General features: G+C 41.7%; 1 protein-coding gene across 1 annotated transcript; it reads right to left on the reverse strand.

Moving 5' to 3' along the window:
• Window positions 1-11,601: 11,601 nt before the first annotated feature.
• LOC145407675 (general transcription factor 3C polypeptide 1) lies at window positions 11,602-88,982 on the reverse strand. Its single transcript, XM_080278543.1, has 34 exons — window positions 88,907-88,982; window positions 86,159-86,315; window positions 85,083-85,268; window positions 84,625-84,787; window positions 82,440-82,588; window positions 80,498-80,662; window positions 79,130-79,343; window positions 78,451-78,698; window positions 72,748-72,823; window positions 70,834-71,021; window positions 69,719-69,884; window positions 65,623-65,788; window positions 61,112-61,395; window positions 56,567-56,784; window positions 55,571-55,839; window positions 55,117-55,300; window positions 53,086-53,232; window positions 52,327-52,606; window positions 48,200-48,324; window positions 46,212-46,346; window positions 45,523-45,793; window positions 38,851-39,108; window positions 38,146-38,376; window positions 37,258-37,420; window positions 36,323-37,065; window positions 32,703-32,971; window positions 32,031-32,181; window positions 29,570-29,721; window positions 27,853-27,997; window positions 26,874-26,985; window positions 24,712-24,909; window positions 23,127-23,271; window positions 19,487-19,773; window positions 11,602-11,732 (listed from the first exon to the last, which is right to left on the reverse strand). The coding sequence occupies exons 1-34, from the start codon at window positions 88,980-88,982 to the stop codon at window positions 11,602-11,604; spliced, it is 6,852 nt and encodes a 2,283-aa protein (XP_080134669.1).
• Between the last annotated feature and the right edge of the window lie 55,197 nt (window positions 88,983-144,179).

A 144,179-nucleotide genomic window follows, 5' to 3' on the forward strand; every position in this document is an offset into this window, starting at 1 on the left:
GCACTCCTCATCCCACAATCAAAAGCTTTCCTCGGCTACACAATACCTGTATTCGTGTGTGAAGCCCTGGCCGAGAGCAGGTCACTTCTAGTGTGACAGGAAGTGGAATTCCTTAGTCCTATGGATCACTTGCCCTTCAGAACCTTTTAGGCATTGCTTGAATATTGCTGCTTGCCCAAGTCAGGCATTTACAAACAGATTGCTGTGATACATACATACAGCAGATATATACATACTGTACATACATACAGCAGATACAGTACATACACACATACATACAGCTGATGCATACACACACATACATACAGCAGATATATACACACATACATACAGGCACAGCAGATGCAGATACATACACACATACATACAGGCACAGCAGATGCAGATACATACACACATACATACAGGCACAGCAGATGCAGATACATACACATATACTGTACATACAGGCACAGTAGTTGCAGATACATACACACATACATACAGCAGATACATACATACATACTGTACATACAGGCACAGCAGATACATGCATACATGTAGTCAGTACACAAACATACAATGGGCTACATGCCCATTCATTGTTTAAAGATGTAACTTAGGTATAAATGAATCTGATGGACAAGGGGCCCCCCAAAGACATGAAGTAACTTGCTGGTGGGATAAGGGTGTAGAAGCTCCAGTTAAAGAGAAAAGAAGCCTTTTCTGGGAGTGGAGAAAGGGTGGTAGCAGAGAGGAATACTTAGCTGCAAAGTACTGGGCAAGAAGAGAGGTTTACAGTGCAAAGCCTGAATCTCGGACTTTAACTTGAAAACCTAAATAGTGGGGAAAGGAAGAATATTATATTTCATCCATCCATCCATCATTCAACCCTATGTTACCCCATGAGAAGTGTAACAGCCCAGGGCTAGGCAAGTTGGTCCTGACATTTAACAAGAGAGTGACCAGCTTCACTCATCCCTGGGTGGCATTACATAAGCAATAAACCACAACCACCCCTTAGATAGAAACCTGCACCGGCTCAACCGACTAGAGTGCTGTAACTACTCACTAAACCATCAGGTGCCATAATTTGGTAATATGGTTACCACCCAATGTAGTAAATGGTTTCCTGGTGTACAGGAAACCATTTGGCTTGTCACTCAGTGCAGTCACCCACTGGCAGAAGGAAGAGGAAAGAATGAAGGAAAGACAGATGGAAGAGGGAGTGTAAAGTCACCCAGAGGAAGAAGAAAAAGGAAAGAATGAGGGAAAGAAAGACAGAAGGGGAAGGAAGAAAGCGAGGAAAGGGCAGACACCCAAAGCAGCATTACATCAAGTGAGTGGATGGTGATTGCTCCCACCCACCACGAATATAATATTTAAGGTGGCAAATCAGATGAAGAAGGAGAAAAGAGGTATCACAAGTGAGCAGTATGTGAAGAATGATGAAGGAATGGTAGTGGTGAACAGTGGGGATATTAAAGATGCCGGAAGAATGCACCGCAAGCGGTTGTCGAATGAGGAGTTTGACTGTGACAGGGAAGGTTTGGAGCCAGCAAATCCAGTGTCTGGCCCTAGGCCTTTGTTTGACACTGCCATTGTGAGCTGGGCAACAGGCAGGATGCAGGTGGGGAAGGCAGCAGGTGTATCTGGGTTGACTGCTGAAATGCTGAAAGCCTCAAGAGATACAGGAGTGGGATTAGTCACTGATTTGATAAATATGATTATATATTAGCATGTTGTCCCACATGAACAGCTGAAGAGAGTACAGTAAGACCTCACTATAACAGGCTAATTGGGCCTCAAATCATTCCGAAAAATGCGAAATTCCAGTAAATGCAACATCCGGACTTCCCCCTGCTAATCCGGACTTTTTCCAACATATCAGACATTAATGTGGATCGCATGAACGGTTTTTAAACTGTTTTGACTATCACTGAGGTACTGTACTCTGTTAAAATTTCACTACATTAACCAAATGGAATAATATATATGATAATACTGTACTGTACATTGATAAACATGTCATGTATTTACCTTATTATGGTGAACATAGCTGAAGTGGTCAGGCAGTCCAGACTGCTTCTGGCTTTATCAGACTTTTTCCGATATATAGGAATTTAGTCCAGTAGCTCCTCGAGTCCAATAAAAGCAAATTCCGGTCTGTTGAAGTCCGTTATATCAAGGTTTTACTGTAATTGTAAATGTGTACACGGGGAAGGGTGATGCCCTAGAAAGAGGAAATCATAGAGGCATATAGTGTTTGGACCAGATAATGAAGGTAATGGAGAGAGTTCTAGTATGTATAATTTGAGAAAGAGTGAATGTTGATGAGATGCATAGGCTACTTGGTTTATGCCAGGCAGAAGGACCACTGATGCCATATTCACTGTTCGACTGTTTCATGAAAAATATGTAGGAAAAGGGAACTGTACTTTGTTCTTGTTGATTTGGAGAGCTAGCGGTGTGAGGTCTTAGGAGGTCCCACCCAAACTGCCTTCATAAAATAGAAAGCCTATAGAGTGTACTGGTGCTGTGATGAAGAGGGGTAAATTGAGATGGTCTGGGCATGTGGAGAGGATGGGGGATGATAACTGGGTGCAGAAAGTGAGAAGTGTTATGTTGGGGGTAAGGTAGCAAGAGGTAGACCGAAAAGGACCTGGAATGAGGTCACTGAATGTGACCTCAAGGATAAGGGACTAAACAGGGAAGCTGCCACAGACTGAGCAGTGTGAAGAGCCACCATTAGATGACCAAGGTCAATGCATGCAAGGCTGTTGGAGCCTTCAAAAACAAAACAAAAAACAAAACAAACTTCTTAACCATGCTGTAGAAAGGGGCATCCTCCGTTAGTGTCACCACTATGTCCTTGTGGATCTCCCTGGGTGAAAAACCCTTGATTCCGAGGTGGCAGATGACTGCACAATGGGTGATACTGTCCATTTTCTCAAAAATTGTTGACTCTTGAATTTCAGTTACCTAGCTGGAACAGAAAAAATACAACAGTTATGAATTTCAAACTTCCTGTGTAATCATTCAAAGAGTTGAGGTGTATGTAAATTTGGATAAGATTGTATAGCTCATCTCCTTGTACCTTAGGCCACAAACTTAACAATCACCCCTCGTAAGTGTTGCCAGCTTGCGTGCAAAGATAAAATATAATTAAACTCTCTTATACAAAGCATAATACGTTCAGCCTCAAGACTTCATGTGTTGTTTACCCCTGCTGCCGCTGGGTGATTTTCATCTCCTTTAGTCTGCAGTTCACTCTAACCTAGCAGTGCAGAGTTAAAGAAATATATATTTAACCCCTCCAGTTCAAAGTGTTCACAAATGAACATTTTACTTCAAGCAGCACAAGGGCCTTACCAATTCAACTGCTACTGTACTATTCCAGTTTGTTTTCTGAATTTTTCTATTTCATGATGGTAAACAACTGTTTTGTTTACCATTGCTAATTTTTTCCTTGTTATTAAGTTCCTTATACATAACTGAAATTTCTAATGGTGAGCTTTCCAAACCTTACTCGAATCTTGATTATGTGGTTAGGTTAGGTTAAATTGCTAGGTTAGGTCAGGCTGGGTTAAATTGCTCTTAGGTTTGGCTAGGTTAAAATGTAAGGTCAGGATGAGGTATAAAAGGCAACTGGGACATATGTTCAACGTGTCCGCCATGACACTTAAGAAACAGTTGATGGAGTGGAAGGAACATGGCTAAAAACAATAGGGAAAGATATTTAATGTGAAACGTTGATATACCACCACCTCAAAAATAACAAGAAAATTATAAAACGACTATCAGGAAGATACAATGATTTGGTAAGGTGCTTCTGCTGCTTAACGTAAAGCGTATGTTTATCCAAAAGTCTCTCCTATGCTGAATGAAAAAATCAGGAAATAGCAATACAATAAAAATGAATATGGCACCGATGAATAGCTGACTGTCTTACTTTTAACTCTTCTTTTACTACCAGTATGCTGTATAATCTGCTTTGCTGCTAAACATGGGATCTATATACTCACAAGACAATTTATACAACATTTAGAGGAAGATAATATTCAGTACTTACGGGATATTTAAGAATATTTAGCGAAAAATCACTAAATTCCCGTTTGTTTGGGCGGCCATTTTTTTCCCCCATTGCAAAATGAAAGTCGGGATGCGCATTACAAAACTTATCGTTCAAACTTACGATTAACTTTTTAGCTTCTGTCAGACAAAATTTTGAAGGAAGAACAGAGGCGTGGAAAGACTGTCCTTTAATTTTCTTCTCCAGATATGGGATGCTATGCGATGATGGTCGAGGGATAGTTTCGGTTGTTACACTTCAGTCATAAAACTGAAGAAGACGTATTACGTAAAAATAATACATTTTCCTTACCATACATGATTTAAAAGTCGTGAACAAGTGCGACGCATAAGCAGTGTGTGGCTTCCGTGAGCCAGTTCGGGCAGGCTCAGGGTCCGGGAAACCCACAGGTAAGATAATTATAGGTAAGACGAAATACCGAATCAGCGGTTATTTACCGAATCGACACTTTTATTTGGAAATTATCATAACTTTTACTGCCGTATTGGTTCATATCTAATTATGTGATATCCGGAAAAAAAAAAAAGTCTTTAATTTAACCATAAATTAAAAAAAACAAAAATCAGGGTTCAGAGCGAAAATATGCTAAAGTTAGCGAAAGTGTTTTCGCCTCGAGCATGATTTTTGTTTTGTATAAATATTGATTTGCAAAGCAAATACATTAACGTGTTTTACATCAATACTATGCAAAATAGAAGTCTGTCAAGACGTGCTGACGATCTGAAGGGGAAATATCCGCTAACTTAAGAGCTTTTAAACTCTGATATCTGAAATTTTAGTAATAGTTCAGTTAAGCAAAATTATTCGACCGGATTTCAGATAATTAGGATGTATGAACCTATATGGTGATAAAATATTATAATAATTTCCTATTAAAAGTGCCGATTCAGGGCCGATTCGATAAATGACCGCCGATTCCAGCCCTCAGCATCTTCAGTTTCTGTAATGTTCCATGCATTTTGTATAGATATTCAAAGCAGATTTTCATAACATTAGTGAAAGATTGATAGTTAATATGAAGATGCATTAACATATTAAGGAGGTCCCCAAGTGTTGGTAGAGTTATCGAAGAAGCCGTCATATTCTATTCATTCTCATTGATGCTAAGGAACAGCAAAGATAAAGCAGCTTATCCAGATTCCTTATAATGTTAGGGCAAGTTTCTATAATTTCAGTTCAGTGACTGAATCGTTAGAGAGGTCACAGTGGCCTACAGTCTAATGGACCCAGGTTCGAATCCCGGCTGGGACAAAGAACAGTTTAAGGATTTGAATTTCACGAAGTAGGCTTTACTGATCTACCAGAAGACCTGCTGACAAGGAAAAATACCCCCGGTAATACCACTACACCGTCCTGTATGAGACAGCCCTAGCATGTATTCAGCATGGATCGTAGCACCGGGCTGGTGACATGTGAAGGTGTATGGTGTGTAGGAGGACCACTGAGCCTTGGGAGTAGGCTGTAATGCGCCCAGTGTTGGACAGATAAAAAGTAACAAAAAATCATCCTTATCCCTTTCAGCCCAAGGATGTCTTCATTTTGTTCTTGCCAGCACCAGATGACTTTAATATACTGAGGAATGATGTGGCATGTGGGGGTAAAAAAAAAAAAAAAAAAAAAAAAAAAATCATTGTAGTTTGAAAAGTCTCCATGTGTTGATTAAATGAATCTAGGGATACCTAATTTGACAATGATATGTCAGCTGAAAGGGTGAACCTTGATAGGAATGTATCATATTGTTTTGTACTGTTTATGAGGGCTCCACCATGCTTGCATGCATCAGCCTTGGTCACCTAATGGCAGCTTTCCACACTGCTTAATCTAGTCAGTCCCTTGTTCCTGAGGTCACACACTACAACTTTGTTCATTCTTGGTCTGCTTCTTGCAACCCTAGCCTCAACATTCACACCTATCACCCTCCGTACCCAGTTGTCATCCTCCAACTTCTCAACATCCCCAAACTTACTTGATCTACCTCATTTCATCACAACACCAATACATTCGTCCCATTATTCCTCACATCTCTTCAGTCACAATCCTAGCCCACTCAGGACTCACATTTAAGTCCACACTACACATCCATTTTTATTTCTATTATTAGAGCCTACAAATATCTTTTTCCCTTACTGCCCAGGTCCCACTACTGTATAGCATTACAATTTAAACACATGCCATATACAGGGATTCCTTAGGTTGGAGGGAGAGCCCTCTCAGCGTTAAGAGAAGCAACAGCTCCCTAAACTTTCTCCAACCACCCCTTACCCAGGCCACACAGCTAGCTCCAGCCACACCTCCAGCACATAACATGTTGCCTAAATAACAACTCCTCCACACACTCAAGAGACTCTCTAGCAAGATCAATCCTTTCACACCTCTAAATCTCTGTATACTCTCCCTGACACACCACACACATGCAGTCAGTATTATTTTGCGGCCTACCTCTAATACCATTACATCTCTTATGCAACCAGTTATCACAAACCCGGCACAAGATGGAGTTACTTTCCACACCCTTGTGGCAAAACCTCACATGGCCACACATCCTCTGCTTTGGCAGTTATGCCACCAGCCCTGGATATCGTACCTTTTTGGTTTTATGTGTGTTTACTCTCAAACCCTTGTGCCTCATTCCATCTCTCCACTACCTATATCTTTACTCCCTTCCCTTTCATTTTCTGCAATCAAAATCAAGTTATCAGCATACATTTCCCACGGTAATCCACTTCTGAAGTCAGGTGAAAGAACCTCAAGTACCATGACAAACAATAAGGGGTTCTATAAATCAAAATACAGTACATTTTATCTGAAAACATCAATGGGAGACAAACTTTATATACACAGTTTTCTTGAATGCTTTATTGATGAGGGTTTTGGTACAAAGCCAGAATTCTGAGAGCTTGAATGGTGGATGAATGACTGTGTAGACCACTGGGCATGCCATGGATATTTCTCTCACTTTCATATTTTCTCTTTCCTTCTTTCTGGATTCTACCTCACCCCATCCTTAGGTGGGCAAAAGGTCAAGAAGATGAAAAAGATGGAGGAGGAGGAGGAGGAAAGATATCACATATTGTCACTGCAATATCTGGATCTGGGTTATACCATCACTGGCACTTGAGATTTCATAGCACTTCTGCACTTAACGATTTACAAACCACATTTCTACTTAATGATCTGCTAGATTTTATTCATATCTTTTATATATCAACATAGTTTGCATCAGTAGCATGCAAGCAGAAATCACAGTGTAAAAAGCAAGTTGCTGATGATTAGATGTTATGAAAGTCTGTATATCAAGGAGAAGCCAACCAATTTTGTTGCCTACCTTCAAAGTTTTACCCTGATCATGCATTTGTCTTGAAAAGAATTCTAGTCATCCCAATGCATGTACATCTGCAGGTACAAGTCCTTGAGCAGGGTTGAACCAAACCATGGCCACCACAATCAGAGAGTTTGAAAAAGATACACCCTCACCTACTGTATGATCATGGAGTATTTGGGTCACCTACTGATAGCTTTTTAGCAGATTATTATTTTGTGAAACGGCCATGGCTTAAGTTTGCCCTTGTTCAAGGACTTTCAGTTGTATGTGTATTGTACACAGACATCAAAATCAAAATGAAATTACAAATTTATTTATTTTTCTTAGTTTTCTTGAAAGTGCTGTAGCATACAGTACTAATATGAGATAGTATATACACAGAGCATTCCAATCCTTCCAACACACTGCCAGCTGTTTTTGTGGTTTGGTTGACCTGATGGTAATGTGAGCTTGAGTGTGTGCAATTACTGTACTGTTATGATTTTAGAGCATGTAATGCTTACAGTTTGTGAAAACCAATCAGTGTAGTGTATGAAGGGGATGAGGGGGTGGGGGGCATGGATTTGACAATTTTCATGCATTGGGTTATGAACCATGTATCTATGATACTGTATGCAGATTAACTTAACTTTCTGAGAGTTAGAAACTAATAAAATTGTATGGCATACAGCAGGTATGCAAAGTTTTCCCCGGTAAAGCTTCCATCTACAGCAATAGTTCCTACCCTTTTTTAGGGTTGTGCCCCTACAGTAGTTGATCCACATCTCTATGGCCCCTCCCCCCCACCCTGCTTCTATGCCATCAAGTGTCTCTAAATGTTCTTCCCTAAATTATATTGGAGAATTTATACTACTCATTGCATAACTGAAACAAGATCATATAAACGTGACAATCCACAACACATTTAGAAAAATTCTTTACACTTGTTCTCTGCTGTTGACTGTGAATGGGAGGTCCCTTGTCAGAAGCCACAGTGTTCAGTTTATTTCTGTACATGGAACTGAATAATGCTGGATCATGAAAACCACCACATGATCATACACTTTGCCACATGACACATCATAATCTCTGACACATGGTCATCAACATCACTAAACAATCAAAAACATTATCAGTTTATTTCTGTACATGGAACTGAATAATGCTGGATCATAAAAACCACCACATGATCATACACTTTGCCACATGACACATCATAATCTCTGACACATGGTCATCAACATCACTAAACAATCAAAAACATTACCACATGGTCATAAATGTCATCATAAAAAACACAACCATATGATCTTGGTCATAAAAAACAATACATGGTCATAATCATATGGTTATAAATTTAAGATATATAACTTAAGATACGGAGACAGGACAATATGAGCTTAGTTCAAATCCTCTATACTACACTCTGGTACACTTGGTAAATACAGCCACACAGTCATCATACACATCACCACATAGCCATCAACATGACCACAAGATCATGGTCAAACACCCCAACACAGTCATAAACATCATCATACAGTCATGGTCTTAAAAACCACATGCTAACAAACACCACAACATGGTTCATAAGCATCAACATATGGCCATTAACATCACCAGATGGTCACAAGTATTACACTATGGTCACCATCACATGATGATAAACAACACAACATGGTCAGAAATTTGCTACATGGTCACAAACATCACCAGATGGTCACAAGTATTACACTATGGTCACCATCACATGATAATAAACAACACAACATGGTCAGAAATTTGCTACATGGTCACAAACATCACTTGGTCATGGTTATAAAAATCATAACATGTCATAAATTCAATTACATGCTCATGGTCATAAACATCACCACATGAAAAAAATGAAATAAGAAAAAAGGCCAAGGTCATAAAATGAACTGCAATCACATTTTCATGGTCATGAGCACCATCACATGGTCATATAGAGCACATGGTCATCAATTACATTTCACAGTTATATACAGCACAATAGTCAAAACAGTGTAGAGGTACAGTTCATCCTTTAACACTGGACTGCTTGGGATTATAATCTTACTTTCCAGATGGCAGACCACAGAAGGTGCCGACAGGAGGTCAGGCAACAGAAGGGGCAAGAAACCATTCATCTCATGGATTAAAAAGTTGAAACTGAAACATCATCATCATCATCACCATCATCATCATCATCAACATCATCATCAGCCAGAGCTCCTTTCCCACCCTAGGGCGGGGTGAGGAATAGCACATCCAGACAGCCTAAGTTTGCCCAATCCAATGGGCCGTGCTTCCATTTACTAATTATTCAAGCCCCCGGAATCCTGGTTCTATCTGATAAGTCAAAAATATTCACCACATTCTGTAGCTTCACATAAGCTATCCGACAGACACATTATAAAAAAAATAGAAAGCAAATTCATTGTGAAACAGACACACATGCACACTTGCTCTAGTAACTCTCTATTTCACCTTTGGCTCCTCATACCAGTACTTACTTAGAAACCGCTCATGAACCCCTACAGGGGTGCCCCCAGGTTAAGAACCACTGGTTTACAGCTCTTTTTAACCTGTTAACTGCTCTATACAGCCTGGGCTGTTCCGTGTGCAACTGCTCAATACAGCCCTAGCTGCGCAGGTGAATTTCGAATATAGTGCCATGGTGACCAAGGCCGACCCATGCAAGCATGTTTGAGCCTTCAAAACCGAAAAAGAAAACGAAAACCATACATTCCAACCTGGAATCAGACACTTCGATTTTCATCCATGGCTTTACCAAGGTAAATGTTGAGCTAATATTTCGTTACTATATACTTTGACGTGTTCTCTCAATTCCTAGGACAAAATTTGGCCTTGGGGAAATTTCATTTTTACCCCTATGTCTGCGCACCATGGACATCTCCAAAAAAAATGCCATGAGCAGTTAACGGGTTAATGAGAAAAAGGTCTCAGTATATATGTATGTATGTATATATATATACATACATACATACATACATACAGTATATATATATATATATATATATATATATATATATATATATGTATATATATAGATAGATAGATAGATAGAGATATATATAGATATATAGATATATATATACACACACTCAAACCCTGATTTAAGGGACTAAATGGGGAATCAATTTGTCCCTTACTGAAAATGTCCCATACTTGAAAATGTCCATTGTTTTACCACACAGTCTTATTATGAAATGGAATGACTGTTTCACTTATCTTACTTATTTATGTGATTATGAATATTATTTTACAGGTACTGTATAAAGAAACATATTAATGAGTATAACCTAGACATTACCTATCATTTTTTAATGGTCTTGTCCATTTGTCAGGTAGGATATGGAGTCCCTTATATCCAAAATCCCTTAAATACAGGTCCCTTAAATCAAGGTTTGAGTGTATATATATATATATATATATATATATATATATATATATATATATATATAGGTCGGGGCCCCCACCATCCATTCACTCAATGTAGTGCTGCTTTGGGTGTCTGCCCTTTCCTCTCATCCATCCTTCCTCTTCTTCCTTTCTTTCCTTCATTCTTTCCTCTTCCTTCTGCCTGTGAGTGACTTTACACTCCCTCTTCTGTCTTTCTTTCCTTCACTCTTTCCTCTTCCTTCTGCCTATGGGTGACTCTACACTGAGTCGCAAGTCAAATGGTTTCCTGTACACCAGGAAACAATTTATTATGCTGGGTGGTAACCATATAACCAAATTATGGCGACTGGTGTTTTAGTGAGTAATTGAGGCGCTCCAATTAGACTGAGGCTGTGTAGGTTTATATCCAAGGGATGGTTGGCGCTTACTGCTCATGCAATGCCACTCAGGGATGAGTGAGGTTGGTCACTCTCATCTTAAATGTCAGAACCAACTTGCCTAGCCCCAGGTTCCTATGCTCCTCATTGGGCGACATAGGACTGGATGATGGATGGATGGATACACAGAAAATTTAAGTAAGACTCTTAATTGTGCTATCTTGATCACCATGAACAGGGTACCTAAGTACTCTAATACTTGTCGCAGCTTTGGATGAACATAAATTATGTGCAGTGTTGACCTTGCCTGCAGAACATGACTCCATATTTACATAACATGGCTGAAATAAAACTACAGTACTCTCTAAAGATATATCACACAGCCTTAATCAGTGCAATACAAATGAGAGTGGGTAATGTGATTATCATCTTCGGTCACCTGCAAGAAAGTCTTGGCTGTATGTCTTATCTCCTATGAACATGGCAAGCTTCAGTATGGCATCAACACTGGGTTCATACAGCACAGTATCTTCACAGTCGTTCTCCTCTGCATCAACTGTAACAATGAATAAATGAGACAACTGTAAATAATACATTGTACAAAATGTTTACATCCAACAATTAATTAAGATTAAGGTAAATAAAAGTTTGTGGGAAACTACCCATGGCTATAGATTAATCATCATCATCATCATTATCATCATCCGGACCTCCTTTCCTACCCTATGGTGGGGTGAGGAGTAACAGCATCCAGACAGCCAAAGTTTGCCCAATTCAGTGGGCCACGCTTCCATTCACTCACCATTCATGTCCACAGAATCCTGGCTTCATTTGATAGGCCAAAAGGTTTCACCACGTACTGTAGCTTCATATATACGTATCCGACAGAGTCAATCTGAATACTGTCAGGTTAAAAAACGGTGCCAAATTCCTGGCCATGCGCTTCACACAAAATCATCCAGCTAGCTCTGATCTCTTGTCAGTCCCTTAGCCTCACCAACTTCCATATCTCTCTCCCTCACACACTCATCCACCATATCTCTCCACCCTCTTCTTGGCCTACTTCATCTCCTCCCTCCTTCAAATTTGCTCAGATACACCTGTTTCACGACTCTATTGTCAACCATTCTTTCCACATGACCATACCATTTCAGTACACTCTCTTCGATTCTGGTGTCCACAGACATCCTCATTCACGAATCACATTATTCCGTGTCCTATCCACTCCGTGTACTCCTCACACATTCCTCAAAAGTCCAATCTCCACTGTTCTTACTCCTGACTTTTCATTTTCATGCCACACCATGGTTTCACACCCATATGTTAAAACAGGCATTAACACTCCTTCATGTAAGACTTGCACAGCTGCAACACTCAAGCCCCTGTCACTTATCAAGGCCTTCATTGCATCAGCTACTATCCTTCATTGTGTCACTCTGCTTCTTCTACACATTTTCTTCTCTTTTCTATCACTGTACCTAGTTATTTGAACTCTCTCACTAATTCCAGTCTCTCTCCATTCACGGTAACATCACACTGGGTGTCACCTTCTCTCTCGATAACCATCACTTTACATCCATCCATCATCTAATCCTACGTTGCCCCATGAGCAGCGTAGAAGCCCGGGGCTAGGAAAGTCGGTCCTGGCATTTAAGATGAGAGTGACCAGCCTCACTCATCCCTGAGTGGCATTACGTGAGCAATAAACCCCAACCACCCCTTGGATATAAACCTTCACCAGCTCAATCCGATTGGAGCATCTTTATTATCCACTAAACCACCAGGAGCCAAAATTTGGTTATATGGTTACCACCCAGTGTAGTAAATTGTTTCCTGGTGTACAGGAAACCATTTGGCTTGTCACTCAGTGTAGAGTCACCCACAGGCAGAAGGAAGAGGAAAGAATGAAGGAAAGAAAGACACAAGAGGGAGTGTAAAGTAACCCTCAGGCAGAAGAAAGAGGAAAGAATGAAGGAAAGAAAGACAGAAGAGGATGGATGGAAAGAAGGATGGAGGAGAGGAAAGAGCAGACACCCGAGAGCAGCACTACATCAAGTGAGTGGATGGTGAGTGCTCTTTTCTAAATTTACTCTCAAGGCACGATGCTCACAGACATCTACAAAACTCTGCACTGTTTGCAAGTATGTAGTACTGCATCATCAGCATACATCAGATTTAAGATATTCCATCTATCACCATTCACTACCAGTGCCATCCCTCTCTCCATTACTCATGTTTATACTTCTCTCATCTCCCCATCCATATATATCTTGAACAACCAAGGGGATATCGCACAATCTTGTCTCACGCCCACACTGATTGTGAACCATTCACTTAGATGCCCATTTACCCTTACCCAAGCCTCACTACCATCATAAAAACTCTTAATGGCACCTAGCAGCTTACCATCTACACCATACATAAAAAAAGAAATTCCATAATCTTTCTCTGTCTATTCTGTTGTATGCTTTTTCCAGATCCATAAAAGCCATAAACACCCTCTAGTCCTTATCATAAGCCTTCTCCACTATCTGTCTCACAGCGAATATCTGATCCATACATCCTCTGCCACTCCTAAAGCCACCCTGTTCATCACTCACTATCCCTTCTAATATCTCCCTTACTTTCTTTATAATAATTCTTCCATATACCTTCCCTACAACATTCCATAGACTTATGCCACAATAATTCTTGCACTCAATTCACTCACCCTTATTTTTGTACAGGAGTACGAAGGGTGATCAGAAAGTAATGACAGTTCGTGCTATAACATGAAAACCTTGAATGATGGGAGGTAGGGGAACAAGGAGAGTGCAGAGTTGCCTGTCCTTACGAGTTTGAACTTGTCGCCGTATGCCTGACTTTTCTTGTTTTATTGTTGTGAGTGAATGCTTCACTCTTGTTTTTGCTCTCTGGCCAGAAACATGGATTACTGGAAAGAAGGCTGCAGGTTCTACATTTTTAAGAGGTGGAAACTGGGAAAGAAAGCAACAGAGATTCGAGGGGAATTATTACAAGTTTATCCAGACACTACTTCTTCCCTGGAAACTGTTTCCCGCTGGATTCGTGCTTTCACAGCAGGAAAAACTGAATTGAAAGATGAACAACGCTCTGGACGCCCCCGGACATCCGTGACCGAAGCAACAACTGTCCGTGCACAGTCCATCATTGACGAGGATCCAACTGTAACTCTTAGGTTCTTAGCCTTGGAGCTTGATATCAGTTATGGGAGTGCATATGACATCGTGCATGAACAATTACACCTGAGGAAGAAGTGTTGTCGATGGATACCCCATTTGTTGACTGATGAGCAAAAGGCTGAACGGGTGAGGATTTGTCGTGTCTGGCTTGCTGAATTTGAACCAAATGGTCCAAAACGGTTCTCAGATGTTGCTACTGGAGATGAGTGTTGGATTTCATTCTTCACAACCCGTGACAAGCAGTCAAACATGGTGTGGTTGGGCGATGAAGACCCTCGACCTCAGATTTTGAAGGAAGGATTTCGCAGCCGGAAGCGCCTTTTCACCATCTTTTTCAATTCTCAAGGACCAATATGCGTGGATGTGATGCCTGAAAAGTCCACTATCACAGCCCAATACTACACAGACAAGGTCCTTCCACAAGTCTTGGAACACAAGGCCAACACCGCACCAACCCGCCGTCGGTCTCGCCTTTTGCTGCACCACGACAATGCTGCACCCCACAAAGCTCGCCTCACTATGCAGTACCTGGAACAACAAGGTATAACTCTGCTCCCCCACCCACCCTACTCCCCTGACCTGGCTCCCTGTGACTTTTGGTTGTTTCCAAAAATTAAATCTGCCATCGCTGGGAAGCAATTTCATCGCATCCAAGACTTGGCACGGACCGTCAATTCAGAACTCCGAAGTATACCGTCTTCAGAGTACCACGCTTGCTTCATGAAGTGGAGAAAGAGAATGGAACGCTGCATAGAGGTTGGAGGGGAGTACTTTGAAGGAATGTGAGTCATAGTTTGATAGTTCTTCATGCTAATAAAAGTTTATGGACTCACTGTCATTTCTTTCTAATCACCCCTTGTACAACCACAGCCTTCTTCCACTCTACTGGCACAGTTTCACTCATCCATGCCTTCTTACACAAGCACTTCATTCTGCTCCCTCCACTACATCTAATCATCAATTCATACACCTCATCAACGCCAGCTGCTTTCCCATTTTTCAGCCGTTTCATGGTGTTAAAGAAGAAACAAAAAAAAAGTTGAACACAAAAAGCCAATGCTTTAACTCTTTCCTTATGATGCACTATTTCTTTATTCTAGTAGTCTCGCATTATGGCATCTAAGAAAGCATAAATTTACATTATCTTTGACTGTCAACAATAATAAAGTGATTATCTGCATTTTATATAATGCATATGAGAAACAAACAAAACTTCACGAGTGCTTTCAAATTGTATACCAAGGTGGGGGCTGAGCCACTTATAAGGAGGTCAAATGGCTCAACTATTCACACGATTCAAGACCTTGTGCTATGCTTCACTGGATGGCTAACTTGAGCATCAGGTAAGAAATGGTACTGCACTGCTGTCACACAATACCAATCTTTCAAACAGCTACCCAAGCTGGTCCCTGTTCTGCCTTATAGTCAATGGATCTATGCAAATACCCACTAGGAGGTTGGCTTCCATTCTTGCAGCACAATTAGAGCATATATTACCAACTTAGGGTATCCCTGCTTTCAGTTCTGGGACCTTCTTTTGGGTGCCATAACTATCACACAAAAAACACTTCTGCCCTGCCAAAAACTGCTTTCTTTCCTGTATGAAGGCTGTAGTGACATCCCAGCAGCACAGCCTACCTGTGTGGTCTTCTGCTCTTCCTCTCCACAGCATCCTTTGTGATTCGGCAATTACATGAACAGATTGATGCATAAGACCTTTCAGGCTTAGTGGCTAGCAGCAAGATAATGAGGACTCCCCTGTAAGGTGCAAATCTGACAGTTCTCAATATTTGTGACACCCTAGGACTGCATAATTCTTTATGCATTGATACCCACTGCTTTAGTTGTGATTCGTTTGATATCTCTTACCACATCCCACAATGCCTAGAGGACGGCGTATGTTACTTAAGCTGCTACCGCATGAGGACATGAAGGGAGAACGAGTGCCAGTGGCCGAAATGAATGGACATTAAAAAATTGTGTTACCTATCACGCAATGTGTTTGGCTGAAGCCACCTCCTTCTTTATTAAGTTCACCCTACTCAGCTGGCAACAGATACGGTTAACTGTCCTGATTCCATTGCAGATGATGCATGCCAGAGAGCCACAACCAATGTAAACTATACACAGGCCTCTGCCTCCCTGGACCAAAAATAAGGTTTGTTGCCTTCCATGCTGCTATGCTACCTTCATGAGTATGTGCCTTTCCAACAAGCATGGGTCTCTCATGTATACAAATACATCAGCTACCATTTCATCATAGTTACCACATTTTAATTAATGCCTATACTGTATGTCTAAATATAGAAATTCCCGACTTATCACAACAATGCATTTCTTGTCAACTGATTACACTTCTTGTCAACTGCAGGTTAGAATCTAGCAAGAAAGTTCATCTGATAAAAAAAATATATATATATATTCTTCATGTTGCAGTTAGCTGTATCTGTATTTTAGATGTTACAGTTCATTAGCATTTTACAGAAACAGGGAATACAACAAGATAAAACTTACTGTCAGCTGCATCATTTCCTGATTCTTCATAGCACATCCTAATTGTTTAATACTGAACAGTGTTATGTGAAGTGTTCCTATTCTGAGTAATATCTACATAGTCAAAAACACACTAGTAAGTGGGGATGCTCACCATCCACTCACTCAATGTAGTGCTGCCCTCATGTGCCTGCCCTTTCCTCTCTTCTTTCCTTCTTCTTCTGTCTTTCTTTCCTTCATTCTTTCCTCTTCCTTCTGTCTGCAGGTGATTGTACACTGAGTGACAAGCCAAATGGTTTCCTGTACGCCAGGAAGCCATTTACTATGCTCGGTGGTAACTATCTATCTATCTATCTATTGCCAGACGCCTCAATCCCGTTTGGGGTGGCCACAAACAAATCGCCTCCAAGTCGCCCTGTCCCCCGCTATTTCACTACCCTGCTCCCAACTCACACCCCCCTCTCTCATATACCTCTCCACCCCATCCCTCCATCTCATCCTCGGTCTCCCCCTCCCTCTTCCACCCTCCACCTCACTCACATACACTCTCTTCGTCAGTCTTTCACCCTCCATCCTCTCCACATGGCCAAACCACCTCAGTGTGTTCCTCACAACGCTTCCTATCACATCCACATCAACACCACAACGCTCCTTTATATCCTCATTCGTCAGCCTGTCTCTCCACGTGACTCCACAAGCTCCTCTTAAATAACTCATTTCCACTGCTCTCACTCTTGACTTGTGTCCTTCCAACAACGTCCAAGCTTCACTTCCGTACGTTAGAGTTGGTATCACAATACTGTCATGTAGTAACTTTTTTACTTCCATGCTCACTTCCCTGTTTCTTATCACTGCTTTCAAGGAACCAGCAACCTTTCTTCCCTGCTGTACCCTTTCAAGCACTTCACCCTCCAAACCTCCATCCTTACTCATCACACTACCCAAATACTTAAACGTACTCACATTTTCCAATTCCTCACCATCCAACCTCGCTATACATTCACTGACTTCACCTCTCTCAAAGACCATCACTTTACTCTTCCCTACATTCACCTTTAGGTTCCGTTTCTTACACACTCTCTCAAACTCATCCACCAAGCCTTGCAGCTCCCCTTCATCTTCACTCAACAACACAGTATCATCTGCAAACAACAGTACAGGGAGTTTCCAAACACTATCCTCTCTCACCAGGGCCACTCCAACATCCACTACCCTACCTTGTACCTCTTTTATTACCCCATCCATGTACAGATTGAACAACCATGGAGACATGACACATCCCTGTTTCAAACCAACTTTCAAAGAGAAAAATTCACTTAGTTCACCATCCACACGCACTGCAGCCTTAGCACCATCATACATACTCTTCACAGCATTCAACAACTTCCCATCTACTCCATATATTCTTAACACTTTCCACAATCCTTGTCTATCCACCCTGTCATATGCTTTCTCCAAATCCATGAAAGCCGCATACAACTTCTTTCCCTTCTCTAGAAACTTTTCCACTAAAGATCTAAGAATGAATATCTGATCTACACAACCTCTTCCCTTCCTAAAGCCTCCCTGTTCTTCTCCAACTAATTTCTCTGTTCTTTCTCTAACTCTGTCTATAAGTATCCTACCATACACTTTTCCTATTATACTAAGAAGACAAATGCCCCTATGATTACCACATACTTCTTTTTCCCCTTTTCCTTTGTACAAGGGAATAATTATACCTGACTTCCAATCCTCCGGGACTCTACCTTCCTCCCAGGCCAATCTGCACATCTTCCACATCCATTCTACTACTATCTCTCCCCCATGCTTCAGCATCTCACCACACACTCCATCAATTCCTGGGGCTTTCCCCGATTTAACTTTCTTCATTGCTTCCACAACCTCTATCCTACTGATTTCTACCTGTCGGTGGTAACCATATAACCAAATTATGGCACGTGGAGGTTTAGTGGGTAATTAAGGCACTTCAGTCGGATTGAGCCTGGGCAGGTTTATATCCAAGGAATGGCTGGGGTTTATTGCTCAAGTAATGCCACTCAGGGATGAGTGGGGCTAGTCACCCTCATCTTAAATGTCAGGACCAACTTGCCTAGCCCCAGGCTCCTATGCTCCTCATGGAGCAAACAGGATTACCGTAGATGATGAATGAATTAATGAAGAACATGAGAAGCAAGAGCATGTAAGATGAGGAACTGATGCATAGTATACGGTGCCTAACAAAATCAATTACATATTCAAATTGCACGATGTACAAAATATACATTTATGTACCACATTGCTCAATAATAATAACTAAGCCAGGAATATAGGGATATACATGTACTGTACTACATTGCAAGATAATAATAACTAAACCAGGAATATAGAGATATAAACATACCACATTGCACAATAATAATAACTAAACCAAGAATACAGATAATTCCATAATTAACTGTTGTCTTTAAAAAAAAAAAAAAAAAAAAAAAAAAAAAAAAAGCATTATATAAAGTGCATGGAAAATAACAATGAGTCTACTTCTCAGTACCAAAATAATTCAAAGATAACTGTAGAGTTTAATCTTCATGGGAGAGGTCAATGAGACACAATAATAACAACATCAAGTGGGACTAACCAAGGTTGTAATCAACAGTAGGTGAGAAGAGTGACGGTGCATGAGAACGTAACAGCTCCTGTCGGATTACACACTGCAGCTCCACCAGAGTGTCCAAGAGTTCATGTGTATGGGCTGGCTGTAGGGCAGGAGAGAAGCGGCGCACAATGTCCCGTCCACTGATGCCCGGACGCTCCATAACCAAGCACAAAACAGAGCCCAGCATTCGATCCACCACACGCCGATTGAGAGTTCCATTCAGCCGCACCCAAGGACGTACTGCCACACTGATTTCTTCATAATCAGATCTGCCAGTCAAACCACATTCTCTACCGTTACATTATCCATTCTGCAATGACTTTAGTTCTTATCCTGTTGTACTAACACTGAGTACAATACAGGTAATTCCTTTACATCTTTCACCTCAGTCACCTGCTACATTAATTCTTACACATCTTACCTTAATAACTGCAAAATAAAATATTATGAGCTATTGGATTAAAATCCGCCCACACCTAAGAATCATTAAAACTGAACGACTCTGCATTATCTATCTATCTATCTATCTATATACCTAGGCTGCTTCCCCCAAGGAAAGGGAGGTAGCCGAGACAGGACGACACACTCCCCATTTACTCATCCATTCAAACACATTCATTCACATCTTAGCCCCAAAGGAGAGAACGGACAGATCCTCACTGCACCACACCGCACAAGGGTCAACTGCGCAATGCAATCAGTGACATCAGCAGCAGGGCCCGACAGCAGAACTGGTTTACCCCTGCCACATCATAACAGACCCATCCCCTTACCCGCACCTGACCTGACTAGCTGATCAGACCAAATGCGGGAGAATATCCCCTCAGGGCTGCGTCATCACTTATTCATTCACAATTTCTCTCCATTTATTTCTGTCACGCACAGCCACTCTTCCTTGCTCAACAGACATTCCTCTCGCATCCAGTGCTCTCTTCACACTGTCCATCCATCCTATTCGTGGTCTTCCTCTCAGCCTTACACCTCTCACATCAGATCTAGTTATCTTTTTCACCAATCGCTCATTATCCATTCTCTCCATATGCCCAAACCATCGCAACAGCCTCTGCTCAACTCTACCAACCATCTCTGCATTATACCTCACAAATTAATAAGTATCTATGGAACTTTATCATATCACATATCATAACATATGCATCTAATGATAGCATTCATAAACATAAGCTTACTAAAAAAGGGGGCATGGAAGAAGTTGAGAGGCAGAAGAGAGTGTTATATGTAGAAAGGAACAGAGAGGTGAAAAGATTAGTATGAGAGAGTAAGAAGAGAGTGGATGAGGAATTTGGAGGGAATTTGAGTGTAAAGTGGAGGGAATGTAAGAAAATGTTCTGGAAGAAGGTGAAGACAGTAAGACAGGGTGGCAATGAAGTTAGCAAGGTAGTGAAAGATAAAAATGGTAGATTACTAGTGGAGAAGGGAGAAAACGTGAGCAGATGGAGAGAACACTTTAAGGAATTGTTGAACATAAAGGATGGAAGTAATGCGAGTATAAGTGGCTGCGGAATGGCTGGGAGAAGGAGGGAGGTGAGAAGACAGGAAGAAATCAGTAGGATAGAAGTTGTGGAAGCAATGAAGAAAGTCAAATTGGGGAAAGCCCCAGGAACTGAAGGAGTGTGTGGTAAAATGCTGAAGCATGGGGGAGAGACAGTAGTGAATGAATGTGGAAGATGTGCAGATTGGCCTGGGAGGAAGGTAGAGTCCCAGAGGATTGGAAGTCAGGTATAGTTATTCCCTTGTACAAAGGAAGAGGGGAAAAAGAAGTGTGTAGTAATCATAGGGGCATTCATCTTCTTAGTGTAATAGGAAAAGTGTATGGTAGGATACTTATTAACAGAGTTAGGGAAATAACAGAGGAATTAGTTGGAGAAGAACAGGGAGGCTTTAGGAAGGGAAGAGGTTGTGTAGATCAGATATTCATTCTTAGATCTTTAGTAGGAAAGTTTCTAGAGAAGGGAAAGAAGTTGTATGCCGCTTTCATGGATTTGGAGAAAGTATATGACAGGGTGGATAGACAAGGATTGTGGAAAGTATTAAGAATATACGGAGTAGATGGGAAGTTGTTGAATGCTGTGAAGAGTATGAATGATGGTGCTAAGGCTGCAGTGCGTGTGGATGGTGAACTGAGTGAAATTTTCTCGTTGAAGGTTGGGTGGAAACAGGGATGTGCCATGTCTCCATGGTTGTTCAATCTGTACATGGATGGGGTAATAAAAGAGGTACTATACAAGGTAGGGCAGTGGATGTTGGAGTGGCCCTGGTGAGAGAGGGTAGTGTTTGGAAACTCCATGTGCTGTTGTTTGCAGATGATGTTGTTGAGCGAAGACGAAGGGGAGCTGCAAGGCTTGGTAGATGAGTTTGGGAGAGTGTGTAAGAAACGGAAACTAAAGGTGAATGTAGGGAAGAGTAAAGTGATGGTCTTTGAGAGAGGTGAAGTCAGTGAACGTACAGTGAGGTTGGATGACGAGGAAATGGAAAATGTGTGTATGTTTCAGTACTTGGAGAGTGTGATGAGTAAGGATGGAAGTTTGGAGGGTGAAGTGCTTGAAAGGGTACAACACGGAAGAAAGGTTGCTGGTTCCTTGAAAGCAGTGATAAGAAACAGGGAAGTGAGCATGGAAGTGAAAAAGTTACTACATGACAGTATTGTGATACCAACTCTAACATATGGAAGTGAAGCTTGGATGATGTTGGAAGGACACAAGTCAAGAGTGAGAGCAGTGGAAAAGAGTTATTTAAGAGGAGCCTGTGGAGACAGGCTGACAAACGAGGATATAAAGGAGTGTTGTTGTGTGGCTGTGGCTGTGATAAGAAGCATTAGAAGGAACACACTGAGGTGGTTTGGCCATGTGGAGAGGATGGAGGGTGAGAGACTGATGAGGAGAGTGTATGTGAGTGAGGTGGAGGGGGGGAGAGGGAGGGGGAGGCCAAGGATGAGATGGAGAGATGGAGTGGAGAGGTATATGAGAGAGGGGTGTGTGAGTTGGGAGTAGGGCAGTGAAATGGAGGGGAACAGGCCGACGTGGAGGCGATTTGTTTGTGGCCACCCCATACAGGATTGAGGCGTCTGGCAATAGATAGATAGATAGATGGACAGATAGATAGAAGTCTTCCACTAACTGACACACATAAAAAGACTGTGAGAGGTTAATAATGCATGTGCTGCAATTCATTTATGTATGGTACTATATATACACCTTTCTTCCAAGTCATATAAGAAGCTCCACAGAGTAACTGCTAATGTGCCAGAAGTGAAACAGAGAAAACAGATGATAGAATACATAATTTAGAACACATGGTGCCTTTTATGTTCCTTCACGGAGCACCTTATATTATTTTTATGACAGTGATCAACGGAGGTTTTTGGAAAGCAGCATGGGTAAAAGTTAAATGTGTTGTTAACCTCTGGTTCTCGGTTTAACGAGATTGGCAGTTTCAGAGTTACTCCATGGAGCTCCTCGTATTTTCTAGGCGGGGTCCAGGCATGTGTCAAATTAAACCGAGATATATGAGGAAAACAAAACTGGTGTGGTACTGGCAAAGCAAACATATCTGCAAGCACCCCATGGGAATCAAAATGTGCTTCATGAGTAATTATCTGACTTACATATTTTGGTGGTGCTTGACTGTGCGCTCCATTTCTCTACACACTTCCTCATCCCGTTTGTACCGTCTTTTACGCATGGCCATGAAGGAGTGGACATGCCGGGGTGATTCTTCTTCCTGGTTCTCACTTTTTCTCAATGCATTCTCTGAAAATACAGGATAATCATAAATTTGTCCAGCTGTTAGCTGGGCAACATAAATGGTGTGCTGTCTAAAAGCATGTATATTCAGTTCTAGGATACAGCAGGGACGAGTCAAATAACTTAAATTTTGTTTAAACAATTTCATTTGTTTCTAAAAGACTCATCAACATGTCATAAAAACGAATAAGGTGAATCTTGCATACCATATAATGTTTGTAGTATGGATGGTGGGTATAGTATTAGTGCTGAAGTGGTGATATGTGATGGTGTGTGATATATAAGGGGATTGCTGGGCCCAGAAATGGGCACATTAATACTGTGTTATGAAGCTGTTCATATCCTGAAAACCACTGCACTGACAAGAAGGCCAGAATCATATACAGTACCTATTTATTAACCTAAGTCCATAATAAGCATCCAAACTGACCTGAAAGGTCCTTAAAGATCAAAACTGATTGAAATAGTATAGAACTGATTTATTGTGCTTGGGCCTGAATGTAGCTTGAATGAAGCACTAACCAGAATGGACTGGAACTTAACTGAATGCATATGGATGAACCTAAAGATGCCTGAATGGACCTACTGTTACTGAATCTAAACTGATCTGAATTGTCCTGCTTTGACATGGCTGCACATGACTGGATGTGAGGGGTATGAATGGATCTGATTAGATCTGAATGAATCTAACTGGACACATATGGTCATAAAATAACCTAACTGTGCCTTAACAAACTTATCTGGGCCACAATGGATGAAAACTGCAAAAATGAGTGCTGTACATACACCATGAAGGGATCCAGTACTCCCTTGTGGTAGACAGCGCCTCACCAGGGTTGGATCATGGTCTTTCCCATGGCGAGGTGCATGGAAATATGAACATGTTTGGCTCCTGGATGCATGCCGCAGCTACTCCATCCTGATACAAAGTGCTGCTGTGTTTAGGGCTTTAGTGGACTGACACTTTCATGCAGTTTTCTTGCTGAATCTATGCTCAGTACTTTATTTTTGTCAACACATTCACAGTACCAGCTACTTCTCTTCCTTCAATCAAGCTGCTCTGAAGAGTATTCACATATTTACCTCTCTTTCCAAATGTAAATAAAATTTTATATCCATCTATCCACCATCCAGTCTTTCGTTCACATCAGGAGTGTAGAAGTCCAAGACCTAGCTACTCAAACCCAGTATGTACAGTAAGGGCAACCAGCATTACTCACCCCAAAGTGGCATTATGTGAGCATTGAACTCCAACTACCCCTTAGATAGAAACCCTCACAGGATCAACCTGGTTGGAGCATCTTAACCCAGCAAACCACCATGAGTCACGTGGTTATAAGCTTACCATCCAGTGTAGTAAACAGTTTCCTGGTTTACAGGAAATTTTATAAATTGGTGGCAAAAAAAATAATTCACATACTGATTACTAGGTGCCCTAACTCTTACCCAAGGCTTTGTCATTTCTCTCTGAAATCCTTTGAGAGCGTCTTGAGGCACTGACTGCAACATCTCCTACTAATTTTCCTGTGTCTTGCTCTGATGTACTGGGTTCAGCATCTCCAATGGCTTGTGGTTCCTCCTTCTCCTCCCTCATGCTCATGATCAGTGTGGCTGCATCTGTGTCACCATCACTGCCTCCATCACCTATACGGCATACAGTATTTAGTTGTTGTGATGATGGAAACTCTTCATTTGCTTTTCCCAAGGATTCTACATTCAATCCCATTTATTGCAGCACATTTAAAATTTGGCCTAATTTCAAAATGAGAGGTCATTCACAATCAAGATGTGCTTACTAAGACAACTTATTGAAAATACCACATTTCTCTATTGCAAGAGTTAATCAATACTCTGGCTTTCATACATGCAATTGGTCAACTCTGGAGCTGTCTCTCTCAATCTGTATTTCCCTCTGCCAATGACCACCAATATTTAAATGTAATGAATCCTGACATCCTGAAATGAACATATCTTGATTTCAGTCCTTTATGGTTGTAAATTTTCTAAGAGTTGCAACTTTTGCAGGCTACCTGTCTTTGGATCTTTCTTTTTTACATTAAAAAAAAAAAAAGGCTAGGCTTGCAAAATGGAGCCAAGTCTGGAGGGCATGAATCAATGTGTGGCTCATTTTACTGGGCATGCTGTTGATAGTTCTTTCACTTCAGTAGTTTCCCATTCATTGTTTCTGGATCCTACTTTACTCCATTCTTAGGTGGGAATAAGTGTTCAAAAAAAAAAAAAAAAAAAGAGCTTCCCCCAAAAGAAAACGAAACAATGTGTCACTTACAAAGGAAACGGGACAAAAGAAGTTAAAATCAAGATCCATTCACCTTGAGACATCTGGATAACTCCTGCTTTCGAATAGAGGTTAAAGACAGTGTGGAAGACAGACTGTGAAAGACAATTCCAGAACAAACTAGCTGTTTAAATGAACTACTAAAACTACCAATTAATCCTACATTACTGTGGCTAGGGAAAGGAGCAGTTTGAGAAGTTTAGGGAGTAGTTACCTCACCTGACATGGAGAGGAATCTCAATGCTAAAGGATATGGCATGTGTTAGGAGTGTAATGTTGTATGGTAGTAAGTCCTGGGCAGTAAACAAAAAGGATATCTGTAGGCTCAAACGTGCAGAAATGACAATGATTAGATGGATGTGTCATGCATCCTTGGGTGCAAGGCCTGGGGGGTAAGTTCTGTGACTGAAGAGTTGAGGGGAAGGCTGGGACTGGAATGTATTGGTGCTGTAATATGGAGGGGAAGATTAAGATGATTTGGGCATGCAAATATGATGAAGGATGAAATCTGGGTGCAGAAAGTGAGAAAAGAGACACAATAATAAATAAGGCAAAGCAAGAAAAGGACCTTGGCATGACTCTACAGGATGACCAATCACCAGAAAAACACATAAACAAGATTACTGGAGGAGCTTATGGATTACTGACATGTATGAGAGTGGCTTTTGATTATATGGACAAAGAGATGTTGAGGGAATTAACAATGTCTGTGATATGAACAAGATTAGAACATGCAGCAGTGATCTGGTCACCATACTTGAAAAAACACTGATAATCTGTAGAAGATACATGTGATACCCACAAAATCAATACCGAGCTTGAGAGACCTGCCTTATGAGGGGAAAGGAGATTTGATAATGATTTTTAAAGGTGTAAGAGGAATAGAATGAATGGACAGAGAGGACTGCTTTGTGGGATATTATGGAAGAACAAGACGTCATGAATTCAAGCTGAGAAAAAGTTGATGCCTCAGTGATGTAAAGAAATTTAGTTTCTCAAATAGAGCTATACACACTTGGAATAATTTAGAAGGGGAAGTGGCATGAGCAAAGAACATCCATGAGTTTCAGTCTAGACTGGATAAACAATTTTCAAAAATAAACAGACAGGACAACACGTATAGTTCAAATCCTGCACACAACAATTAGGTCACAAACACACACACACACACACCAGCATGAATGCTCACCACCTGTTGGTGATACAGTTTAGAATTCTTAGGTCATATCTAAGAGCTTTGCCAAAACTCTTCAACATGAGCTCTCATAAGCAATGCATGACAATGCAATGCTGCTCTTTTGTTTGACTGTACCTGTGTCTAAACCTGGTGCTGTGGACTCTGATGCCAGATCACCAGAGGCAATCATGGAAGATGTGCCCTCCTCAGCTGTTGGTTCCTGGCGTGCTTCCTCATTGCCCTCATCCTTCTCAAAAGCCATCACAATAAGATAAAAATGAAGAATTTCATTTTAAAATAATGGCATACGAACAGAAAATAAAAAAATAACAAAGTGCAAAAAGCCTGGGTTTATAACAAAAAGCTAATATACACATTATAGTGCTTTCAAAAGTGATACAGAGCACTGTTCCGCAAAAGAATACCAAAGCTTAGCATTTGGCATTAACAGTGGAAAAATGTTATGCATTACACTGACCCTCCCACAAGGTGACTTTTCTCAATTCTATTTTAAAGTAATATTACAGTTAGGGAAAAACTGATTTAAGCTTTTGCAATATCTGAAAAAAAAAAAAAAAAAAAAAAAAAAAAAAAAAAAATTCACTTGTCACTTGTATCTTATCCTGGATGCAGCGTAAGGAAGAAGTTTCAGTGATCTAAGACAACACCCAGGCATTTGACATGGTAGGATGAACCATCCTACACCCAGAATGCTGAGAAGACAGTGTCCAATTTTTTTTGTCTCCAGTTAAAGACCTACAAGGCACAGTAACATTTCCTTATGGTTGTCAGTATCTTGTCCATTCACCCAAAACAATGTCCTAAATGTGGTGAATTATAACGGGGTCAGTGTACTAACATTAGGTAAATAGCAGAATATTACTACTTCTTTAGTCTGACAACAACAATTACTTAACAAATAAATAATAATAAAGGGTAAATTGGCCATTCATTAAATAAAACTGTTTCAAGACCACAGAACTATTCTGGACTTAGTATTATGCCTTAATAATCATAAAACCTCTACATATACAGTATGAGTAACTGAAAAAACTGAAGTACAGTAATATTTCACATGATTTTGTTCAAAACTTCAAATTTTAGAGTCCTGTACCTGCATCTCTGAACATGGAATTTCCTCTTCACCTTCTTGGGCTGAAATTTCTTTACCAGGGCCTATCGTTGCACTTGCCTCCTTGTCAGTAGGGTTAAGGTTCATGCGGTACACGCCCTGCAGCCTCATACTCTTACGATTCCCACTGTCATGAAAAACAGGATGAAGTACAATAACTGGATAATTTTGCAATACTTTCATACTGCTCTTCATTAAAATGTCAACTGGCAATTTCAGATTTATACTGGCACAGTGATGTGGCAATTCCCAGTACTCAGCTATTAAACAAAAAGAAACCTTGTACAGTTGCAGACTCTCTAATGCTGAATCAAGGTATTGTAATTAAAACCCCCAACATGGTCAGACCTTTCTCCCTTCACAAACAAAACACACATCCATGCATTTACTCTTATCTACGGTATGTTCATTCTTAGACATATACACACACAAAGATCTATAAATTTATGAACAAAATTCTAAGGTTCTCACTGACAATAAGCATGCAGCACAGCATCATTTCCATATACCTATATCTGATATATTCCTCTCTCTCTCTCTCTCTCTCTCTCTCTCTGTCTATTTACAATATCTATCTATTCATCACACAATCCTTTTTTGCCTCACCAGGAATGTAAGAACCCAGAACTAGGCTACCCAGTTCTGACATTTTAAAATAAGAGTAACCAGCAAATCTTCCATGAGTGACATTATCTATACAATAATCCCCCATCCACTACTCAGATGTAAACCATTATGGGTAACATCAGGTTGGGGAGCCTTAAGCCACTCAAACACCAACCGACCATTTGGCTATATGGTTGCCATCCAGTGCAGTGAATAGTTTCCTGTTACAGGAGAACATATGGCTTATCACTTAGTGTAACAAAATCTGTGGCAATTTCATTCTTTGGCCCATGTGCAAATGTGGCAAACTATGTATGCTACATCACTTTACACCTTTTCAGCCCAGATACATCTTTTAAATTTTATTCTCATGAACACCAGACAATTTCATTCAGCTTAGGAAAGACAAAGCCAAGATGTAGGAGTTAAAACCAAATAAATAGCATTATACAGCTCTGGCCCAGCCCTATGGGCAATGTGGCCCTTTCCCTGCCCCACAATCACCCTTCACCTACATTATATATAAATTAGCCCTCCATGCACACAAATGCACAGTCTTGCAAACCAGGCTCCTCCCAGATATTGACTGAAAGTATTCATTCTTACGACACCATTCATATTACAGTACTGCAGAGGCAGACAACAACTGGGCAATGGAGTGAAAAGAAGCAGTGTACAGGTTTTACAATTAAAAAGCAGGAGAAGGAGGCAGAGGGTAACTCGTTTATTACAATATATAGTGCAACGTCATGTCATAAAATGAAGAAAGAAATGTACACATACTTTAATCTCTTCGGCCAAATAATGTTATTTCTATTCTTCCTATCTCACCAAAATTTCACTTAACTTATGAGAGAGGCCTTGTACTGAAACAGGTAATGAAGGATATACTCAACCCCTACTGTTTGAAAAGTCTCTCCTATGCTCAAGAAAAGTACCCAATAGCTGCAAGAATATAACAAGAAATACTGATGCATCAGTAAAATGACATGGTTTTAAAAATAAATTCAAAATTCTGAACACTATACAGTATACATAATTTTCAGGCCACTTCATCAACATCAACTCTCTCTCTCTCTCTCTCTCTACTGACCTGGTGATCTTGTTGGTATGTATGAGCCAGGGCCGTGAGTAAGGCACTGTGACCCAGCGCACCACCGCCACACCCACCTTCACCACAACCCGTGCCTCCTCCATCTCCCTCAGTAGCCCCATCACACTGTATCCACACTCACTGAACAACTCCTGGAATATAATATCATCATCATCATCAACATCCAGACCTCTTTTGGCACCTAAAGAATATCCTCAAGTATTATCAGGGAATATAGAAAGACACAGCAACCAACAGTTCATCTACTAAAACCACTGTTCATGAGTCTTGATGCATAATGTAAAGCACAGTACAATTCCCCAAATCCAAAACTGCTGGGACCACAAGAGTTTTGGAAATCTGAATCATCTGGAAAACTGGTATTCTCTATCATTAGCATCAGTTATATGTACACAAGTCTACCTGCTTGGCATTTCTTCCAGCAATCACTGTATCCACGTTATAATTTATCCCACAATAATGGTTTTAATTGTTCATGTGAGAAAAAAATAAATAATTAGTTTTTTCACCCACCGGGATACAATCACAGAACAAAAACTTAAATCAAACTTGTGGTTAACGTGAGTTCAACCTAAGCTAGCTTGGGTGACTGCAGACTACTTCAGCACTTTAACACAAAAGTGACCAGGGAAACTTAACATTTTTTTTTTTTTTTTGAGGGGGGGTGGACTTTAACTATATTCTTTCAAAAATGTTCAATAAAATGACCCAAAATTCTCTTTGGAAACTGGTATTTTTGGAAATTCAAAAGTCAGATTTTAAGAATTATACTGTGTGCCCTTGTTACATATTACCCTTCTGATGCTAATGTTGCCTTTAATTATAAAATCAACTAAAGAAATAACATCAACTAAAGTTTCCCTACTGCATATGAAGATGTTGTGCTATTTCCCCCATTTACAGTAATAGCTGTATGGAGCACACATCTTAAATAAAATGAAAGATGCCTGTACAGTAAATGTGATATATATACTGTGTATACGTATATATATATATATATATATATATATATATATATATATATACATATATATATACAGAGAGAGAGAGAGAGAGAGAGAGAGAGAGATAATCATCATCATCCAGACCTCCTTTCCCATCCTAGGGCAGAGTGAGGACTAGCAATGTCCAGGCAGCCCAAATCTGGCCAATCCACTGGGCCATGCTTCCATTCACTCATCATTCAAGCCCCCGGAATCCTGGCTCTATCAGAAACGTCAAAAACATTCACCACGTTCTGTAGCTTCACTTAAACGTATCCGATAGAGTCAATCTGGACACTGTCACGTTAAAAAGGGGTGCCAAATCCCTGATCATGCACTTCTCCTAACAATATTCATCAAACCAGCTCGATCTCTTGTCAGTCCCCTAGCCTCACTGGTTTCCAAACCTCTCTTCCTCACACACTCATCCACCATACCTCTCCATACTAGCACACTAGTTTAATTATCGCATCAGAATAAGTGTCTGATCCGGAATATTACTGTAATCTATATGCTACTGCAGAGGCATTCTTATACAAAAAAAATAATAATAATTTAAGGCTAAGTCACACACACTTAAACCACAATGTTTCTATCTGATAAGCTGTAAGTTTAATCAAAATGACTATGGTCTTAGAAAATCTTAAATATACCTTGGAGTATTCTGACTTGCAGTACATAAGATAACTGCTGGGCTGAGTCAGAAGACCTCACCTACCATGCCTCTGTCACTTACTACAAAGTCAACAGAGGTATCGCTCACACATACTCTCTTTGTTAATCTCTAATTCTCCATTCTGTACACCGACTGTCTATTTGTTTTCACCCTCACTTATGACTTTCTGCAAAGAGATCTCATTTTCTTCCACCAAAGCTGCACTATCAGCACTGACGACAGTTAAAAATTTCCAGACGTTACCTAGCATGTCCAGGTTACAGTAACTTTCAAGCATGTTGTCTTTATTTTTGCATTCTTACCTACTCTAACCATCTTCCAAGTATAGTACTGCATTTCTCTTGCAAACTATCTATCTATCTATTGCCAGACGCCTCAATCCCGTTTGAAGTGGCCACAAACAAATCACCTCCACGTCGCCCTGTCCCCTGCCATTTCACTGCCCTGCTCCCAACTCACACCCCCCTCTCTCATATACCTCTCCACCCCATCCCTCCATCTCATCCTCAGCCTCCCCCTCCCTCTTCCCCCCTCCACCTCACTCACATACATTCTCTTTGTCAGTCTTTCACCTTCCATCCTCTCCACATGGCCAAACCACCTCAGTGTGTTCCTCATAACGCTTCCTATCACATCCACATCTTGCAAACATTACAGCAAAATCACAAAATGATACTCATCCTTGACCACAAGTTTGACCACACTTATATGATTATCTACTTGAAATTTCATGCTGACTTCATTATACAACCAAAAGAATTATCTTCACATTTTCAGTTACCTTGAGAGTGGTGACAGTCGCCCCTAACTCCTTACACGAGTGAATATAATGGTACATTTGATGCACCAGTTCCAGCAGCTCTGGGTTCTTTCCCTCCTCTTTCCATTGCTTCAATACTTCCTGTAAGCTACTCCACCAGTCCAGAGTTACTCTGCATACAAAACATATTTCTGATTATTGTTCAAAACTCAACTTTTCTCACTGTCGCTAAAATATGAAAGTTAGGGACAAAAGTTTACTTACTGTTCCACTGTCTCTAAGTCAAACTTTGGGTCACTCTGTCTTTATCAGCAGGGACACAAAATAATGCTCTCAGCTTAATGATTATTAATCAGCAGAGGAAAGTGAAAATCACAAGAGGTGAAATACAGTATTTGGTGAACTTTTCATATGACTGTACTTTCAAGTGGTGTAACCAACAATTAAGCTCAAAAGAACACCTCATTTTGGTATGGAACTTACATTTTCCTTATTACAGGCTAGTAGTATAACAACAACCATGACAGATGTGTAAAGTTGGGGACATATATATCGATTTACTTCATTATGATAACATGACAATGAGTGATGGTTTTCCAAATTTAGTGATGCAACCTTCAGAGCCAAACCACCTTCTAAACTGCTCATCCAAAAGTGAGGTGATATAATCGTCCAGAACTGTGTATAACTAACCTTTTTCTCCTATCCAAAGCTTCATTAACAGTAGCTCTTGACAGAGGCAGGAGCAGGTCTGTGACAACACCATCATCTCTGTCTCTTACTGACTCAAACTCGTCATGAAGATCAGGTGGAGGGCGTAAGTAGCAAGTGACCTCACAAGCATTGACTACTAACAATTCCTGAGCATGTTGGATATTAATCTGGTCAACCTCTGCCAGACTCAGCTGGTCACGCATCATGTACAAGCCCAAGCGTGATGCTGACGTCTGGTTACCACGTCCCTGAAAAACCACAACCAGCACACTTACTCTAAGTCATCACTATGTCACCTTTCTTGACATTACAATGTCCATATTATATTACTGAAAAACTGCCTATTCAAGTAATGTTGCTAACTCTAAAGATTACCTCATTTTATAGTACTAACTGCAATACAAAGGTTGAGGTAACCTAATTTAGAACACATCCCTGATTTATAACAAGGACAGCCTTTACCTCTTCTTATTTATTTCTTTTATTATTATCATTATTATTATTATTATTATAATTTTCATTACAGTATTAGTATTTAGTGGTTGGTAGGGGCACTCACCATCCACTCACTCCATGTAGTGCTGCTCTCAAGTGCCTGACCTTTCTTTTCTTCCTTCCTTCTTTCCATCCTTCCTCTTCTGTCTTTCCTTCATTCTTTCCACTTCTTTCTGTCTACGAGTGACTCTACACTGAGTGACAAGCCAAATGGTTTCCTGTACACCAGGGAAACCATTTACTGTACTATGCTGGGTGGTAACCATATATCCAAATGATAGCGCCTGGAGATTTAGTGGGTAATTAAGGCACTCCAATATGATTAAGCTGGTGCAGATTTATATCCTAGGGGTGGTTTGGGTTTATTGCTCACATAATGCCACTCGGGAATGAGTGAGGCTGGTCACTCTCATCTTAATGTCAGGACCAACTTGCCTAACCTCGGGCTCCTATGCTCCTCATGGGGAAACACTGGATTAGATGATGAATGAAAAAAATTAAAATTATTATTATTATATTATTATTATTATTATCATTATTATTATTATTATTATTATTTACTGTATTATTATTATTATTTACTGTTTTATTGTTATTATTAATATTACTATTATTATTATTATTAATTGTATTATTATTGTTATTATTATTATTATTATCACTATTATTATTATTATTATTGTTACATTTTTCGTGTTCAATTCTGGGCACGGACTTAATAATCTGTTCCAAGTGGCCCATTAGTCCTCCACCATACTGTAACCTTCACGTCACCACTTCGACAGTACTGTAATATCGTCTATTGATAATGAATCCATGATAGGGTTGTCTCATACAGGATTGGTGTAATGGTATAAGCAACATATTTCTATAATATGTTGGTGGGTTTCATGGAAGATCTGTAAAATCTTTTTTTCATGCATTCATCATCCACTCCTACATTGCCCCATGACGAACAAAGAAGCCCGGGGTTAGGCAAGTTGGTCCTGACATTTAAGATGAGAATGACCAGCCTCACTCATCCTTGGGTGGAATTGCATGAGCAATTAACCCCAACCAACCCTTGGATATAAACTTTCACCAGCTCAATCCAATTGGAGCGCTGTACTCCACTAAACCACCAGACACCAAAATCTGGTTATATGGCTACCACCCAGCATAGTAAATGGTTTCCTGGTGTACAGGAAACCATTTGGCTTGTCACTCAGTGTAGAGTCACCCACAGGCAGAAGGAAGAGGAAAGAATGAAAGAAAGAAAGACTGTAAAATCTATTTGAATGAAATTCAAATACTCAAACTATGCCCTATGCCAGCCTAAGTTCTACAATGCATGCTTTCAGACAACAGATCACCTCTTAAACTACTTACTCATCATCTGCTTCACTCACAGAATACCTAGCTAAGGGAATCCTGAAAAAAATACAGTAAAATAACCCTCATAGTCTTGTCTGATTTAAAATCCTCCAAAAATTCTATGTAATTTGTTCTTCAATGACAAGATTTAAATATAAATTACTGTACATTATACAGTATAATGATCATGTTTTAATTATCAAGTATATCTCTTTAAGCTTAGCTAAACTACAGTAAAATAAAATACCCTTCTTAGCACTAGTCTAACTAACTCTCCTTTAGCATCTTAAACTCTAATAATGCAGATAATACATTTCTGATATACAGTATTATAAAAACAAGGATTTTGGTCTTTCCTCGTGATTGCTGCACACAGAGCAGGGTACAGCTATGAATGAAAACATCCTCATGCCTATCAAACATATTTACATAATAGTATTTACAAAGTATCATGCAAATTTTGCATTATTCATGCAGGTGCTAACAACCTTCTCTCCAGCAACTACACAAAATGCAACTCACAATTAATCCAAAGTGCCCTCATTGTAATGCAGCCCCCTCACACAACATTACACTTGTTCACTTCATGCACCTCATTCTCATCCCCCTCACACAACATTACACTTGTTCACTTCATGCACCTCATTCTCATAACACAATAAAAATATATTTGTCAAACAGAGCAATCACTTGTTATCAAGTTACAAAACAGAGGTTGAAAACATTAACCATGTGCTTTTCAAAGTACTGTATAGACATTGTTCAGAAAATTTAAATCCTTAGCCTCCTTGATATGCATATCTTTCTTTCTTACACATTCATTTACTGTATCCATTCACCTTCTTCTTGGCTTAAGCATCCTCCCACCTTTAAAGTCACTCACATGTATCCATTTCACCATCCTTTTCTTATTCCATTGTCACCATATAATTATTTCATCTAAACACTCTCTCTCTTTATCCTATTATTAACAGACTGCTTTACTCCACATTCTTATTGAATAACACCATTTCTTATTCTGTCCACTGTAAGCACTCCTTATATATTCCTCAGCAATTCCATTTCCACTGCTCTTACTACTGACTCATCACACTCATGCTATATCAAAGTTTTACATCCACATTAATGGAGACTCATAGATGAGGGAAATCTCTTGCAACCTCAAAGTTCAGACCTCTGTTTTGCACTCAACTCTTCAATTCCCTTGTATTGCACCAAGATACTTAACCTCCTTCACCAGTTCAATTCTCTTTCCTTTTACCCTCATAACACACTTTGTCTCCTTTTCTTAAAAGCCATCCCCCTACTCCTGTTCATATTTACTTTCAAACTCTACTGCAGACTTCACACAATACTGTACCAGTCTGCAGTGGTCCTATTCACAATTAGCAATCAACACTGCATCATATGCATACATCAAATTTTGAATGTTTCATCCTTAACAATTAGCTGTCCTCCTCACTCCTTTTTCCTCAGGTCAAGTTTTTACCTCTCTCATTACTCCATCCATACTGTTTACTGAACAGCCATGAGGACATTACACACCTGTCTCATTCTAACATTCCAACTACTATATTCACTCAGACACCCACATACTCTTGTCCATGTTTCACTACCACCATAAAATTCTTTACACTGTCACTCTCCCATACTGCTTTCTTTACTATAAAGGGGTTCTTCTGAGTAAAATTATTGGAACAGGCTTTAAAAAAAAAATGTCATCATACAGAAGGGATTTAAATCATTATTACCTGTGGACCAGGAACATCTAAGTCTTCTTCAGCAGATGAAGCCTCACCAGCCATGTAGCTGTCCTCTGTGTCTTGTGTATCCTCATTCTCATCCAGTTCTTCTCGAGTTGTCTCATGCCTAATTTTCACTGATGACTCTTTCCTTTCTTCTACTTTCTGTTTTCCCTTTCTCACGGGAATATTTTGGTCAGAAGAATCTATTTCACGTGCTGCACTCATGTCAGTTCCCTGAGAGACTGTATACAAAAACTCAGAGATCTCAGACTCCTCAGGAAGAGCCAAATCTGCTTCCTTTGATGACTCTTGTGCCTCAAGTGCTTTGCGACTTCGTTTACTAAAACTTTTCTCCTTTTCTTCAATCTTTCGTTTCACCGGGTCTGTCATCTTTTCTTCATTTTCATTGTCTTGTGCATCTTTGCAGCTTTTTAGTTTTTCCTTTACAATATGTGTACCTTGAGTTTTGGGAGTAACATCATTGCCCAGACTATTCTGAGAGTTAGACGGGGAAGGAGAAGTTGGGATGGGAGAGAAGAGATCATGGACATGGCGTCCAGAGAGTTGAGTGTGGTCAGAAAAGCGTTGGAGGAGGCTCTGGTGGTGATCCTCCATGATAGATTGCTGCTGATCCATCATGATGATTTGTTCTGGAATTACTATGTTGAATACAAGTCTCTTGGTGGCCATGAGAGCCACAATGGCAGCACAGTAGCCTCCCTCATGGAGGATAACAATCGGCACCCCACCTTCCCTGCTTTCAGTATCACTTCCAGGTCTACTGCCCTCCAGACTCAGTGTGCTGGTAGCATCCTTACATGAATCTCCACTACTGCTCCCTGTGCTTCCATTATCTCTACCATCTTCAACATTCACAGACTTACTATTCCTCCCATCACCAGTATCACTTCCAAGTCTGGTATCTTTGCTACTGCCTTCACTAGTCCCAGCCTTTTTGTCCTCTCCCTCTTCTTTTGTTGGCTCAGCTGAAGAGGGAACCCCATCTGAGGTAGAAGTGCATTTGAACTTCAAAATTTCTTGATGTTTCTTTTCCAGCAGCTGTTTAAGCATATCCCATGCCTGACTGAATATTTCATACTGATACTGAAACATAAGAAAAGGTTGCAGTGAATATTAAGGTACACGGTTTATAAGAATAAAGTGGAATATCCAGTAAACTTGTCCTGAAAACCTTTCAGCTTAAAATTTGTACCCTAATGTATTTTAATGCATCTCCTCAGCCAAATGAAACTGTCAAGAGACAGTATTATGAAATGAAAAAAACATCTTCCATTTAAAGAGGCTTAAGCAACTGCATTACATAAAACACACTACCTAAATTACTATTATGCCTCATTTTACTATCACTATCACAATACCTGTTAGGATGGGCCACTCCAAAAAGCAACAAAAAAGTGCAACAACCATCACATGTACCATATATCCATAAAAGTACAACATCAGCAACACAGTTCTAACTTTCATCAACTGACTTCTTCAGTATCTAAAGCTTGCCTTCTTACAAGATCACTTACCTTCTATGCCTCCTCCTATCTTAAAATCTCACTTATTTATACTCTTTTAACTACCCTCATTATGTTCACTTTGTATCAAATCATTTACTTTTTTTCCAAAAATCATCTTTTATCTGACATCCATTAACCTTGTGAAGGTAATAAAAAAAAAAGTTTATATACAATTAATGACTAAATATAATGACACTAAAATTATGAATGTACCTTTGAATGATGAAGCTTTCCTTTTACAATACTGTACCTAGTACAGGGCACACTCTGCTGCTATCATGTGACAAAGATGAATGCACTCACTTTGAAATTGAAAGTATGGAGGTATGTGACAGACAGCTGGAAGGGTGATGTTGAGAGAGGCAGGCAGGTCTGTGCAAAGACTGAGCGGTTGTATGCTTTCTTGTAGCTGATCATCTGGTCCTTCCTCATTCGGGTAAGTACTGAATTCAGCAAAGTCTGCGGAAACTGCTGGTAGGCCAGGTATAGCTGGTATGCATACGAGTCTCGGTCAAACATTGAGCATAGCGAACTCTGTCCAAATAACAAAGGGGTGATGTAAAAGTGCAACGTGAGACACACTCGTATATAGTAACAAATGAGACTACTGAATAATTTATGCTTCATGATGTATAAAGGAATGCTCTTTGGATATACCTATATACAAAGCTCACTACTGTGCTTGAAAAGACTAATAATAACATTTTTCAACTGCTGAATACCAAATGGTATATCATGTGACTAACCATACTTAAACTTTATACACTATGTGATCGATGCAATGACCTTTTACTTATGTGACTGCAGTTGGATCTTAATAAAAATCAGTGTATCTCATCAATGAACAGCTGTTACAGTGGCACACTGTAATCCCCCTGACTGCAACAAATATAATACACTGCTCTTGGAACACTATACCTGTATGATAAACTGTTCAGATATACTGTATGTCTGCAAAATAATCCTAGTCATCTAGTCAATTACTCACGAGCATGAAGAAGTACTTACATATATAAGAGCACTGACTACATAAAAGTCAATGTCATCAACAGATTTGACCTCCTGGACCCTGAGTTTGTTGCGAAGAGAAGAAGCAGCCATGATGACCTGGTAGCGCTCCTTAAATTCACGCGTGGTGCTGGGTAGATCAAGGCACTGGCGAGATTCACTTGATGCAAATTTTACCACCAAGCGACTCATCAAGTGCTGAAACATCTTGGAGTATATTTCTTCCAGATTCTTCTTGCTGCGAGGAAGTTTTGGACTCTATGGCACAAAAAATATACAAGACCTTTTAGCTCTAGTGAATTCAGTGTTACTAAGTATGAGGTATCTGATCAATGACTAAATAATTACAAGAGTTAAATTCCCTCTTCCAATAGAATCATTGTTTATACCAGGTTTTGGTATCTATCACTAAAATTTGCAAAGGCATGGAATATCTAAATGCTCCCACAACCCAGGGCTACTTGATTATTTACTTTTAATAGCAGTTCAATTTATTGCAACAGAAAAGTACTGCCTACATGTTACCCATGTGTAGAAGCTTATTGATGACTCATAGCTCTTACTAAACTGTGTCTATTGCTCTTCTTACTATTTTCATATTCTCAACAACTGGATTACCTGCACATACATGATTACGAGCTAAGGTAAAGAGTGGGTTTTTCTTACTATTATCATATTTTCAACTGCATTACCATAAACACATATGATTCACAGTTAAAGTAAAGAATATAACGTGAACAAATGCAACTGTATAAAAATATGTCTTAAAGAAATAGATATTTCACCTGTACTCAGTCAGCCCTCTTCTAACATGGGTGAGTTTTAAATACTTCCACACAAGGAAAATTAAAGGGTCAATGGGTAACAGAGGGCTTAAATAGAAATCTATATTTAGCTTCAAATCAAATGATTTTGCACTTCCTCCTCTGGAATCTCCATACAGACTTTGCCATGATATATAACATCATCATCATCATCATCATCCGGACCTTCTTTCCCACTCTAGGGTGGTGTGACGAGTAGCAACGTCCAGACAGCCCAAGTTTGTCCAATTCAATGAGCATGCTTCCACTCACTCATCATTCAAGCCCATGGAATCCTGGCTACAACAGAGAGACCAAAAAAATTTCACCACGTTCTGTAGCTTCACATATACCTATCTGGCTAAATCAATCCAGACGCTGTCACATAAAAAAGGGGTGCCAAATCCCTAGTCATGCACTTTTCCGCACAAAAGTCATCCAGCCAGATCGATCTCTTGTCAGTCCCTTAGCTTCACCAACTCCATACTTCTCTTCCTTACACACTCATTCACCATATCCCTCCTCCCTTCAAATTCGTTCAGATATACCTTTTTCACCACTCTATTGTCATTCATTCTCTCCACATTACCATATCATCTCAGGACACTCTCTTCAATTCTGGTGTCCACAGACTTCATCACTCTGTATTTTTCAAGTATCACATTATTCTGTATCCAATCCACTCTGTACTCCACATATATTCCTCAGCAGTCCCAGCACCACTGCTCTTACTCTTGATTTTTCATTTTCACGCCACACCATACTCTCACATACGTACATTAAAGTTCGCACTAACACTCCGTGCACGCCTTGCGCAGCTGCAACACTCAAGCCTCTGCATTTTTATCAAGGCTTTCATAGCACCAGCTACTTTCCTTCCTTGTGTCACTCTACTCTCCACTTCTTTTGCACATTTCCCTCTCTTTTCTATCACTGTTCCCATGTATTTGAACTCTCTCACTAATTCCAGTCTCTCTCCATTCACTGTAAAATCACACTGGGAGTTGCATTCTCTCTTGATAACCATCACTTTATTCTTTTCTACATTTACTCTCAAAGCACAACACTCACAGACATCTACAAAATTCTGCACTAGTCTACCAAGCACTTGTCCGATATTTGCAATTAGCACTGCATCATCAGCATACAACATTTTTGATATATTCCATCCATCACCATTCATCACCAATGCCATCCCTCTCTCCATTACTCATGTTTTTACTTCTCTCATCACCCCATCCATATATATATATATACAGTATATATATATATTAAACAACTATGGGGAAATCGTACAACCTTGTCACATGCACACAATGGTTGTGAACCATTCACTTAGATGCCTATTTACCCTTACACAAGCCACACTACTATCATAAAAAATGTTGACAGCACCTAGCAGCTTACTATCCACACAGCACAAGCACAAAACCTTCCACGATCCTTCTCTGTCTACTTTGTCATATGTTTTTTCCAGATCCATAAATGCCATAAACACCTTATAGTCTTTCTCATACACCTTCTCCACCATATGTCTCATTGCAAATATTTGATCCACACATCCTCTGCCACTCCTACAGCCACCCTGTTCGTCACTCACTATCCCTTCTGATTTCTCCCTTACTTTCTTTATAAGGATTCTTCCATATACCTTCCCTACCAGAATCAATAGACTTATGCCACAATAATTCTTGCATTCACTTTGCCCACCTTTATTTTTGTACAGGGGAACAATCACTGCCTTTTTCCACTTGACTGGCACAGTTTCACTCATCCAAGCCATCTTACATATCTCCAACAAGCACTTCATTCCGCTCCCTCCACTACACTTAATCATCTCTGCATACACCTCATCAACCGCAGCTGCATTCCCATTTTTCAGCCACTTCACAGCATTCTTCATCTCTGCGAGTGTCACGTTTCCTCGCCATGGTCTACCTCATGTTATATATGGGATAAAAGTTAAAATGAGTGCCAAAACTAGCAGATTAGTTTCTAACAATTGCTGGAAACTGTTGGGAAGAGAAATCTCAGACATGCAATAAAATCTGTAACAATGTGAACGTCTCAGCTTAGACTTTGACATCGTCATATACAGGTATACCCCAGTTTAACGATGCAACTGGTTAAGTAAAAACCCATCGCTTGGCAGGGTAACATATCTCGGGGTAGATTTAACTTGTGAAGTATAGGGATGCATTTTTCAGCCTAGGGTTTCCCCCCTAATCAAGTAATAAACCCACCCAAATGAGTCCAAAAACAAGTTTCTAGGTAACACAAACCTCCAAATAGCTTTAAAACAAGCTAAACTAAGCCTAGAAGCTGTTGATAACTCACCTGATCCCCTAAATAAAATTTGAATATCTGAAAGTATGTCTGGAAAAAATCAAACTTAGTAAACTGTACCCCAAAATGACAATGCTCAACCCAACTATGGATAAAACACATTAATCTAAGTCTAAAAACAGTATATACATCAACCTAAACACAGAATTTAAGTCTAAAATATCATCAAAATTGGTTTTTAAAAAATCAAAGCCCATCATTAAACTGGGGTTTGGCCATCATTAGGCAGGGTATGGTGGTATTTCTACCCCCATCATTAGGCCAGGGTATTGCATCTTGGGGTATCATATCTCGGGGTATACCTGTACTGTACACTCACAATTCACAGGTAAGCGGATTCATTTACTCTATCTGCTTCAAAACTTTTGTTTTCTGCTTCTCCTTCCACATCCTCCCTTTGTTTTTCCTCTTCAATGCTTCAGTTGGGTAGGGGCCATCTCCAGCAGCTTATCGTGCTCACATTCTTCCTGCTTCACCTGCTGCACTCAGTTCAATAATACGTACTTGTGGCTGAGTTTACTGCTTATGAGTGATGAATGTGTGGCCGGTTACCAAGCTTGTAGCTATACTTTAATCCCACAGTCAATATGTTTCATCTCATCGCCATTATTCAAAATTATTCTATTTCCTAATGCTAATCCTGTAAACAGCATGGGCAACATTATGAAATGGATCTGAGGGTGGGACGCCTTCATGTTGTGTCACAGATACAACTAGATGGCAATGCTGCCTGGTTACACAAACATGCCTCAACTCCCTCCCTATAATTGGAAAAGAGGATAGTGGCCTGCAGAAGGGTAATTCCAGTCTGTATTCCACTGGGTTTACATCCAGACAAGCCTGGGGTCACAACAAGATAATGAAATAGGTGAATGAAACACACAAGTGACTACAAAGAGAACAATGGCAACAGATGCTGTCATTATGCGCTGCATCATGTTTAAGCTAACCCTACAACATTTTTGGAGTACACCATAATACTGTCTGCTGAATTAGAAGGGACACAATCCTTGTCAGATACATCTTCATACTGTACATACTTTTTCCACCCATTTCTGTAATTTCTTTTTGTTTCCTCACCTTCAAATACCTTACCTTTTCCCATACCTGTATTTATTTGGGGTAAAACAGGTTAATTTTGTCGCAAAATAATTTCGTCGAATCACCAATCATTCCAGTTCAAAGGCCCATAACTCTGAAACTATTGCATGGATTTGGCTTCTGCTGGGCTTAGGATTTTGAGGAATGTTGACCTACTGTGGTCATGTGAAATTTCGATCCACTGCGCAAGAAAATGGTGTTTGAGATATGAAACTGTTTACCGAAAATTTTCACCATTTATTGCATTAATAAAAACTGGAAAAAAAATTAATAATTACCTAATATTTACATGCTTCAGGCCATATTAATATTCTCCTCTCCATTTCAGATCATTGAAAAATAATTTGATATTATGAGGTGGATTCGAATGGTAGCCTACCCCGAGTCACCCAGCAAGAAGAGGAAAATGCCGGTTAAATGTGTTTGCAAGAAAGTGAAGTCCTACGCCAAGGACAGTCTTGCTGCTGCCACAGAAGTAGCCTAATCATTTTAGCTACTTGTGTTGAGTGCCTTTATCTTTTCATGGGCTTGGGCTAGGAGTGTTTTTCTTTCACATGTTGAGCACCTTGTGTAGGGGAGGATTTTGTGGTCTGTGGGGTTGGGTAGGCTACAAGTTTCTCAAAAATTTTCCATGTGGAGGCCTATTTTGCTGTGTATATCTCTCTCTCCTCCTTGTTGTGAGTAGCCTAGGCTAGGCTACCACTTCAGCATCTACTGCAGCATCCACTTCAGCATCTACTTCAGTGTCCACTGCAGCACCCACTTCTGTGTCTAGAGCTACTCCCTCTGCCAGACCTTCCAAGTTGGCCTCTAGTTTGCAACAAGCTTCCATCCCTCTGACTCCCCACAGGATTATGTGATCTGCCCTAATTAGTGTCATCTCCCGTCAACAACTGTCTTCGACGATGGAGACGCTTCTTGCTGGGAAACGACAGAGGAAGCGAGATCAGATGAAGATTGGTGAATGCTTTACGGAGCCAGAGACTCTGCAGCGACTCCAAATGGATGAAGAGGAAAGGAATGCAAAGAAGAAGAAGATTATGACTGGAAAGGGAAAGGCTACACCTGGCAACAGAGTGAAGGCTTCAGGGAAAATGCAGGTGCAAAACAAGCCTAAACCTACATCTAGACAGCTGACCTTTGACAGCGACAACGAAGAACAGACAGACAATCCGCTTCCACCATGGACCAACACATCTAGCAACGTAAGACTCAGGTGAAGACTCCCTACAAGGCGCCAAAGGCTTCAGTGGAAGTGCAGGTGACGAACAAGCCTAAACCTACATCTAGACAGCTGACCTTTGACAGCGACAATGAAGAACAGTCAAACTGCTTCCACCACAGACCAACATATCTAGCGACGAAGACTCCCTGCAAGGCGCCCTACGGCCTACAGACAGTCTCCGTGATGAAGTTGGGAAGTTCATAGTCGCTGTGTATGATTCGAAGTGGTAGCTACATAGCAACTGTATTGAAGCAGAACACTGTGATGAGTGACGTGGACCTGCGCTTCATGGCTCCTAAAGGACCAAGGATGGTGTACCAGTGGCCAACATGAGTGGATGAGTGCTGTGTACTTGTGTCAGACATCCTTGATGTCCTAAGGGAGTCCCCCCAACCAACTGCCAACTGTGTCAGCCACTTCTCTGTCAGTGAAACTGTGATGGCTGCCACTGACGTAAAGTTTCCCAAACTCATGGCACAGGCCCTACTGTATGGTACCCTAGGCTACCTAAGCCTATTTATAATCAACGGTGCATTATATATAGTGTGGTATTGTAACAATAAAAGCCATTATGCATTTTAATGACAGAAAGATTTTTTTTTTTTAATAGGTCATCGCGAAATAACCCAGTCGGCTGGGGTAATTTCGCCATGAGACACTTTTTTTTTCAAATATCTGTGGTGTGGGCCAATTATTTTCTGACAAAAACAATTATAGGTATCTTTAACGAAGGACTGACTGTATAGATAAAGCAATAAAAATGTCAATATTCCATATGTGGTGGTTTGTTTTTAGCAAAGACCACCATTCACGGCGAAATTACCCCATTTTACTTTACCAAATCAAACAGTTTTCTTAGTTTTCCATACCTCTCCCCACCTTCATCATTCTTATCCTTCATCTCACCTAAAGATAGGTTAAAGTATGATCCTAAAACACAGAAAGAAAAAGCAGAAACAAGTGGAAGAAGTAGCAGCAGCTGCTCGGTGTAATGGGCCACTATCACTCCCACATCGTTTAAGCCTCCAGTATCCTGGCTCCACCTCACATATGTATATTCAACTCCAAAAAAGTACTATATATGAATGAATCTACTTTACTATGCAAATTCAAGAATAATACATCAAACACTATAATGAAGTCTAGAAGTATGGGGAAACAAAGCAAATACTGGATTCATTACAAAATGCGACCAACCTTAAATTCAGCCACAATGCTGGCATCCTGCCTGACTTCCTCCAAGAAGATGGCCACGTTGTCCTCAGTGGTTGGGTTTTTCATGATGTAGTTAATTCGTCGCTGACAGGCACGGGAAGTCTTGTTACGAGCCTCCGGAAACCTCTGGTGCAAGAGGTCCCGCACCAGGCTGAAGGTAATCATTTGACTCCGAATATTGGGAAAGAGGAAGCATGATGCTACCTTGCAAAGCAAGAGGAATGAATCTTCTGCTGATGACCAATCAACGCGCCTGTACATAATAGGATAACATGTGCTAAGAAATTTCAAGGATTATATAAATACTATTTCTTATATCTATATAATCTACTCCCACATTACAGATCTCAATAAATCAAAACTCCCTGTACACCATTCATGGGTCCCTAGCCTGTAAATAAACAGTCCCTAGCCTGTAAATAAACAGCAGAACTCATACAGAAGTGGCTCATGTACTTAAAGTGAAGGTATCCCAGTAACTGGAAGAGAATCATTCCAGAAAACCCAAGGAAGTATTGTACTATGTTATATGGCATTCTACTGCATGCAATAAATGGAGCTTCTTAAAAAAAAAAAAAAAAATCCATACAGCAGATGACCTGACTGTCAACTAAGTCAACGAAGATATGTAGTGTGGAGAAACCATAAGTTGAATTATAGTCCTTTCTTACAGTTTGTTCATTCTCCTAAGTGCAGCACGGTCTTCCTCATCATAGTAAGGCTTCTTTGGGGATTTCTTTCGCATCTTCAGCTCACGCTGATAGCTGGTGGGCTTGTTCCTCCTGGGACCCCGCATCCTTGTCACTCTGAGGTAAGGAGGGATGTGTTACTTTGGATCTTTTAAGCCTAGGCCATTAGTATTCAAGTGGGCATTTCTAAACCATGCATGTAGAGGGAAGGGGGACATAACTGTTATCTTAAATCTGTTAATTACAACATTTGTGGTGGCATCAAAAGTTTCATGATCAAAAGGTTCATAAAAAATTACACAACAATCATGGGAATAGTACCAAAGTAGTAAGAAAAAATATGTTCAATCTCAGACATCCCAACACATTCAAACATATGTAATGCCAATGCACTATGTATGTGAGTAAGGAGTCTGGCAATGTAAGCATATAAGTATGTGCAAAGCAATTTTAAGAACATAATGTTTTTAATTAAAGTGACTGAGAGAAAGCATCATATGCATGAAAGTGTGCAGCTATATGCTGGAACATGCAGAGAATGATTTCAAGAGCTGTCATTGCTTGTAGAAAGTGTCTGAAAGAAGCATGGTGAATATGAAAGTGTACAGTTGTAGGCTGAAGTGTGCAAAGAGTAAGGCCTAGAGAACACAATGCTTGCAGAAATTCTGAGAGGCGCACAGTGTGTGTGTGTGTGTGTGTGTGTGTGTGTGTGTGTGTGTGTGTGTGTGTGTGTGTGTGTGTACTTATACACTGGACTGTGTATAAGTATATCCATTAAAAGATTTCTGGAACATAAAGTACTTGTAAAGTGTATGAGAAATGTATACTGTGTCTGAGTGCGTAGTTTTATAAGGCATATGTCTGTAATATACAAGTGAGGGGGGAAGTAGGGGATAAACAGGACTCGTGGGGGAAAAAAGGAGGACTTCAACCATGACGTCCAAACCTAACTCATCTACTTACAATTTGACACGTATCATATTTAATGACATTCATGAATAAGTGTTGGATCAAAATTTGTGAGAATGTTGAGTTCCCACTGAAGTTTGCCTCATTTGATGGAAGCCTACAACCATTTGCATTATACTGTACACATTAACCCATTCACGCATGATGACTCAAAACAAGTCAAAACAGCGTCAAGCTGAAGAGGAACCGATGACGCTCTGTGACCCACTTGTCAGTGTTGGTCTGAAGGGATGCCAATTAGGCAATTCTGGACGAAAATATTCACCAAAAATTATGTTTTAGCATGAAGTGCATCAATCTTTGATGCATCATAGGGGAGGGTGTCTATTTCAAGGCCAACACTCTCAAATAGTTGGCATTCCCTTGGTTTTTGCTTCGGGGGGAGGGGGGTGTGCGCAATTTTTGGTGATTTACTAAAAAACTATTGGTCGTATCAGAATTCCGACGAAACCATGTGAAAACTAGTGAAATTCTGCATCTAGATATATGCTTAGCTCTTGCATTGTAACAGCAAAACTTTGCACTAGGGTGTAGGGTAGTTATTTTGACTATTGAAACAGTACTCTCACTGCATTTCGATACTTTCACAGTACTTTTATTCATCAATTTTGTCGGTTTTCATTAGCTTATTGTATAGCATAAACATCAGAGAAGATGATGGTATACAATTTAAAACATTATAATCAATTTCTAGGGAAAATAAAATACATGGGAATGTTTTTCATTGTGCGTGAGTCCAGCCTGCCGTCGCGGCATTTTTCTCTGATCATGTCACACACACTTACAGAAAACTTTCAGTGCATGAAGGGGTTAATCATAGCACTTCAGTAGAATAAGCACTGAGAATTACAACTGGCAACTGACTAGCCAGTTACACATACAAAAGGAATTATTTAACTTCATTTGAGGTTGCACCCTAACACAACAGTATTAAAAAAAAATAATAATAATAATTCAACGACATAAAGTAAAGAGACTTTAGATAATGAGTGCAGACTAACTTTGGTGGTGCTGGTTCTGAATCTGATGACTGAGAACCTTTTCTCTTCCTCTTCCTCCCTCGGGGTTGCCGCATTACCAGGCCAACATTCACCTCCATTGCCTTGCCTTCATTCCCCAAATGAGGCTGCAAACATCATCATGAATTAGAGCAGGACTTGAGGTAAAGCTTATTCTTTACAAGCATTCATACTTCAGAGTACAGCTATATACAAAAAGAACAAAGCATCATATTAACCTATGAAAGACATTCTGCACATTGGTCAATAAAAACTACTGGTACTATAATGTAATACAGTGAAATTCATAAAGTCAAAACTTCCTCAAACTAAGCAGTGTACAAGTTACTGTATCCATCCATCCATCCATCCATCATCCAATCATATGTTGCCCAATGAGGAGCAGAGGAGCCTGGGGTTGGGCATGTTGGTCCTGACATTTAAGATGAGAGTGACCAGCCTCACTCATCCCACAGTAGCATTACGTGAGCTATAATCCCCAAACACTCGCTGGATATAAACCTACACAGGCTCAATCTGATTGGAGCACCTTAATTACCCACTAAACCAACTGGTACCATAATTTGGATATATGGTTACCCCTAGCATAGTAAATAGTTTCCTGGTGTACAGGAAACCATTTGGCTTGTCACTCAGTGTAGTCACCCATAAACAGAAGGAAGGGGAAAGAATGAAGGAAAAAAAGACAGAAAAGGAAGTGTAAAGTCACCCATAGCCAGAAGGAAGTGGAAAGAATGAAGGAAAGACATGAGAGGAAGGAAGAACAAGAGGAAAATGCAGACACCCAAAGCACCACTACATCAAATAAGTGGATGGTGAGCACTCCCTCCTACCCACAAGCAAATTACTGTAACAAAGACAAAAAGCACAGGAGAAACTAATAATGAAACAACAGCTACAAGTTTATGAAATTAGCAATGCACTTGTTACTTTTGTTATAACTGGTATGTTATCATTACTGTCATCCGTATCAACATCCTAAACTTATTTGCTACTAATAAATGGGATGAGTAGGATCCACTCAGGAAAAAGACAGGACAAAGCCTGAAAAAATAAAAAATCAATACACTGCTCAGTGAGAAAGACCATTCATTCATTCATCATCATTCAAGCCTTCAGAATTCTGGGCTTCATACTAGAAGCATAAGCTATTTACACTGCTTGTTTCAATGATTATCAAGTTGCTCTCAAAACATATGTGGAGGAGAATCCCAGTACTAACAAATTTTAAAATGGGGTATAACCCTATTATGTATACACCACACATACCCATAAATACTTCATCCTACCGCTACTATCCTTCACTGGTTCTTTTACTTCATCTAGTTACTTCTTTTGAGCCTTCCATGCTTACTCCCATACTAGAACTCACTTTCATACTGTATACCCTTTTCACCATCACATGAAAGATGATAATTATGTGACAATAGTACGGGCATCTGTGCATGCTGTCTTTTGGCCTTGATTAAAACATTTCCTAAATCCACAGCTTTCATAAATCTCTGTATTTCTTAATCTATCCAACCTACGCAGTCCACCTATGTAATCCTTAATTATTCAACTTCCACAGCTCCCATTGTGACAAATCAAACTTACATCATACTAACTTCATACACCCAAATGTCTGTGGGTATTAATACACCTCGGAATTTCCATTCCATATCAAGGCATTCAATGCATCAACCTCTTTAATTCCTAATTCTTTCAACCCATGGATTTTGTCTAAATTTTCATTAATGACAGACCATTTTATTCAGATTAGGAAAACTCCATCTAACTGAAGCAGTCAACATCAATCTCCGTTAATCCCAAAAGCCTGAGTACGCCATTTAAATTTTTTCTGATTAATGCCACACAATTTAATTCAATACTGGAGACCTTAGAAGTAGTGAAGGGATGTATTATCATGGAAGCCCAGTAGCTGGCCTTATACAACACTCCCAGGCTTGGGATTCAACTTCATTTACACGATGAAAGTGTCAACGAAGACTACAACATATATATCTCGTTTACACAAGTTCAACCAGTTCCCTGGGGGATGGATGTACTCAAGAGCCTTGTATGGCAACTGGACATGGTGAGGGATAACAAGTTCAAACCCAAGACCCTAGTTATTGGTTGGCAAAAAATGAGGGTACCCTGTAGATGGCCAATAAAAAAACTGTCCAAGCTAATTGTTGCTGACACACTAGCAATGCTGGAGCTACATGGAACCCATTATCACTCTTACACTAGTTATCATCAGTGAAGTAAAGAAAGTTTTACACAAGCATGCATGGTAAAGGCCTCAAAAATATCGTACACAGGCTTTTGTGTGTGTGTGTGTGTGTGTGTGTGTGTGTGTGTGTGTGTGTGTGTGTGTGTGTGTGTGTGTGTGTGTGTGTGTGTGTGTGTGTGTGTGTGTGTGTCCGACTTCTGGGCATAGGCTTCACAGCCTGCTTTCAAGGCCCAGTAGTCCTCCTACATACCATACACCTCTCTACATGTCACCACTTCGGCGCTAACACCCACCGTCCATATTGAATATATGCTAGGGCTGTCTCATACAGGACTGGTGTATTGGTATTAGCGGGGGTACTTTTATGACATGTCAGCGGGTTATCTGCTAGATCAGGAAAGTCTGCTTTTATGAAATTCAAATCCTTAAACTGTTCCCTGCCCCAGCCAGGATTCGAACCTGGGTCCATCAGGACTGCAGGCCGCCTCTCTACCGATTCAGCCAATGCCTCAAAAATATCTTACACAAGCATGCATGGCAAAGGCCTTCAAAAACATTTGAGTAGAGGTCCCTCAGGATAAGGGTGCAGTATTAAGTAATTCCACTTTTCACGGTCTTTTCTATCTATCTATCTATTGCCAGATGCCTCAATCCCGTTTGGGGTGGCCACAAACAAATCGCCTCCACGTCATCCTGTCCCCCACCATTTCACTGCCCTGCTCCCAACTCACACCCCCCTCTCTCATATACCTCTCCACCCCATCCCTCCATCTCATCCTCGGCCTCCCCCTCCCTCTTCCCCCCTCCACCTCACTCACATACACTCTCTTCGTCAGTCTTTCACCCTCCATCCTCTCCACATGGCCAAACCACCTCAGTGTGTTCCTCATAACACTTCCTATCACATCCACATCCACACCACAACGCTCCTTTATATCCTCATTCGTCAGCCTGCCTCTCCATGTGACTCCACAGGCTCCTCTTAAATAACTCATTTCCACTGCTCTCACTCTTGACTTGTGTCCTTCCAACAATGTCCAAGCTTCACTTCCATACGTTAGAGTTGGTATCACAATACTGTCATGTAGTAACTTTTTCACTTCCATGCTCACTTCCCTGTTTCTTATCACTGCTTTTCACAATGTTTAAATATGCATTAATTCATCTATCCCTCCCATATACTGCATTTTCATACTAACATAAGGTTTTCATGGGCACTCCTTTAGTTAGAATGATATTTGTGTTCTGTACTATGTAATATATGATAAATTAGTGGGTATGAGAAAATGACGTATGAAGGACAATGAGGCCGACATGGGATCAGGCTGATTAGATGAATTTTGTACTTGGAAGTGCATGACAAGGGACAGCACCCCCTTTTTACCTTGACAGTCACTGAAATGACTCTATACAAGAGGCAAAGTCTTGTGAAGTATATATGTGAGGAAGGCTATATCTGTGAGGTAATGATTGCTGGAGCTTAAATGAAGAGTGAGTGTGTGGTCTATTTCAATGAGCATGCTGTTGCTTAGTGCTCTCTCTCTATTGTTTTTTCTTTTTTCTTGCTTTATAGATCCTACCTTATCCCATCTTTAGGTGGGAGAAGAGGTCAGGATGGTGATGATGATGCAGATGTATGGCAATCAGTTCTCAAACACAGTTTTCATGCAAAAGATCAGCAAAACACTCCTGAGCTACCTATGCAAAGTGATTTTATCTATTAAGGATGAAGTAATTCACTTAGCTGAATAATACTGTCTGGGAGTAGCCGCAATAAAATCCCATGATGTCTCAGCCATACTTATTTAAGTGCATACTACACACCAATGTAGTGCTAACAAATCTGTACTGTGACATACAGTTATTACAAGTGGTGGAGGAGCACACTGACCTTATACACAGAAAGCCTGACATTCCGCAGTCCTGCAAGGCGATGCTTAGGCGAAAATGTGTCTGAAGATGGCTGTGTTGTGTTCATTAGGTACTGAGAATAAGACATGGACCCTTCATAGGAGCGTTCTGCTCCTGCAGTGGTGGGAGGTAGGAGGGCTGTGGGTCTGGCTGCAGGAGATCCACCCATGGAGGAGGACCAGTTGCGCTTCAAGTGAGCAAACATTGCTGAATCCAACCCACCTGCACCTCGACCATCACCAGGAATATGGCCTGTGTCCCTGCACATACAATACTGTTATTTTCTCAAAATCAGAACATGAAAATTAAATAACAAGCTCCCTTTTTTTACATATATTGATGTTATGAGACACTACACTGAATGATTTTATAGCCTGTTTATTTCCTACTACTATAAACGTTACTCAGTTTTAAAATATATAATCTTCTCAAAACTATTATGTTGGTACACTTGAAAACTTACATTCTAAATGTTTTTGCAAATAAATACAGTACAGGTACTGGCATTTACAACACCACTTTCACCACCATTGTTATACAACTTTTCTGTATTAGATCACATGTGCCATGATTTAACTGAAGATACCTCTGCAGACTGCATGATCCCTTGTTACTCTCCAGTCAACTCTTTTTTATTCACCACAGTAAGTGCTGGAAATCCTATTGTCAGAATTTATTAGCTTTTGGCTAATATAATAAACTCTTACATCTGGTTAATATGTAAGTCCTGGCAACTTACCTGGCAGGTGCTTCTGCTGTCTTGCGAGGAGTGAGGGATTCTAGGATCTGAGGCTTTCGGTCCAGAATTTGAATAGTAATTTTCTTCCCTTGCATACAGTTGTGGCCACCGAGTGGTGTGTGCATGGAGATGGTCCACATGTCATACCTATTGCCAAAATTAGTACTGCTTCATTAAAGGTCCAACACCAGCTTGTTATAATAAAGATAATAAAATTGTTCATGACAATGACCTGTCTGTAAGTACTACTCAATATTATTCACTGCACAAATCAGTCACCACTAATATAATTTACAGAACTGGGAATTACCAGATATAAGTATATTCTTGACAGCCAATATACATGAACTTTCAGCTATCAGCCCTTCCAATCATTATTCAAAACAAGCTTTCGTATCCTGTACGGTCATCCCTCCATGTGCACGGCTGAAGTATTAGCCTAGGCTTCTGTGCATATGGAATCTTCTTTTTCTGTGTTTAGTGTTCCTGTCTGCACTTATAGTCACTGTACACTATGAATCCATACATAATGTGCGTGTGTATACTGGGGTATAATTGTTGCTAATTATCACATATGTGACTACTTCAAGATGTTTTACTGTCCAAATCAATGCACATGTGTGAAGCTCAGAAATTACATGAACATCAAAATTCAAGAGTATGAGCAGCAGAAATGAGGCTGTTAAAGAATGTATGTGGACTGTCAGTTTGACAGGATAAGAATGCAGAGAATCATGAAATGTGTGAAATGCCACCTGATGCTAATACGGTAGAAATGAGTGTTTAAATGGTACCTGTCAAAAACGGAGAATTGATTACAGGGTGATGGAAAACATATCTATGAGGAGGTCTGACAGCAGGAGGGAACTGGAAAAACCAAACAGAAAGTGGATGAGTGAATAACAGATGAAGAGGTTGAGAAAGAAAAATAATAATTTAAAAAAAGAAATCAATGAATGACGCATGTATGAAGACGAGCCTGACATGAGTTGCATCCCCTTTTTGGCTTAACAGCCCTTGTTCTAAAAGCATTAAAAAAGGCAGTGTGTGTGGATCATCTGGCCATTAAGGTGAAATAAAGAATTTCAACAGACTGAATGATGAATGAATATATGTATAGTCCACTCTAATTGACAGTGCATTGATATGTCTTGTTCTGTGCTCTCACATTTCTATTTCTAGACTCCATCTACCCCACTTATTAAGAGGTAGTTCATTAATGGTTAGGATAATTAGAGAAGTTAAAAGAACCCTGCATGAAGGTGCTTTATTACTGACACTCTTGTATGTAAGTGAAATATGGGAAGTGAGTGACGGAGCTTTCTAGGTGACAAGCTGTAGAAATGACACTTCAGAACAGCTGCAGACATACTGTAAGTAGGAGATGGTACTAAAAAATTTTCAAGTACTTTGGAATGGAAGAAATGGAAATAGAAGTGACAGGTGGAAATACAGCATAGACATACTGTAAATGAATAACCAGAGATGATAATGAATGCACCGAGATACGGAGTTAAAGAAAGTCTCTGAGAGCGATTCTGATGGATAATGTTGTGGTACAGAATATGACAGTGAAGCAGTATTTAATGAGACAGAGAAGGGAATGAGAAGTGTCTGAGAGAGTGAGAGAGGTATGTGAGAACAAAATAACCAGGAGGTAGTTCTGCCATGACTACTTCCTGTCAGAGAGTTCCCAAGAGAAGATGATGATGATGATGTTAAGGAGGAGGAAGAGGAGGAGGATGAATTCATTCGTATGATTCTCAACTAAAAACCTACACAAAGTTAGCAATAAGTACCATAAGAACCCAGCAAACCTAAACTGAAAAAAAAATAATAATACAGTAATAATAAAATTAAAATAATAATCATAATAATAATCTGGAGACAATACAGACAATCAGTTACCATGGCTTTCCATGCTTTCCAGTTACTAATACATTACTCCTAATCTCATTATCCATCAGGCAAAATATGTATATTTTCACTATAGTAGTAGTAAATCAAGAAACTCATTGCTTTGCTGCATACCAGTACTGTATGACATCCTGGAGAGTGTTGAAGTAGTACTCCTTTTGGACATACTCCTTATCAGTTGAGATCTGATGGTAGCCAGGGCCAGATGTCGTGGTATCAATCAAAATTGCTCGCCTATTCACATAGATAAACACTTGGTCCTTCTCTTTCATGATCTGGTGGCCATACTGCACCAAACCTGTAACAGAAACTTACTGGTAATGACTAAAATAATTTCTGAATAACACTGCTAATTAATCTTATAATGTAATGGCTTCATAACTTTAAGGAAAAAATGCTCATTACACACTGTATTCAGAACATTACCCCTCACAACATGCTTCCTTTGCACTTATAACTCAAGCATCCCGACACTTTGCATTATCTTTACTAACTTATGGGGACTTTGAAGAGTTAAAATGCTACAATTCACTGCAAGAACACTGTGGAAGTATGGGTTGTGACTGACCGACATAACAGAGTCTGTTGATTAGATCGATGACATAAGTGACATAACGGCGGCCCTGGAGAAGTGTCTGGCGGAGGTGTGGAGGAAGGAATTTAACAAGCAGATTTCTCTTCACTGGATGATTCAGAAACTCCTCGACCTCACTCTCTCCACATGGCACACTAACCAGTCGCACAAAGATGCAAAGTGGCAGGCGAAGTAGCACATCACACACAAATGCCCATCCCTTTTCAGTATTCATGTGATTTGGCAGCGGAGGTATAAACATCCTGCAAGAAAGCACATTAATTTTTAGTGCAGCAGTAGTAGTAGCAACCCCAGGTACATCTGAATGTGAACAAAGTAAACTGCAGGCTGAAGCTGTCCTCTTCTTGCAGTCTACTAATCCCTTTTTCAGGAGATAAGGAGAGGTTTGAGGGGAGTTTGGACAACCAGGCAGTGCAGCCATCCAGCTATGTCACTGCCACAATGTGAGGGCATCCCTCTCCAGCACCCTTTCAGAGCAGCATATACAATATATATGTAGCTGACAACCAAAATGTTTCCTGGTAGTGATTATGCATACTTGTAGCAAGGATGGTACATATTAATAGCAATAAATGTATTCTATATACTGTAACAAAACTATACCATACACTTCCCATTTTTGTCCGTTTGATAGTGATGGTGATCTTCCTGATACTGATCTAAGTGAATCAGAAGATACTGTACTTTAGAAGAGTGGGAAGTAGAGGGTGACTTATCACCCACAACCCAAGCCACAGGTTACCGATATGTTCACAGGTGTAAATCTTGCACTCAGTCCCACACCTTTTTTCTCTGTAGTTGATAATTATACAGTATATACTGGAATGGAAAGGATGATGAGCCACTGTATTATCTTATTCTGAAACTGATCTATGGATATCAGCTGCAAAAGATGAAAATCTCTGCTAAGCTATGGTGGATAAATTATAGTGAATGTCTTTGGTGGCAAAAGCATGATAGAACACTAACCTCCATGAGAGCTCTGGACAATAGATTGTTGGGTATGTGGTGAGGTTAAGCTGGGTGACAGATGGATTCGGGGCAGCAGCAGACACTTTGGCCCACGCCTCCTCCTGATCTAGGTTTTCCTCTCCCTGATATCCATACACCAGATAGAACAATAGCTTGTGCAGTTCACACATGCGCACAAACTTGGCACTCTTGCTGCCCTTCACTCCACCACCACTCTGGAACACACGAAGCAAACCATACAGCCTCTCTTGTAATAGCAATCAATGTACATAATATGGAAAACTGAAAATGATATAATAAGATTAAACATCTTGTGTAGAATGTATATAGGGATTGCTTAGTTAGGGTGCTAAAGCAGTGTGTGTGGTGAGACATGAGTAACAACAAAGAAGAACGGTACAGCATGGTAGGACGAAGAGGTTAGGAGAGCAGTGGAGGAAAAGAGGAAGAAGTGGCTAGAGTGGATACAGAACAGGGGTTCAATTGAAATAAGAACTGAATATATTGAGAGCATGAAGCACACAGACTAGTGAAGAGGAAAAGAAAGGAGGTAAATGATGATCTAGGAAGAAAAATGAATGCAAATTATTCTGAAAATAGGAAGTTATTCTGGAAAGAGGTGCGGAAATGTATAAGTGACAGAAGAAAGAAATGTGAAAAAGTGAAGGATGTAAGTGGTAGATTATTAACCCACAGGGATGAAATAAGGACCAGATGGAAAGAATATCTTGAAAATCTGATAAATGGGAATGGAGAGAGCAAAACGACTGTTAACATGACTAGTTTTGGGGGTGTACAGAGAAGGAATGCAGTGCCAGGATACGTGACACTCGCAAAGGTGAAGAATGCTACGAAGTGGCTAAAAAATGGGAAAACTTAGTGTGTGATGAACAGATGGCTTTAGGAGTGGCAGAGGATGTGTTGATCAAATATTTGCAGTGAGACAGATGGTGAAGAAGGCGTGTGAGAAGGACTGTAGGGTGCTTAGGGCATTCATGGATCTGGAAAAAGCATACGACATGGTAGATAGATAAGGAATATGGAAGGTTTTGCCCAGGTAGGTGTAGATGGTAAGCTGCTAGGTGCTGTCAAGAGTTTTAATGATGGTAGTGAGGCATGTGTATGTGTATATGGGCATCTCAATGAATGGTTCACAATCAATGTGGTCAGGCGACAAGGTTGTGTGATGTCCCCATAAGGTTGCTCAATATATATATATATGTGGATGAGGTGATGAGAGAAGTAAAAACATGAGTAATGGACAAAGGAATGACGTTGGTAATGAATGGTGATAGATGGAATATCTCAAATTTGTTGTATGCTGATGATGCAGTGCTACTTGCAAATACCGGACAATAGTTTGATGGACTAGTGCAGATTTTTGTAGATGTCTGTGAGTGTTATGCCTTGAGAGTAATTGTAGAAAAAAGTAAAGTAATGGATTTTGAGAGAGAAGGTAACTCCCAGTGTGATGTTACAGTGAATGGAGAGACTGGAATTGGTGAGGCTTCAAATACCTGGGTACAGTGATAGAAAAGTGAGGAAAATGTGTAGAAGTGGAGAGTAGAGTGACACAGGGAAAGAAAGTGGCTGGTGCTATGAAAGCCTTGATAAGGAACAGAGGCTTAAGTGTTGCAGCTGTCCGAGGCTTACACGAAGAAGTGTTAGTGCCAACTTTAACATATGGATGTGAGAATATGGTATGGCACGAAATTGAAAAGTCAGGAGTCTGAGCAGAGGAGAAGGGACTGCTGAGGAATGTGTGTGGGGTGCAGAGAGTGGATAGGATACAGAATAATGTGATTCGTGAAAGATGCGGAGTGAGGAAGTCTGTGGACACTAGAATCAAAGAAAGTGTACTGAACTGGTTTAGTTATAAGGAGAGAATGGATGACAACAGAGTGGTGAAAAAAGTATATCTGAGCGAATATGAAGGAGGGAGGAGGCAAGGCATGCCAAGAAGAAGGAAGGAGGGATATGGTGGATGAGTATGTGAGTAGGAAAGGTATGGAAGTTGGTAAGGCTAAAGGACTGACAAGAGACCAAGCTGGCTAGATGAACTTTGTGTGGAGAAGCTCATAACCAGGGATTTGGCACCCCTTTTAAAGTGACACATTAGAACTGGTTGTGGATAGGTATATGTGAAGCTGCAGAATGTGGTGAAATTTTTTGGTCTATCTGATGGAGCCAGGATTTCGAGGGCTTGAATAGTGGATTAATGGAACCATGGCCCACTGAACTGGGCAAACTTTGGCTGTCTGGACACTGATACTCCTCATCCTGCCCTGGGTTGGGAAAGGTCTGGATGATGATGATGATGATGTGACCATTCATTTAACTTCATCAGGTAGATGATATGGTTTGTATTTATTCCTTGCTGCCACCAGACATTTTAATCACTAAAGAAAATCCCTTGTTAGTGAACAGGTTAATAAAGTTTAGGCTACAGATAACCCCTCTGGTTCAGAAACTCTCCTCTAAACCATCCTTCTATCTGTGCCTTCATCTCTAGTTTCCTTTCTGGTTATTCAATAGCCGCTGTTGTAGACAGCCATCATTCTTCTCCTAGATCTATCAACAGTGGTATTCCTCAGGGCTCTGTTCTATCACCAACTCTATTTTTTTGGTTCATCAATGATCTTCTAAGCTGTACATCTAACCCTATCCACTTGTACACTGATGATTCCACCCTTCACCTTCCCATTCAGTTACCGCAAAATCCATCTCAACAGTTACTTCAACAAACAAAGGATGAGGCTATGGCACACCTATTGTCTGACTTGGCTCGTATCTCTGACTGGGGTAAAAATAATCTTGTTGTTTTAAATGCATCAAAAACTCAGTTTTTACACCTATCAACCTAACACAATCTTCCACAGGAGTACCCACTAATGTTTAACCCCTAACAGGTGGGCGATGTTACGTAACATCTGTGTGTGAGGAGGCGGTCGACGTTACGGAACGTCCAGCCATTTTCAGTCCTAATTTATTGTTGAAATTTGGTGATATGGCATCTTTGTCACCTACTGTCCTGCCCTCTACTCTCCCAGGCCTTGAAACAAGTAAAATAGAATATATATATATATATATATATATATATATATATATATATGTTGTAGTGTTATAACTGTTCAAGTAAAATAGAACACACATGCATTGGTTTTATTGTTTTAAGTGTTCAAGTACTGTATAATAGAAAACACATACATAAGATTTTGAAGACAATGAATAGTGTAAAGAATGCATAAATGATAAATATAGTGTTCAGTGGTGAAGAACAAGCAAATGAGTGAATAGTTTGCTAGCCTCGCCCAAGGCGTGCCTGGTGATAAGCTGCCTGCCCGCACTCCTCCCTCACTCCTCCCCTCCTCCTCCCACAGCCAGCAGAGATGCATTACCACGCATGTAACACCTCTTGCCTTCGTTTTTCATCCATTTTCATCGATTTATGCATGTTTAGGCTTATTCCTTGATACATTATTTATCCAAAAATATGCCGCCCCACAAGGTCGTATATTTGGCAAGTTACCCGCCCATAAGGGGTTAATAATACCCAGCTCAATCCTGCATCATCCTTGAACATGCTTGGGGTTTCACTCACTTGGGATTTATCTTGGAAAGAACATACTGCATCTCTTGTAAAATCTGCTTCCAAGAGATTAGGTATGCTAAGCCGACTCCATACCTTCTTTACCCCTGCACTGTTGTTGACTTTATACACGAGTTTTATTCACCCCTGTGTAAGGTACAACTCTCATGTGTGGGGAGGCTCCCCACATAGGACTACAAATCTTCTCAATTGGGTGGGATCAAAGGTTTCTCGTCTCATCAACTCTCCTCCTCTTACTGGCTCCCTCCAACCTATGTCTCTTCGTTGCAGTGTTGCATCTTCATCTCTTTTCTATCGCTACTTCAATGGTCACGGCTCCTCCGAACTGTCTGCCTGCATCCCTCCACCTTTACGACAGGTGCGTAGCACCCGTCTAGCAACAAACTCTCATCCCTTTTCTGTCCAACTCTCTAATGCGTGAGTTAAACGTTACTCCCAGCCCTCCATTTATGCAACAGGTCAACTCTGGAACTGTCTCCCTCTGTCTGTATTTCCTACTTCCTATGATCTCCAGTCTTCCAAACGCAGTGTGTCCAGGCATCTCCAAATGACCAGATCTTGAATTTGACTCTTTTGTTTTTGTTTTTTTCTTGGAAGAAACGGTTTGTGGGCTCCTGGTCTTTGGTTCCTTCTTTCTTAAATAAAAAAAAAAAATGTAAAAAACAAGTATATCATCTGGAGATATCCAGAACATTAGAGAAAAGATGTCCTTTAATTCAAAAGATTAAAAGTATACATCATAGCACACTTTGCATAATTCAATGTTCAGTTGTTTTAACAATTTTGGCCTACTGGTTGCAAACAACAACTAGGCATACTTGCACACTATGTCTGATTCAATGGGTCAAAGAGTTTGACTTTACACCCATTCAAATATTATACAATGAGGTGTTAACTGAAGAATCCCTATGATCTGCCAGTTGCCAGCATACCTTCTTGACAATGTCAGATGTGGCCTGAGGTACAGGCTGTGATGTAGATGGGGTGACTTGGTGCATCATCTTAAGTTCCTGCATACTTTCCCCTACTGAGCTCTTGTTCATACCCTCATCGTCCACATCTACACCCTCTCCTGCCTCCGTCCCACTTTGCTCTTCAGCCTTCACCCGGCGAGCATGTTGCTTTTTCTCCCCACTGGACTCTTTCTTTGTGTCTGTTCCAGCTGCCAAGAACTTCAGCTTCTGTTGCTCAATGGTCGATTTCAAATGAGCACTGTCTGTAAAGACAAATTAAATTAAATTCTTTGGGTGCTCCATCAGGAGGATGAGATGATAATATACTGTACTCTAGAAACAAAAATTTTAAGGATATGCATACATTAGATGATAAACTGTATGACATACAAGAATGTAATTTGCTTTCTTATTTAAGGAAATTATTAAGTACAGTAGCTAACTGCTTTGTTTAAAAAACTGTTGATGAAATTAAAAGGAATTAACAATTAATATCTGCTCCTATATTGAATATAAAGCACACACCCACAAATGGTGAAGCTGCTTTTGAACTATTAAGTAATATTAGTTAGTAATTACATTCAAGTAGTGATTAATCATATCATTAAAGTGTATTATTCAATGTCTCCTGGAGAATTCATGTACAAGTAATTCACAGTAAAGCATGGCTAAAACCAGCAAACAGCTACAGGTGCCTTCCTGATGACAGCTATACACTGCACATTAACTGTCTGTTGACACCTTCGTCATGAAGGGTCTCTCTGCAGTTTACTGAAATCATCAAGCATTACCTAAAAAAAATACAAAGTATGCCCTCAGGCTGAGAGAGTTAATGGAGACTTTCTAATTCCTTCACCCTAACAAGTTTCTCCTCATGCTGATTAAAACTGTCTGGCATTTATTATACATGCAGTATATATATATATATATATATATATATACAGGTATATATATATATATATATATATACAGTAATCCCTATACTATCCGGATGCCCACTTTCCGGACACACCACTTACCGGACATTGTGGGCCTGTACCTTCAGGATCCAAAAATGGCCAAAAAAAGAAAAAAATCCCAAAAAAATCTGATTTTTTTCCCTCCCGTAATTTGAAATTCCCGAGCGGGGCCAAACAGCTGTTTTCACCAAGGCCCCTTCCCCCGTTCCTTCCTCCTCCCTGCCCCCTTCCCTGTCAGGTTTGCCATTTGGTATTTTTCATTACCAAATGTGGGCCAATTTGGTAGTGAAAAATTTGTTTGGTAATGAATCAGAATAATGCATTACCAAACGGATTTTTCACATGTATGAGGATACACAGGATGGAGATGGTGGATTGTCTGCTATCTCTGATTAGTCTGCTAGCCTACATAACGAGAAAATAATCAACATGCTGTTAATTATAAGGAGAGTGATTACAGAGGACTGGAAATCAGGTATAATTGTTCCTCTGTACAAAGGAAAAGGGGAGAGAGAAGTATGTGGTAACCATAGGGGTATTTGCCTTCTTAGTGTGACTGGTAAAATATATGGTAGAATACTCATTGATAAGGTTAGGCATATGACAGAGGAGCTAGTTGGAGAAGAACAAGGGGGATTTAGGAAGGGAAAAGGGTGTGTAGATCAGATATTTGTTCTAGGATGTTTAGTGGAGAAGTATCTAGAGAAGGGAAGGAAAGTATATGCTGCCTTCATGGACTTGGAGAAAGCTTATGACAGAATAGATAGGCAAAGGTATGTGGTAGGTATTAAGAATATATGGAGTGGAGGGGAAATTGTTGAGTGCTGTGAAGAGTATGTACGAGGGAGCTAGGGCTACGGTGCGAGTGGATGGTGAGCTGAGTGAGTTCTTTGATCTCAATGTGGGACTGAAACAGGGGTGTGTGATGTCTCCATGGCTGTTTAATATATATATGGATGGGGTTGTAAAGGAGGTGCAGGGTAGGGCAGTGGATGTGGGGCTGGCCCTAATGAATGAGGGTGAGATTTGGAAGCTTCCGGTATTGCTGTTTGCTGATGATACAGTATTGTTGAGTGAAGATGAATGGGAGTTGCAAGGTTTGGTGAATGAATTTGGGACAGTGTGTAGGAGGAGGAAGCTGAAAGTTAATGTAAACAAAAGTAAAGTTATGGTGTTTGAGAGGAATGAAGTCACAGAGTGTGCAGTGAGGTTGGATGGTGAGGATATGGAGAATGTGAGTGCATTCAAGTACTTGGGTAGTGTGATGAGTAAGGATGGAACTTTGGGGGATGAAGTACGTGAAAGGGTACAGCAGGGAAGGAAGGTTGTTGGTACGCTGAAAGCAGTGATGAGAAATAGTGAGGTGAGTATGGAAGTTAAGAAGTCACTGCATGATGGCATTGTGATCCCTACCTTGACGTATGGAAGCGAGGCGTGGACCTTGCAAGAGGGGAACAAGTCAAGAGTGAGAGCAGTGGAAATGAGTTACTTGAGAGGAGCATGTGGAGTGACGTGGAGGGACAGGTTGACGAATGAAGAAGTGAAGGAACGTTGTGGGGTAGATGTGGATGTGGTTGAGAAGATTAGGAGAAATACACTGAGGTGGTTTGGACATGTGGAGAGAATGGAGAATGAAAGACTGACTAAGAGGGTGTATGTAGGTGAGGTGGAGGGAGGGAGAGGGAGGGGCAGACTGAGGATGAGGTGGAGGGATGGAGTTGAGAGGTATATGAGGGAGGGGGGGGTGAGTTGGGGGGAGGGTAGTCAAATCGTGGGTGACAGAGTGACTTGGAGGCGTTTTGTCTGCGGCCACCCTTTGCGAGATTAGGGCGTCGGGCTATAGATAGATAGATATATAATTAGTGAAGAATAAATGCTTTCTTTAAGAATTTGGTTATGAAAAGTTAAAATTGGTAATGAAAATTGAGGAGTTTGGTAATGTGGCCGAGTTCAGATCTGGCAATCCTGTCCCCAGTTACTGCTTAACCTTCGTTCAGGGAAGACGTCCATCGTAATCGATGCCGCACGTGCTCGTTTTTTATGAATAAACAGTGACTAAACCACAATACCTTGCCACTAGACCACATGGGAATTTACAGTGTTGTGCAGTGTTAAGAAATCAGAATTCAGAGTGCAAAGGATTAAGTGTGGAGTGAGTGTGGAGTGCAAAGTGGCAGCTGAAACTGGTGTGGTTCAATTAGGAAGAATGTGCAGTGTTAAACAATTATAAAAACAGTGCAAAGAATTAAGTGTAGCACAACACTAGATTACTGTATGTGCTTCAAGAGCATTTTCACAACTACCAGAACCTTAGAAAGTTAGAGGAGGCGGCCACAGACGTGCTGTAAGTACAGTACCCTGTACACTGCTAGGCCTATGTATTTTCCATACTCACTTCTAATTCCTCATTCTCTGGTTCCTTTTCATTTATTTCATGATTTATGTACATTATTGGTGTGAACAGGGTCTTCAATAGGTTTAAATACGTGCTATGCATGTCTGGTAGGGAGTTATTTAGGTGGCTTTCAAAGTTAGGCTGGGTTAGGGTCCTTAAGTACCAGTCCAGCAGGCAGAGGCCCACTTTCCGGATGGGACCACTTTCCGGACATGCCTTTGGCTCTATTACATCGGATAGTGGAGGGATTACTGTATATATATATATATATATATATATATATATATATATATATAGTATATATATATATATATGGTCAAGTTGCATGGATTAATGATCCTGGAATCCTGGTTGCACATATTTTTTAAAGGGAATTTCACACACACCTGTGAGACAGAATCAATCTGTCAACTATGAATATCAATGGACTGCATGAATACAGGAGAATAGTACTGACAATGTCCCATATCCAAAAATAAGCTGGTAAGAATGAGGTGGTAGAAAGCCTTTTTAACACAAGAATACTGACCTTCGGAAAAGCTAAAGAAATGTGTAGGGATTAAGCAGACTGGAGACTTTAATCAAGTCCATTAACTGCTGGAGAATTTCCTGGAGGGAACATGACAATGTGTGTGTGTGTGTGTGTGTGTGTGTGTGTGTGTGTGTAATTCACCGGGTCGGTCATGATCACTTGATGGTCGTGATCGTCAGCTTTTTACCCTCCCGGAAGGGAGCTGAGAGCTCATATAGTCTGATCTAAGGGCAAGGCTGTGACCTTCACACATTCACACACCCGTCCCCTTGCTCAAGGGGGACAGTAACCACCCACTTCGTCAGTGAAACTTTTCGCAACCTGAGCGAGGCGTGAACTCCCGTCCACCAGTTGGCAAGCGAGAACGTTACCACTGCACCAGCGAGCGGTGTGTGTGTGTGTGTGTGTGTGTGTGTGTGTGTGTGTGTGTGTGTGTGTGTGTGTGTGTGTGTGTGTGTGTGTGTGTGTGTGTGTGTGAGAGAGAGAGAGAGAGAGAAAGGGGGGAGTTATAAATTTTTAACAAACACTAGGAGAGAGAAAGAAAAAAAAGATTACATTTTACAGAGGTTTATAAAACTACTACAACAATGATACTCATACTTACCAAATGTAATGCTTGGATGCACAACATACCTCACCACCTTCACCATCTTCTCACACTTAAGCTTTACTATGATGTTTTTGAGAAAGCCACCCTTGGCAAGTTTGTCAAGGAGACGATTCAGGCTCTTCTTATCCATCTTGACGGGGTAGCCTTCTTCTGTCTCAGCCTTTAGGGACAGAGAAAGAAAAATTATTACACAACATGGTATCTAACCTGGTAAGGCATCATTAATGTTGCTTGAAGCCATATTAAAAGTTTAAACTTTAACTGTGTTTTCTCAGGTGTTGAACAATCCTGTCTACAATTGTGCCTTTTACCGGTAGTAATTTTACTAAAACAAAGGTCATGCTAACCACTTAGTAATTCTCTGGTCATCTTTTACCTCCCGTGTTAATGACTGTAGTCACATCAACTATATTCCCGTCTTCAGCCTGCTTCTAATATACTAATTACGTCACTGAATGAGGTGCCACCTGGTTGCACATGTCTTACATGAAAACTTAGTGTACAGAAATGAACCAATTTAGGTATATGTGAGCAGGAGAAGGGAGGTTAAGAGACTGGTGAAGGAGAGTAAGAAGAAAGTGGATGAAGAGTTTGGGAGGAATCTGAGTGTGAAATGGAGGGAGAGTAAGAAATTGTTTTGGAAGAAGGTAAAGAAAGTAAGGCAGTGTGAAGGGGGAAATAGTAGGGGAGTGAAAGATAGGAATAATAGATTGTTGGTGGAGAAGAGAGAGAAATTGAGGAGATGGAAGGAGCACTTTGAGAATTTGTTGAATGTAGAGAGTGAGAGCAGTGCAAGTATAAGTGGTTGGGGAATGGCTGGGAGAAGAAGAGATGAGAGGAGGGAGGAAGAGATCAGTAGGGCGGAAGTAGTGGAAGCAATGAAGAAGATTAAGTTGGGAAAGGCCCCAGGAATTGATGGAGTGTGTGGTGAAATGCTTAGGTATGGGGGTGAGATTGTTGTGGAGTGGATATGGAAGTTGTGTAGACTAGCTTGGGAAGAGGGAAGGGTTCCAGAGGACTGGAAATCAGGTATAATTGTTCCTTTATACAAAGGAAAAGGGGAGAGAGAAGTATGTGGTAACCATAGGGTATTTGCCTTCTTAGTGTGACTGGTAAAATATATGGTAGAATACTCATTGATAGGGTTAGGCATATGACAGAGGAGCTAGTTGGAGAAGAACAAGGGGGATTTAGAAAGGGAAAAGGGTGTGTAGATCAGATATTTGTTCTAAGATGTTTAGTGGAGAAGTATCTAGAGAAGGGAAGGAAAGTGTATGCTGCCTTCATGGACTTGGAGAAAGCTTATGACACAATAGATAGGCAAGGTATGTGGAAGGTATTAAGAATATATGGAGTGGAGGGGAAGTTGCTGAGTGCTGTGAAGAGTATGTACGAAGGAGCTAGGGCTACGGTGCGAGTGGATGGTGAGCTGAGTGAGTTCTTTGATCTCAATGTGGGACTGAAACATGGTTGTGTGATGTCTCCATGGCTGTTTAATATATACATGGATGGGGTTGTAAAGGAGGTGCAGGGTAGGGCAGTGGATGTGGGGGTGGCTCTAATGAATGAGGGTAAGATTTGGAAGCTTCCGGTATTGCTGTTTGCTGATGATACTGTATTGTTGAGTGAAGATGAATGGGAGTTGCAAGGTTTGGTGAATGAATTTGGGACAGTGTGTAAGAGGAGGAATCTGAAAGTTAATGTAAACAAAAGTAAAGTTATGGTGTCTGAGAGGAATGAAGTCACAGATTGTGCAGTGAGGTTGGATGGTGAGGATATGGAGAATGTGAGTGCATTCAAGTACTTGGGTAGTGTGAAAAGTTAGGATGGAACTTTGGGGGATGAAGTGCATGAAAGGGTACAGCAGGGAAGGAAGGTTGTTGGTACACTTAAAGCAGTGATGAGAAATAGGGAGGTGAGTATGGAAGTTAAGAAGTCACTGCATGATAGTATTGTGATCCCTACCCTGATGTATGGAAGCGAGGCATGGACCTTGCAAGAGGGTAACAAGTCAAGAGTGAGAGCAGTGGAAATGAGTTACTTGAGAGGAGCATGTGGAGTGACGTGGAGGGACAGGTTGACGAATGAAGAAGTGAAGGAACGCCGTAGGGTGGATGTGGATGTGGTTGAGAAGATTAGGAGAAATACACTGAGGTGGTTTGGACATGCGAAGAGAATGGAGAATGAAAGACTGACTAAGAGGGTGTATGTAGGTGAGGTGGAGGGAGGGAGAGGGAGAGGTAGACTGAGGATGAGGTGGAGGGATGGAGTTGATGAGGGAGGGGGGGGTGAGTTGGGGGGAGGTTAGTCAAATGGTGGGTGACAGAGCGACCTGGAGGCGTTTTGTCTGCGGCCACCCTTTGCAGGATTAGGGTGTCGGGCTATAGATAGATAGATAGATAGACTTATTTTTTCATATGCCTAAGGTGGGAAAGGAGGTCTGGATGATGATGAAAACAGTGATGATACCTACTGTAGGGCTGCTGGAGGTACTGTCAAAGCAAAGGAAGTGTGGTCATGTGAAATCTGCCACAAAGGTGTGGGAAGTAACTCCATCTCCTGCAGCGTTTGTGATGAATGGGTACACAGGAGGTGTAGTGGTATTAGAGGTGGGCTGTAAAATAATGCTGATATTGTGTGAGTGGTGTTTCAGGAAGAGCATGTAGAGAATGTCATGTGTGAAAGGACTGATCTTGCTGGAGAGTCTCCTGAGTGTGAGAAGGAATTTTATTTGGGGGACATGTTATGTGATGGAGGTGGGACCACAGCTAGCTATGTGGCTAGGGTATGGAGTGGTTGGATGAAGATCAAGAAGTTGTTGCCTCTAGTAACACTGTGCTAGGCGATTTTTGTATGTGGCATGTGTTAGGAGTGCAATGCTGTATGGTAGTGAAACCAGGGAAGAAAAGGAAAAGGATATTTGTAGGCTCAAATGTACAGAGATGACAATGATTAAATGGATGTGTGGTGTATCCTTGAAAGCAAGGCCTGGGGGAGGGGGGCTAGAATTGAAGAGATGAGAAGAAGGATAAAACTTCAATGTACTGGTACTGTGATGAGGAGAGGTAGACTGAGATGGTTTGGGCATGTTAAAAGGATGGAGGATGGCAATTAGATAAGGAAGGCAAGAGTGTGAACATCAAGGGTAAGGTTGCTAGAGGCTGATCGAATAAGATTTGGGACAAGGTCATGCAGTGTGATCTCAGAACTAAGGGACTGAACTGGGAGGCTACCAGAGACTGAGCAGAGTGGAGAGCTGCAATTAGGTGATCAAGGCTGATGCATCCAAGAATGCTGGAGCCTTTAAAACAAATACGAATACCATATATGGGTGTCAAAGACTTTGCTACATGACCTAATCTTGGTCTCCGTATGTTGTACTTGTCTTGCAGAGCCTGATGTAGGAATACATGGACTGATGGGCCATGGTTTGAATCCAAACGTGGCTAGAGATTTTTTACAAGTGAAAGGAGTAGATGACTGGCTACCATCAACCTGAGAGGTGCTATTTCTTGCTACATACTGCTTGTTTGTTGTCTTGTGAGGAGAATACGTATCCTAGGGATAGCTGATACTTTCTAAGACTTATAAGGAAATTTAATTACAAAGTCAAAGGATTAAAACATTGCTATGACCAACTACAGGAGAGTATAATCTAAATAACATAAAGTGTACAGGATCCATAAACATATTCAAAAAAGTACAAACAAGACTAAGTTCATAAATCCAACATAAATACTATACTATTAACTTGGATGACAATCACTAAGTAAATATCTAATCAACAGGCACTAAGTTTGAAGCATACCTCTCAAGCATTACCCAATCTATTATATCAATATTAAAAAATATGGCTCAGAACTGGATCAGCAAAAAGCAAAGTTACTGTCTGTATATAACAGATATTAATATCAAGGAGTGTGGCCTAAGGGATAAGGGGCTGAATAGGGAGGCTGCCAGAGATCAAGTAGCCTGGAGGGCCGCCATTAGGTGACCAAGGCTGATGCATGCAACATGCTGGAACCTTTATAAATGATACAATACAATACCCAGTAATAACTGAGAAACAAATGCTTCTTCCAATGTTTACCTGCACAATCATTTTTTGAAGTTTGAAGGCATCATCAATAACCTTCACTGTTTTCACAGCCTCAATGATCATATTAGCTCGCTTCATCATGCGCGTGGTGACATGGGGTGAGCTCTGCTTTTGGTTGCTGTAGGTCAGTCTGATTTTCTCCAACAGGCTAACAAATCTGTAACATTAAAATGAAATGTTTTCTACAAAACACTCATTTTCAAATACAATACCTTATAACTGTTTAGGATAATTACTGAAGTGGTTTTCCCTCAATAACCCTTAGGAGATGGGACTTTCCCCTAAATGAAATTACCAACAATAGCCAGAATAACATACCTACCCAAGTAAAATCACTGCTCTCTAAAATGGTACGAGCAGTGTCTATGAATGGTGATCAAGCAAAGAAAATGTCCTACTCAGTAAATGAGATATAGGTGTCAATTCCAGCAAACTGCTTTGGTTTTCTTGCTTGTGGTAGGTAGGGACACCCATCATCCACTCACTCAATGTAGTGCTACCTCCAAGTGACTAAACAGTGACTGACAAGCCACGTGGTTTTCTGTAATTAAGAAAACCTTTTGGCTCATCAATGATTCATGACCCTGATAGGTCAATAAAGGATTGAACAATGGATGGATGATTCTGACACACACACAAAAAAAACAAAATGGGGGAGGGGACATAATGTAGACTGAATGATATAAATCTATCAGCTTGTGTAATGAAAATAAATATTTTATTTGCTCAGCATGGCAAAGATCTCTACTCCACTGAGCACCCTTCTAGCTTCCTGTCTGAGATCCAGTAATTTTGCACTGTCCTCTGGAGTCCAGTCACATGGAGTGGATTGTTTGATGACTGACAAATTAATCTACTAATCCTGTATATGCGAATGAAAAACACCCAAAGTGATGGGGAAGGGCTTGGATGGCTGGTATACAGTGTGTAGATGGGCAAAGCAGGAGGAAAGAAGATGGGAGTTGGTCTACATATGACTGCACGGAGGTCTTTTTTCTCCCAACCATCATTAATGAGAAACTCGGATCCTTAATCAGATGACAGACTAGTAGTGGGTGCAAGGCTCTTAAAAGCTGCTCATCTTTCTTAAAATGCTACACATTTACCCTTGACTGTTCATCTCTTTTCCTGAGCTGGGTCTCTTCTTATCAGTCTGAGGCGTACTTGTTGCTGCAGCTGAAGCCTTGGATGAACTACTCCCGTCACTGCTCTGACCCTTGAGACTGGTCACCATCTCAAGGTTCACCTCCACCCCTTCCAGATGGTTGGATTCCACAACATGTGACATCTCAGCCTGAGGGGAAAAAAAAAAAATACAGCTGCCTAAAATCTCCTAATAAAACCTGCACACTACACTTTGTTCACTTTAACCTGGCATAAAACTGCCATCCCCTCATCTTAAATGCTGAGCTGTAAAGAGAGAGAGAGAGAGAGAGAGAGAGAGAGAGAGAGAGAGAGAGACAGACAGAGAGAGACAGAGAGACAGAGAGAGAGAGAGAGAGAGAGAGACAGACAGACAGACAGACAGATAGAGACAGAGAGGCAGAGAGAGAGAGAGAAAGAGATTACCAGTGCCATTAGAATCCACTATATATACCACTAATGATGTGATTTATGTACATAACAGAACTCAGTCCTGACAATTGTTTTTTAGAAACATATACAGTACAACCACTGAGGGTCCAACAACGGACATTCTGAGTTTGGTCCAGATAATGAGGCCTGTCCAAAAAGAAACCAAACTTTTTAAATAGTGCACCAACTAGCCAGCATAGCATGACTGCAACAGGAGCACAGTATAGCGGTGATTATAAGCTTTAGTCTAACATAAGTCGCATCACGACACATCACTTAGTCATCGAGGTAAATGCGCTTGAGTGAACATGTTGTTAGTGCACTTGGCAAATTTTCTTCTATTTATCGTCTGAAATCAGTAATATTTCAGGGTGGATTTCAACTTTGTGAACAAAAATAAAGGTCCACGGGCCAAATCCGGAGAGTAGGGTGGCTGGGGGATGACAGTCGTCATATGCTTCGCCAAAAAGTCATGGACAAAGAGCAATGCGCAAGCAAGTGCACTGTCATGGTGCAGCATCTAGGTTTCGTTTGTCCATGCCACAAGCTTCTGCCTTCGCACTGCTTCCCTTAAATCCTTAATATGTCCAAGTAAAACTGACCACATGAAACGAACTCATGATGAGATCCAATAAAAATGATGATCAACATTACTTTCACATTGCAGCAACTATGATTTGCTTTTTTTGGTTGTGGTGACAATGTTCCAACCTACTGCTTTTATGTTTTGACACTGCAGCTGTACACCCATATTTCATCACCTATTTTGATATTTTTTTGAAAGTAAAAATTTAACACAAACACATTCCTCATCAAGATCCTTCCTTGTTTAACTTGCAACAAACCATCAAGTGCATCAAACACGTGGTCACTCAAGCACGTGTACTTCGATGACTAGTTGATGTGGCTAGTGTTTGACTAAAGCTCAAAGTCACTGCTACACAGTGCTCCCATCGTGATCACACTATGCCAGCTAGTTAGTGCGCTATTTAAAAAGTTCAGTTTTGTACTGGACAGACCTCATATGGTAATATCCTTTTAATGGGGGGTTTGGTCACCACCTATGACACAGCGTTTGCACAAACTTCCATTCCTCACCTCCAAATATACATATTTACCATACCCATCCATATTATTGGCTTACCCATGACCATACCATGTAAACACACTCCACCACTGTATCCACAGACTTCCTTACTCTACATTTTTTCACAAATCTCTGCATTATCTCATCCACTTTCTACAACCCACAACATTCCTTAGCGGTCCTATTTTAACTCCTCTCACTCTTAAATTCTCATAATCATATTCAGTACCTAGGTTTCACATTAGGTACATGTAGAACACACTTTCATGCAATCTTGCTTTCAAATCAAGGTCTTCACAGCAACTCCATTTTTCTTTCATGAGCCACAGTTCCATTAGAAAAATATATCACACAGTACCTGGCTAGAAGTAGAGGGTTTAGCCACCTCAGCACACTGCTCTTCAATCATGGCCATCATCTTCTGCCTCTCCTTCCTGAAATTAGTATGTGTTGTATAAGCAAAGGGAATTATTACTTTATTTTATCATCATCAGCATCATCCTGATCTCTTTTTCCCAACTCAGGGTGCAGAGAGGTAGAGTCCAGAAAACAAAGAAAGAAAAGCATGAAAGAGGAAGAACTAGTCACAGAATGCCCACTGAAAGGGAGGAGACACTCATTCACAGAACATTTAATTTCTGTGAATTCTGACTTTTGAGTGGTTGGTGGAGGCGCTCACCATCCACTCACACGATGTAATGCTGCTCTCAGGTGCCAGCCCTTTCATCTCTTCCTTCTTTCCATCCTTCCTCTTCTGTCTTTCTTTCCTTCATTCTTTCCTTTTCCTTCTGTCTGAGGGTGACAGGTGGAGGGATATGGTGGATGAATGTGTTTGGAAGTCGGTGAGGCTAAGGGACTGACAAGAGATCAAGCTGGCTGGATGAATATTGTGAAAAGAGGCACATGATCAGGGATTTGGCACCCCTTTTTAACATGACAGTGTCTGGATTGACTCCATCAGATACGCTGATGTGAAGCTACAGAATGTGATGAATGTTTTTGGTGTATCAGGTAGTGCTAGGATTCCAGGGTCTTGAATAGTGAGCAAATGGAAGTGTGGCCCACTGGATAAGGCAAATATGGTCTGTCTGGACACTGCAACTCCTTACCCTACGGAGGGGTAAAGGAGGTCCGGATGATGATGATGATGATGATGATGATGATGATGATGATGATGATGATGATGATGATGACTTCACATTACCTAACCAAGAGGTTTCCATGCAGGACCTCCTTTCACAAATTCCTTGGTTTGCCTCTGGATGCTCCTTCCTCAACATTGACACCTGTGACCCCTCTACCAGCTAACCTCTTTCCCTCAGCTCAGCATATCCAAACCACCTCAGCCAACTGGTTTGCATCACCACTGATATTTTTTATGGCAAAAGAATGTAACAATTCTCACAAAACATGCTTCGGAGAATAAAGCTGCTCTTGTAACCAAGGTACATGCAACAGAAATAATGGATGGTGTCGTAACGAACAAATGGGCAAAACTACAGTATTACAAATGTATTAGAATACAATAGTAAAGTGGAAGGACCGTAAGAAAATGTTCTGGAAAGAGATGAAGAGAGTAAGAAAGGGTGGCAGTGAAGTTAGCAGGGGAGTGAAAGATAAAAATGGTAAATTACTAGTGGAGATGGGAGAAAAAGTGAGCAGATGGAGAGAACACTTTAAAGAATTGTTGAACACAGAGGATGAAAGTAATGAGAGTATAAGTGGCTGGGGAATAGCTGGGAGAAGGAGGGAAGTGAGAAGACAGGAAGATATCAATAGGAAGTTGTGGAAGCAATGAAGAAAGTCAAATTGGGGAAAGCCCCAGGAATTGATGGAGCGTGTGGTGAAATGCAGAAGCATGGGGGAGATAGTAGTAGAATAACATGTGGAAGATGTGCAGATTGGCTTGGGAGGAAGGTACAGTCCTGGAGAACTGGAAGTCAGGTATAATTATTCCCTTGTACAAAGGAAAAGGGGAAGAAGAAGTATGTGGTAATCATAGGAGCATTTGTCTTCTTAGTGTAATAGGAAAAGTGTATGGTAGGATACTTACTGAGAGTTAGGGAAATAACAGAGGAATTAGTTGGAGAAGAACGGGGAGGCTTTAGGAAGGGAAGAGGTTGTGCAGAGCAGATATTCATTCTTAGATCTTTAGTGGAAAAGTTTCTAGAGAAGGGAAAGATGTTGTATGCGGCCTTCATGAATCTGGAGAAAGCATAAGACAGGGTGGATAGACAGGGATTGTGGAAAGTATTAAGAATATATGGAGTAGATGGAAAGTTATTGAATGCTGTGACGAGTATGTATAATGGTGTGAAGGCTGCAGTGCGTGTGGATGGTGAACTAAGTGAATTTTTCTCTTTGAAGGTTGGGTGGAAACAGGGATGTGTCATGTCTCCATGGTTGTTCAATCTGTACATGGATGGGGTAATAAAAGAGGTACAAGTTAGGGCAGTGGATGTTGGAGTGGCCCTGGTGAGAGAGGGTAGTGTTCGGAAACTCCCTGAACTGTTGTTTGCAGATGATACTGTGTTGTTAAGTGAAGACGAAGGGAAGCTGCAAGGCTTGGTGGATGAGTTTGGGGGAGTGTGCAAGAAACAGAATCTAAAGGTAAATGTAGGGAAGAGTAAAGTGATGGTCTTTGAGAGAGGTGAAGGCAGTGAATGTATAGGGAGGTTGGATGGTGAGGAAATGGAAAATGTGAGTACGTTTAAGTACTTGGGGAGTGTGATGAGGCAGGATGGAAGTTTGGAGGGTGAAGTGCTTGAAAGGGTACAACACAGAAGAAAGGTTGCTGGTTCCTTGAAAGCAGTGATAAGAAACAGAATAGTGAACATGGAAGTGAAAAAGTTACTACATGACAGTATTGTGATACCAACTCTAACGCAGGGAAGTGAAGCTTGGAAGTTGTTGGAAGGACACAAGTCAAGAGTGAGAGCAGTGGAAATGAGTTATTTAAGAGGAGCCTGTGGAGTCACATGGAGAGGCAGGCTGACAAATGAGGATATAAGGGAGCGTTGTATGGATGTGGATGTGATAGGAAACGTTAGAAGGAACACACTGAGGTGGTTTGGCCATGTGGAGAGGATGGAGGGTGAGAGACTGATGAGGAGAGTGTATGTGACTGAGGTGGAGGGGGGGAGAGAGAGGGGGAGGCCGAGGATGAGATGGAGGGATGGAGTGGAGAGGTATATGAGAGAGGGGGGTGTAAGTTGGGAGCAGGGCAGTGAAATGGCAGGGGACAGGGCGACGTGGAGGCAATTTGTTTGTGGCCACCACGTACGGGATTAAGGCGTCTGGAAATAGATAGATAAACTATCATATTGGTTGCCATCACAAAAAAACGTATCTCTGCCTCATAGCAAAACATAGTATGATACTGTACATAACACATGAAGGCGTCTTATGAATATGAATTACATCAATATCTCTCTCCAGAAAAACATCACAAATACTGGTAACAAGTCTTCCAAATCTACTATTAACCCCTTAACCGCGGGGCGTCACTATCGTGACACTTGGGAGCAAGGGATCATACCGCGGGGCGTCGCTTTTGTGATTCTGTGTTATTTTGAATTCACCCGGTCTTCCAAGTGGGGGCTTGTATCATCTATCAGTACTGCCAATGTCCAACACTAGTCAGCACTCCTAATCTCATCTGTACTCCCATCCATTGTTGACAATTTAGCCATTTCTCCCCATTCTTGACTCCCCTCCCTACCCCCCCCCATTACCCTATCCTCTCGCCTGCCCGGCCGTGCTACGCTAAGTAAATCTTCCCTGGAATTTTTCACTGATTTCATCCATTGAAATAAGCCCTATGTCCTATTCTTATACCAAATAATATATACAAGAAAGAAATAAGGTAAGTGAGAGTGCCAAACACCTGGAATTGGCTAATTATCACCTGACAACACCTCACGTGCACTCGTTCGCTAATTTTCGCTGTTTTCTTCCCCTTGAAATATGCCCTATAATCTATTTTCGTAATAAATATACATGTAAGGAGGGAAGGGAGAAGCCTAAGTGATATTTACATTCACCTGGAACTACCTAATTTATAATGTATTGTCTAGATTTCCTGCCAATCATATCAGTGCTAAACAAAGATGTTTCAAGATCTAACATTGGTAGCTCTGAAAATATATCTCCTAAGTAGGCCTCTAATCTATTTTCGAAATAAATATACATGTAAGGAGGGAAGGGAGAAGCCTAAGTGATATTTACATTCACCTGGAACTACCAAATTTATAATGTATTGTCTAGATTTCCTGCCAATCATATCAGTGATAGACTTAGCTGTTTCAAGAAGTAATATTGGTAACCCTGAATAACCCCTTAGCAGGCCTCCACGCTAGCCCTCCGTTATCAGGTTACTCTCAACTTCCGAAGTGAGAGTACGTATGTTTCTTCTTGCTGACTTCAAGGCCTTTTTTCACCCCCATGCAAATGGCCCTGTGACCTTTACCACCTACTAAACCTCGTGTGGAAAGAGGTAAAGGGCTGACAATTGATAAAAGAGTGACTACGATCTTTCTATTGAGTAAAACAGTGCAAGTGGAATTGTAAATAATGTGTAAATAATGTGTAAACAGCAAGTGAAAGTAATGAATGTAAATATACGTGAACAATGGAAAACAGTTTTATAAGTTATTTCAAGTGACAGTGCACAACACAGTGTAAATAAAATAGAAATGTAAATAACGTAAATAAAATAGAGAACGTAAATAGAAATGTAAATGAGTAGTATTATAAGAATACGAGTATATACCCTAGGAGTAATGAAAGTGAAAGTTTCACTCTAGTATGTCTGAATGCTATGAGTTATGAGAGTGAAGATGAAAGTGACATTCACTCTCAATGCCAGTATACAGGACGAGAAAGTGAATGCTACGTATTTTACTGAAAGAAATTGAATCCCTACAGTGACAATAAACTACTACTACTGAAGGAAACTTATGAATAAAGACTGTAGATATATATAAGTGTTATATAGTAATAGAAATATAAAGTGTGAGGGGTTTTATGAATAATAAATGACAGACTACTAAGAGCGAACTAGTGCCAGTGCGACGATCAGACGCGCTCGTAATTTCCATTGCTTTCACAGTGTTTTTTTTTTTAGTATGGATCCCAAACTACTTGAAAATTGTAGAATAGTGTTTATAGTGTTTGTATCTGGCTGTGGTAATCATATTACGGGTTGTCGGGAAGTGTAAAGTGGAGACTTCGTTACCCTACTTCAGAGGTCTCCACAAGTCCTACGGTAACTGACGAAGGCTCAACAATCATTCCAGGAGAAAGCTGAAGGTATGTGCCATAAGCATATGTAATTTTATTATTCTAGGACTAATAACTGATTTTTGGCAAATATTTTTTGAGAGTCTGTCGGAGCCCAAATAACCCCGCGGCACACGCAAGTCATTGGTAAACAAGCCCGCAGTGTATGGGTTAATGACTATAAACTAGTGAGTCGTATAACTGCTTTACTTGTTTGACAATAATTATCTTACAAAATCCTACTAGTGGTAGATGGTGGTGACATCATCCATTCACCTGATGCAGAGCTGCCTATTTCTTCCCTTTCCCTTTATCATTCTTCTTTTCTGTCTGCCCTCATCTTATATCTTCCATCCTTCCTGTAACTTTTATTATTCCACTTTCCACTTCAAGTGGCTCTACATTGAGTGACAAACCTAATGTTTTCCTTTATCCCTGGAAACTACAATGATGGGTAGTAACCAAATACCCAAATAACACGGTGAAGTGGAGCCTAGTCTGATGCCCCTGTTAACTCAGTGGAGAGACACATATATGGTGTCCATCAAGGAACAAAACCTCCACACTCTTCCCCATGCCTCACTGTGGCAAGGTGCTGTCTGCTGCCAGGGAACACTGGTTCATAGCATGGGATGTCCCTACAAAGGCAGTTGCTTGCCTGCAACTGATGGGTCTGATGGCTAGACAGACTTGGATTACTCAACAACAACAGCAACAAAATACTGCTCACATCATTTTTATTTCAAGAATTTATAAAAATGAATTAATATTTAAGGCTTACCTAAACTCTTGAGTGAGATGTCCAGTACTTGCAAATTTATGTGAGACATATCTAGAAACACGCTGCCTCCCAACATCTTTCATGAGAGAATGGACAGTGTTGCGGCGCTGGAGGTTGCGACATATGGTGCGAGAATCCAGCTTAGTCTGTCCCAGAAGCCGTGCCATGTCTGACTGTGATACACCATTGGGACCAGCTTCCTCTACAATTCGATAAGCCTGCTGCAGCAGCCCTTCACGCCATACAATCTGCATTCAAACCATCAAGGTTCACATTTGCCTAAAGCCACAACTATAAAAATACTATAGTGCTTTTATTACATGAACTCCTTCTGCCCATGTAGGAAGTTTTTATTTTATTCTGACTGATGCCAAATAACTGTATTCAGTTTTGGTAAAATATCCATCAGCTGTAAAGGTAAGAAATGTCAAAATCTCCTTCAATACAGGTATGTCTTTTTTATACCTCATTCTGGCTAATGCTGGACAACTGTATCTAGCTCTGATAAGATATCCCTGAGCTAAATGGGTTACTGTTGTACTGCATACATCTTTAATCATTTTAACTGACAGACAGAGAATAAATTTTGCATATGTACAGAATGGAAAGTGAGATACCTCACTGAAAAATGAGAGGGAGGGAGAGGAAAGGGTAAGAAAAATCCCTGAAAAACATTTACCCTGCTCTGATCAAGGACACCTGGGAATGCCTCTTCATCATCGTCATCCTCAGCAACCTCATCCACTTTGCACACTTCCAGGGGATCAACAGCTGGGTTGATGAGCTCCATCACTCGCACCATCTTCTCTGCATCCTTCCCCTTGTAACGCCACTGAGACTGTGTTGCATCAGGGTAAGCACGTCGGTATGGTACACTTGTAAACTTGACGTATCTGACAAACATAAATATCGGAATATGGTAAGCTCCTGTTCTGACATTCATTTTGGTAAAAGCTGGCATTAAAGTAAAGAACACTACTTACTGATGCTCCATTCCTATCTAGTGCATACTACAGATCTACTCTGCCATAAGTTTAGAGTACCTGTTACCTGGAAAACATTGCGATAGTCTGGAATACATATGAGACATTGAGAACTGACACTTTAGGATACATAAGGTATCAGATGAAGCAAAATATAAGATATACCATTTATACATCCACTTACTCATTGTAGTACTGTTCTCAGGTGCCTGCCCATTCCTCTCTTCCTTCCTTCTTTCCCCTTCTGTCATTCTTTCCTTCATTCTTTCCTCCTTCTGTCTACAGGTGACTTTACACTGAGTGACAAGCCATACGGTTTCCTGTACACCAGGAAACCATTTACTGCAGTGGGTGGTAACCATATATCCAAAATATGATGCCTGGTGGATTAGTGGGTAATTAAGGGGCTCCAATTGGACTAAGCCAGTGTAGGTTTATATCCAAGGGGTGGTTGGGGTTTACTGCTCATGTAATGCCACTCAGGGATGAGTGAGGCTAGTCACGCTCAACTTAAATGTCAAGACCAACTTGCCTAGCCCCAGGCTCCTATGCTCCTTTTAGGGCACCATAGGATTGGTTGATGGATGGATGGATATATATCCATCCATCCATCCATCATCCAATCCTGTGTTTCCCCATGAGCAGCGTAGGAGCCCGGGGCTAGGCAGTTGGTCCTGACATTTAAGATGAGAGTGACCAACCTCACTCATCCCTGAGTGGCATTACATGAGCAATAAACCCCAACCACCCCTTGGATATAAACCTTAACCGGCTCAATCCGATTGGAGCACAATAATTACCCACTAAACCACCAGGTGCCAAAATTTGGTTATATGGTTACCACCCAGCGTAATAAATAGTTTCCTGGTGTACAGGAAACCATTTGGCTTGTCATTCAGTGTAGAGTCACCCACAGGCAGAAGGAAGAGGAAAGAATGAAGGAATGAAAGACAGAAGAGGGAATATATATATATATATATATATATATATATATATATATATATATATATATATATACTGTATATATTATGTACTATGGAATAATTACTGAGTTTGTACAGTACCTCTGGAACTCAGCACTCTTGAAGAGCTTCCTACAAGATGTCTCAGGCAGACCCATTTCTTTCTTTATCATAACGTATGGAGCACAATGATCTGGCTTGGTTTTCAACAACTCCACTGCACGCTGGATCATCATGATGAACTTGGATCGCCGCTCAACATAGAACCTTCATTGTTCAAATGTAAAAGTATTTAATAATCAGCTGGAATTTCCAAGTTCAATTAGGCAAATACAATAAAATAAAACTGAAACCATGCATCCTCTCAAGGAACCCCCCATACTGGAACTAGTAACAGCATCTGATATCTTGTATGGGCTGGAATCTTAACCAGGTGACAAAGCCAACAAATTATTTCCCAAACTCTGCTGGAAACTATTTGAAAAATGAAATCTCTGATGAGCAAAAAGACCTGTAATTGTACAAACATTTCAGTCTGGACTTTATTTTTAGCGAAGTTCCCTGACTAAGAGTACTGAGATGATTATATGGCTAGTTATATTTATTTGTTCTTGCTACCTCCAGATTATTTTATTACGGTTTTGGGATATCTGGAAAGTTAAACAGTTATATGGAGAGGGAAAATGGAAAATATGTATTTGGACTGAAGAGGATACGATGGTCAAACTAAATTAGCATCTATTAGTCAGCTTCACTGACTAGAATCTGGAGATGTAAATATTTGGGCCTCATGTTTCCATCACAGTATTATACAGGAAATATGAGCAACTTAAATAAAATGAGAGAAGGTCTTTAGAGACCTGGGGTTGTGGTTGTAATGGACCCTAACGAATAGTAGGTGGAGAAAAGATTTAGGAGGTAGAGACTAGAGAGAGAAATGAAATGAGGCAAAAGAGTTGGAAAATAGATGCAGACAAAACAAAAGTGATAATATCTAGGGCTGGTGGCAGTACTGACAAAGCAGAGGAAGAATGTCCATGTGCTGTTTGCCACAAGGGTGTGAGAAGTAATGCTATCTTGTGCAGTGTTTGTGACAGGTGGGTGCATAAGAGAGGCAGTGGTATTAAAGGTAAGATATGAAACACTGTAATGCTGATTTCATGTGTGCACTGTGGCAGGCAGAGCATGTAGAGATTGTCAGGCATGACAGGACTGATCTTGCTGATGAAAGTCTTGAATGTGTGGAGTTGTTTTATTTGGGGGACATGTTACGGTACGTGCTGGAGGTGGTGTTGGAGCTAGCTCTGTGGCTAGGGTAAGGAGTGGTTGTAGGAAGATCAGGGAGCTGTTGCCTCTCCTAACATTGACAGGGCACTCCCTTTGTGTTAAGGGATCTTTGTTGTGGCATGTGTTAGAAGTGGTATCGGTAATGCTGTATGGTAGTATGACCTGGACAGTAAAGGAAGAGAACATTTGTAGGCTCAAACGTACAGATATAACAATGATTTGATGGATGTGTAGTGCATCTTTGAATGCATGGCCTGGGAGGGCTGGAACTGTGACTGAAGAAGTAAGAGGAAGGATGGGACTTGAATGTGTTGGTGTTGTGATCAGTTGGGGTAGATTCAGATGGTCTGGGTATACTGAGAAGATGGATGACAACTGGGTGCAGAAGGTGAGAATTGTGAATGTTGGAGGTAGGGTTGTGGGAGGCAGACCAAAAATGACCTGTGATGAGGTCACTGAGTGTGACATCAGGGACAAAGGACTGAATAGGGAGGCTGCCAGAGATTAAGCAGTGTGGTGACCAAGGCTGACATATGCAAGCATATTGAAGCCTTTATAAAAGGCATGATATGATAACCAATTTCTACGATAAACAAAATTCCATAGCAATTAAATATTATCAAGAATACTTCACTTTACTGTATTATTTGACTTTAATATTCACTCTGACTCAATTATGAAGTGCCTGGTGGCTGTACAAGTAAAGATACTATTCACAACCAAAGTTCAAGGAAGTTTATAAATATGGTACATGTACCTGGCGAGGTGGAGAAGTGAGCCATTGTGAGTCTGTCCTCGGGCACCTTTTTGCTGATGAGGTTGCTTGATGATCAAATTCAGCTTCAGCAAACGCTTACGATGGTAGAACATTGATTTAGGGTTTTCTCCCATCAGTGCCAGGCTTACCTAGAAATATAAAATAAATAAGACTGAGCAGCAATCATCATCATCTTCAGAGCCTTTCTCCCTCTTAACCTTTCCACCTCAGAGGTGTTTTCTTGGCTGGATGTCCCACACAAGGGGGTTTTGAGATATTTAAAGAGAATTTTTTTTATCAAATACTCCACACCAAATAACTGACCATAATCTCTGAGTAAATTAATGTTTATTATAATGTTCAAAAAAAAAAAAAAAAAAGTATCTGATCTGAGAGCTGTCAAAAATTGTGATGTTAGAGCTCCTCCATTGCCAGATGTATGTTTCATCCATTCATTGCCAGACGCCATAATCCCACACGGGATGTATGTCATTCAGCATAATGATAAAGCTCTCCTTTTTTTTTTTTTTTTTTTTTTTTTTTTCCCAGTTTGCATTTTTACACACTGTAAGCAAAATGGAAGTTTTTTACATGTGCACAGACCTGAAAAAATTCTGTATAAAAACAAAATATTGCCGCGGCAGCAGAAACATCTGAAACCACACGCTTTGATAAACTTCTGGTACCTGATGAAATAAAAGACAGTAAAATAGTGCTCTGTGATGGCAACACCTCAGTATTGCCATCTGCTGACATGTGAACAATTATTGGGCCCCCAGTACAGGCACATAAATGTAAAAAGTCCAGAACACGTATACGTGCCAACCGATGGCTACAGAGTTAAAAACTCCCAAACAGGGGATGGCCATGACAGAACAACATCCATTTTACTTTATCCTCACATAACTGTCCCACTGTTTCAAACACTCCTCTTTTTCCTCCTTCCTTTTCACAAATATACTGGTCCACTGTCTTCCTCCATACCACAAAGGTCTGCCTCAACCAACATTATCCTGAATATCACTTTCAAACATTTTCTTTGGGACCCTATCTATTTGTATTCTTTATATGTACTCATACAATCTCAATATATTTTCATCCACTCAATAGTTAATTGCACCTTTCTCTCCCCTACCCCCCTTTTTCCATTCCAAAATACTTATAAATTTCTCTGTGTATTACACCACCCACAATGCTTATGCCAGCAGGTGTTCTAAGTAGGCCTAAGATTCTTTCTATGGCCTGCAATCTAGAAAGTTCTTTATCTTTCACTGCCCAGGTTTCATTCCTTTACATAAGTGTCAACAGGAAAACACTCAAGCAAGATTTTCTTAACCTACATATTTGCCATCCTACCCATTAAAATACAACCAAGTTCTCCAATCACTCATCCACCTGAAGTGAACTCTCCTTAACCCCACACTCCAATTTGCCATATTTACACAACACAGCTCCTAGAAATTTAAAACTATCAACCTCCTCAAGTATTTCACCTCCCGTCTGTACCCTACAATTTACTATGCTTCCTCTCTCCCTGTCTTATACTACTTTCCAACATATATTGTATCATATTCTGTTCTTTAACATATTATTGCTGCATTTGCTTTTCTTCAAATGCATATTCCATTTTCTTGTGCAAACTCTATTACACTCATGTAATTCCTTCTGCAAATAATCCTCTGCCATCAAACAGCATTATCCGCATACAGGCATGTTAACTGTTTCCATACATTACCATTCAACTTCAGTTTCACTCCAATACCTGCTCTCCTCACTTTCAACTCCCTAACTATCGTCCTGTCTCGGCTACCTCCCTTTCCTTGGGGGAAGCAGCCTAGGTATATAGATATAGATAGAACTAACCATCAGTACACAGTACTGTACATAACTTACATAACTGAACAACCAAAGAAATATAAAACACCCATCTTACACCTACCGCATACTGATATGCTATAAATATGAAAGTATCCTAAAACTGTGTAGTAGAAGAAGGAGGTTACTGCACACCTTTACATACTGGTATTATATGATCTTGGCTGTGACCTGGAGGATCACAATGATCTTTATTTGTACAGTACTTTTGAGGTGGGAAAAAATGAGAGATTAAGCAATTCATGCAGCTACCATGGATGAAAAAACAGAACAGATAAATACATAGTGAATATAGTCTTCCTAACTCTACCTTGCCCTGAGTGATTTCTCCCATGCGGCGAGAGCGCCCAATGCGTTCCAACATCACATACTGTAGAAGGGACAGGTCGTAAAACTTGTCAATACAGGTGGAAATGCAGAGGGCCTTGTTGCGTAGCTGCTGTGTTGCAACCAGCACCAGCTTCTGACCATACCTGCAAAACAAATAGATTAAAAGAATAAATCACTAATGGACGAAATGAAATGGACACACTATAATATACAGTACCATAATTAAATATGTCATGATTCAAGTAGTAAGAGGCTGGATATCAGGTACTATCACTGGGAGCAAGTCATCATCATCATCATCCAGACCCTAAGGCAGGGTGAGGAGTAGCAATGTCCAGACAGCCTAAGTCTGCCCAGCCCAATGGGCCACACTTCCTTTCATTTACAATACGACAACATCTGCCAATGATGTGAAAATACATCGAACTCAGGACTTACTTCTCATTGATTTCTTCAAGTGACATGGCAGCAGCAGTTAGAGTGACATCTTTACGGTCATTATAAGTTTGGCAGGATCCTCGTACTCCAGCACTAGGGTCATCTACAGGATGGATTGGGTAGAGGTCAGGAGGTTCCTCCTCTGGTTCCAGAACAATGCCAAGTTCAGGATCCATGTGCTCATATCTATTTGGCAGATATAAAGGGTGACAGAAAATAATAAGATATACCATAACAACAAAGAAATACAGCTGTTGACAATTTGGCCTTAAAGTGCTTAAACTAAAGATTTAATCAAAGGTAAGATAAGGTATCAAAATGCACTGGACAAAAAAAAGCAGGCAAACAAATGGCTCATTATCTATTATCGGATCCTTTATTGCCCCATCACGAATATAAGGGCTCGGGGATAGACTACCCACTCCAGATATTAATTTAAGACATGAGTAGCTAGTTGCTCGTCCTTGAGGAGTATTATGCAAGCAATAAACCCCAACCATTTCTCTGTATTGACGTTGGATGCAGCTCACAAGGGCTATTTTGTAACAAATCCCTGCCTCATTGCTGATATCCAACAGGGCTTCAAAGAAGCACTCCTCATCCATCTCACCATACTCACCTCCACTGTCTCCAACCTTCCTACATCCTCATCCTTTACTCGCCATGTTTTGTTGCCATACAACATTATGCTTTTCACAGAAGTAGCATATACCTTCCCATCTGTATGAAGCGAGAGTCCTCTCCTGGTTGGAAAGGGCAGCAATTCTCTGAATGTTTCTCAAATATTATAATAATGCTACAGTATGTTACCAATACAGCACTTTAATCCTCATATAAGAATTACCGGTATTACCTAAATTACATTTATAGTTACCAAGTACTGAACAGTAATAATTTCATTTTATTTTAAAAAATGCAGACAAATGCAAACAGCAATCCTACAAAAAAAAAAAAATGACAGCTTTGCTTACGGCTAAGTTCAACAACTGTGCTATATTGCAGTTATTGCTTGATAAAGATGAAAATAATTTTTTTGGCACTGTACAGTGCAACAAAACTGTGCACAATTTACATACCTGTTGAAGATAACAAGCTTGTCTCTTGGTGTAGGAAGTTTGTACATCAGTATTTCTTCATCCTTGGATATGAGAGACCAGAGAAAGGCCTTGCTGTTGTCATCCAAGCACATGTTGGCCTCAAAGTTAGGTCTGTGTTTCAGTCTCACCCATAGTCCTACAAATCATAATCATCTGATATACTTTGCAAGGGGGACAATGAATCCATAAAAATGTGTAAGTATTTAGCGAAAATGCTGAAATTCACTTTTTTTTTTTCTTTTTTTCTTTTTTTTTAAATTCAGAAGTACAAGTTTGCATCGGGGATTCTGGTAAACAGCAAAGTCTTACAATATCCTATCTAATGAATGACAACGATGTACTTAACTGGCAATTATCAGAATGCATCACAAAAAAATAATAATAAAGCCAAACTTATAACTATGTGTGCTAGCTACATGTACAGAAAATTGTGGCAACAGCAAATACAAGAGAAGTGAGAGAGTTTAGAAAAAAGGCGAGGAAAGCATGCCTGTGCGTCCTCTTACATGACTTTTGGGACAGGAAAACTCCATAGAAAAGTACGGTAATTTGCTGAACTTACACGGAAAATAAACTGGGCTCAGATCCCTCCAGAGCATAACTCAAAAAAAAAAAAAGGACCAAAGGATACAGCATATTTAACGCTGTATTTTGAGCATGCTAGAAACAATGCTGTATTACGCACAATAGTACAGGAGAAAGATTTAAGAGAGAAAAAAAAAGGGGGGATAGTGGTAGGTGGTGGTGACCATCATCCACTCACTTGATGTAGTGCTGCCTACTTCTTCCTTAGCCTTTATCATTCTTTTTCTATGCCTCCCCTTCTCTCTTCCTACTTCTCCCATCTTTCCTGTCACCTCTTATTGCTTTTCTTTCCTTTACAGGTGGTTTTACACTGAGTGACAAGCCAAATGGTTTCCTGTAAGCCAAGAAACCATTTACAACACTGGGTGGTAACCATATAGCCAAAACATACGTGCTCCCTACATGTCAACAAGTAAGTTGGTGGAGGGTTAGTGCCCCTCCCTGTAAAACAAATAACTCAAAGTCAAATGGCCACCCCTTATGGGATTACGGCATCTGGCAATGGACAGACAGATAGAAGAAAATAATTCAATTACATGTTGCAAATAAGGGTGAAAAGTGTCAGCTGGATTTTTCCTGACATAGCCTAAACTGTGTAAGATGGGATCACCAGTTGCTAGAGAGGAAAAGCAGTAGCTAACAATTAGGCAATCACTTAACCCGAGGCGTCCCGTCGACGTATGGGTACGTTGCAACATTTTGCATTTGCCAGTCCCGTCGACGAACTGGTACGTCGCGTAATTGCAAGGTTCGTAATTTGCACAGTTTTCAATTTTCGCGCGTGATTTTTCGTACGTATACACGGGACACCTTCCTCTATTCCTCTACAAGATGCCAAGCAGGGACAATGCCTTACACCGCATAACCTCCCCCCCCCCGGCACCCCATTGTCTCGGCAATTCACCTGTTACCAGTGACCTGGCCAATAAAGACATTCAGGGCCACAGTGATTCCCCAATTGATGACAATGTGGAGGACAAAGTTTACATAGCATTAGAGGAAGAAACAGTCAGAAATGATGATCAGGTAATGTGGCAAAAAAAAGGTCAGGTATGGTGATGAGTTAGTGAGTGAAACAATGCTTATAATGCCTATATTACTGTTTGAAAACCAATATACTCTCGTACTACATATAAATTCGTACCAAGTAAATATATAAATACCGTTTATGAGTGGTGTGAAATAGTTACCCTCTCATAGAACCTGTTTTCTTTGGTGCCAGCCTGTTAGAAGGTATGGAGATACTGCTACCTGGATCGAGTATTTTAAACCTCAGGTGAGCGAGTTCTCTATGAATTTTCGATGTTTCTCACCAAAGGTGGATGTTTTAGCCAAAAATATTTTTTTTCGAAAATACCTCGGGATTGGGGGGTGTCGGAGGTGCGAAATAGCTCGGGACGTGACGGGTTAAGAGAATCACACATGCGAAGGCAGATTCTGGTATAGGCTAAAACTGATACTTTGATTTTTTTAAATATGAGTGTATAGTCAACAGGAAAAAAATAAAATCACTCTCAGGGTGGCCTTCTGCAATCACCCAAGGGTAGACCAACTAACCTCATGTTACAATATAACTGAATCACTGTTATATGGTACTGGTAATCCCAGTATACTATTGTTCATTCATATTAACCTGGCCCAGATTATCGTCTTGTTGCAATTTATTTCAGGTAGGCTAGCTCAGAGGAAGAAAAAGACAATGTTATGGTTCAACCTTCTTTCCCTTGCCGTACTTCGTGATTAGCATTGTATTCTGGCATTAACCTCTTACAATACCTAAGCATTCATGAAGGAGATATGGTAATTTTGGGCCAAGCTAAAGTGAACAGAGTATAGCAGATGCATAAATGATAGTTATTTTTAACATACCCATCAATACAGGTTTAAGAGTATAGCAGATGCATAAATAATAGTTATATTTAACATACCCATCAATACAGGTTTAAGTAAAATGGGGTACCGTACCTGTTCCAAGAAAAGTTGCATTTTGTAATTAAACTACCAAACAGTGTACAGTACTGTACTGTATATTATGAACAGCTAGCTAACTAAGGAATCATAATGCACAATATAAAAAACAATTTACATTTCTGATTACAAGCACCATCAAATTAGCTAGGATTTAAACAGGTTCACTCTTACCCTCTATGGTAATTCCATCTAATCCCTCGAGAGCAATTTCATCTTCCAGGTCCAAGATGTAGTTTAAGCCGGTCATTGTCACAGTTTCAACTTCAGTACTGCCTGGGCATCAGCCAAACCTGTAGTTATTTTGAAACTGATATTATCATATATACCAGAAAATTACCATACTGGAAATCACTTAAATTGATATGGCATAATGTCCTTGTGTTATGAGTGCACAATTTCTCCCAACAAAATTAAAGTTAGACCACACCACTTCAGAAAATGTCCCTGTGTTACGAGTGCACAATATCTCCCAGAAAAAAAATCAGCCTTTGTTTCTGGAATATATACCATGGCCAGTCTGCAATTCTTACACTGTCATGGTGTTTTATCTAGTGAAATGGCCAAAGTGACGAAGAGCACACGTGTTTGGGAAGGTAGAGCAGTTCCCATCCCTGGATATGGCGAGGTGGCTTAACAGGCCAAAACAGCACCTTTTCCCTAGGGCAAGAGGTTTTTGTAGTTAGATCACATTTGAGGTGGTATGCACATTAAAAGACTGAGTGGTTTTCATGGTTAGGTTTAGTGTGGTCTGGATGGTTAATATATGGAGCAGTCAGGTAAACTACTTGCTTTTCAGGTGGTTTTTCATGAATTTCGCTTCGATTTTTGTGCTGGGTAAAATGAGGTAATTTCACTGTAAGCAATTTGTTTTTGCTAAAGACAAACCACCACATATGGAATACTGAAATTTTTATTGCTCTATCACAGGGGCTGTCTCATGACACGTGAAAATCTCCCAACACAAAGTTCTGAAACGTGGAAAAAATTTGTAAATTCATATAAGATGCTATTATCCATTTGCGATTGTGTGTTTTGGGGTTCAAAATACTTCAGATAAGGAGATCTTAAGATTGGCAAGGGTTAAAATCTGATATTCCCCAGATGTCTGGAACTAAGATAATACCACTGATTAACTCCTTCCCCCTCTAGAGGTCATTAATAACCCCAGGGGTCATTTGCAAAGGAAGTCATAGAAGAAAAGTGGTAGCAAATTCTGAGATGTAGCCAGAAAGCACAATAAAGGTACGCTTTATTTCAAGCTGTAGAAGAATCTTACAAGTTTTTTTTCCTTCCTAATAAACTGTTATATTTTTCTTATTATTTCTGGAGTGGTAAATAAAGTATCATGTGAAATTTGTCTCCCTCGTTGTTTCTAGCTATGTTCCACCGTGTTAACTCATTTGATTTATCAAGAGTAATGGTGGAAAAGGACTGTCCTGACCTAAGTGTTTAACTGAACCTAACCTGGCTTCATTGTACCTAATAATTCAACTTCATCAATCCTAACCTAACCTAACCTAGCATCCAGTTGGAAAACTGGGAAACGAAATCCACCTTTCGGTATGGAGTAAATTTCTTCCTTTATGTTGCAAACAAACAACCATAGGTACAGCATAAGGAATGTGATGATAAAAAGTGGGAAATTTTGGGACCCTAAAAAGTCAGAAATATGCAGAAAACGAACTGGAGGAATATGAATTGAACTGGAAAGGTTCTTCTACTGCTTCAAGAAGAGCACACCTTTACTGAAAACACCTCAAAACACTTGAATTCTAGCTGTGGTTTCAGCTAAATATTATCCTTCATAGCAAACACATAAAGCACACCTAACAGAAACAAGCATAGGCTAACTCATACTAAAGGTCTCCAAAGGACAGGATTTTCTATATATTGTCAACTCGATTTAAAAAAAAAATCCTGAGTCTGAACTACATTACCGAAAAATGTCACCAGTTATCACTTTTAACTTAGACCTAAACCATAATGCTTTCGCCACGAACTTTACTGTATAGGTCTTATAACTAATTTACCATGAAGGTCAGAGTTGAAGATACTAGTAGCTCCCTCAGATAATACAAAAACACTGAGTTATGTAACCTATAATAATAATCAAACATTAATAACAATTACCCAAAAGTTACAGATATTCCGCTCACCACTCCACGTATTCCCCAGAATCTATGTTTGTAAACACTGGCACACTAAACATGGCTCGTGTAAAGAATCATTTTTTACATTGATTTAAGCAGGAATTTAGAACCAATTAGAACTAGTATAATGCCAGGATATTCAATTTGTAACTTAGTTTGTCTTGTGGTAAGATTTCTCCATGGATCCATCTGAATAATTATTGCAGAATAATTCCTACTCTGTTCGGAAAAAGTACAAATGATAACCAAAACATACTCGAATGTACTCAAAATCATAGTTGTGAGGGGAGCAAAGCCTTTGCATCGGTACTCCCTTTCTTCTTATTTTTTTTTTTTTACTTCTACTTCTTCTGCGGTACTTTGTGGTCTGGGTTTTCTTCAATAATATACCAATCATCTGGTTTTCACTATAAAGCTGGTTTTATGCCCTATTTTTTCATAGTACCCCTCCCTGTAAAACAATTAACTCTAAGCCCTTGGCCACCCTGTTTGGGATACATGGCGTCTGGCAACGAATGAAATGAATGAATGTTTCCCCTCTCAGTTCCATTATCTTTTGCCCTCTCTTTCTCCATATCTTGTTCAATCCTTCCTTTTTTGCTTCCATATTTTCGGTAATAAACAGAAATTTCCTAAAATCCTGAATAGTTTTGCTGAGGGCATCTCAACACCCGCAGAAGGAGCCTACGGAGGGGCAAACTGAGCACGACCTGATTCCGGACGACAGGGACACAAGTCCGCCCTGGCCGCTCTCCCCTATGACCCGGAACTCGCCTGCCGCCACCATAGAAGAAAAAAGAGACTACCTTCCGGGCGAGCCGACCACCGACAGGATTGGGGTGGAGCTATTACTCTGGCTCCAGGTAGCACCCCTGAGACGGCCGGCAGCCGCTCAACCCTCCTACAGGAGACGGTTTGCAGCCGCTCTGGAGGTAAACAGGAGATGGCCGGTAGCCGCTCCCGCCTTCGTCAGGAGACGGCCAGAAGCCGCTCTGAAGGTGCCCACCGTGCCCTACAAGAGACGGCTGGTAGCTGCTCGACCCTCCTACAGGAGACAGCCGGTAGCCACTCCAGAGGCAATCAGGAGACGGCTGGTAGCCGCTTCTGCCTTTGTCAGGAGACGGCCAGTAGCCGCTCTGAAGGTGCCCTAGAGACGGCCGGTAGCCGCTCTGAAGGTGCCCTAGAGACAGCCGGTAGCCGCTCGACTCTCCTACAGGAAACGGCCGGTAGCTGCTCCGAAGATAATCAAGAGACAGCCTGTAGCCACTCCCGTCTTCATCAGGAGATGGCTGGCAGCCGCTCCGAAGGTGCCCTTGAGTCGGCATGTAGCCGCTCCCCCACACAGGCCATGGCCAGTAGCCGGGCCTTTGCGACGGCCGGTAGCTGCGCCCTAAGAAGGACACGGCCAGTAGCCAGGCCATACGAGAGGAGACGGCCGGTAGCTGCTCCTCCATCAGGTGCCGCCTCCCCTCCACGAGACTACTACCCAGAGGGAGGTCCCAGCCTGGAGGACTGCAGGAGAGGCCCTGTGACCACCACCGGGCTCTTCTCTCTACAGCTGGTCCCTGAGAGGCCTCGCCTGATGGACCCAGACGGAGGCCAACGCCGCAACCCGCTCCTGACGACGTCACCGACCACCGGAGACCGCAGCCCACAGGACCTAGAGACTGCCCCCAGGACCCCTGGACAGGACATCCCCACACCTCAACGCCGGAGACCCTCGTCCTCTGTCAGGCGCCTAAGCGAACGATTCAGGCAGCTGTTCGGCCCCAGTCCGGAGGGCCAAACTCCAGCCCCGAGCCCTAAGAGCGTGGGGCCCTTCGCCACCCACAGCCCCGGACGAGAGAGGACGCCTCTACGAGTGATCCCGTGGCCCCTAAATACGGAGGCCCCCGGCAGAACCCCATCAGTAGTCAGGCTGAGCTGTTCCCGCCGCCCTTGTAACTGACCGCCAACACGCCCAGTCCCGATAGTGAACGACAGTGAAAGCACAGTGAAAGTGATATAGTGAAGCGAAGGCGAGTAAAACCTGTCAGTGTTAATGTAAAAGAAAGGTGGAATAGGTAAGGTAACTGTGAGACAGTGCACACGGCCGAGCAAAGAATAAAGTGTCTGTCTGAGTGAACGTAATCCCATCACAGTGGCTTAGCCTCATGCTAAGATCAATCAGAGGCTCCTAGAACCAAAGTAATAATCAACAGCGTAACAGACAAACGGAGTAGACAGCCCAACAATGATAACAGTGCCTCGGCCCCAGTGAATGAAACTCCATCTAACAGATAAAATTTAGAATTCCCACGAGTGACAGTGCTTGATTTCTCTGCCCTAGGACTCTTGATCTTAGTTAACATACTATTCACTCTTGCCTGACCTTGTCCCAATTAGTAGGCCTATCCTGAGTGATACTGCTACCCACGACCTAGACATAAGTTTTATAATCGTCCAGAATAATTACTCTTGTGACATCTACCTGTTCCATTTGTAGAATTTAGCAATACACGTGTAAGGTTCTTGCCTTGAGTTTTTGTGTCCTGCCTCTCTCTTATTTGTCTAAGCTCCGGTCTAGAATGAGAACCCAGCTACACACTAGACGTTACAGGGAAGGGAAGCCGACCCTAAAACACCTAGCATTACAATTCCCAATAATGTCTTCTATATTTTCTCCATATGGTTGTTGTACTTCAATAATAGCTTTCCATTCTTCACTATACATTGGGCAAAATAATAATAGGTGTTCCATGTTCTCCACTGGTGCCTAGCACAGGTCACACCCTATATTTTCTCCTGTATGTCGTCTTCTTGTGTTTAGCGGTAAACTGTTTGTCCTGGCCCTGAAGAGAATAACTGAGGAGAATCTATATGTCATATAATTTTATGTCCTCCTCTTTTATCTCACTTTTCCATTTTTTATACATAACTAAACTATTTTTGCGTTCCACCTCTTCCATCCATTTATGTGTGTCCCACTGTCTTAGCTTTGACCATCTCCCTCGTCATTCCTCTTAATTCCGTCTCTGTCATACCTGTTTCTCTCAGATACTCCCCTGCTTTCTTCCACCACTTAGAGTTTATTTCTTTCAAGTTGGCCAGTATCCCTTTCATTATTTCTTTTTCTCCAATCATTATATTTCTAATATACTGCATCTTTCCAGTCATAATCCTTGTTTTCATGGAGGATGACCCTATTTCTCCTATTAGTGATGCTGCAGCTGTCCAATTTATTTCTTCTAAGATCTTCCTGTGCACACTGTTTTCTACTGTCTGCAGTTTACTCATCTCAGCTTCCGTTATGTTTACAGTATCCACTCCGTATAGTATGGAAGGCAGGGCAACAGTTTTCCAGAAGGTCTTACCTATTAATACTTTGTTACAACTTTTTTCTATTATGGAGTATGTTAAATTTGCCAACTTTTGTGCTTTCTGAATCATCATAGTTTTCTGGGACTTGCTCGTATTGTCTACCGATATTCCCAAGTATTTCATGTTGTTTACTAATTTTCTATCTATCTATTGCCAGACGCCATAATCCCGTAAGGGGTGGCCATTTGACACTTGAGTTATTTGATTTACGGGGAAGGGCACTAACCCTCCACCAATCCATTTGTTGGCACGTAGGGAGCACGTATGGTTTGGTTATATGGTTACCACCCAGCGTTGTAAATGGTTTCGTGACTTTTTTTTTTTTTTTAATGCGAGGAAGAAGGAACCAAAGGCCATGAGCCCGCAGTAACAGTTCCCTCCAAGAGAAAAACAAAATACAATATAGAGCCAAATTCAAGATCCGATCATTTTGAGATGCCTGGACACACTGCGTTTGAAAGACTGGAGATCATAGGCAGCAGGAAATACAGACAGAGGGAGACAGTTCCAGAGCTGACCTGTTGCATAAATGAAAGACTGGGAGTAACGGTTAACTCTTGCATTAGAGAGTTGGACAGAAAAAGGATGAGAGTTTGCTACCAGACGGGTGCTACGCGCCCGTCGTAGAGGTGGAGGAATGCAGGCAGACAGTTCAGAGGAGCAGTGACCATTAAAGTAGCGACAGAAAAGAGATAAAGATGCAACAGTGCGGCGAAGAGACAGAGGTTGAAGGGAGTCAGTAAGAGGAGGAGAGTTAATGAGACGAAAAGCCTTTGACTCCACCCTATTGAGAAGAGCTGTATGTGGGGAGCCTCCCCACACATGAGAGTTGTACTCCACACAGGGGCGGATAAAACCCCTGTATAGAGTCAACAATTGCGCAGGGGTAAAGAAAGAGCGGAGTCGGCTTAGCACACCCAATCTCTTGGAAGCAGATTTTACAAGAGATGTAATATGATCTTTCCAAGATAAGTCCCGAGTAAATGAAACCCCAAGCATGTTTAAGGATGATGCAGGATTAAGCTGAATATTATTAAACATTAGTGGGTATACCTGTGGAAGATTTTGTCGGGTTGATAGGTGTAAGAACTGAGTCTTAGATGCATTAAAGACAACCATATTATTTTTACCCCAGTCAGAGATACGAGCCAAGTCAGACATTAGGTGTGCCATAGCCTCATCCCTTGTTTGTTGAAGTAACTGTTGAGATGGGCGTTGCGGGAACCGAATGGAAAGGTGAAGGGTGGAGTCATCAGCGTATGAGTGGATAGGGTTAGATGTACAGCTTAGAAGATCATTGATGAATAAAAGGAAGAGAGTTGGTGATAGGACAGAGCCCTGAGGAACACCACTGTTGATAGATCTAGGAGAAGAACGATGGCCGTCTACAACAGCGGCTATAGAACGACCAGAAAGGAAGCTAGCGATGAAGGCACAGATAGAAGGATAGAAACCGTAGGAGGGCAGTTTGGAAATTAAAGATTTATGCCAGACTCGATCGAAAGCCTTTGAGATGTCAAGTGCAATGGCAAAGCTTTCGCCAAAGTTCCGAAAGGAGGATGACCAGGAGTCTGAAAGGTAGGTGAGAAGATCGCCAGTGGAGCGTCCCTGACGGAACCCATACTGACGATCGGAAAGAAGGTTGTAATAGGAAAGATGCCTTAAAATTTTTCTATTAAGAATTGACTCGAAAACTTTTGAAATACAGGACGTTAAAGCAATTGGACGATAGTTGGAGGGTTGGGAGTGGTCACCCTTCTTTGGGACTGGCTGAATGAGAGCAAACTTCCAGCAAGAAGGAAAGGTACAAGTTGACAGACAAAGACGAAAGAGTTTGCCTAGGCAGGGTGTAAGCACAGAAGCACAGCTCTTGAGAACAACAGGAGGGACCCCATCAGGCCCATATGCCTTGTTAGTACTGAGGCCAGTGATGGCAGAAAATACATCAACTGAAGAAATTTTAATGTCAGCCATGAGGAAGTCAGAGGGGGGAAGTGATGGAGGAACAGCACCGGAATCGTCTAAGGTAGAATTGGAGGAGAAAGTCTGTGCGAAGAGATCTGCTTTATCAGTAGAAGAAATAGCTACAGAACCATCAGAGTAGAAAAGAGGAGGGAAGGATGATGAGGTAAAGTTGTTAGAAAGATTTTTGGCAAGATGCCAGAAGGAGCGGGAAGAATTCGAGTTGGAGAGTTGAGAGCATTTAGTATGGATGAAATTATTTTTAGTAGAGCGAAGAACAGACTTAGCACGATTCCGGGCAGAAACGTAAAGATGATGTGATTCAGGGGTGGGTTGGCTCCGGTACCTTTTGTAGGCCCTCTCCTTGTTGCGGACAGCATTAGAACAAGCGTGATTAAACCAAGGCTTTCTTGCGTTAGTCAAAGGATATGAGAAAGGAATGTATGCTTCCATGCCCGAGAGAATAACCTCCGTAATGCGCAAGGCACACTCAGATGGCTCACGGCCATGGAAGCAATAATCATTCCAGGGAAAATCAAAGAAGTACTGCCTGAGGGCCTCCCAGTCTGCGGCTCCAAAATGCCACAGACGACGTTTCCCTGGAGGGTCCACAGGCCGTACCGGAGTGATAGGACAGGTTAAGGTAATAAGATTGTGATCGGAGGAGCCCAACGGAGAGAAAAGATTAACAGAGTAAGCAGAAGGATTAGTTGTGAGGAAGAGGTCAAGTATGTTGGAGCTCTCTCCAAGGCGGTCAGGGATATGGGTAGGGTGCTGTACAAGCTGCTCTAGGTCATTAAGGATAGAAAAGATGTAGGCTTGTTCACCAGGTGGATCCGTGAAAGGAGAGGAGAGCCAAAGGTGGTGGTGAACATTGAAATCTCCAAGAATGGAGATTTCAGAGAAAGGAGAAATGGATAGAATGTGTTCCATCGTAGAAGTAAGATAGTCGAAGAATTTTTGATAGTCAGTAGAATTAGGGGATAAGTAAACAGCACAGATATATTTAGTCAGAGAATGACAGGAAAGCCGAAGTCAGAGTGTGGAGAATTCAGAAGAATCAAGTTCAGGAACACGAGAGCAAGATAAGTCGTTGCGTATATATACACAACAGCCACCTTTGGCTTTGAAATGAGTATAGAGAAAGTAGGAGGATACAGAAAAGGGTTTGCTGTCAGTTGCCTCAGACAGCTGAGTCTCCGTTAGAAAAAGAAGGTGAGGTTTAGAGGAGGAGAGGTGGTGCTCAACAGAGCGAAAGTTAGAGGAAAGGCAGCGAATGTTGCAGAAATGAAGAAGAAGAGAGTCAGACAGTGGTTCCAGGCACCTTGAGTCGTCACCGGGAGAGGGGCAGATGGTGGGGGCATTTATGGTCCCCCCCCCTGGGGACTCCGAGGCTTGATAAAACGACGCCATTTTTGGTAAATTTTGAATAGGAAGTGTAGTGTGTACTGTGCATGTAGTTTGGTGAAGATAGTTAGAGAAATTTGTACTGGAGAGTATGCTGGCCTACTCTCTGTGTAACTGAGACACTGAAAGAGTTCAGCAAAGGGGGATGGTCAGGAACTAGTCCTGAGGGCTGATGAAACGGGAGCTCCAGCACTCCCTGTCATCAGCTTTCCATCCACCTCGGGAGTACTGCCCTGCTCGACTGGTGCTACAGGAAACCATTGGCTTGTCACTCAATGTAAAGCCACCTGTAAAGGAAAGAAAAGCAGTAAGAAGTGACAGGAAAGATGGAAGAAATAGGAAGAGAGGAGGGCAGGCACAGAAAAAGAATGTTAAAAGGCTAAGGAAGAAGTAGACAGCATTACATCAAGTGAGTGGATGATGGTCGCCACCACCTACCACACTTTACTAATTTTATTCCTTCAATTTGTTGCGGATTTTCTTCACTATTGTATATCATAATATTGCTTTTTTCTCAGCTTATCTCAAGTCCACAACTTCTGCCCACTTCTTTCATTATTCTAATATTTTCCTGTGCCTCTCTCACCGTTTCAACCAGTATCAGCGCATCATCCGCAAAAAAAAGGTGTTCCTATCCTGAAGTCTTCATCTCTGTATCCTCTTCCCTCTCCATCCATCTTTTCCATTATTTCATAAGTTATTCATTTGAACAGAGTCTTTGATCCAGTGCACCCTTGTCTGATGCCGCTTGTCACCACAATTTCCTGTTTAACTTCTAAATCTATTTCTGTTTTGTCTTCTGTATACGCACTCGATACAGCATCTATAATTTGTTCATGAATTTTATATTTCTTCATAATTTCAGTAAGTTTTCCCCTTTTAATGGAATCAAAAGCCTTTTGGAAGTCTATTGCTACCACTATTAGTGGTTTTTTCCTTTTATAACATTTCTCTATACAGTATCTCAGTATAAGTAGATTGTCCTTTATTCTGCTTCCTTTTGACAACCCAGCTTGCGTTTCTTTAATTTCCTCATTGTGCATCAGATGGTCCTCAATTTCACCTTTCACCAATGCCATAAAGATCTTGTATGAGGCATTAGCAAGAGCTATAGGTCTTAGATCCTTAACTGTTGGCTTCCTTTTCTCTTCAATCATTTTTGTTCTAGACCTCCTCCATCATATATAATGAGAAAGTAACAACAAATGAGTTTTATACGCAGTTTTATTCTGGAGCTTACGGTGGTTCGATTGGTAGGTAAGATTACCATTTCTCCAGATGTGAATTTAATACCACCCAAGACCAACAATTAAGAGGAAATCACTGTCATTTCATATATTCTAAATCACTGTCCTTTCATATATTCTACATCATTATCATCATCATCCGGACCTCTTTTCCCACCCTAGGGCAGGGTGAGGAGTAGCAATGTCCAGGCAGCCCAAATTTGCCCAGTCTAATGGGCCACGCTTCCATTCACTCATCATTCAAGCCCCTGGAATCCTGGCTCTATCGGATACGCCAAAAACATTCACCACGTTCTGTAGCTTCACATAAACGTATCCGATAGTCAATCCGGACTCTGCCATGTTAAAAATTGGTGCCAAATCCCTGATCATGCACTTCTCACAACATTCATCCAGCCAGCTCGATCACTTGTCAGTCTCCTAGCCACACCTACTTCCAAACCTCTCTTCCTCACACACTCATCCACCACATCTCTCCACCTTCTTGGCCTACCTGGCCTCCTCCCTCCTTTAAATTCGCTCAGATATACATTTCTCACCACTCTATTGTTATCTATTCACTGCACCTGTCCATACCATCTCAGTACACTCTCTTCGATTCTGGTCTCCGGCAACTTCCTCACTCCACATCTTTCACGAATCACATTATTTCGTGTCCTATCCACCCTCTGTACTCCACATAAAGTTCCTCAGCAGTCCCATCTCCACTGCTGTTACTCTTGACTTTTCATTTTCATCCCACACCATAGTCTCACATCTATGTTAATGTTGGCACTAACACTCCTTCATGTAAGCCGCGTGCCGCTGAAACGTACACTCAAGCCTCTGTTTCTTATTAAGGCCTTCATTGCACCAGCTACTTTTCTTCCTTGTGTCACTCTACTTTCCACTTCTTTTTGCACATTTTGCTCTCTTTTCTATCGCTGTACCCAGGTATTTGAACTCTCTCACCAGTTCCAGTGTCTCCCCATTCACTGTAACATCGCACTGGGAGTTACCTTCTCTCTCAATAACCATCGCTTTATTCTTTTCTACATTTACTCTAAAGGCACGACGCTCACAGACATCAGCGAAACTTTGCACTAGCCTACCAAGTTCTTGTCCTGTATTTGCGAGCAGTACTGCATCATCAGCATAAAACAAATTTGAGATATTCCATCCATCACCATTTATTACCAGCGCCATTCCCCCTCTCCATTACTCGTGTTTTTACGTCTCTCATCACCCCGTCCATATATATATATATATATATATATATATATATATATATATATATATATATATTGAACAACCATGGGGACATCACACAACCTTGTCGCACTCCCACAGCGATCGCGAATCATTCACTTAGATGCCCATTAACCCTTACCCATGCTTCACTACCACCATAAAAACACTTGACGACACCTAACAGCTTACCATCTACACCGTACGTATGCAAAACTTTCCACAATACTTCTCTGTTCACTTTGTCGTATGCTTTTTCCAGATTCATGAATGCCATAAACACCTTATGGTCCTTTCCACAAGCCTTCTCTGCTATCCGTTTCACTGCAAATATTTGATCCACACATCCTTTGCCACTCCTATAGCCACCCTGGTCATCACTCACAAGGACTTCTGATATCTCTCTTACTTTCTTTATAATAATTCTTCCACATACCTTCCCTACCACACTCAATAAATTTATTCCACGATAATTCTTGCACTCACTTCTCTCACCTTTATTTTTGTGCAGGGGTACAATCACAGCCTTTTTCCACTCTGTTGGCACAGTTTCACTCATCCAAGCCTTCTTACATATCTCCAACAAGCACTTCATTCCACTCTCTCCACTACACCGTTAATCATCTCTGCATACACCTCGTCAACCCCAGCTGCTTTCCTATTCTTCAGCTGCTTCACAGCGCTCATCACCTGTGCGAGCGTCACGTCTCCTGTCCCTGCGTTCCTTCTCTGCACACCTCCAAAACAAATCATGTTTACAGCCGCTCTGATCTCTTTATTCATGAGGCTTTCAAAATATTCTTTCTATCTGGTCCTTACTTCATCTCCATGGGTTAATAATCTACCACCTACATCCTTCACACCATCACATTTCTTTCCGCTTTCGCTTCTACATTTCCGCACTTCTTTCCAGAACAACTTCCTATTTTCAGAGTAGTTTGCATTAATTTTTCTTCCTATATCATCATTTACCTCCTTCTTTTTCCTCTTCACTAGTCTCTTTACGTGCTTCTTGCTCTCAATATATTTAGTTCTTATTTCAGCTGAACCACTGTCCTGTAACCACTTTAGCCACTTCTTCCTCTTTTCCTCCACTGCTCTCTTTACCTCATCATCCCACCATGCCGTACCTTTCTTCTTTGTTGTTACTTTTACCACACCACACACCGCTTTAGCATTCCTAACTAAGCAATCCCTATGTGCATTCCACAGGCTGTCCAGATCTATTTCATTCCAATTCAATGATTCTAACTCCTCCTCTACTTTGGTCCTGTAATCATCTGCCACTTCTTTGATCCTCAGCTTCTCAACTTTCACTCTTTCTCCCTGACTGCTGTTCTCTCTCCTGATCCACCTCACTCCTCTCAGCTTGATCTTGCATACCACAATCATGTAATGTGACAGACCTCTACATCGTCCTCTCACGGTCCTCGTATCAGCAACCATTCCCATCATCGATCTCTCTACGAGCACGTAATCAATCAAGCTTCTTTCAACACGATCCCCGTTCCCTCTATACCATGTATATTTATGAGCATCTTTGTTTGAAATACGAGTGGTGGATGGGGACGCCCATCATCCACTCAATCAGTGTAGAGATGCCATATGATCTCTACACTGAGTGACAAGCCAAATGGTTTCCTGTACGCAGGAAGCCATTTACTACTCTGGGTGGTAACCATATAACCGGGGTCTTTGGCAGGGTTAAGTGTCCCTCAGAGTCCCCTGTCCAAAATCACTAAATCATGGCAGTTGTTTCAGAGAGCCTTGGAGGGCCCAGTACCTGCCCAGGGCCCCAACCAAATGGGCAGATTCGCATGGCCATATGGAATGTGAGAGGTGTGAATGAGGAGGGCAAGAGGGTGGAAATGGTGGATGTGTTCAAGAGTGCGAGATATGCCGTGATGGCTTTGTGTAAAACAAAGATGAAAGGGTGTGAAGTGGAGGAGTGGGAGGGTGTGAAATGTGTAAGATCGGGCATGAATGGGCGAGGAAGATGCAAGGAAGGAGTTGCTTTGTTGATGAATGAGGTGTGGCAGAGTGGAATGAGAGATTACAAATATGTCAGCTCGAGGTGTTATGTCAAGTTCAAGTTTGAGAAGGTGAAAGTGGCGGTGATTGTAGCGTATGCACCGTGTGAGGACAGGAGTGAGAGAGAGAAAGACAAGTTTTGGGACGAGCTGGATGAAGCAGTGGGAGAAATGCCCAGGAGCTATAAAATGATCATAATGGGTGATATGAATGGAAGAGTAGGCACTGGTCCTGAGGATAACATAATGGGTTGTAATGAAGTACCAGGAGACAATGATAATGGGAAGCGACTGAAGGATATGTGTCAGGGGAGGAGGTTATGCATATGTTCTACAACAATAAATATTTCACATCTCACATAGTCAAGGTTCTCTCAGGGACAAACATAGGCTCCACAGTTTCTACCTGCACTTCTTATCCCCACACTCCACACCAATACCTGAAGCACTGGGTGGGTGCAGGTCACTTCTCGAGTGACAAAGTGGTGTTCCTCGGCCCTAAGGATAGGGTGGCCACTTCCACAAGCAGAAAAAAAAAAAAAATGGAGGGAGGGCGCTTTGCACGGCAGCGGTTCACCAAACCTAATATAGAAAAACATTATCTATACTGCCTGTTGCCTGACGAAGCATCCCAGCTGTGAGGGTGACCAAACAACAGAAAGTCCCGGCGTTTTGGGCCCTAATCGTCCTACTCGATACATCTCCCTCCCTTTCAACTCTTGCACCTGGTCCATCACCTCGTTCTCATTTTTCTTCTGCTCTTCCCAACCACTTCCTTTTCATACACTCTCTTAATCATTTCTGTCATATTCAAATGCCAGGATCAATTTTCTTTCAGATCACTCAGCTCGGTGAGTAATATTTACTTAGCATTTTACTTACCCTCGTTAACTTGCTTGGAAGACAAGCTGAGAGTGGTAGGTCATGGTTCTGCACTTCTTGTAAAACTTCCAGTCAGGGTGGCGAGTGATCCGAAACTCCCGTATTTGTTTCTTTATCTTTAGCGTGTGGTGAGGGTTGTACAAGGGGTGGGCTGTCTCTTAATTGTGAGTCTGATGTTGTGGCAATTTGTGTGTCATCTGGTATTAACGTGGGTGGTGGCGAAAATATTCCTGTCATTAAGATATGATGTTATGAAATACGCCTCTTGTTTATTTATGTCCTAGCAAACTAGATGAGTAAATAAGTTGAATATAGCTAATTTTAGCACTGTTCGATTCTCGCAGACACAACACCTTCTCATCATCTGACTCCCTGCTTCTATCTATCTATTTATCTATCTATCTGAGTCATCAAGACTTTTAAAACATTTAAAGTCTTTCTCTTTCACCCTGTTTAGAAGAGCTACGGCTCCACACATATCGAGTTACACTTCTTACGTAAGGGACTAGATGCACCTTCCTGGATAATTATCTGGTTGAAAAACAGCATCTAGTCGGCTCAGCACATCCACTTTTAAAGACAGACTAACAAGAGAAGTAACGCGATCTTCCAAAGAAAGGTCAAGGGACTCCATGAATATTAGGAGAAGGTTTGAGATCAGTAATGTTACAGGCATGGTCTTGTGGACTGTCCGATTTCTACGGAGGACGGCTTTAGTTATTACCCACAAATCCGAAATATATTGTCCTTTATGAACTTACGCAATACGTACTTTTTCAGATGGAAAACAGAATGTAGCTCTACCCTTTTCATTTAAATCTTATATTCAGAGACGCAGAATTAACGTTTGTGCGCAAGGAACTGTGATTATGTCCTTTCAGACATATCAGGGCATGAAAATGTGGAGATGCAGAATGGCTAAGACGAAGGTGCAGTTGAATGTGGACTCCAAGATCGCTGGGGCGAACAAGACGAGCGGATGTCAACAAGGACCCCAACAAAGAGAAAAAGGCGGGAGCTGAAGACGCGAACAGTTGGCTGCTTCCAATAACGTTGCGACTCGGTTCATTATTGCCGGCATAATTAGAATCCAATCTCAGCGATATTTTCACGAACTCTGACAAGGCAGCGGGGGCGGCGAACAAGCTGGGAAGGGGAAGGATTGTTGCCATGCGTATGATGACTATATTCTGTCGAGATTACTTTGGAGCCACAAGAAGTTTCCGGCATCTGTCTGAAGAAAAGGTGTGTTTGTCAAAGATTCTCTCCTTCAGGTTCGTGTGGATGGTTTTAAAAGGATAACTTTGGCCGCGGAGGCATAGAAAACCGTCATCAAACGCCGTGAAGAGAGTGGCAGGGTTTGAGTCCGGCTCGCGCGCCTCTATGATGTTAACGCTCATTAGAAAATTGTCTCCTCACACTCGAATGCTCCTGTATGGCCGCGTTCGCTTGTGATTAAGAGGGCGGAACGCGTTTTTCTCTCCTGCTCGTAACGGAATGGATATTGTCGAGGTCTCGTATCAATAGAGGCCTTTGTTTCCACCGCCTCGCCCTTCTTGGTATAGATTAATGGAGTTGTTTTGTGTGTGAGCAAGTTGGCTCTCGGCAGCGTCGTGGGTCTTGGGCCCAGATTCATAAACAAATGTAAGATCAACTCACTGTTGTGTCTTGTAGGACTTTATGTTTTATCCAAATGTCTGTCTATCTATCTATCTATCTATCTATCCATCCGCCTGTTTATCTTTTATTTATTCATCGTTGGAAGGACCAGGAGAGCGTACGAGTATCTCAGGTCTTTTTATTTTTAGAAAGTCTTCTGTCGCTTCCCTCTTAATTCACATGTATTTTTGCAGGAAGAACAGTAGACATGGCAAAATGTTGCACTCGCCTTTCCTTGTCCTTCCTGAGGAAACAATGCCAAATTACGACAGCGACCTAATCATAAGTTTGTCTGGGCATCCGGACGCGGGAGTTCCCAGCCATCTGCCGCTCTCTTGCCCCCCCCCCCCCCGTTTGCACATATCCTTTTACGTTCTTTTGTCTCAGGGTTATTAGAGGTTGCAGGTCGCGTCAGGTGGGCAGGTGTCGTGTGAGATTGAAGCCCGGAGATGTATTCTCGTGTCGGTAGGAAGGTTACTGACTCCTCTTCCTTACCATCATCATTCTGCATCTGGTACGTCAATATACTCATGTGAGTTATTTTGCAATCGATGTCAGTTCAAGAATTATAAACTGCATACGAGAAAAATAGGGTGCAATGTGCAGAAGTAATCGTTAAGAAAGAAGTGCAAGAAAGTCTCCTGGTCGGTCAAGAATATGGGCCCTGTTGCCTCCGGCAGGTTCTTTTAAAATCCAATAGTCATGAACGTATATAGCTCCAGTAATATTTACAAACAGGTATACTGTTATGACGAGCTGTTTCTGTATTGTGTAAATCATGGGCTGTTATTATTTTTTAAAAATAGCAATTCATTATTGTGGCAACTTTTGCGAATTAAGATACTGCCTACACATAGCCTAAGCAAAAACCTGTTGTTAGAACGAATTGCAGCACATAGTTTTCATACAAGGTTGTATGTTTTCTACATAGATAGATGGATAGATAGATAAACAGATTTACAGATAGATAGGTAAGTAGGTAGGTAGACAGACAGATAGATATAGATATATGGCTGGGACGAGTGTTCATAAGGGCGTGGGTAATGTCTTTCGAGACATGCGGTTGTACGTAATTAATTCCAGTTTAATTATGGGAAATTTTTAATCGACTCTTAGCCAATAGCATTACGCTTATTTCCGTTTTCTCCGTCCTCCCTCCCTCCTCCATGGCACTCCCCTTCCCCCACCCCCTCTCTCTCTCTCTCTCTCTCTCTCTCTCTCTCTCACACACACACACACACACACACACACACACACACACACAACTTCCACTCGATTTTCATTGTGTGATTGTTTTTCCCCTTCATTTTCCGCTCAAATGACCTTATGGTATCGCTTTCCTCCCTCCCTCCATTCTGCTTTCTTTTCTTCCCTTCCTTCCTCTTTTGCATTACAATTTTTCCTATTGTTTTTTACCTTTTTTATCGTTCTTTGTAGGCGAGAAATTATTTTCTGTGCTCTTAAGTGATAATTCACCCCACTTTATATATATATATATATATATATATATATATATATATATATATATATATATATATATATATATATATATATATATATATATATATATATAATTGGACCCGAGAATTTCGCTGAATATGAATGACAAGTGAAAGTACGTAGCATCTGACTCATTTAACTAGGTACTCTACTGATAGATTCTGTTTTTATGATTTCCCCATCTTCTATCTCGATCCTATTTACATTGCTATTATGAGCCTTTTTCTAATTTGCTTTATTTTATATTATTTTTCTTGATTATTTTTTACGGTATCTCTTTCCTCACAAGCATTTTTAAAACTCATATCTCATGATACATTATTACACTTTATCATTAGTTCAGGTTTTCTTAATGGTGACTCATTTTGACCGAGTAACTGAATGACCCACTTTGTCACTTTCATTCATTTTCTGACTCATATTCTAAATCACGTTGCTTCTAACTCATTTTCCCGCCCACTCTTAGGTCCTCATTTTTTATCGACGACCTCTCTCACTGGCTCACTATTGACTCATATTTTCTTGTTCTTTTCCACTTTCTCTTTCTCTTTTTGTTTTTCTCTTTTACTGCTGCTGACTCATTCTCTTGACTCCCGTCTCCCAGGGTAAGTTTGAATTCTAATTTTACGATAAATAAATAAATTTCCATCCAAACGAATTACTAACAGAAACAGATTTTGGTCGTATATTTTCACTTGTATTCACTTCTTTGATCATGAAAAATTTGGTAGTTGTGTAGGTGATCATAGAAGTATAAACAAATCATCTTATACCCAACGTAGATTCAGTAAAGTCTGTGGACCCCCTAGCCACTCTCAATCGGTTTGACTTCTGAACAGTACCCTTTTAAATTATTCTCCTTACTTGTCGTCCCCTGCCCCATGACCCGCCCTTACCCCTGGCGCCACTCTATTCCCTACCCCCCTTACTCTTCCTGCCCCCTGACTCCCCTTAATCCTCCCTTACACTGCCCCCTGTGCCCCTAACTCCCTCTAACCATCCTTGTCCATTGCCTTCCTTTAACCCTCCCTTACTCCTGACCCATACATAGGCCCCCGACTTTCTTTGACTCTCCAAGCCCCCTGACTCCTCTTGACCCCCTCTTTCCCCCTGAATCCCCATGCACCTTGACTCTCCTTGACCCTCGCTACCCACCTAACTTCCCAGCGCTCGGACTCCCCAGATTCCCCTGCCCACTAACCCCTTTGTTTCTGCCCCTTCTGCCCCCTTACTCCCACTGATCTTCCCTTACTCCGATTCCCCTGCTCCTAACTCCCCCCCCCCTGCCCCTGATTTCTCGTGACTCCCCATCCCCACCTTTGGCCACTCTAACTCCCTCAACATTCAGTCTTCCCCTGACCCCTTTATCTCTCATTTTCTCTCCCCTTCCATCTCCTCTTCCCTGTCTGATTATCACCCTGCCCTCTTCAATTTTCTCTCCTTTTCCTCCCCCCTCCCCTGACTCCCCCTGCCTCCTTCTCCTGCCCACTTTAATTTCCTCTTTTCCCTACTCTCCCCCTCACCCGCACCCCCCCCAACTCGGGCGGCAGTAAGGGGCGGGCGGGAGGATGTTGTGGCACTGAATACCTGAGCGTTGTTGTGTTGACTTAGTTCAGCCCGCAGTGTGTGCTGGCAGGGGCAATGGTGGCAGGGGGAATGGTGGTAGGGGCAATGATGGCAGGGGGAATGGTGGCAGAAAGGATGGCTAAGGGGGTAGAAGGAATGGCAGGAATGGTGGCAGGGATGGTAGCAGAGGCATGATGGTAAGGAATGGTGGGAGGGGGAACGGTGACAAGAGCAATGGTGGGAGGGAGAATGTTGGCAGTAGTGGTGGTAAGGGGGATGGTAGAAGGGTAGAAGGAATGGTGACAGGATGATGACAGGGATAGTGCTAGGGGAATGATGCCTGGGGTGGTGGGAGGAGAAACGGTGGAAGGGATGGTGACAAGGATGGTGGCAGGAGTAGTGGCAGGAAGGATGGCACAGTGGGTAGAAGGAATGGTAAGAGTGTTGGAAAGGAAGATGAGGGAATGGTACAGGGATGATGACAGGAGGAACGACGGCAAGGATGATGATGGTGGTGGTAGCAGGAATGGTGGCAGCGATGGTGGCAGAAAATGATGTTGTGGCAGCGAACACCCGCGCGTTGCCGTGTTGACTTAGCTCAGGCCGCGGTGTGAGGGGTGGCGGTGGTGGCAGGAGGAATGGTGGTATAGATGCTGGAAGGGTGGTGGATGACGGAATGCCTAGAAGAATGGTGGCAATGTGGTGGCAGTTTGATGGTAGGGATGGTTGTGGGAATAATGGCAAGAAGAGTGATGGGAGCAGGAGTGGTGATAATAATGATGGCAGCAGGAGTGGTGGCAGCTTAGTAGTAGGAAGATTGATGCCAGAGTGATGGGAGTGATGGTAAGAGGAATGGTGGCAGAGGTAGCACGAGTGGTAGCAGAAGGAGTAGTAGAAATGATGGCACGATAAGCGGTGGCAGACTGAGTTGCGGCAGGATGAGTGATGACAAGATGAGTGGTGGCAAGATGATTGGTGGCAGGATGAGTGGTGGCAGGATGGGTGGTGACAGGATGAGTGGTGGCAAGATGAGCAGTGATAGGAAGTGCGATGACATTATGGATGGTGGTAGGATGAATGGTGCCAAGAATATATCGCTGAGAAATATGTTACTAAATATGCAAAGCCTGTCAGAATACGACCCTATGATAGAAACGGGTTGGGACTGGATGAACATGAAAGTAGGAAAGCTTGGTATAAAAGAAATAAAGTAATGAAAAATGAGAAGAAGGAAAAATTGGCGTGAAGGGATGAATGGGCGGGAGGAAAAGAGTTTGGACAAGAGGTTCGAAGTAAAGAGGAAGGACAAACGTGAGAAAAGGCGTGAGGACAGAAGGGTAGGATTATGGATGAGAGTGAGGATCGGTAGGCGTGAGGTTGGTAGGCGTGAGGATGGGTAGGTGTGAGGATGGGTGGTGGATGGTGGCGCTGTGCTTTTCACTCTCGTTTTCCATTAGCGGCCACAAACGCTCCAATTTAGTGGTGAGGAGCCAGCACAAAGCCTGCGGTGGCCTGGTCCCGGGGGAGGCGGGGGCGAGGGGAATGTGTGTGGAGAGAGGTGTGTGGAGAGGGGAGAAGTGGTGAGGGGTTTGTGGAGAAGAGGGAGAGGAGGGAGGAATGTGAGGGAAGAGGGAATGCGAAAGAAATGGAGTGTGTGTAGAGCGGAGGAGTGAGGAGTGAATTTAAGGGGCGGGGGAATGTGTGAGGAGAGGAGAATGTAGAGAGGGGAGAGGGGCGGGAGGAAGAGAAGAAGTGAGGGGAGTTTTGAGGGGACTGGGGGATTGTGTGAGGTGAGGGAGCGTATAGACAGGATATGTGGGTGGAAGGAATACAAAGGAGTACAAAGGAAAGCATACAGCAACAGACCTGTTGGTCCTTTCGTGGCTGTTTGGTATCGGGGAGTCTATAACTAACAAAACTACGCTATCAGCTAAAGACAAGGATGGAAAAGAAAGAAGGTTCCCCCCCCCCCCGCCTACACCAAACCCTCCAGCCGAAGAAGGCAGGAACTAGTGAAAAGTATAACCATGCATCATAGAAAAACTGTCATGGAATTTTCATAGGAAAGAGGGAAAGGAAATTTGATTCTACTGTCTACCCGAAAGGGAGAGTAACATTAAGTCAGCAATATTTATCAATGTTGTTCAGCGGTTGTATCTTCCAGGCTCTGAAAAAAAAAAAAAAAAAACAGAAATGTGTTTTTCAGGAGTGAACATACTTAGCTGGGGGTCAGATGACAAATACTTATCCAAGCGATTTTTAAGGGTTAGTATTGTACCACAGTTTACTACATTTGAGGGCAAGTTGTTCCTTATATTTACTAAACTGTTAAAGAAAAATGCTTAGCTTCATGTGACTGAAATCGATTGCCAATAATTTTATGTCCATTACCTTTAGTACAGTTTGAGCGATCAACTGTGAAATATTTATCGATACCCATATTTTCATGTCCTTTGAATATTTTGAATACTTGAAGTAAATCTCCTCGTAACCTGCATTTAGTCAGGATAATGAGATTCAGGGCTTGTAAAGGCTCCTCGTATGGCTTATTTCTCAATCTAGGTATCTTTGTCACCATTTGCTATACTCTTTCAAGTTTTTCCATATCCATTTTATAATATGGTGACCAGAACTGAACGCATTACTCCAAGTGCGGGCGTACTAAGGAATTATACAAAGTGAGGATGATATTATCGGACTTATATTCAAATGCTCTACCTATGAATCCAATCAAATTATTATTATTTTCTTTTACAGCTTCTGTACTTTGTTTTTACTGGTTTCAAATCATATGTTATTATAACTCCTAAGTCTTTTTCGTGGTTTACCCAATCTGGTTGGACATTATTCACGTTACAACTGTCCCTTACGTTTTTATTGCCAGTGCTTAGCGCTTTACATTTATTAATACTGAAATCTATTTGCCATGTTTGGACCCTGCAAATCAGTTGATCAAGATCTCTCTGAATTTCCTGCCTCTGAAAGCAGAGTTGAAGGTTGGGGTGGGAAACCAAGTGCTGAGAGAGGGACAAAGGTAAAGATGATGTTAGTGGATGAGAGTGTGAGGAATGTGAGAGGGGAAAGGGTGTGAGGAAAGGAGAGAGGAGCGAGAGAAGAATAATTGGCGGATGACTGGAGAAGGGATGACAGGAAGAAAGTTTAAGGAGGGACAGGGGAGGGGGAAATGTGAAGAGAAGGGATGTATGGAGAGGAGAAATGGGGGAGAAGAAGGGATGAGGAGGTGAGTGGAGTGGAGAATGTGTGAAAGGGGAGGATGAGTCGTAAAGGGTTAGGAATGAAAGGATGAGGGATTGATGGATGACTGGAGAATGTGTTGGGAGAAAAGGTAGGCAAACACGGGAGAGGTGCGAAATCAGGGGAAGGAGTGAGAGGTGAGAGGAGATAGACAAAAGGAAGAAGGGGATGAGGAGTGAGGGACAGGAGAAAATTGTTAAGGAAAGTTGGGTGAAGGAAACAGGAAGTAAAATGATGAGGGAAGCGGGGATAGATGTGAAGGGAGAAGAACGGAAGGAGGCGAAAAGGCAAAGGTGAAGGGAAAAGGGGGGAAAAGAAGGGGCGAGGGAGGGAGTTGGGAACGTCTGAGTATTAGGGATGTGAAGCGAATTTGGTGTGTTAGGTTGGGGAGATTAAGGGGAAGGTAAGGTTATGATAATTGCAGGGAAAGTGAAAAAAAAATGGGCCTGAGAGTGTGAAGTTGGAGGAATGATGCCAACAGAGAGAGAGAGAGAGAGAGAGAGAGAGGAGGGGGGATGGAGGCGAGGAGAGATGAGACGAGGAAATGAAAGAAGGAGACAATAAGAAAATGCTAGAGTTAGAACAAGGTAAATGAAAAAAAAAATGTTAGGGAAGCTTAATGATAACGTAGCCTATCCTCGTTATCAGAGAAAGAAAAAGATAGCCAGACAGAAGGCCACATCTACTACATCCAACAATTTTCTGGCTATATAGGTGTCACGTTGACTCAGAGGGTACTGTGTTCGCCTCCCGATTCATGTATGTCCTGGTTCTGATGTTCGAATTCCAAGCCTTGGTTGACATTAAAAGTGTGTTGGTAGTTTGTCCTTTCATGTACTAATTCGTGTTCTCACCCTGTTGTTCATACTAATGATATACTGATGTAAAAAAGTCGACACACAAACATGGTCATCAAACACTTCCATTTTCATATGACCCGCTCATACTAAACATTCCTTCCTGATTCGGACCTGGCCATTATTAAAAGAGTTATTCCTAGTTGCTGATTTCTCTCAAAGGAGAGGTTTGGACCCGAAGTGAAGTTCATAAGATAGTTACGGTTACAGCTAGATACCATGTCCAGCATATCTGTCATATCTAGTGCAGTTACTCTAACCGGGCAAAGATCCCTAACCACTTTCAGCTTAGGTGAAAGCCAAATGCAGTCAGACTGGACTGATCTGCGTTTCACTTTTCCCTCGTAACTAAGGATAATCGAATTTCATGCAACCACTACTTAGTATTCATGTTGTAGGAAAATTGGCCAGTTCCGTCATATAAAATTAAATCGATTTTACCATCAGACCTATTATTAATTCAACCAATTGCAGGGCCATCACCACCGCCACCACCACCAGCACATCCCTTGTGTGGTGGCATGTGTGTCTGAGTAGCGTGAGGGGGACGAGAGGCACTTGTGGATGCTCAGAGTCCCCCCCCCCCTCCTCCTCATGCCACACCTCATCACTCACCTCCTCGTACCTCATCTCCCTCCTCATCTCACACCTCATCCCTCACATCTCATCTCCTCCTTTACTACCAACTTCAGTTCTGATTCCCATCGTCCCCACTAGAGCATCACCTCCTCCCCCATTTCTCTTTTTACCTCGTCTCTTATTTTTCATGCCTCACCTCCTCATTTCTCTCACGTTTCATTTTCTCCCTCACTTCTTACACTTTATTTTCCCCATACCTCTCTCACTTCACTCTTCTTTCGCCATATCCCACTGTCCCCCATCCCTCCCATGCCTCAATTTTCACCTCTCTTTTCTGACACAACTCTCTCGTCTCACTATCGCCTTCCCTCCCATCCTTCCTCTCCCACTATCTTGTTCCCTTCACATGCTTCACCTATTCCTTCCTTTTCACCTCTGTTTCCCCCCCCCCTCTCTCTCTGTCTCTCTTGCTCTCTCTTCTCTGGCCCCCCCTCCCCGTCCCACTCCTCATCTCTTGCTATCTCCATCATTCTTCATTCTTTCTTTTCTCTTTCTGCGTTTTACCCCCTACCACTCACGCCTCACCTCATTTGCCTCTTCCTCCTCCTCCTTCTCCTCTCTCTCTCTCTCTCTCTCTCTCACACACACACACACACACACACACACAGTACCTCAGTAACCCTGTCTCAAACTCTCTCCCTTCCCTTTCTCTCCCCTTTCACCCCTCAGCTCCTCTTCCCTCTCCTTTTCTCTCCTCTAAGACCTTTAACGTCTCTCTCACCCTCTGCTCTTTGCTTTCCTCTCTTCCTCTTTTCGTCTCCTTGGCAATCCCATACCTCTTCATCGCTCTTTAGCACTTCCCTCCTCCCCTCATTTCCCCTACACTTCTCATCTCACTCTGGTATCCCTTTCCTCCCTTCATCTCTCCCTTTAGCACTCCCTACCTTACCTTATCTCCCCGTAGCACTCCCCTCTTTCCTTCACCTCTCTCTCCTCTCGTTTCTCCTCTATCACTCCTCTCCCTCATCTCCCCTCTGGCAATTCCCTCTCCTCTCTCCCAGCCAGCACTTACCTTCCCCTCTTCATTCCCTCGTATACTCTTCTCCCGTCTCTCTCTTTTCCCTCTTGTACTCAGCCTCCCCCCCCCCGCCCCTCCCTCCCAGTGGCACCAAGACAGTAAAGACTAGTGTAGTGTAGTGTTGACAGGGCGGCCACCAAGCCTCACCAAGCCAAGCCAACACCGCCGCTTCCTACCCTGCAGTTTCAGCCAAGCCCCAGCTCAATTTTCAGCCGACCAGATTTCAATTTGTAATCCAAGCAAATTCTCTGTTTACTCTCTGTTATGGAATATCAAACAGAGCAAACAGAGGTCCGCTTCTGAGGCGAGCAGGGATGGCGCTCTTTTTAACCGTGTTTGCCCTTGCGCCCAGCCAGGCCAGGGTTCCACAAGGCTTCGTCCGGGTTTCCAGAAGAGATCAGGGCGCGAGATAAGGGCGAGGGGAGGACCCGCGCGGCCGCGAGTGAGAGCCGTCAAGTGAAAGGTGGAGGATCGGGGCGAATCTGCCGTCGGTCTGTGCGTCGACGTTAATTGGTCCCACACGGAGCAGGATAACTGCCAGCAGGCTAAGCAAACCCACCGTCCGCTTCCCCACCCCCGCCCCCACGCCCTCCACACCCACTTTACTCCCTACACCCACTCCACTCATTCCACTCCCACTCCGCCCTCCGTACCACTCCACACTCACGCCTTATACCCTCACTCCACTTCTTCCACACCCACTCTACCTTCCTCACCCACTTCACACCCACATCCTTTGCTCCTACCCCGCTCCCTCCACATCCACACCACTCCCTTCACACTCACTCATATACCTTAAACACTCACACACTATACACACCCAATAACACACCCTGTACACACACCCACAAACCCTCTACACCCACTCACACACCCTCCATACCCACCCACAACACGCTCCACATCCACTCACACACCCTCGACACAAACTTCATTCCCTCCACACCAACTCACACATCCCTTACATCCACTCACATACCGTCCACATCCATCCACTCACACACCCTCCACATCAACTTACCCTCCACACTCTCTCATTCTCCACACTTGCTCACACTCCTTTCTTACCCACAGCACTCCCTCCAAACCCACATCGCACCATCCACACCCATTCTACACCCACTCATACCTCTCACACTCATTCCATACCCATTTACACCCTCCACACTCACTCATACACCCATTCACACACCCTCCACGCCTGCAGTTGCCTCCATATTTTGCGGAAGTTCGATGAGCAGAATGCAGGAGGTAAAAGTTGCAAGTGGTGTGTGGCGAGGGAGGAAGGGAGAGAGGGCGGGGGCGAGGGCTTAGGTACATTTCTTGGTTTAACCGCCTGGAGTGAGTAACGCCGTTTTTATTTTACTCTTGCTACTACCAAACCAATTGTTTAGCTTAGGGAAGGCCTCTTGTATTCATGGGGTTTAGGAAGCCTATATCTAACCTCTCTAGTTTGAAAAGTATATCCTCAGATTAGTGTAATCGTCAAAAAAGGGCTAGAATGAAGTTAAAATGACATTCTGGAGTTCAGTATTAAGGCACTTTGCTGCGCTTGGTACGTCTGAGTAATAATAGCATTCAGACTGACACCAGTGGATTTTATTTCACTGAGTTAAATCCAAACAGTCAAAGAATTAGCATAACCCTGAGTTTGACATTGGTGTGGTACACTCTGCTATTGGTACACCCATGAAGTATATTGAGGCCAACACATGATTTTCTTCGTTCGGGGGTAATCCTAACTGTCAGTGGGTTAAAGTCTTTGGATGCATTTGGTTCCTTTGTACTAAATAAAATAATCAAAAGTTAACCAAAACAGAACTTCAGTCTTTTCCATCCGTCAAAAGTTGCCATGACTTCACAAGCAACGCGTGCCTTCCATCCTGCTGATTTTATTTTCTTTTTTACGCTTGCATGATGAACCCGAGCATCCCGTCCTGCACAGCTGCATAACGGAACAGTGAGCCGGGAATGCTGGGTGGGCAGGCAACCACACTCACAGTCTTTTCAGTTTCAAGATGAGAGGAACAACCCGGACGCCTTTTAACCTGGTCAAGTCCTCTCGTCGCCGCGGAGGACTGTTTGTTCCCCTGATGGTCTCTTCTGAGGACCCATTGGAGGCTGAAATTCCAGGCTGAATAAGGCTGAGTCTCCCCGCCACCCTGGCCCCGGGCGGCAGCACTCAGCCCCTGAAAGACGCTACACAAGCAGTGGAGCTTTTTTTTTCTTTTCTTTTTTTCCTCGTTATGAAAAAGGCAGAGGCAGACTCATTCACACGAGGCACTTGAGCGGCTCCAGGGCGTGTTGCAAGGTTTCCTGCCCTCACCCCTCTCATTGCTCTAACCCCCACCCCTCATCCCGCCCCGCACCCCTCCGTTCACCCCAGTACCACATGTAACCCTCACCCCAGCCTAGCCTCTCACCGCTCACCCCGTGTTACTCTCACCGCTGGCCTCAGCCTTACCCTACCATTTCTCACCCCAGTCTTGCCCCACCATCCCTCATCCCAGCCCTACCCCACCATCCATCACCCCAATGCTGTTTTGCCACCCCTCACCCAGCCCTGCTTTACCAGGTCTCACCCCAACACCTCTCACCCCAGCCCTATCTCTTATCATCCCTCATTCAGCCCTACCCTCCCACCCCTCACCCTAGCCCTGCCCCAACACCCCTGCAGCTGCCAGGTGCTCAAGGGCCATATTCACAAACTATCTTAAGCTTAACCCCTTCAGCTCAGGATTGTCTTTTTCATTACATTCCTTATAATTATCTCATGATTATTTTTATTCAGATAAGGATAAGCTTTTTCGAACTGGAGGGGCTAGATATAAACTTAATGAACACCTTTAACATGAGATAAAATTAACCTGGATAAAATCATCTGGCAAAAAAATGACGTCATCCTGATTCAGTGGATTAAGATGTGTATGAAATTGCCTGCATATTCTTTTCATCATCATTTCATAAAGCTACTAGACACGTCACAATCAAAGCAGAGTGAATATCAAAGTGAAAATATACGATAAGCAAAATGGTTTCTGTTAACAGCGAGCAGCTATGGAGTCGTCGTTTATCTTGTCAGTTGGTCAGCCACTATTTCCAATGACGTAACTTTTATTCTCTTCTAGCTACCTCCTGACAAATTTTACTCAAGTTACAATAGACCTCTCAAAGTAAAGCAGTAATAATCTAAAGCTAACCCCTCCAGCTCCAACAGTCTCTCCTAACCTGAATACAGTCGCCTGGTGATAGCAAAAGAAGTAGAAGTAGTAGAAGTAGAAGTAGTAGTAATAGTAGTAGTAGTAGTAGCAGTAGTAATAGTAGTTGTGGTAGTTGCAATTCCAGGCTCATTTGAACGTGAGCCCTATGGAGCGCAGGAGAAAGGCCACTCCAAACGGATACTCCCAGGCATCTTTTGTTGAGCTTATGTTGAAGGATTGTCTGTGTTCTGTTGGTGGGATGCATGAAGTGAGTAAGAAGAGAAAATAGACAATTATTTTTATTATTATTGTTATTATTATTATCATTATTATTATTATTATTATTATTATTATTATTATTCATTTTTCATTCACCATCCATTAGCAGTAGCAGAAGTAGTAGCAGTAGTAGTAGTAGTAGTAGTAGCTGTTGTTGTTGTTGTAGGTTCACCTGATACGTAAACCCAGTGAACTGCAGGCTGAAGTTCTCCTCAGTCCGCAGCTCACCATCCTCCTTTTCGGGGGATAGGGTGAGAATTGACGGGTGCTTATATACCCGGGGCAGAGGAGTAGCTTAGTTAAATAGGCTCCACCACGTGTAGGCATCCCTCTCCATCGAATTAAAGGGGTTGAGATCTTTGAAATTTGAACCCCAGGCGCCTAGCTCTTGAGACACAGGGGGATGGGAGCGCTCTCAGGGTGGAGTGACCGGCCGGGGGAGTGTTTGTGTCTTCCTGTCTCTGTGCTGAGCTCTGGGATTGTTCTTCTGTGACATACCCCCTCTCTTTCTCCCTCCCTCTCTTTTTCATACCATACTCACCTACCCCTTCCTCCTTTACCCCCTTCCTTCTGCCAGCCTTCCTCTTTCCATTCCATTTCCACTTCATCCGTCCACATCTACATTAACCTCCCCCCCCCCTGCTCTCTCTCTCTCTCTCTCTCGTCAGAGGAAGGAGAGCAGAAGGAAATGGAGAAAGGTAAAGATCGATAGTTGGGTGTGGGAAGAAAAAAGGAAAAGGAGGAATACAGGGGAAAAGAGTAGGAGGAGAAGGATAGAATGAGGAGGAGACGCGGACGAAGGGAGGAGAAAGAAGGAGACATTACCAGGGAGAAAGAGGAAGAAAGGAGATAGGTATGACGAGAATGTGGAAGACTGCAAAATGGAGGAGGAAGCTGGCAGTTGTACACTAGAGAGAGAGAGAGAAAGAGAGAGAGAGAGAGAGAGAGAGAGAGAGAGAGAGAGAGAGAGCGCAATCAGTGGCTCGTAAGAGAAAGAGGAGTGGAGGAAGAAAAGACCAAGTAGGAAGAAGGAGAGGGAGGGAGGGAGATGCAAACAGTAGCTCGTGGGAGGGAGAGGAAGAGAGAGAGAGAGGGAGGGAGGAAAGAGGGGAGGGGGAGAAGGGTCGGTGGGGAGGGAGGGAAGGAGGGAGGAAGAGGTGAAGGGTCGGTGGAGAGGGACGGCAGGAGGGAGGGTTGAAATAAAGAAAGGAGACAATTAAGATGATTAATGGGATGGACAGAGTAAAGAAGCGTGAGAGGGGCTGGAAAGAAAAGAGCGAGGGGCACGTAGAGAGGTGAAGGGGAGGAGGAAAAGAATGATGGAGGGGAGGAGGGGGTGGGGAGGGCAGGCAACAGTGGTGTACGATTGAGATGCTGTTGTTGATACTGATCAGTTGTCCGATTGTATAAACTTGTCTGCGGAGTACTTGCGTTTGTCATATGTTCGTATGGTTAAGAAAATAATGTCTCATAATATTAACGGCCTCTTTATACTTACATACCACCCTCCATCTCCTCCAAATCCATCTCACCTACGCCCTTCAAGCTTACTTTTGATAATTATTTATTTATTTTTGTTTACTTTTTGTTCAAACTTTGCAAGACGTCAATTCTCATTTTGCATACCCTGCTCTGTGATTCATATTTTTCTTAATGTAGGCCTGCATGGAACTTGACTATAAACTCTTGAAGCCATAGTATGTCATCTCCAGTTTATTTTTACTGCCACCAGACGATTTCATTCGGTTTGAGACTCTCCCTCCCTTAGCAGAAAATGGGGGGTAAGGAGGCTATATTTAATACCTCCAGCTTGAAAAGTCCTTCCAATGCTGCGTAAAATCGTATGATAGAAGCAAAAATTAAATATAAAAGACATCGTACTGAAATGGTAACTATAGTATTTGGTAATTTAATCTGGTAAATATTTCGTCAGTTATAGCCTACACTTCCAAACCAATTTTTTTCATACAATAATCCTTGGTCAGTTTGTCCGTTTGGTCGTTATAAGAAGCACAAATAATCACACAAACGCTTATTAGTGTTGTCCTGGGCATTTTATTGAAGAGGGTAAATTTAAAAGACACTGAAAGGGGGAAGGAGACAACGAGGAGAGGCGTGAGAGAGATGAGAGAAAAGAACTAGGGGAAGAAAGAGAGAAGGGGAGGGAGGGAGGGAGGGAGAGAGCAAGGTAAGAGTTGAGAGGGGCCATCCAAAACCTTTCATTGTTGTTTTAACCTCTTTTCAGACGATAACACCTTTATTTTTATTATTATTATTACTATTATTATTATTATTATTATTATCATTATTATTATCATTATTATTATTATTATTATTATTATTATTATTATTATTATCATCATCATCATCATTACCATTTTTGCATTTAATTCTTTCAATCTTCAAACTATCTTTTTCAACTTAGGGGCTACGTCTCATAATGAAGATCATAACATTCTCCATTCACTCTCTGTATACGATTTTTTTTTTTTAATTCTGTGATGGCTATTGCAAGACGATTTCATTAAGATTATGGAAGGTCTGGTAGTGAAGATATGAAGGACTTTTTTTTTTTCATTGTTATCTAAGCTTCATCATTCAGTGCGTAACAGGCGAGTAGAGGAATCAGAATTGGCATGCATATCAAATCGTTCTGTGAGTCGTATTGTAACTCAGAAGTTCCGTTGCACCTTTTTATTTATTACGCACAGTACATCTAATATCCTCTTGTATACGGTACTATTTATTCAAATTACGTCGATATAAAAACTGTAAAAATATACGAGAAGAGAATGTCAGGGCGTAATATGCAAAGTAAATCGCTTAGGAAGAGGTGTTACGAAATGCCCAATGCCACTTCAAATACTACGCGATGCCCGGGATCTTACTCGCATATGCTTTTATTCCTGCTCCCAACCTGCCATATCTCCTTAATCCATACCGTTCTGGAAGCTCCCAAGAGTCTTTTCCTTGGCAACTTAGTTCTGGATATGACTGCTTAATATCCTTTTGTATGTTATTTATGCAGAGTATGGGGATATTAGAAGAATTTATGTAACACAGAAGAGGACAGTCAGGTGCATTAAACAAAATAAACCATATACGAAAAGGTGTTAGGGAGCTTCCTCAACCAGCGAGAATCCTCCTTCCCCACCTCACTTAACCAGGCTGCATTTTTTTTATCTCTTGTCTCTCCAGATATTTTGTTAGTTAATTCCTTCGTCCTTTTTCTCCATCCCATTTAATGCAGTATGTATGGCTTTAGTTCTTTGTCCTCCTCTCCGCACATCTTACTTAAACGAGCTACATCTGTACAATGAATCACCCTCTCTCTCTCTCTCTCTCTCTCTCTCTCTCTCTCTCTCTCTCTCTCTCTCTCTCTCGCTCTCTCTCTTTTAACCTATCCTCTCTGCTACACATCCGTTGTTGTTGTTGCTGTCGTGGCCCCAAGCTCATCTGGACGAAAACCCGATGGACTGAAGGCTAAATTTTCCCTCTTGCAGCTCACCATCATCCTTTCGGGGGACAGGGATGGAGTTTGCGGACGTATTAGTAACCGGGTAGCTGAGCCGCCCGGTTATATCAATGCCACCAGGTTAAGGCGTCCCTCCTCAAAGCGGGTGCTCATTTACTCTAGCTAAATATCTATATCAGTTCTGCCCCCCTCCACGCTTTGGTTTTGCTCATCCTATTCAGTTTCTTGAGCAGTGTGTGTGTGTGTGTGTGTGTGTGTGTGTGTGTGTGTGTGTGTGTGTGTGTGTGTGTGTGTGTGTGTGTGTGTGTGTGAGAGAGAGAGAGAGAGAGAGAGAGAGAGAGGGGGGTATAAGGACCCGAGGGACCTCTAGTAGTAAAGCTCAACATCTGGCCAATACTGAGTCGAGAGAGAGAGAGAGAGAGAGAGAGAGAGAGATTAAATAATGATACATAGGAGAAGAAAGGTGAACAATGAAGACAAGGAAATGAGTTAGTGAAGCCAAAAAAAATAAAAAGAAAGAAAAGATAAAATGGGTAAAGATATTTTATCAAGTTAACGAGGGATTAACGTGATAAAGAATAAAAGAATAACCGAAGAAGCCAAATTAGCGAAAGAGAACAGACGACAAAAGGAGAGAGAATATGGAAGGGGAAAGACGAGAGGGGATTAAATGAAAATATGAGAGAAAGGAGGTAAGTGAAGCGAAGACGAGGGAGAAAATGGCGAACGGAGGAAAAAGTGCGAGAGGGGAGAGAAGAAGGAAGGAAGGTTGTGGTGTGTGTTTCTCCCCGTCCATTGAAATCACAAAAGGGAGGGAATTGGGGTGATTGGGAAAGGAGGTAAATAAGGGAGGAAAGGATGAATGAAAACGTCTGGCATTACATATACATACATAAATAAACAGATAAATACAATGTGTGTGTGTGTGTGTGTGTGTGTGTGTGTGTGTGTGTGTGAGTTGAGCATTCACATCGTCCACGAACCAACCCATGAAAACCAAGTCCAAACAGAGAGACCAGTGGACCTCTAACCCTGCACTCAGTTGTTTTAAGGCCTTTGTGTGGAGAGCAGCAAGTTCCCAGGGGCGGCTCAGCGAATAACAAACCACTAAATAATGTGCCTCTTGTAAAAATTTCTCGCCGTCCTTTTTATATTTTTGAGGGAAACAGTCATTTCAAACCACAATGGCATTTCTTTCATCTCTCTTTCTCTCTTTCCTTCTCTCTTTCTTTCATTCTTTTTTGCCATGGTACTCGAGGGGGGAGAAGGAAGAAGAGCAATTCAAGGTTGGAGTCACTTTTAACCAGACTTGTTTTTATTTCCGTCTTTTGGGTTCACAGATGCCTTTTTTTTTTTTTTTTTCAAACTGCCCCCATCCCAGCACGAGAACCTGGCCTGCCCCTTCCTTTACCTGCCCACTCTTGCCCCTGCCCCACTCACTCCTTTCTTGCCCACTCCTCTGATATCCCAGTTGCTCCTTTCTTGCCCACTCTTCGTCTCTATTCGTATATTATTTTCTCATTCCTTTGATATCCCACTCATTTTTTTTCTTGTCAACTTTTTTACTATTCTTCCCTCTCTACTCATATCTACTTATTCCCATTCAATTTCTATCCCACTCAGTGCTTTATTGACCATCTCTGTGATATGCCTTTCTTTTTGTTCACATAATATAATTCCCATTCCTTTGCTATTCCTCCCTCCCTCCCTTCCTCGCTTCCTCCTCTCTGCATATATATATATATATATATATATATATATATATATATAATTCCCCACTCCACTGATGTTCCTCTCTCTCTCTGTTCGCATAAACACTGATGTTCCTCTCTTTCTGTTCACAAAATTATAATAACTCCCATTTCGTTGATATTTCCACTCTCTCTTCATACTGTATATTGTCTTTTCTACTTTGATATTCCTTCCTCTCCATTAATACATTGTTGTTCCCATGATTTTGATATTCCTCGTTCTTTCTCTGTTCATACAGTATCATTCTCGCCCCTGTGATATTCATCCCTTTGCATTTATTTACTCGACGACCAGTTATCATTTATACTGTCTCCTAATTTCCCCTTCTTATCAACTGCCCACTCACTCCCTTCATACGTTATTCTTCCCAGTTCTTTTTTCTCTTCCTCCTCCACATTCTCCTGCTTCTTGCTTACTTGTAATAGAGCTTATCTTTTCCTGTCCACTCACACCTTTCATATATTAGCCGTCTCTCTCATTTGACACTTCGCCATTTCAGTCGAATAGTACTCAATATTCACAGCTTCCCCATTTCTTTCATTTTTTTCCCCTTACCTCTTACTGCCCAATCACTCCTTCCTTGCTCATTACTCTGATACTCCTCTTTCTCCGTTCATACTTTACTTTATGTCCATTGCTCATTTCTCTCATTTCACTTTTATTTCCCTTTCATCTTAGCTCTTTCCATTCCGTACCCATTCACTCAATTATTTTCATAGTGTACTGCCAACATCTTTGTTTCCCCTCCCCCCCCTCTCTCTCTCTCTCTCTCTCTCTCTCTCTCTCTCTCTCTCTCTCTCTTCCTAACCCACAAATCATAAGTGCCATCTTCCCTTCTACTCACTTTCCTCCCGTTATATATTTATGCCTCCTGCTTCCCCTGTCTCCTTCACATATCGTCACACCCCATTGCTTAAGGATTTTTGTAATAAAGTTTCTGACTTTAGAAATATACTAGACAGCCCATTCCCTGAGGGCCAGCAGTCCTCCTACGTGTCACACATCTTAACATATCACCTACTCGACACTAATACCCACAATTCATACTTGATGCATACTAAGGTTGTCTCGTGCAGGACTAATATGATGTTGTATCGGAGGGATCCATATTATGACATGTCTGTGAATATTGTGAGAGATCAGTAAAGACTGGTTTAATGAAATTTAAACTCAAAACCTTTTCTTTGTGCCAGTCCGGTATCGATCTTACACTCTTTCAGACAGCAGGCCACTGCTCAGTCCACTCCAGCATCACCTTCCCCCTCGCTTCCTCTCTTTCTCTCCTCTCTCATGTTTTCTTTCTCCACTCATCTCTATTATCCTTTCCTCATTCTCCTCCAGTCATCCTCTCACTCCATCTTTCTCTCCACCATATCCTGTCTCCTACTCTCTCCTCTCCTTCCATCAGATCTCCCCATCATCCTCTTTTTCTTCCCTAAATTCACCCCCCCTTTCTCCCTTGCCTCTTTCTCTCTCTCCATTTCTCCATCATAGCCATTCAGTTTCGGTTTCCTTCAACCATATTCCCTCTCCCATTTTCATTTTATTTTCTTCAAATCCTCTCTCCTGTCGTTTCCTCCTCCATCTCCACCCCATCCCTCCTTTCCTCCCCCTCCTTCCTTCCTTTCCCTCTTCCATCATAACCTTCTCCCTCCTTTCCTTCCTTTCTTTCCCACCCCCATATCCTCCTCTCCCCCTGTTTCCTCCTCCTCCACCCTCACTGTCTGCCTCTCGTTCTTTCCTTCTCCATCCCCTCCTCCTTTCCTCTCCCTCCTTCCTCTCTTTCCCTCTTCCATCTCCACCATCTCCCTCCTTCCTTCCCCCTCTTTCTTTCCTCCATCTCCACCATCTCCCTCCTTCCTTCCCTCTCTTTCCCTCCTCCATATAAAACTCCTCCCCCTTTCCCTCCTCCTTCTCCATCCTCACCCTCTCCTTCTTTCCTCATATCACCCTCCACTCTCTTTCCTCTCTCTTTCCCTCCTCCATATCACTCTCCACCCCCTTCTCTCCCCCTCCCCCACCGGACCTCCCAGGAACAAGAAGGTCCTCGATAAAGCAAAGATGAAAAGAGACAAACATTCCTGGCGGCCCTTGTCCCCTGGCCTGTCTTCATCCCTCACACTCTGACACATTCCTCAGCCCTTGTGACGTGGTTAGCGGGTATTCAGCAATTTCAAAGAGTTGTGGAAAGGTAGTGGCCAGGCATTGTTTAGTGATTCATATTCGGTCGTTGGTATTATTGTGAATCATGGTAACATTAGTGTTTATATGCAAGTACGGTTAATGATGATGATGGAGCTATTGATGATAATGATGATGATGATGAAAGTTGTATGTAAATCGCTTCCTGAGTTACAAGATATCATTTGGCTTGTCTGTCAGTGCATGGCCACTTGAAGTGGAAAAAAAGGGTAATAGACGAAACAGGAAGGATGAAAAAATATTATGAGTGGAGGACAGACACAGAAAAAGATTGATAAAGGAAATGGAAGAAGTAGGCAGCACTTCATCAAGTGAATGGATATGGTTGTTACCACGCTCCACTAACAACACCGTAAAAGGCGAAGGCGCAACATATGGTTACCAGAAAGGTGGGGAATCCCTCACCTTGTGTTAGCATTTGGTTGTAGCGACCACATGAACCATCCAGTGATTGTGGGTACAAACACCTTTTGGTGGACTGTACATGGGATTTGCTTCCTTTCCTGATTTATGCCACATATGAGATGAACTGTTAGTGTCCCAAATCTTCCTGCCCTATGTGTAAGTGGACGACAATCTTAATGTTAACAAAATCATTACTGACTATGGTAAACTAAATCTTCTAGCACTGACTTGGAGATGATGTGTAAAATTCTGAGTTGTAAATGTAATCCCAACACTGTACCGCAGATTATAATGTGCGAGTGAGGTTGACTGTTGTCTTATACTGTCCCAAACCTCTTTCCAGAACCAGGGTGAGTCAGAACCTCCAGCTCTACGTGTACCATAAATCAGCTTTGGACACCTAACAATGGTCGACGTTTGAAGTGGGTGCTGTTATTAATTCCTATCATATCCAGACATTACGTCGATCCCTGTCGTTTCATATCATATATATTACACAGAAACATGGACAATGCAATAGTTCAATTACAAATGCGCTTCTTCCACCGCAGGCTGTACTTTTTTATTCGTTAATGGCCGGCATATAGTGGAGCAAATTATGACTATCACTCAATCCACCTTACTACACCCATCTTTCCCTCTCCCATCTTACTATACCTTCTACACCCTCTCTTCCCCCCATATTATTACACCTTCCACACTCCTCTCTCCCCTTCCCATCTTACAGTACCAGCTACATCCCTCTCTCCCCCTCCCAGCTTATACACCTACACCCTTCTCCCCATCCCCTTCTTACAACACCTTCACCCCTCTCTTCCTCCCATCTTAATACAGCTTCTACACCTCCGCTTCCATCTTACTACACCTTTTACACCTTCTCTCGTCTGTTATCGAGGCTGCCTAAATTTAGCATATCTTCCTTACCTGTTTATTTCTACATATGACACATTAATATTCTGTTCTTTGTTATTTACGCAATCTACTTTGGATATTAAAAGACTCCATCTGCATGAAAAATAACACTGAGATGCAATGGTCTTGATAAATCGCTAAGATACAGGTGCTAGAATCATTCCTAATCTGACAGGAATACGGGACCTCGACTGAACGAAATCACCCACAATTGATGCAATTACTGATAAAGTTAATAGCAAGTAAGTTATGGTAATGGTACGAAAATATGTCTAAGATTCTTAAACAAACAGAAAATATGCTGATCAAGTGAATCTGACACTCAGTAAATGAATAAACATATAAATAAAAAAAGAAAACAAAGAAACAATAGATGCAATTACTGATAATAGTAAGTTACGGCGACGGTACGAAAATATGGCTATTTTTAAACATATAGAAAATATGTGAGACTCGCTTTAAAATATTTTAAAGTTTACCAGAAAAGTTGAAAAAAAAGTAAAAAACTGAGGGTAAAGGAGAAACGTACTGCTCTTTCCATTAGTCGTAAAATATTTAATGAAATAGGTTTCCTCGTGGGATCCTCACTATTCATCAAAGGGAGTAATCACAGAAAAAGCACAGTTCTACCTTCCCCCACCATCATTTCACCCTTCGCCCCCCCATCTCTCTCTCTCTCTCTCTCTCTCTCTCTCTCTCTCTCTCTCTCTCTCTCTCTCTCTTTTATTTCTCCCATTCCCCCTTCTCTCTCCAGTTTCTCCACGTCTTCCTCTTATTTGTCTCTCAGTTTCTTCCCCTATCTCCTTTTCTCCAGTACCTTCATTTCCCCACTTTATTCGCCTTTCCCACTCCCCATCCTCTCTCTCTCTCTCTCTCTCTCTCTCTCTCTCTCTCCTCATTATCTGACCTAGGCTGTTTATAATTCAGTATCAGTGTACTACTTTTACAAGGTGGTTCATATCACTAGTCTGGTTTCTTTATACCTTCAGTCATAAGCATTAATGGTGCTACAGGAGCAGGTGTGTAGCGAGTCGCCAATAATATTTAGTAAACAGCAGTCAAGAGTAAGGGACACACACACACACACACACACACACACACACACACACACACACTAACATAAATGGAATATATGAATGTTAAAGGCCATCAACGTTTCCATTATATTGTTTACCTCACCGAACTACTGAATAAAGAATCATTCGACTCTCTCTCTTCCTGCTACACTTCTTCCATATGCCTCTGACAAGCAGGCTAAACCTTTTTATTTAAACCACAGTACTCTTGGTGTGACTGAACAATGCTAGGAATAGCATACGATTAATTAAAAATGTATGTAAATTATATTCCTTCGTTAAGCCCTTCCTGAGTAAAAGGATGAGAGTTTTAATGCATATGAAAAGCAAGTTGCTAAACCCAGTATTACATAATGCTGAAGTTTAAGAAGATTTATTGAATTAATGCTGACCGCCAAAGCCGAGGAATAATTTTGCCTTTGAATGATGCCTTTTCGGTACTTTGCTTTTCATATTATTGCGTAGACTAAGACAAAAAAAAAATTCAAACATACATATTAGGTATCTATTAATCAATAAAAGTGACAATCGACTTAGAACAAATAAATTGGCTAAAAATAATTCTATAGGCGAACAGTATGAGGGGAGGTTGTGCGCTTGGGGGAACAGCCTGTGTTCCCGGCTGGAGCTCGCAGACTTTGGGAGATTTAAAAAGCCGCGTCATTGTCTCGCAGGAAGGTATGGGTATTTTCCCGGCAATACCGCTAAGTTTTATTTTTTTCTCCTCTGCAGGTCATTTTAACACATCTATTTTTAGTCTGATTTAGTAATATTTTATACGGTGTAAAGGGCCGATAATAACGTGAAAGGTACTCTTTCCAGTGGCAGTATGACGATTTCTTTCCTCAATCCGCACACCCAAATCAGCTCACAACCTTCGCATGGCACTGAGCATTGACGACTATTTTACCCGTATTTTGTGTCGGTACAATCATGTGTTGACATCAATAGGGACAGTGAACACAGGACTTTAAGGTGTATTGAGGGCGTGGAGTGGGGAAGTTGAGAAACAACAGACTTGTTTGTGATAGACGTGGAGTAAGGAAGTATGTTGATAATAACCTTGTAGAGTGTGCTTAACTAGTTTAGTTTTACTGAGTTATAGGTAGGGTGGTGAATCTAAGTTGGCTACGTGTGAGTTTGAAGGCGGGTACTTAAGGAGGAATAGTAGGTCAAAGAAGAAAGTGAACCTTCTTTGCCAACACTATAGCGCAAATCAAGAGAAATACTTTAAAAATTTATTAGGGTTTAACAGGTAATTACAACAGGAATAAAGTGAAACCCCTGTATATGCTCTATAACTTGTATCGTAACTAACATTATTCGCGGGTGGAGGGAGGTTGTGCGCTTAGTGGAACAGCAGGTAAACACACGCAGGGACCTCGATGGTGACAGGACCTTTAAACCCGCGTCATTGACTTGCAGGTAGGCTACGTACAAGTATTTCTCCGGCACTATTCTTGGTTACCATGCGTGGATCATTCTGGCCTGATTTGGTGGTATTCTGTACAGTTTAACAGCAATAACAATGTATATAGGGTTATCTTTTGAGATGCATCCGAGTAAACACTTTGATTTCGTTTCTCACCCACAATATCTGCTTACCATCTTTGCATGACACTGAATGTGCGAGTAAATGATTATTATATCTACTTCATAGCGTTGACGTACTGAAAGTGAGTATGATATTTGCCATAGTGACATTAATTGCTCATTTAAGGAGAACGCTTTGTATATATATACCGTACATGGTAAACATCAATTATATTTAGGCTACATAGCACCGACAACCTTACCAACGGAGAAATATCTAATAACTTTCATTTTTAAAACAAGTTGTGAAGCTGATATTATTTTGCCTCAGTACTAAAAGTCATTTAAAGTATAGTTTATTCGTATTTCATAGGATAAGTGCCCAGGATCTGTCACCTTGAAAGTTCCTGTCTACAGTAGAGTGGCCGGCGGCTGTTCTTCGAGTCAAGCACACAGCTTCCCTTATCCCATATTGTCATTGAATATTGTAGAAGATTACCTTTTGCAAATGTCTGAGGTATTTTTGTCGATTCTAATATAATTTTATGTAATGAAAGTAATTAGCGTGAAAGTTTCATTAGAAAGCGAGTTTGTTCATGTACTGGTTGACTGTTTACATAATTTTATTGAAATTTTTGACATCCTGACATTCTAATATAATTTTCATATTGCATAATTAGGTAGAAATACTGAAAGATGAACTCCACTTGCTGAACTTATGAAGTGAACCTGTTGTACTGTAGTAGGTATTAGCCTAAGTAAAATAAAATGCTTAGGCTAGTTGTTTAGTTACAGTTTTTTCCAATAGCCTAAATGTTATAGCAGATAACTCCTCGTGAATTCAGTAAATCTGAGTCCTACCATAGTAATTAACTCATGTGAGCACAGTATTCAGCTTTCAGCTCTACTCATTTGTTATCTATAGCTGAGCACTGTGAAAGTAATTCTAGTTATTAGTACAGAGAATATGACGGCACCAAAACTCGTTTTATAAACAAGTATTAGCCTACTTCGATGAAGTTAAATGTCATACACAGAATATCATTTAACAGTTTAATTATTGTTCGAATGAAAAGAAGACTTGTTTATATTCTCTGCTACTCTGTTATCAGGCAAGAGCTGGTGGTTTGCAGTCATTGAGTCGAATTAGGAAATGTCTTGTGTGGATCCAGTAGCGGTAATCTTGTCCCCATAATGAAACAGTAAAACACATACGGTCTTCGGAAAAGGCAGGTTCTTGCTTTGTATTAGAATTTAGCTGGTGCAACATTGAGTCATAGATAATTGTTGTTTTAAAGATTGTTGTTTATTGTGAAAAGTTATTAGGCTAAATTAATTTCTTTTGCCTGTGAAAGAAAAAAAAAATCAGAAACACTAATCTGCAACATTTACTTCCTTATACCGTACATTATTATGTTAATATCATATGAGATATAACAAAAATTTAGGAATCAATGTGCGAGTTTCTGACGCACGTACAGTTGTAAATTTTAATCATATCTGCACTGTGATATGTCCTAACTATATCCCCATACATAAACATTGTCATCATATTCCTTGGTCGTATATATCTTGCTAGTAGATTATTCAGTGGATAGTTGTCATAAAACGGAAAAACTGTGAAGCTGATTATCATCCGCCTGTCGAAGATAAAATCTAATCGTATTATTTGTCGTTATTTAACATTAGACTTGTTTCACAGATAAGAATATGCAGAGCTGGACCATGTACTACTAATAAACAGTGCAATATATATATATATATATATATATATATATATATATATATATATATATATATATATATATATATATATAATAGGTACTCATTTAATACTCCAGCAGTAACGATATAGATTTTTTTTTTTTTTTCATGAATTTTAAGTAGAACATACTGCATTCTCCTGGCTTTAATCCTCAGACGAGTTCTCTCTCTTGTAGCTCTTCCATTATTGGTGTACTTCCTGATACTTTTGCACATATTTATAGTCACTTTCTTCGCTACGAATTTCATTCAGTTTTCGATTTGTTACTCAAGAATTAGCCTGTCTTGAAGCGCCATGCGTTAGAGATATGATACCGGTAGGTGGCAGACAGTTACCGGTATTATTATTATTATTATTATTATTATTATTATTATTATTTTAGTACTGTGCTTCTAAACCTGCAGAAGAGTATGTATTGTAAAGGACATAGTGTAAAAGTGGACTGACCGTTTAACTTCTAACATACGGTAGATATGATGTTTAGTAATTTAATCATATGTGGATTTCCGTAGCGAGTTTCTTTAGATCAAGGATGAGGAGAATACTGGTATTTTGGAAAAACTCGTAAGTACACATTATTATTATTATTATTATTATATTGAGTTTATTGATTCTTGTATTATGCTCAGTGGTTAGTATATTTGTCGTGTTTTGGAAAAGTTATGAACATAAATTTCTTCAAGAGATTTCGGAGTAGATATTTGGATTAGTTTTTAGTAATTTCTGAACGCACGTCGTAAGTCACCAGGGTCTGCAGCTCTTCTCTTTCCCTCCCCGCCAAGGCTGTGTCAGGGGAGGGTGGCGGCCGCTTGTGCTGAGTTGAAAGGGCCCGTGTATTTCTCCGGAGGTTTGGTGGGGAGGATGTGGGGACTGGCGGAAGGTGATTTTGAAGATGATGAGGCGGGAAATGAGGACGTCGAGGAGATGAGAGAAAAATGAGGATTGGTACCGGTAGTGGGAGGCGGAGATGAGGATATCTGAACAGAAATTGTTGGAGTACAGGGGTAATGACAATGAGAAAGATAGATGGGTGAAATGACGGTGTATTTCTCTTTTGGATGATACAAGGAATGAGAGCAAAGAGATAGAGGTGAAGAGAAGAGTGATGATGAGGAAAACAGGTGAGGACGGGGAGATGATGATGATGATGATGATAAGAAAAATGAGGACGAGGAGATTCTTAAAATGAGGTGGATGTAATTCTGTGGGGGACTGGTGGGGAGGATGTGAGGATTGATAGGAGGGAGGTGGGGGCGATGGGGAGAAAGATGAAGAAGGGGTGATGAAGATGAGGTGGGTGTATTCCTTTGGGGTTCTTCTGGAGAGAATGTGAGGATTGATAGGAAGTGGGGATGATGATGATGATGATGAAGATGGGAAAAAGATGTGGACGGGTGGATGATGAATATGAGAAAGGTGGTGAGGATAGATATGTTAGTGTTGGTATAGGAGGGAGGAGAATGTGATGATGTAGATAATGGGGAGGAGAAAGATGAGGAAGTAGAATGATGAAAATTAGGAGAGAGATAGAGAAGAAAGAAAGATGGGGAATATGAGGAGTAGGCTAGGATAGGAGGGAAATGAAGCTGATGGTGTGAAAAGGATGAGGGTGGGGGATGAGGAAGATAAGGAGAAAGATGGAAAGGCGAGAAAGATGGGAAGATGTGAGAACTGGTTGAAGGAAGTGGAGGTGATGATGATGATGATGATGATGATGATGATGATGATGATGATGAGGAGGAGGAGGAAAAGGATGTTACGTCACTTTGTTATTAAATCTGTGTCGACATTACAAAACCACCAGTAACAAAGAATGGAATGCAAAGATGTAATATGCAAGAAAGAATTACTGAAGAAGAGGTGCTAAAAGCCTCCTGTGTCACGTGGAATATAGATCTTACAGTTGTTTTGGTTGAAGGGTAGACTCAATAAGGCTCAGTGGCTATGGCGTCTTGGTTGCTGATTACTGAAGTGTGGTGTGGGGGTGGAAGGTGGAATTGTTCTGGCTTTGATCTCGCTGTGTTTGATGTAGCTGTGGTGAATGTGGTGCTGCGCTGGGAGGTGCTGCTGTGGTGTGGTGTGTTATTGACGTTGGGTATGATGTGGCTGTGGTGATGTGGTGTGGTAGTGTAGGAGGTGGTATGATGCTGACTTTGTATTCTCTTTGTTGTCGCTGTGGTAAATGTGGTGATGAATTTGGGTATGTTACTCTGGTGCAGTTTGACGGTAGATGTTGATGTGGTGCTGACATTGACATTGTTTGTTGTGGCTGTGGTGGATGTGATGGTGCGATAAGACGTGATATTGTGGTATGGTGTGGTGTAGCGGCAGCTGGTAGTGTGTTGTTGATTTGGATCGTATATATTTTATGTGGCTGGGGTGGATATATGCTGCTGCGGTGTGATGTGGTACTGTGGTGAGGAGAAAGGAGAAAAAGAAAGAAAAGAAAAGGGATGGAAGCAAAGAGATGGAAGCTGTGGGAAGGAGGCAGAAGAAAAAAGGAAGAATGAGAGTGGGATGAAAGAATAGGAAGAGTGGAAAACAGAAGAAGAGAGGAAAGGGAAGGAAGGCAGAGAGATGAAAGAGGAAGAGAGACGGCAGGAGGGAAAGAATTGAGCATGAGAGGGGGACGACGGGTATAGATTTGAGGGACAGAAAGGACCTTTGAAGAAAATGAGGAGGTTGGGAAGAGAGGAGGAGAAAGAAAAAGGAAGACAAGAGATTCCAGAGTGTGAAGGAAGAGCGAGGTAGAAGAACAGGAGGGAGAGGGGTTGGAGAAAAGCAGGAGGAGGAGATGGAGAAAAGTGGAAAAGGAAGTAAAGATGGGGAGAAGTAGGATGAGGAAAAGGAGAAGAGTTTGAGAAAGGAGAGAAGGGGGTTGAAAGGAAGGGAACAAGGGGATGGAAAAGAGAGAAGAGAAAGGTGAAGAAAACGAGTGAGAGAGTAAGAATGAAGGCAATGGAAGGGATAACGGGAAGAGAAAGGTGCAGCAGAAATGGGGTAAGAGAGAGAGAGAAAAAAGAGAGGGGATGGAAAAGAGGGAAGAGAGGGGTACAGTGGAAGAGGGGTGAGAGAGTAAGAATGACAGTGTAGATAGGGGCCAAGTGGAATGGTCTACGAGATAGCACAAGAGGGCGGAAAATAAAGAGAGGGAGACCAAATGAAGGATGCCAAACACACTCCTCCCCTTCCTTCCGCCTTCCGCTCTTCCCCTCCCCATTTTTGCTGCTGAAGTTTTGTTTTTTCTAGTTTTCTTTTTTATTTTCCTGTTTTGGCCAATTTTTCCTACCTAGAATTTCCCTTTCTATCCTGTCCTCTTCCCTTTTGTTGTTTTGTCTTTGCTAATTTTCTATTCACACACACACACACACACACACACACACACACACACACACACACACACACACACACACACACACACACACACACACACACACGTCCTCAAGTGGTGCAGATCGAGAGTCTCACAAAAGGATGTAACCGACAGCACGTATCACAAGTGTGTGTGTGTGTGTGTGTGTGTGTGTGTGTGTGTGTGTGTGTGAAGGAGGGTCATCATTGTTATCTGTTGCAGCATCCCCCGTTTGTTTAGCTCTTTATGGTGTTTTGTCGTGGAGGTTTGGAAAGTCTCTCTCTCTCTCTCTCTCTCTCTCTCTCTCTCTCTCTCTCTCTCTCTCTCTCTCTCTCTCTCTCTCTCTCTCTCTCTCTCTCTCTCTCTCTCTCTCTCTCTCTCTCTCTCTCTCTCTCTCTCTCTCTCTCTCTCTCTCTCTCTCTCTCTCTCTCTCTCTCTCATTCTTCTTCTTCTACCCCTTGATTTAAATTACTGCCTTTTCCAATTTCCTTTCCTTCCATTCTTGCATTTCATCCTTCCTAAACTACTTGCCTCCTCTCCATTTCTCAGTTTATTTTTCTCCATTTTCTTCTGTTTCTTTAGTTCTCTTGGAACCTTCTTCCTTTCGTCATTAATTTTGCTCGTTCACTCATTTTTCTTTCCTCTTGTTTTGTCTTCCCTTCGCCCTTCTTTCATCTTTCCTTCTTCTTGTTCCCATTCCTCTTTTTTTGTTTTCCTTCTTCTCCTTCAGTTTTTATCCCTACTTAGTTCTATCTCCTTTTTTCTGTCTAGCTCCTTTTTCCTTCCCCCACATTTTTTTCCCCCTCTTCCCCCTCCTCTCTCTTCATTTCTGTTCTGTTACTTTATTTCTTCTCACATCATCATCCTTTTTCCCTCCTTTCCTAAGTATTAATCCACCCCCATCCCTCGTCTTCTCTGTCTCTCTCTTACTCTAGGATTCCCCCTCCCCTCTATGTTTCTTTCTCCCCTGTCCCCCTTCCCTCTCAGCCTTTTCATGTTTCACTTTGCTGTGTCTTTTCACCTCCCTCCCATTTCCTCCTTCCCTCTTTATTCATCCTCAATTCATCTATCCTTTATCGTCTTTATGCCTCCTCTTTCCTTTTCCCCTCTGTACTCACTCCTTCCCACTCTCCTCTTCCTCCTTTTATCCCATTTTCCTTTCCTTCTCTTCCTCATCTTGCCAAAATGTTCACGGAAAGACAACCCCCCCTGAAAAGCAATATGGATTCGCACGCGCCAGATAAGACAAGTGTTCCGCAGATTATCATTTAATTCGATCTTCCGGCCGTGTTTTCCCATCGTTTTATGAACTGTTTCCCAGATAAGTTCGTGCCAACAGTACCACCGAGAGCTCTCCGTAAGTGTATTCTGTGGTACGTCGTTGTCTGGTATTGATTTCATTAACCCTCTCAGACAAAACGGTTAACAAAAGAAGATAGCGAAGATCCCAAAGCGATCAACAAAGATAATAGTTGCCCATTCATTCCGCTGCGTTTACCGCTTCGTTCTCTCTCATGACGCGCAACAAAAAACGGGATGAGCCACTCCTCAGTCGCTGCTCATTGTTTCTGCAACACTACCATCCGAGGGGCTTTGTGCAGGGCGAAGAGAGGGTTGAAAGGACAGCCGGGTGCTGGAGGGGATGGAGCCGACGATAAAGGAGGCAACAGATAAAAGAAGAAAAGGACCTAAAGCGGTTATCTTCAGCCATATTTAATCAATATTCGCAGTCCACAGTTCTACGTAAGAACATGGTCATTTCTCAAATATTTAAGTGACCTGCTTGTGTACTAAAGTGTCCTACTTGTGTCTTAAATGAATCAGCAGATACATACAACCTTCTCCTGGGAGTAACTGCTTCAGTATAAACAATTTATGATGTTTGTTGAGCGTCACCATTTAGTGATAGGTTGGTCTCCTCCATGTTACAAAAAAGAAAAAAAATATATGTTCACTTCTTGTGCCAGTTCATTAGAATAATCCAGAGGAATAACCCCCATTCCCTCAGTTAATTTGATGCGAATTTGGGGTTGCCCTTTTCACAGACAGGAAGAAGAGGGAGAGGGACTTGCTTCTAGACAGGAGTGCATGGATGGGACCTTATAATATTTGCAGGGTTGACCTTTCACCTGCACTGTCCGTTTTTAGGTTATAGCTCTCCAACCGAAGTTAAAAATATAACTCTCTAATACTTTGAACCATATGTGGGGAAAGCAGACATGAACATTATTTGCATTTATATTATAATTGTATATTTTAGATTTTGCTCTTTGCATAAGCGGAACGTCTTTTAGGTATATTTCTATGGTTTTGCGACGAAAGGTCACAAGGGTTACAAATGTTGGTTAACACACCGTAGGGCGGGACGTCTCGTATGCCACTTTTAGAGTGTTTTGTCACTCTATCACATAATGTTCATGGTATGTTATACACTTTTTTCTTTTTTTCTGCAGTCACACTCCAGCTTCCCCCATTGTGGACTTTGCCACTAAACGCATGAAAAGACGGCACTTGCCTATTCATAGCAATGTCTCATCAAAAGGGGGCCTACTTAACCTGTTACTTCGTGTTTGTTCCAAAACTGTTCCATCCATGTGGTAGTGATTCATTCCTTGGCAACCGTAAGTTCAGAAGGACGATAGTCATATTCATTTGTTGCAGTATTTATCGTCATTGAGTTCTAAAATAATAAAGTGAAAATTACTTCTTTGTTCAGAGATTAAAATGGCATCGTAAAAAAAAGTGAAAAAAAAACAAAAAAAGCTCCAGAAACAGCACTTAAACGATATCTTCGGTAGCTGCTGTTGTCATATTGATTTAGGATTTCTTTGTTTAATGTGCATAGACTCAAGTGTTCATAAATTTATAATACTGCCACCATCGATTATTTAAAATCACTGGGCTTTATTCAAGTATTAAAAGATACAGAGTGTTTCCCCACGGCCGAATGCAAGAACTTCGATCAGTCAGCAAGAAAAGGTCCCTCATTGCAGTAGACAGTGTAATTCACCGGGTCGGTCAGGATCACTTGATGGTCGTGATCGTCAGCTTTTACCCTCCCGGAAGGGAGCTGAGAGCTCATATAGTCCGATCTAAGGGCAAGGCTGTGACCTTCACACACGCACACACCCGTCCCCTTGCTCAAAGGGGACAGTAACCACCCACTTCGTCAGTGAAACTTTTCGCAACCTGAACGAGGCGCGAACTCCCGTCCACCAGTTGGCAAGCGAGAGCGTTACCACTGCACCAGCGAGCGTGTGTGTGTGTGTGTGTGTGTGTGTGTGTGTGTGTGTGTGTGTGTGTGTGTGTGTGTGGAGGAAGGTGAAGGGAATAGAGGGAGAGTAAAGTGGACAGTTGTGAAATAACAGCGAAAGGAATGGTAGAGATGAGTGAGGGGAGAATAGAGAAAGTGAGAGACTGTAGGAGAGACAAAAGTTTGAAGAGAGAAAAGAAAAAGAATTAAAGAGAGGGAGTGAGAGTAGAGAGCTTTGAGGGGGAGAAAGAGAGTATAAGAGTGCAGAGTGGAAAGGAGGGAAGAGACGAGAATAAAGACTGAAAGAAGAGAGTAAAAGTAAACAGAAGAGAGAGAGAGAGAGAGAGAGAGAGAGAGAGAGAGAGAGAGAGAGAGAGAGGAGGGGGACAAGAGACCATCGTAATTATCCTTGTAAATGTTTACTTTTGAGCCGCAGCGCCGCTTTTATTTCAGACCGGGAGTGGTGGAGAGGGAGGGATAGAAAAGAAAGAGAAGGAGAGAGAGAAAAGGGGGTGGAAAGACCCTGGGAGAGAGAGAGAAAGAGAGAGAGAGAGAGAGAGAGAGAGAGAGAGAGAGAAGGGGTAGAAAGATGCTGGGAGAGAGAGAGAGAGAGAGAGAGAGAGAGAGAGAGAGAGAGAGAGAGAGAGAGAAGGGGATGGAAGACGCTGGGAGAGAGAGGGGAGGTAAAGAAGGAGAGATGTAGGGGGAAAAGGGAAAGGGGAGAGGGGGGGTAAAGAAAGGAGAGATGGAGGGAGAGAAAGAAGAGAGGGAGGGTGAGAAAGAAAAGATGTAGGGAGAGGAAAGAGAGAAGGAGGGTGAGAAAGGAGAGAGGAAGGAGAGAAAAGGGAAAGGGAGGGAGAGAAATGCGAGAGGGAGGGAGACAGAAAGGTGAAAGAAGGAAGAGAGAAGGGGGTGAAAAATGTATGTCTAATTTTTCGAACTACAAGCTGCATGATACACCAAGATCAAGCACAGTCCAATTGTTTCACTCCATACATGATGTACCGAACCAGTTTTCCAGTTTATTAAAGGATCAAACATTTATGTTCAGCACTGATACGTCAACAGAACTGCGACAACGTAGCCATATTTATGCTTCCTATCGGTGTCAATGAAATGCTATGATTATACGTAACAGATTGGGTCTGTGCGGTAACCCGAGATAAGTGTGATGACTTACTAGGTAAAAACCTGGTAGGTGTATATCCTGATATAAATGGTATAAAGGAAAAAGGTCCCGTAATATGTTTACACGTTTATGAACGACTTATATACTTTACACGCAACTGAGGTATAGATACATAATAGGAGACAAAAGGTATGGCAGTACCGAGATTCAGTTATGATACCACTGCTAGGCTGGTTGAATAGATATGCTTGTGCAGTCCGATAACCACAGGTAGCTGCATTTTATTGCTGGTCTTAGCATGACGCGTCATATTTTGTAAGGACGCTTATGGAAATGGTGAGGAAATGGAAAATGTGAGTGCATTTAAGTACTGTACTTGGGTAGCGTGATGAGTGAGAATGTATATTTGAAGGGTGAAGTGCTTGAAAGGGTACAGCAAGGAAGAAAGGTTGCTGGTTCTTTGAAAGCAGTGATAAGAAACAGGGAAGTGAGCATAATAGTAAAAAAGTCGCTGCATGACAGTATTGTGATACCAGCTCTAACGTATGAAAGTGAAGTTTGGACCTTGTTAGAAGGACACAAATAAAGAGTCAGAGCAGTGGAAATGAGTTATTTGAGGAGAGCATGTGGAGTTACATGGAGAGACAAACTGACAAATGGGGAAGTAAAGGAGCGTTGTGATGTGGATGTGATAGAAAACGTTAGGAGTAAAACATCGAGGTGGTTTGGCCATGTGGAGAGGATGGAGAGCGTGATACTAACGAGGAGAGTGTATGTGCGTGAGGTGGAGGGGGGCAGAGGGAGGGAGAAGGCCGAGGATGAGACGGAGGGATTGGGTGGAGAGGTACATGAGAGAAGGGTGCTGTGTGAGCTTAGAGCAGGACAGTGAAATGGTGGGAGACAGGGAGACTTGGAGGCGATTTGTTGGTGGCCACCCCTTAGGGGATTAAGGTGTCTGGCAATAGGTAGATAGATAGCTTATGGCTTCACTACTTTGGTATCGAGATGATGGTCCTCCTTTTTAGTGCTAATGTAGGGAAGAAAAAGTGTAAAGAAAAGTTAAAATAAGGAGCGATGTTGAGTGAATATTGGTGAAGGAAGGAGGTAATTGCTGAAAGAGCTTAGTGAAAGAATTGTGAGAGTAATATTTAAAACTATGTATAGATTCTAGTCATAATACCTGCTCTAATGTACTTTGATTCTCCTTTGCAGATCACATGTTTCTTAACTAGTGCAAATTAAAGGCAGTGATTTACAAACAGAACAGGCAACTGGATATTCTGACCTTATGGATGAGTCTTTCGAACTTCATCCTTCAAGCAACACCATCATCACTCTGCTTCAGGTAGGAGGAACGACTACGGTGTTAAATCGGTTGAGCTCAGGGACCTGTTTTTGTCATTCTTGCCATCAAACGATATTATTCATCTTAAGCTTTTCGAACCATAGGGGTTAAATATAGCGTTAATAAAGCCTACCCATTTAATATGGGGGTCCTTTCCTACGTTATATGGATTAATCTAGTAGCAGCAGGAATAAAGGGTACGGCATCTGTATTTAAGGGGTTAATTCTTGTGTGGTTGCGACTTTATTTATTTTTTCCTGTTACCAGCCGATTTTATTCAGCTCAGGAGATCCTCTTGGTAGTGGAGGGGTGCATGAAGGCTGTATCCAACCCTTCCAGTGCGAAAAGTCCCTCCCAAGCTGAACAAAATCGTCTGTAGATAAAAATATACCAGACGTCCCCGGATTAACGGGACTGAGGTAGTTGTAGTTTGTCCATCTTAATTGGGCGGCGTCTTTCGTTCGTCTTGCAGCTTATTTCACGTAGCTCGGAGGTTGAAACAGTACTTCGACTCTCATCCTTTCCAAAGCACTTCATCATTACGTGCATCATATTCTGGTTTTAATTCAGAATGAGGAGAAGGCAATTTTAGGTCAGGGTAAAGTGAACAGAGTTTAGATATTTATTTTTAGTATCAGAGTTTATATTTGCCGTGTCTGTTAATGTTTTTTCTTTGGTATGAGTCAGAGGCTATATTTTAACAGGCACTGGAGACTTCGTAGCTCCTCATACTTACCGATTTAGTTGGTATATTACACCATAGCATTCTCTTGTATGTTACTGTTATCGTTCCAGTATCGACACAGTTTGCATCAGTAATATATAAATGGATACTGGAATTTAATGTACAGAGTAAATCACTAATGAAGTGGTAATACATCACGATATTTATTTGTTTAAGGCCAAAAACGCAACCACTTCACACAACACGAGAGTAGGAGGGGAGGGGAGGGGAGGGAAGGGAAGTGTGGAGGGCGAGAGGAAGGCAGGGTGTCTGAAGAACTGGCCGTCTGGAGGAGGAGGAGGAGCAGGAGCAGGAGCAGGAGCAGGAGGAAGAGGAGGAGGAGGAGGAGGAACAGAAGGAGCAGGAGAAGGAGGAGGAGGAGGAGGAGGAGGAGGAAGTAAAGTAGGAAGAAAATACGAACGGGTAGGGAAATAAAGATAAGGTTGTAAAAGAAAAGCCAAACTTGAGTGTAATGTTAGGAGCAGCGAGGAACTAGAGTAAAAAGCGAAATAAGAGAAATGTGATAAATTATGAGAAAGCTAATGAGAGAGAGAGAGAGAGAGAGAGAGAGAGAGAGAGAGAGAGAGAGAGAGAGAGAGAGAGAGAGAGAGAGAGAGAGAGGAATAATGTCCATTAGTCAGTCACACTTCATAGACTGATGATGTTACGGCTTTATCTGCACTTTGGTCGTTTGATAAAATCTGATAATTTATATAACTTTATTACAAACATTTACACTGATTTTGAATACTAAAGGGTTGGAGCAGTTCAGCATAAAACTAAATTTAGGCTTTACAGTATTTTAATGTATTTGTGTCAGTAAGAGGGCTATTTCTGTCGCGTGTATAGTTCATAGTCGTCGTACGGATATATATTCAGCCATAATCGTGTCATTTCAAACACACACACACACACACACACACACACACACACACACACACACACACACACACACACACACACACACACACACACACACACTGATGCTCGTAAAGAACCCACGAAAAAAGACTAACACAGCAACAAAACTACAGCAGCGAGAGCATCAGGAGTCCTTATTCAATAACTAAGTACAAAAAACGTTTCCTCCAACAGATCACTAACAACAGCACTAACAAACAAAACATAATATCTTCATTAATCCAGCACCCACAAAAACAGTAATAAGAGAAGTAAGACAGTAGAGGAAGATGAGAGGGAGGGAAGTGAGAGGAAAGAGAGGAGGTGGGAGGAATGGAGTGGATGAGAGGAGAGGGAAGGAGAGAAGAGGTGACAGACGAGGAAGGAGAAAGGAGAAGGATGTTAAAAGAGATAGAAAAATGAGGAGAAGGAAGAGGTGAGGAAAAAGGGAAGAGAGGAGAGAGGAGAGGAAGAAGAAGAAATGAGAGGAAGGAGAGAATGGAAGAAGGTAAGAGAAAAGGGTGGAGGTGAGAAGTGACAGGAGAAGGGGGTTGTTGGGAAAGATGAGAGGAAAAGGAGGAGAGAAGGGAAGTGATGGAGATAAGAGGAGAGGAAGGAAGTGGTAGAGAAAAGATGAGAGGAGAGGGAAGATGAGGAGGATTATTTGAAAAGAGGGGTAGGTGAGAGGAGAGGACTGAGGAACGCTGGATGAAGGAAGCAGGGACATGAAAGGAGAAAGGTGTGAGAGGAGAGGCAGGTAAGAGGTGAGAGGTTATTAGAAGAGGGAGAGAGAATAATTTGAAATGAGGGGTAGGTAAGAGGAGAGGAGTGAGGAACGTGGGATGAAGGAAGCGAGGAGATGAAAGAAGAAAGGTGTGAGAGGAGAGGCAGGTAAGAGGTGAGAGGTTATTAGAAGAGGGAGAGGGGATGGCAGTGATTAAAGGAGAAGAATGTAAATGAAGGATTAAGTGAGAGATGAGAGAAGAGAAAAAGAGAGGAGGGGTAGGTGAGAGGTAGTAAAAAGAGGGAGAGGGGATGGTGAAGATTAGAGAAAAAGGATGTAAAGGGAGGGATAGGTGAGAGAAGTGAGAATAGAGAGGAGGGAAGGGGGGAGATGAAAGAAGAAGGGGGTGAAAGGGGGGAGAGGTGAAATGTGAGATTAAAAGAGAGGAGAGAAAAGGGTAGGATTGTGGGGATGCGAGAGAAGGATCTGTAAGGAAGGGGAATAGTATGTTAAGATGAGAGGAGAGAGGGATTAGGATGTGATGAGAGGGCTGAGGAAAGAGACGAGATGAGAGGAGAAGGGCTAGAAAGGAGGGGTAGGTAAGAGATGAGACGATGGAGGAGGGAAGGGGAAGGTGGTGGGAGTTAAAAGGTAATGGGTGTAAAAGGAGGGATAGGTGATAGATTACGAGTGATACGAGAGATCGAGGAAAGCAGAAGAGGTCAGAGAAGGACAAAAAGGGAGGGATAGGTGAGAGGTAAGAAGTCAAAGGGAAGAGATGAGAAGGATGTGGGAGTTAGGGATAAATGCTAGATGAGAGGAAAGAGATGAGGGAGGTAGGAGGAGAGGAGAAATAAGAAAGAGAAAGGGGGGAGAGATGAGAGAAGAGGCAGGGGAGAGAACGGGGGGGGATGAGATGAGAGGTCACACTTCAGGCATCCTCACCTCTCTCTTGATTCATTACTCAGGGTCACTGGGAAGGGGACGGAGAGACTCAAGATGCACCTGATTATCCACACAGACAATAGGGCAGATAATTAACACCTTCACTACGAGGGCCTCTTTTTGAACCCCTTCAGTCCGATTATGTATTTCGTTGATTTTTTTCCCCTGCTACCTCCAGACGATTTTATTCAGCTTCGGGGGGACTTTCGTAGTGTGATACAGTAAATGGAAACTAACCATTCTTAGTTTGAAAAGTTTCTCCTAAGCTTGACAAGATCGTCTAGAGGTAGCGAAGATAAACTAAAAAAAATACGTCAACTTACTGGGAGTTTTAATCACTCTGCCTCCAGACGATTTTTATTCTATTTTGGCAAGGCTTCTTCTGTAGGAGGAATTAGTCTTCATTAAAACTTTCACTACAGGAGGTTTCCCCTAAGCTGAATAAAATCGTCGGGCGATGGCAAGAATAAATTACTAAAAGACGTTATATTATTGAAAGGGTTGAGTCTTTCTCTCTCTCTCTCTCTCTCTCTCTCTCTCTCTCTCTCTCTCTCTCTCTCTCTCTCTCTCTCTCTCAGCCGTTGCACATTTAATTACATACAAGATCACATTTTTCTAGGTACGTGTAGGTGTCATCGTTATTTAAAGATCATGGGGGTGACTGTGATATTCTGAGCCTGTGTGCGTATGTGACTGTGTGTGTACGAAGTGAAGTGGAGTTGTTGATGTTAGAGTGCATTGCTGGAAGAGGAGTGCGTGTGTGTGAGGCTGCGTGTGTGCGGGGGGGAGGGGGGATGGGGGGACGGAGGGGGGAGGTGGAAGGATTGGTAGAGCGACAAAGAGAAAAGTGTGAGCAAGTGAGAGTATGGAGTGAACAGAAAACTGAAATGAGTAGTAATGGAGAGAGAGAGATGAATAAACAAATGATATAGAAGAGAAGTTAGGAGTCATTTCTTGAACTTAAAGGAAAATGCCTAGAAATCTTAACAAATGCGATGTAAAAGAAAGGACTGAAGGAGAAGAGAAAAGTAAGGAGTATCTAGGAAAGAAGAGTGAGGAGGAAAATGAAAGAGAGAATAGTTAAAGAAGTGCCGGGAAAGGTATATTGAGAAGAGGAGGGTGGGGGGGGGGGAACGAGTAGATTGAAGAGGGACAGTAGAGGAAGGAGAGAAATGTTGAGAGGCGAAACAATGAGAAAAGAAAGAAAGGAGTTAGAGGGGAGTTGGAGATTGAAGCTGATGGAGGGGGGAGGGGCAAAGAGCTGGATAGAATACAGGAAGGAGATAATTATTTAGTGTACAGAAGAAATTGAGCGAAACTGAAGAACGAAGGAAAAGGAAGTCATGTAGAGGACAGAAAGAAGAGGAAAGAGGAAGCAAGGAGGAGAGAGGAAGCAAAGAACGGAGAAGAGTAGAGGAAGGAGAGAACTGTGGAGAGAAGAAGCAGCAGTGAGAGAAGAGAGAGAGAGAGAGAGTGCCCCCTCGTGGCTGCAAGAGGCGGACGAGAACTCTTTCAGGAGATAATTGGACCAACACTCAAAAGTTGACTTCTTCACCACCCACTTGTCTCTCTGTGTCTCCTCTGTCTCCTTTTGTCTCTCCGCCTGTGTACTTGCCGGGCCTCTTTCTATGCCTGTTACTGTTTCAAAATAACAAGGTCGGTGAGATATGCAATGTGAGCGCATTTATGAAGAAAATTATTATACTATGTTATA

This window comes from Coenobita brevimanus, chromosome 74, assembly GCF_032717465.1.
Source record: "Coenobita brevimanus isolate Jiangsu-jjx chromosome 74, ASM3271746v2, whole genome shotgun sequence".
In the NCBI taxonomy this organism is placed as follows: Eukaryota; Metazoa; Arthropoda; class Malacostraca; order Decapoda; family Coenobitidae; genus Coenobita; species Coenobita brevimanus.

Excerpts from the sequence above, each read along its gene's own strand:
- LOC145407675 (XM_080278543.1), bottom strand. The coding sequence starts at position 88,982 with ATGACCGGCTTAAACTACATCTTGGACCTGGAAGATGAAATTGCTCTC. Across the intron at positions 39,109-45,522 it reads GCATTGTGGCTGAATTTAAG|AGTCCAAAACTTCCTCGCAG; the intron begins GTTGGTCGCATT and ends TTTGTGCCATAG. Across the intron at positions 26,986-27,852 it reads TTCCATGTTCAGAGATGCAG|GATGAGGGCAATGAGGAAGC; the intron begins GTACAGGACTCT and ends GCTTTTGAGAAG.